Source organism: Gymnoscopelus microlampas (genome assembly GCF_963454915.1).
Source record: "Gymnoscopelus microlampas genome assembly, chromosome: 16".
In the NCBI taxonomy this organism is placed as follows: domain Eukaryota; kingdom Metazoa; phylum Chordata; class Actinopteri; order Myctophiformes; family Myctophidae; genus Gymnoscopelus; species Gymnoscopelus microlampas.
The window spans coordinates 17,499,054-17,643,232 of NC_139953.1; the positions used below are offsets into that span (position 1 = coordinate 17,499,054).

At 40.4% G+C, this 144,179-nt stretch overlaps 4 protein-coding genes and 1 long non-coding RNA gene across 5 annotated transcripts in view; 1 reads left to right on the top strand and 4 right to left on the bottom strand.

Moving 5' to 3' along the window:
- Positions 1 to 1,335: 1,335 nt before the first annotated feature.
- LOC311062863 (uncharacterized protein) lies at positions 1,336 to 3,332 on the bottom strand (the record flags this gene model as incomplete). Its single annotated transcript, XM_084082083.1, has 4 exons — positions 1,336 to 1,540; positions 2,169 to 2,264; positions 2,455 to 2,497; positions 3,314 to 3,332. 4 exons carry the CDS (start codon positions 3,330 to 3,332, stop codon positions 1,363 to 1,365), a joined length of 336 nt encoding a protein of 111 aa, XP_083938209.1. The 3' UTR covers positions 1,336 to 1,362.
- Positions 3,333 to 9,158: 5,826 nt separating this feature from the next.
- On the bottom strand, positions 9,159 to 10,483 carry LOC311062673. Its single transcript, XR_014602526.1, has 3 exons — positions 10,395 to 10,483; positions 9,855 to 9,967; positions 9,159 to 9,198 (listed from the first exon to the last, which is right to left on the bottom strand). It is a non-coding gene; the product is annotated as an uncharacterized lncRNA (long non-coding RNA).
- A 6,943-nt stretch (positions 10,484 to 17,426) lies between these two features.
- Positions 17,427 to 109,415, bottom strand: LOC311063663 (uncharacterized protein). Its single transcript, XM_084083193.1, has 109 exons — positions 109,282 to 109,415; positions 108,703 to 108,822; positions 105,536 to 105,653; positions 105,078 to 105,126; positions 103,364 to 103,510; positions 99,927 to 100,091; positions 98,413 to 98,565; positions 97,603 to 97,767; positions 93,929 to 94,084; positions 92,650 to 92,802; positions 92,229 to 92,384; positions 91,872 to 92,027; positions 91,496 to 91,651; positions 91,237 to 91,392; positions 90,878 to 91,033; positions 90,502 to 90,657; positions 88,147 to 88,302; positions 87,888 to 88,043; positions 87,506 to 87,661; positions 87,253 to 87,408; positions 86,497 to 86,766; positions 85,879 to 86,139; positions 84,855 to 85,115; positions 84,442 to 84,699; positions 83,449 to 83,604; positions 83,148 to 83,303; positions 82,666 to 82,821; positions 82,272 to 82,427; positions 81,806 to 81,961; positions 81,437 to 81,592; positions 80,708 to 80,860; positions 79,304 to 79,468; positions 79,096 to 79,131; positions 78,465 to 78,617; positions 77,903 to 78,067; positions 77,695 to 77,730; positions 77,063 to 77,215; positions 76,501 to 76,665; positions 76,293 to 76,328; positions 75,661 to 75,813; positions 71,449 to 71,613; positions 71,241 to 71,276; positions 70,684 to 70,743; positions 70,500 to 70,559; positions 70,332 to 70,391; positions 70,077 to 70,136; positions 69,941 to 70,000; positions 69,294 to 69,344; positions 68,965 to 69,024; positions 68,797 to 68,856; positions 67,638 to 67,901; positions 67,199 to 67,456; positions 66,641 to 66,898; positions 65,315 to 65,572; positions 65,043 to 65,102; positions 64,840 to 64,905; positions 64,699 to 64,755; positions 64,298 to 64,360; positions 64,148 to 64,216; positions 63,803 to 63,862; positions 63,638 to 63,703; positions 63,320 to 63,379; positions 62,991 to 63,053; positions 62,844 to 62,909; positions 62,503 to 62,562; positions 62,338 to 62,403; positions 61,699 to 61,758; positions 61,370 to 61,432; positions 61,223 to 61,288; positions 60,875 to 60,934; positions 60,027 to 60,092; positions 59,709 to 59,768; positions 59,380 to 59,442; positions 59,100 to 59,159; positions 58,934 to 58,999; positions 58,095 to 58,154; positions 55,637 to 55,843; positions 54,573 to 54,773; positions 53,551 to 53,748; positions 52,479 to 52,688; positions 49,304 to 49,519; positions 47,210 to 47,410; positions 46,140 to 46,352; positions 44,050 to 44,247; positions 42,991 to 43,194; positions 41,921 to 42,124; positions 40,833 to 41,048; positions 38,723 to 38,941; positions 37,370 to 37,573; positions 36,299 to 36,508; positions 34,053 to 34,244; positions 32,309 to 32,515; positions 31,581 to 31,790; positions 30,613 to 30,876; positions 29,249 to 29,278; positions 28,223 to 28,279; positions 27,073 to 27,179; positions 26,829 to 26,887; positions 26,596 to 26,732; positions 26,293 to 26,499; positions 25,472 to 25,684; positions 25,073 to 25,222; positions 24,093 to 24,271; positions 23,457 to 23,621; positions 21,733 to 23,130; positions 21,060 to 21,101; positions 20,851 to 20,916; positions 20,144 to 20,207; positions 17,427 to 19,084 (listed from the first exon to the last, which is right to left on the bottom strand). The coding sequence occupies exons 3-109, from the start codon at positions 105,635 to 105,637 to the stop codon at positions 19,011 to 19,013; spliced, it is 15,663 nt and encodes a 5,220-aa protein (XP_083939319.1). The 5' UTR covers positions 105,638 to 105,653; positions 108,703 to 108,822; positions 109,282 to 109,415; the 3' UTR covers positions 17,427 to 19,010.
- Positions 109,416 to 113,842: 4,427 nt separating this feature from the next.
- LOC311062864 (COP9 signalosome complex subunit 6-like) lies at positions 113,843 to 114,757 on the top strand (the record flags this gene model as incomplete). The annotated part of the gene is made up of 1 exon (XM_084082084.1): positions 113,843 to 114,757. The coding sequence occupies exon 1, from the start codon at positions 113,855 to 113,857 to the stop codon at positions 114,755 to 114,757; it is 903 nt and encodes a 300-aa protein (XP_083938210.1). The 5' UTR covers positions 113,843 to 113,854.
- Positions 114,758 to 120,918: 6,161 nt separating this feature from the next.
- Positions 120,919 to 144,179, bottom strand: part of tnfrsf21 (tumor necrosis factor receptor superfamily, member 21) — a 54,642-nt gene continuing 31,381 nt past the window's right edge. Inside the window, exons 4-6 of the mRNA XM_084081673.1 lie at positions 136,249 to 136,514; positions 123,948 to 124,227; positions 120,919 to 121,470 (exon numbers count right to left, since the gene is read on the bottom strand). Of these exons, the coding sequence (XP_083937799.1) occupies positions 121,241 to 121,470; positions 123,948 to 124,227; positions 136,249 to 136,514 (776 nt within the window). The 3' untranslated portion in view covers positions 120,919 to 121,240. The remainder of the gene's footprint in view (positions 121,471 to 123,947; positions 124,228 to 136,248; positions 136,515 to 144,179) is intronic.

Genomic DNA, 144,179 nt, shown 5'->3' on the forward strand with positions numbered 1-144,179 from the left:
GTTGCAGCAGCAGTAGTTGAACCGGCTGTAGTTGCACCAGCAGTAGTTGGACCGGCTGTAGTTGCAGAAGCAGTAGTTGGACCGGCTGTAGTTGCACCAGCCGTAGTTGGACCGGCTGTAGTTGCAGCAGCAGAAGAAGTTGGACCGGTTGTTGTTGCACCAGCAGTAGTTGGACCGGCTGTAGTTGCACCAGCAGTAGTTGGACCAGCTGTAGTTGGACCGGCTGTAGTTGCACCAGCAGTAGTTGGACCAGCTGTAGTTGGACCGGCTGTAGTTGCACCAGCAGTAGTTGGACCGGCTGTAGTTGAAGCAGCAGTAGTTGGACCGGCTGTTGTTGCACCAGCTGTGGTAGTTGTTAGGCCAGTTGTTAGGCCAGCGGTGGTAGTTGGGGCAGCTGTGACAGTTGTTGCAACAGCTGTGGTAGTTGTTGGGCCCACTGTAGTTGCACCAGCAGTAGTTGGACCGGCTGTAGTTGCACCAGCCGTAGTTGGACCGGCTGTAGTTGCAGCAGCAGTAGTTGGACCAGCTGTAGTTGGACCGGCTGTAGTTGCACCAGCAGTAGTTGGACCGGCTGTAGTTGAAGCAGCAGTAGTTGGACCGGCTGTTGTTGCACCAGCTGTGGTAGTTGTTAGGCCAGCTGTTGTAGTTGGTGTGGCAGCGGTGGTAGTTTGGGCAGCTGTGACAGTTGTTGCAACAGCTGTGGTAGTTGTTGGGCCCACTGTAGTTGCACCAGCAGTAGTTGGACCGGCTGTAGTTGCACCAGCAGTAGGTGGACCGGCTGTAGTTGCACCTGCAGTAGTTGGACTGGCTGTAGTTGCAGCAGAAGTAGTTGGACCGGCTGTAGTTGCACCAGCAGTAGCTGGACTGGCTGTAGTTGGACCCACGGTAGTTGCAGCAGCGGTAGTTGGACCGGCTGTAGTTGCACCAGCAGTAGTTGGACCGGCTGTAGTTGCAGAAGCTGTAGTTGGACCGGCTGTAGTTGCAGCAGCAGAAGAAGTTGGACCGGTTGTTGTTGCACCAGCAGTAGTTGGACCGGCTGTAGTTGCACCAGCAGTAGTTGGACCAGCTGTAGTTGGACCGGCTGTAGTTGCACCAGCAGTAGTTGGACCGGCTGTAGTTGAAGCAGCAGTAGTTGGACCGGCTGTTGTTGCACCAGCTGTGGTAGTTGTTAGGCCAGTTGTTAGGCCAGCGGTGGTAGTTGGGGCAGCTGTGACAGTTGTTGCAATAGCTGTTGTAGTTGTTGGGCCCACTGTAGTTGCACCAGCAGTAGTTGGACCGGCTGTAGTTGCACCAGCAGTAGGTGGACCGGCTGTAGTTGCACCTGCAGTAGTTGGACTGGCTGTAGTTGCAGCAGAAGTAGTTTTACCGGCTGTAGTTGCACCAGCAGTAGTTGGACTGGTTGTAGTTGGACCCACGGTAGTTGCAGCAGCGGTAGTTGGACCGGCTGTAGTTGCACCAGCAGTAGTTGGACCGGCTGTAGTTGCACAAGCTGTAGTTGGACCGGCTGTAGTTGCAGCAGAAGTACTGGGTGGGCAGGGACCTGGAGACATAAGAGGGAAGAATTGGAGAAAAATAAAGTTTATTCTCTTTGACGCTTCGATGAACTGAACACAGAAAAAGTATGTTGAGAATATTTTAATTAGTCTGATAGAATTTGTCTGTAGGAGATTATTCAGATTAGTACATCGTTTTTAGATTTTAAGTCTTGATGCTGCTCTGTACCTGCAATGAACTGATAAGGAAAGCTGGGATTCCCAGCACATGAGCCAGCATATACTTATATAAAAAACATTATAGCGTTTAGCGACACACACACACACACACACACACACACACACACACACACACACACACACACACACACACACACACACACACACACACACACACACACACACACACACACACACACACACACACACTTAATATAAGATCAGGTGTTTCAGATTAGACAGTACTTAAAATAAAGCTAGAGATAAACGTTTGCTGCCTACTTCTTGTGGGATGAGTAATATCTGCAGTTGTTCTCCTATTTTGTTACAAACACAGACTCCAGAGATAGATATACCAGAATTGATGTAATTCAGATAAGGACAAAGAAAAAATAAGATCAGGCCTTTCATATCAGTACTTAAAATAAAAATAGAGATAACATTTTGCTGCCGTACTTCTTGTGGGATGAGTAATATCTGCGGTTGTAGAATATGAATCTGGAACTGGTGTGGTTGAATGAATGTCTTCTCTTTCTGTTCTGATTGCAATACCTGGGCACACAGGTAGGAAAATTCAATTAGTATTCTACTTAAACAATTTTTGATCTCCTATTTTGTTACAAACAGACTCCACAGATAGATATACCAGAATTTATGTAATTCAGATAAGGACTTAAAATAAGATCTGGCCTTTCAGATCAGTACTTAAAATAAAGCTAGAGATAAACTTTTGCTGCCGTACTTCTTGTGGGACGGGTAATATCTGCGGTTGTCTCTGGAGCCTCCTGCAGAGCCACAGTGTTAAAACACATAATATAGCTAATAGCTATATTGCAGGTTTTCACACACAGAAATAGAAAGATCAAGTTGAAAAAGGGTGGTGTCGTCCTTTAAGAACGATTTCATTCAAATTTCAATTCATTTCAATCAAAGTGGAAATGATTTTGGGGATTTGTTGAGTAAACCACCCTTGACATGTGATTCAAATTTGGGATTGACTGGACGTTTCGTTCGTGATTTGTGGCCTTTTTTGTAAAACGGGCCCCTTCCGCTAACTTTGGAAGCCATTTACGGATGAAAATTCAAAATGGCGGAAAATCTATCCTGACGCAAATGGGCGTGGCCATATGGAGAGATTCGTCATGGACCAAGAAGTCTAGGGAGAAAAGGATTTTTATTGTACAACCTACGGTTCAAGAGTTATAGGCCAAAACGTAAAGTGGGCTGTTATAGCGCCACCATGAGGCCGACTGATGTAATTTTTTTTTTTTTTATAATTTCGCACTATATTATAAACCTTCCCTCCCAGTCTTGTAACTTTAGCCCTTACGGTTTCTGAGAAAAGAATACTTGAATGGGAGTTTTTTCATTTTCCCATTAAAGTGCATGGGGAAATTTAATGCACTAATAAATCAATATCAATTAAACTATGTAACCAATCTCTTACAAGTACAAGCGCACGATTCCCGGTGAGGCTGGTCATTTTGACATATGCCACTAAATTGGGAAAAATAAAATGTGGGAGGAGATCCGGTTTGAAATAAACTGTTAGGGCCTCGGAGGATAACAATAGTCTGGTTGCCCTGTTAGGGCAACCACACTAATTATTATATTGTGCATCCACTCTAATTGTTGCTTCTCAAAATGTCTCCTTTAAAAAATATACAGTACATTGTACTAACCATTCCTTCTCTCTCTGATGTGAGGTAGCGAGTCTTCAACATAGTGCACCTGAGATTAGAATAAAGACTTGATTAACTTGAGCAAATCTAAATGATCCATTAATTGTATGACTGGTTCTGGGTTTAGCTTTGTTTTGAAAACAGTTTTGTTTTAAGTGCAAACAAGGATGTAATATGATCAAATTAACATCCAATAGGCTACACAGTAAAATCCCCTGCGTTAATTTATCCAAATGGACCCATTTGATTACATTTATACACTCTGTGCTGCCCCTGGCTTCAGATTTGTTTGATATCTGTGTTATTTGCATACATTTAATGTATCCTGTATTATGTTTTCTATTTACTTACAATAAGTCTGTAAGGATAACTCCCTCTTGTGGCTGTTTTTGGTCATTTGGTTTAAATTTGTAACCCAGTCCAATGCTTCGGATCATCCTTGAAGTAGTAACAGGTGTGACAGTGCAATCACAGCAGTAAGTAGCAGGTGTAATACTTTCCACAGCCACAACTGAGTCTCACTGCTTCAGCCACACAGTTTTGTTTTCTCCTGCCTACACACTGTTTTTCTGTTCTACTAAGAGCCTTGGAAAATATTGTCACACACTCTCAGAGCTACAATGATTTGGTAACATTTGTACAGTCTCAGAGTTTAAAATGGTAAGTAACCCTGAGGATATGTGTGTTCAGATGATTGAACGTATCCTGTGTAGGGGCACAATAATGAACAAAAATAATGGATCTTGTCCCTCCCACATTTGCTGTTGTACATCCCTGTGTACCATAAACACAACAGGCCTACCTGTGGAACCGGGCTTGAAATCTCAAGAACTTCCTGTGTTTCCAAAATATAGTACGTCACCAGAAGGCCAATGACAGTGCAGATATTCGTTGATATTGCCATTCCTGTCAAGAAGATCCTGAGAGAAAGAAACAAGGGGAAAGTCAAACATACACAACTAGAATTGTGTATGTTTGAACGGTAAGGACTATCAAAATGCCGTTGGATATGTTTATCGCATGGGCCCAGAGATCATGTGTACCGGTTTTTGTGAAATTTGGATAAAATATATGGGAGGAGGAGCTAAAAGTGTGTTTTGAAGAAAATGCAAAATGGCGGAAAATCTGTCCTGACGCAAATGCGTCATGACCCAAGGAATCTAGGAACCTACGGTTCAAGAGTTATAGGCCAAAGCGTAAAGTGGGCTGTTATAGTGTCACCATGAGGCCGACTGGTGTAATTATTTTTTAAATAATTTTGGACTAAATCATGAACCACCCCTCCAAGTCTTGAATCCCTTAAGGTTTCTGAGAAAAAAATACTTGAATGGGAGTTTTTTCATTTTCCCATTAAAGTGGATGGGGAAATTTAATGCACTAATAAATCAACATCAATTAAACTATGTAACCAATCTCTTAGCAAAGTAAAAGCAGTCTATTCCCGGTGAAGCCGGTCATTTTGAGATATGGCACGAAATTGGGAAAAATAAACTGTGGGAGAAATAGCGAATAAGAAAAAAGCGGCTTTTTTTTCACTAGAACAATAGTCTGGTTGCCCTGTTAGGGCCCTGTTAGGGCAACCACACTAATTAAAGGGATATTTCACATTCGAAACAAATTTGTGTCATTTTATCGTCTACTCAGGCTTTTGGCAGCACCCCAGACAGTTTTTACGTTGCTTGATTCAGTATTTAGATATTTGATATTCATTATATCATTTTATCAGACACGCCCCCTTCCTATACAAACCCATTATAACTCCATTTTAACCATGGTAGATTAATCTAAAACACCTGTCCTTGGTTCTGGTCACTGCTATTGTCCTTCTAATACATGAGGAGTACGTGAGGATATATACATATTTATATATTTATATAAAATACTGAATCAAGCAACTTAAAAACTGTCTGAGGGGCTCACAAAAGCCTAAGTAGACGATAAAATGACCCAAAATGTTTTTGAAAGTGAAATAACCCTTTAACCACATAACCCATTCAAACCGGGAAAGCATCTGCGTAATTTTTTATTTTAACCACTTTAACCATTACTTTATAATTTGGCTACTTAAAAATAGCAGATACATGCTCATAGCGCGTGCCTCGTTATGAGCTTATATATCTGCTATTTTTGAAAAATAAAATAGAACCTTATACTTTGTTCCCCCTGGGGTGTTCCCCTCATTTTTTTCCTCTACACACCAAATCTCTTTGCCGAAAATAGACGATCTACAAGCTCACAACGTGCCGCAACCTGACGAGTTGTGAGACTGTATCACTGTATACATCTGTTGCAGAATGTTCAGCTATCTTCACCTAATGCTCACCTATTATGACATGCCCAGAAATAGGGATGCCTACAGGTAGGTTCATGTGGTTAAAGAAAAGAAAAGCGTCCAAAAGGCTGCTTCCCCCCATGAACACTCTGTGGTGATGACTGGCAGGTGTTTTACCTCTAAGCCACCCAAAGCCTATTCACACCTCCGGCTATATCATACATAAACATACACATAGGACCCCAGACTCCTGACCTCAAAACAATGATGTGGAGTACCGTAACTCCCATACCTGTACACCATCACACTTAGTGGCACACCACATGTAAATCCACAGTATTCAGTATTATACAGTACCCACTACGGAGCCATTCATTAAATATATAAAATAAAGAATAAGAATCCGCCAACAACAACTGTGTCATTTTCTAAAGTTATTATCGCAGCACAATCGTCCCTCAGCTATGGGATAAGCGTCCCGCTCAGGGACAGTTTCTATCCCCAGACTCATGACCTCAAAACAATGATGTGGAGTACCAACTAGCTAGATTTTCACTATAATGTCCGTGCCAATTCAACCCAGTCTGAGCTGTCATACTGTAAGTCGGACAGAACAATGGATGTGTATGAAGACAGTAGAGACCATTTCACTACCAACTTGACAATTACAACATTCATTGAAGATGGCGGAGGAAACCTTGCAAGGCACCAACCTGCTCATCTGGAGCAATTAGAGTTCAGCGTCTTGCTCAAGGACACTTCGACAGTAACTCTTCTGGGGGAGCCCAGGATCGAACTGGAAACCTCACAGCTTCCATCCGGCCTCTCTACTCCTGAGCCACTGCCGCCCAGTAGATAACATTGTTGTTAAAACATATGTCAATTTAAGGCATGGTTTCAACTTTCTGTCAAGTTATTACTTCCTCTTACAAAGGACTCAAAAAAGCAAGTGTGAGCCAGCAGAAACTCGACATCTTACATTTTACATCATAACCTTCGAGTATAAATAAATGTTTGTTGTCTCCGCCAGGCCGAAAGGCATGGCGAGAGAGTATGTTTTACCCCCTGTCCGTCCATCCGTCCGTCCGTCCGTCCGTGTATGTGTGTGTGCGTCATTCTATCTGTCTGTGTACAGCTAATCTCCGGCACCGTTGGCTTGCTCGCAGCGAAACTGTGCACACACACCCACTGGATGCCAGAGCAGAATCTCTGCCTCAAATTTTTCACAGGGGCCTGTTATAGCGCCACCAGGAGGCCGATTGGTGCAAAACACGTTTCTTGACAGTACTCCTACAGATTTTGTCCAAACATCACGCAAATCGGTACACAGTATCTCTATAGTCATTAAACGAATTTTTTAGAATTCCATCCTGATTGACTAAAATTGCCTTCCAAAGTTTGCAGTGCTCCGTTTCGAACAAAATGCCTCTAAAAATAAACACAGCATGCAATTTCCGTGAAATTTTGCACGCACATTCCCACTACGCCAAGGAAGAAATGGCACTTGAAAATGTTAAAATCAGCCTCATGGTGGCGCTATAACAGGCTGATTTGTGTTTTTGCCTATAACTGCACCGATCTGTGTAAAACTTTGTATGCCCACTCTCTAGAGGCCAAGGAAAAACCTTTGCCCTGCATTTTTCACATTTGCCTTTTATAGCGCCACCAGGAGTCCGACTTATGTAAAAAAAAAAAATGATTGTAAGCCTTCAGATTTTATCCAAATTTCACGCAAATCGGTACACATGATCTCTATGTGATCAAGACGGATCTGTTAGATTTTTCATATTCCATCCTGATTGGCTAAAATTGACATCTAAAGTTTGCAGGAGTGGCCCGTTTTGAAAAAAATGCCGCAAATCATGAACGCAGCGTCCGATTGCAGTGAAACTTTGCACCCACATTCGCACTACGTTGAGGAACAAATGCCACCCTTTTAACATTGCCCTATTATAGCGCCACCTTGAGGTAAATTTTTGCAACAGTTTTCTTTTTTATATTACTCCTACAAATTGTGTCCAAACATCATGCAAATCGGTACACATTATCTCTATAGTCACGTGATCACGATGGTTCTGTCCAATTTTTTATATTCCATCCTGATTGGCCAATTCCGAACATTGCTGGCCCATAATAACCTACCTGACCTGGCGGAGACCTGTGCTCCGAGGAGCACTTTTTCTAGTTTTTATTTGTATTCAATTTGCACAGATATGGGAATTGCTGTAATTTAAATTCAGGGCCTTATTTTTCTTCCCAATCCACCCCCACAAACATACTGTAATTGACATTGACACTAGGAATTAACAATCAGCATCCTTTATCTTTTTTTTTCTTTTTTTTTTTCTATAATTTTTGTCCCACGATTTTGTAACCCACATTTTTTCACCCAGTGCCAATTGCCTATGTAATCCTGGGCACTACCTACCCTCTGCCAGCCTAGGGAGGGCCCAAGCTGAAGCTCATGTCTCCTTCAATGCATGAGGAGCAAGCAGGCCGCTTCTTATCACCCGACAGGGGGGAGTTTCCCTGGTTGGACATAGCGCGTGGAAGGAACACGTTATTCCAACCAGTTCCCTTCTCCTCCATCAGGCGCCCCGGCTGACCAGGGGGAGGCAGTATAGTGACCAGGATTACTACATGTTTTTGTGAGGGTATTAACTACCCTAGGAGACACGGGGAGAACATGCAAACTCCACACAGAGTAGGCCCTTTCACCAACCCCACCTAGGGTATGGGCGCCGATGACGTGGAGGAGAGAACACGCCCCCAGCGCCCACAGCGTCCCTGGCGGGAATCGAACCCAGGACCTTCTAGCTGTGAGGCGACAGCGCTACCGACTGCGCCACCGTGCCCCCTTTATCCTTTATCATTATATCCTTTCCCCCCATTGCCCTATGCCATTTCATACTCGCACACAACCCCAAAATATTGCTCACATCACATGCCCCAGACAGAGACAAAGATAAAGAGGGGTACACAATGAATGTGTACGACGAAGACAGTGACAACGATGTACAGTACAACTGGTAATCCCATGCCACACAACGTTTGCATGGTTGTAGGTAGAAATGTGACTGCTCTATTGAGAACACTTTTATATATAACCACATAAAATACAGTCTAAATATTATAACTCTGCTGTCGGGCAGAAATCAGCTAACTCCAAAATTATCTTTTTTTCAGGAAATGAAAAAATAAAAATAAAGTGGAGATAAGAACAGCTGAATGGACCTCCAAGCTCACTCCAGATCCAATGGAGTTAGCTGGTTCTGTCAAAAATACTTTTTAATACTTTTCATTGGTTCAATATATTTTTTACCAACACACAGACATAAAGGGTGTTCATTAGCACTGATTTATGGAGAAAAACAAACAAAAGCGTCAAAATGGAGTTAGCTGGTATCTGCCCGACTGCAACAAATATAGTACAGTATGTTATAGACCATACAGGTCTACTACATCTACTTTTTATTTATTTTTATCCACACTGTTGAGTACAGGAATTGAGCTGCCTGAAATTTTAACACAGCTGTAATGTAAGTGCAAACAAAAACATTGAAACCCTAATTTCTTCCATACAGTATATCACTCTTTTTGGCTAGAAGTGTCCTGATTAAATTGTTGCAGTTGATTTGATCCAGAGAGAGTCTTATTGAACATTGACATTTGCAAACCGCTTTAACCACTTTAAACCTGGGGTCCCAATTGCATGTCATTATAGGTTAAAGTAAATGAATACATTGAAAATGTCATTTTCCAATAATCTATTTTTGAAAATAGCCAATATGACACATTGTGAGCTTATAGATAGGCATTTTTCTTTTTGATTAAACTTTTTAAATTACTTTTCAATGTTTGGACAAACACAAACGTACAAGTAGATCGGCTATTTTCAAAATAAGTTAGAAAAGTTTGAGGGTAAGTGGTTAAGTGGAATTCTGAGCACTTTCCTCACAATGTTGATGCTATATGTCAACCTGGTTGACATATATGGTTTGGGTAGTTTCTGAGTGGTTGAGAAACCTGGTAAATATGTAAAGCTAGGAAGCTTAGAAAATGAATGAATGAATAATAGATGAATGATAATTGATTAAATGTAATAATACACAATAAAAATAAAAAGCCCTGTTTTAATGGGCAGCTGTTAAACAATCCTTTCATTTCATTTAATTTCATTGTACTTACCCTTGATGGCTTCTCCTGTTCCTACAGTGTTCACTGTCAGTGGTCAAGTTAAAATGTAGCTGCACTCCATTTAGGCAACCGAAATTTGAAAACAAATACTATAGTGAGGATGTCTAATGAGAAATAAAGGAAAGGGAAATGTGAGAAAAGAGTACATGTGTTTGCTAAGAGAACTAGTTTTTTTAAATCAAAAACATGTAGCCTAAACATGTTACCTAAAGTAAACAACAACAACAACAAAAACACACAAATGCATTACAGTGTCAGTTGGCTGTCCAAAGGTAATTTACTTTAAAGGCAGTGAGGCAATGGATTATTTCACATAACAGAAAAACATGCTATATAAAGTTGAGCGCTAATCAACAATACTGATGAACCAGGTCACCAGTCCTGTTGATGGAAGAACACTGCACCTGTATACAGCACTGTTTCCTCGCATTATCTACGGTGAGATCAAATACCTCAAATCACAGTCCTTAGCCTACTTCCTCATAAATATTGGCTTCTAAAGGTAGTTTGTGGTTAACAGAAGTCACTCACTGTCACTGTGCCTGCATGTTCTACATTAGTGATGATTGTCTCTTCACTTAAATGACACACAAATAGCTTTCTTACCATGGAGGAGTTCGTCCCTCTCCAGCTAATAATCCTCCCCTTGAAATTGACAGAGCTCTATATAGCTTATATAAAACCCTATATTGAGTATAGTCCACGGAGCTACTCACACCGGCAGTCCCACTTGCACTGTGATGTGATGCATGATGCACAGTGAGTTGTGGGAAGAGACAAATACTTAAATACCTAAAATATGGTAAGGTCTACTCACCTGTTAAACACAGGGGTCATCAACATGCCGGCTTGTGATGGACATTTTTTTTGCCACAGACATACAAAATGAGTGGTCAATAATATTACCATAAATACTAATATACTAGTCCAGTAGACATGATGGAAAACACAGGCTGTGTTTTTAAAGACGGAGAGTGGTTAGTCATCATCCCGTTGTACTTTATTTTATTAAAATAGTAAGTAGGAAAGCTGAGAGGGAAGTAGATGGAGCAATTACATTTGTAACCCTGTTTAAAAAATTGCTTTAAAGGTCATCTGTATTATATTGTTGTTATTTCCATGGTCACCTCTGTACCTTTGTTTTGATTGATTGAAATTTTTATTAGGCCAAAGGAATGTAAAACAACACAGTTACATTTATAATACTTTTTGTCTAAAAGGTCCGACCAAAAAAGTCCTTGCGGACTTCCGGTTTCCGTTGGGGTCCTTGGTATTTATTTCATAGACATATATAGTAGCAACCAAACAGTTCAAATATCAACATAAAAATACTGCTATGTACCAAAAAAAGCATGAAAAAATAAAATAATAATATATATATATATATATATATATATATATATATATATATATATATATATATATATATATATACACACACACACACACACACACACACACACACACACACACACACACACACACACACACACACACACACACACACACACACACACACACACACACACACACACACAAAAGAAAAGGGTAAGTGGGTCGTCTGTCTACCGGGAAACTGGTATTACCTCCTCTTTTGGCCTCCAGAAAGATGAGTTTTTAGGGCTGTTTTGAATGAGCCCAGCGAACTGCATTTTTTGAGGGATGGGGTTAAACTATTCACACCTTGGTGGCCTTTCTACTTCACTTCACTTTCTACTTCACTTCCTTCACTTAAAATAGTGATTCACTAATTGCTTTGAACTTTTCAAGAGCAAAACCACTCTTTGGTACCTGGTTTGTCTGGCAGAGTCTTTATAGTGTTGATGTCAAAGGGCATTTGGGAAACCCAGCTCTTATCCTGTCAAAGTCAAAATCAGGTCATTCATTGGCATGCAAGAATTATTTTTTTAATGGTTCTAGGCAGTGCCGTTTCTGGGTGTTTTGGCACCCTACGCCAACGGTTCTCAAAGTGGGGTCTGGGGACCCCAGGGGTCCTTGAGGGGGTTCCAGGGGGTCCCCGCAGCAAAATAGCTTAATAGCATCAAAATGTGTTTAACCACTGTAAACATATTTTATACATCAGCATACAACAATGGACGGCAGACATCTTGTCTTGATGAGAGTGCCTGTTGTGAATATGAACAGTGTGGATAATCCAATATCACGATGATTTAAAGAATAATTTTCTTATTTTAAATGTATTGAAGTAAAAGTGAAAATTGTGATGAGTAGGCTATAAACTCAAGTAAAGTATACTGCTCTACAAAGCCAAAGTGCAGAAACTGTTTTTGTAGGGCAGTATAGAAAGTATTACATCACTGGTATTTCTGCATTAATTAAATCAGTTTCCTACCTATTCTGAAGAAAACCTGGAGACTGGCAAGTCAGCCACTGTAATGGCTCTAGTGTTTTTAGTTTTTTAAATGAAAGATTTGCCACGGACATGGACAAGTCTTGCCACGGACATGTTTGTCTGTGTACGGACACATTGATGACCCCTGGTTAATCAGGTTTAATATTTTTTTAGACAGAGACTAGCGTGTGTGTGTGTGTGTGTGTGTGTGTGTGTGTGTGTGTGTGTGTGTGTGTGTGTGTGTGTGTGTGTGTGTGTGTGTGTGTGTGTGTGTGTGTGTGTGTGTGTGTGTGTGCCATAGACTGCCTGTCCTGTCCTCAGCACTATATAATTCAAGACTGATTTCCATGATCAATGCAATGATGTGGGCCTCATGGCCTACCTGCAGGGCACCATCACCAAGGCCTGCAACAGTATGAACCAGTTCCTCACCCAGAGGCGTATGCTCATTGGGGCCAACGAGGCCATGGCCCGGTCTGTAAAACCCTGCTCCCCAGGGGGGAAAAAAATCGAAAAATCAACATAACATTAGCAGCCCTTTAACCATTTAAGTCGCCTTTGTTTTCAAATGGGGCTCATTTGCATTAGGCCGAATTGTGAATGAGTGGCCATTAGAAAACCAGTTTTGCCGTCAAACCGGTTCTCCGTTGCGCAGAGACGAGCACCTCTCCATTCAGAAATGTAATAGAAGAAGAACCGTCTTCGGTCCGCGAAAAAAATGGGGCAGTGTGTTTTGGGACGAGCGTTCCGTCCCCCCCCGGCCCGGTCAACGTTAGAACCCACCATACGCCAGTGTCCTCACCAAGTTCAACATCCTATATGACAAACATGGCAACAGCCAAAGGATGAGAGGAATAATGCCCTTTTGAGTCACAGAGGGAGTGAGATAGAAGACCAAAAGAGAGGTCAGAAGATTCTTTATTCTTTTAGGTTTTTGTTTTTGTTTTTCTGGCGGGGGGTTATTGACTCAGAAGATCTTGGGACATTAACCAGAATGTAATTGTATCCACTTTTCTTTGTTTTTGTTTCTATGTAACAAATCTGATGATTTAAAACAAGACACGTATAGGCACACACGCACTCACATCACAGAAAGACCCTCTTATTGAGGGTTACCCTCTTTTATAGGCACACCTTAAACATTTTTTTACTGGCCATTCAATAGTGAAAAATATGATTTAAAATGGGTTAATTTAGATTTGTTTATTATCTCCACCAGACCAAAGGCAGTGAAAGTGTCTTGTGCAGCATGTGCACTGACCGACAGCATCATGAACAAGGAATGTCCCAGAAAACCACCGCTGCCCAGTGGTGGAAGACCACAACTTTTGAAGGACACAACCAGAGACAAATAAATGAAGAAATCCCATACAATTTCGAGCCAAGGAATTAATTAAAGTGGTTATTATTAGGATTCAATCACATATTGACTCTATTAGGCTACAGGACAAAAACAGCACAAAAAAAAAGCTTTTACTAAATACTTACTAACTGCATTTTCTTAATCCTTGAAGTGTGTATTTTAAGATTCTGCCATGTACCAGACTGAAATAATGTCCACAGGGTTCATTTTAACCCTATGTTAACACATATCCTACCCAAACCCAAAAAGGGAAACAGCAAATCTTTGGAAGTATACAACATAAAAATGAACACATTTTCCATACAATTTGGACTCAAGGAATTCATTCAAATTGGTATTATATCATTCAAGCATATCTTGACTATAGGGCAAAATTGTAAAAAGACTGAGCCAAGAATGTTCAGATTACATCTTTATTTGTCTTTTTACTAAATCCTTGTGTGCGTCCCTGCATTCCCAGTAGGCTATGAAGGCTTACTCTGTGGGTCCTGGAATCTCCAAGAGAGAACTTTCAACTATCAGGCTCCTTTCCTGTGGAACCATCTTCAAGGTTTGGTCCAGGAGGCAGACACCCTAAGAGCAGGCTAGAACTTTCCTTCCATTTGGGGAACAACAGCACCATCAACATAGTCTCTAATGTTGTCATAGCCAGTGCATGTGCCACGTTTTATTACCTCATTAACACATGACCTGCCTGGTGAAACATGTTCAACTAGAAAAAGTGCTCCTCGGAGCACAAGTCTCCGCCAGGTCAGGTAGATTATTGTGGCCTCCTAGTGGCGCTATAATAGGCCAATGTGAAAAGGGTGCAATTCCTTCTTAGGCCTTGCACAACAATCGGACACTGCATTCATGATGTGAGGTTTGCTAAATTAGACCTGCTGGTGGCGCTATAACAGGCCAATGTGAATTTCACGGAAATCGCACACTGCGTTCATGATTTGAGGAATTTTGTTCAAAAGGGACCTATCCTGCAAACTTTGGAAGCCAATGTTAGCCAAGTAGGATGGAATATGAAATATCGGACACTGTCTTGATCACATGACTATAGAGATACTGTGTACCAATTTGCGTGATTTTTGGACAGAATCTGAAGGAGTAAGCGCAAGAAATGTGTTTTACAAAACTCAGCCTCCTGGTGGCGCTCTAAAAGGCATATATGAAAAATGCAGGGCAAAGGTTTTTCCTTGGCCTCTAGGGAGTGTGCATGCAAAGTTTCACACAGATCGGTGCAGTTATAGCTAAAAACGTGAATCGGCTTGTTATAGCGCCACCAGAGGCTGATGTGAACGTTTTCAAGTGGCATTTCTTCCTGGGCCAAGTGGGAATCTCTGTGGAATATTTCACGGAAATACCATGCTGCGTTCATGATTTGAGGCATTTTGTTCAAAATGAACCAATCCTGCAAACCTTGGAAGCCAATTTTAGCCAGTCATGATGGAATATGGAAAATCTGACAGATCCGTGTTGATCACATGGCTACCGAGATACTGTGTACCGATTCGCGTGTTTTTTTGCATCCAGGGAGTGTGTGCGCAGTTTCACAGCGACCGGGCCAACGATGGCGGAGATTAGCTGGTCACAGACAGAAGGACGGACACACACACGGACGGACGGACGGAGGGTAAAACATACTCTCTCGCCATGCCTTTCGGCCTGGCGGAGACAACAACTCTTATGAATGTGTAGTGTGGTGAAGTAAGTAAGTATGTACATTTTATTTGTATATAACACTTCTTACAAAGAGAACACACAAAGTGCTTTACATACAACAGAAATAAAAACACAGCATGAAACATTCAAATGATTACAAACACACACACACACACACACACACACACACACACACACACACACACACACACACACACACACACACACACACACACACACACACACACACACACATTCCACAAGTGGTCCTTAAAAATGTCCACAGATTCTGCAGCTCTCAAGACCTGTGGAGTGGCATAGCATACATTTTTGTTTTTGACCTTTTTTCGACCCGCGGGGGAACTTCAGTTTTCAGCTGAGTGCTGCCCACAGAGGAGCGTGGAGGGGGGAGCAGTTAGGGGTTAAGTGTCTTGCTCGGGGACATTTTGACACGATTTAAACAAGAATGTATGACATAGATGTCAAGTATAGACTGGCGAAACAGGTCAGTCCCTGTATGTCTGTGGGAGGCGGTTTGTTTTCGAGGTCAGGCATGTTGGATAGGGGATATGTGATGCTTGTGTTTTCTGCCATAGTAGTTGATTGATTTGGCCAGCATTGGTAATGCAAGACATGAGTTACAAGAATATGTAGTTGTTACCTGATTTACAAGAATATGTAGTTGTTAGCTGATAACAAGTTGTTTAGAATTTGTTATTACATTTGTAATGTTTACATTACAATTGATTGGGATTCTGTAATATTTCAGTATTTAATTATTAAGAATTGGTACAGTAAAACATCTTGGTAATAATCACAGATGGACTTGAGGTGGTGTGGTACAAGAATCAATATATCAATCAATAACTCATACTAAATATCAACAACGTTTTAGAAACAGGGACAAACCGTCTTTACAGTTAGACTCTAAATCAGCCTAACTCCACCTACAAAATGCAGCATGCAATTTCAGTGACATTTTGCACGCATATTCCCACTAGGCTGAGGAAGAAATGCCACTCTTTTCACATTGGCCTGTTATACCGCCACCAGCAGGTCTAATTTAGCAATACACATTTTTGGAACAAAATGCCTCAAATCATGAATGAAGTGTCCGATTGTCGTGAACGGTCTAAGAAGAAATGCCACCCTTTTCACATTACATTACAGTCATTTAGCAGACGCTTTTATCCAAAGCGACTTAGTGCATTCAACATAGGTAGGAAACAAAACTACTAATCACCAGAAGTATTAAGTGCATTATCTTCTAAAACAAGCAACTAAGAGTATACATTGGCCTATTATAGCGCCACCAGGAGGCCACAAAATAAGGGCAATGTGCTTATAATTACAGGACATGGCAACACTGAGCATGGCGAGAGCTCTATAACAAAGAAATCTGTCATTTACTCCTAATTGTATTCAAATGTGCTGTATTGGGCCCTAAATGTACTGTAATTGAGGGGGGGGGGGGGTGTTATATGTATTTAGCCTGTCTGTGTGGATTTATTTATTCATTTTTTATTTTTTATGTTGGAACTGAAAAACGGGAGGAATTGTATCGCTTGTGACGTCACGTGCGGGGGCAAATCAGTTTGGCCTGTTTTGAGACCAATTTACATAAACCCCAGATATGCTGTGAAAGCCTGAGTGCTCAAACTGGGGTATTTTTTGGGATAGAAGAGAGGTAGGGGAGACCAAAAACACACAAAAAATAAGGAAATGTTCAAATTCATGGTGTAGACCCTTTAACTATTCGTACTTGGGAAGCTTGTCCGACTCATCATGACAGTAACCTAAGGTGACGTGTAATGTAACATGTAAATGTCGTTAGGAGACGCTACCCACCGTTATGATCATCATCAACACCAAAGCAGCGAGCTGTCACACATGAACTAATGTGGTCGGATCTTGGCATAAAAGATCTACAGTAGTATCTCGTCAGTTTTTCACATTTGATGGGAGAGGGGTTTTATGCTTTACAGTTTTGTCAGTGCACAACGTTTGTCTAGCCTGTAATGAAGAGCATCACCATCTCCACCATAGTAATGGAAAACAGTGTCACTGCAGAAACACACCACTATACAAGGTCCATGTCTTAAAAAATACCTCTTATACTACTGCACGTCATCAGAGAGTGTACTGTGATACATTTGTCTGGACACTGTCCCTACAGTAATTGAACAACAGCGACTTTGATTTGTTTGTTTAATTACACAACATTATATGCATTTTATAATATATAGACTTAAAAAATAGATTATTCATTAAAATAAATACAAATAAAATACAATATTCAGCAAAGTTCACACATTAAAACACAACAACAATATGGTGGCCAAGGGCGCCTACAGTACTCTCCTGGCGTTAGGAAGCAAGCCCACATCGCCAAGATTTTTTTTTTTAGCTCTTGAACCTAGCTCTGACGTGGCAAGTCTCACCCATGTGCAACTAACATATAGTGGCAGACCAATGTGTTACTCTATCGGGCCTCTGGCCGCACTTGGACCTGGGCCTGGTCCACAGAGCTGTTGCAGGACTGGGGTGCAAACCAAGGACCTGGTGTGTGCCACCCAGGAACTTGGTGGGCAACTGCATTGGACCAACAGCAATGCTATGAACAATAATAATCAATGTGGTGAACAATTCATACTGTCACATGTATCATTAAATGCCATACCATTTAACTTCATTCAATACCACTGTTTTAAAGTGCTTTGTTGTTGACCCAGGACCACTGTGCTGCATCCTTGCTCTGGACAGATTCTCAATTAACTTTATCCTTACCCACCACCCACCCCATTGACATATTGACCCACACCCCACAAAGGGGTGAACTGACAGCAAACCTTGTAAATTACAATTGGCAAGTGATATTTCTTTGTTAAAGTAAGTGTTAAATAGCTCTATATCCCTGGATATAGCAATCATTGCTATAGAGTAAAAAGGGGTCTCCCCATCTCTCCATCCAGTGGCGTATTCACTGTAGAAGCAAGGGTGGCGGCCGCCACCCCAAGTGGCGTAATAGTGATATGCAACTGACTTACCCTGCCAAACCCCACCCTGCCGCCCTGCTATTGGCTGAATACAAAAACGAGAAAACAAGGACTCCGCCCCCAAAGGGGACGGTGGGGGCATTTACAGTCTAATCCAGACCAAAACCCTAAAGTTATGTCTGGTCTCGTGGCGTGCCTCACTAGGCGTTGGCCTGCCGACTCAGAGGCTCGAGTTTGAATCTCGCTGGGGGCACTCTTTTTCCGACAACCGCAGGCAACTTTTTTTTGGCTAATAAAGTATAGTTTTGGACCATGACGGAGGCGCGCCGAATCAGCAGACCTTGAGGCTGAGGAAGTCGCGCCCGAGCGCCTCCAGGCGCGAGTGCCCGCGACGACCAGCCGATGGCCGTTCGAGTTATGTACCGATAGGGACAGAATAGTAAATGATGTTGTGGGGACTGCGTTTGCCCCAACTGTCACTCAAAGTGACTACTGGCCAATCACAGCGTGACTTTTCCGGGTCTGGGCGGGTCTTGGCAGAAGTCAGTTGCATATCACTATCACGCCCCCAAGTGCGATCTCGCCTCCCCTAGAAAAACACCGACTAAAAAAAAAAGAGAAAAAAAAAAAAACCCCAACCCAACCCCGACAAAAAAATCCCAACCCCGAAAACGATAGTGGGCAGGCAGCCAATCACCACCGTATCCATTCAGTAGAGCAACCAGTTTTGTAGTGCTGTTCTTTTTTAGTGCTAAGATGCTAATTGCTAATAAACTCTGCCATTAATTGGTACTAATGAATGATTCCGTCGGACCAGAACTGCTTGTGTTTCCGGCTCCTGACACATGGTAGATATCTGGAGAACAAAAAATGGTTTGGTAAAATGGCTCATTCAATCTGTAAATCTGTGTTTTGTTCAAATTTTTCAAGATGTTTTGAAAATAGCAGATGTACAAGTTCACTACGGCGATGCCTTGTGAGCTTGTATATCGGCTATTTTCAAATAGCCAATGTATATAGTGTAGGAGGGTGAAAGTGGTTAAACTGAATGTGATGCTATATAACAAATGTAGCTGGGGACCCCCTGAAACCGCCTCAAGGACCCCTGGAGGTGCTTGAAAACAACAAGTAACAACAGAGTATAAATTGAATATCAAGCTAAATTATTAACCACTTTATCTCTGCCTTCTAAATTTTGGGCATATTATTAAAGACGGGGGAAGATCATTTTCAAAATGAGCAGAACGTCACTAAGTAACTTAGTGACGTGGTTAAGAACACACTCAAGCAGTAGCATGGCGATTCAATATTAAAGATAATTCCATGCCACCACCAAAAATTATGACATTCAGATCAGTACTGATGGTCATGTTGGACAAAACATACATAACCCATGCTGAAAAGGCCAAAAGTATCCTTTACAAAAGAAGCAACCAAAATGTAGGGAGATCCTTTTCCCCCTTTCTCTTAAAGTAGTACACCCCAAAAATTACTTATTTTCTATCAATTACACACCCGCCTTGAATTCATGGAGATTTTTTTGTATAAATTTGTCGCATTCCTGAGCCAATAATTTTATGAGCGTTTTGAGTCCTATTGAGTCTCCTACTGACCGATGTGATGACCCGGTCAGGAATGCGACAAAAACAAAAAATCTCAATGAATTCAAGGCTTTGTGGGTTGTGTAATTGATAGAAAATATATACATTTTTGGGTGTACAACTCCTTTAATATATCCGTTAAATTGTTTAAACACGCTATATATTAAAAATAAGAAAAGAAAACTTGATACTTCAATATTGAGTCTTTCCCATTTGTTTCATCATATTGAATCTGGCATATTGAAACCCTCACAACAGGGGTCAGCACAGATTTAATTTAGATCAGTGAATCTATTAAAGATGATGGAACTTACTTCGCCTTCCACGTATTCTCCTTAAGAAGTTTAATCCAGAGGAAGAAAAACCACCACTTGTACTCTGTATGGAAAACATGGACCAGTAACTAAGGATTATGTTTACAGAATGCAAGCCAAAACATAATTAAAGAGGCACTGTCCATGACAGTTATCAGAGTTATCAGTTATCGACTCCTACTGGTTGTTCTGGGTGCCTGTTTGGTGGGGAGGGTTACTAGTGCAGATACACACCCGAAATTGTCATAGCGACATTAATTTGCATGTCCTTGTGGGACCAGAAGCTTGGCGACCAAATTATAATTTACTCCACCTGGTGTGAGGTGCATGTAGCTTGGCATTTTACTTGTGACAGAAGAAAGCACTGTTCAATGGAGGAGAGTGGGAGACAGTTATACCATCTACTTTCCTCGTAGCTATAACTCTATTTTATGTTTCAATTTATATTCAGATACATTTTTCTAAAAAGGATTATGAGACAAAGCTAAAATGCTTGCTCCATTCCGAGGTCAATACAGTCAAAGAAGTGTTGCTATTGGTCAACAGCGCACATTAGGCCAAATTCACACCAGCAGTGAATGACTAAATTGGGAGAAAATGGGGAAAAACTGCAAAAGAGAACCAAATAGCAAACTGGTTCTAGTGGAACTAACTGTGGTATAAAAACTATTGTTGTGACACTTCAAAAGGGTTTCAAATGCACTTACGCCTGTTTGATTAGAGCCTGGGCCTGTGCTTCCTGCAGGTACCCTTCTTAATAAGGCAGCTCGGATCTGTAGGCAGAATGTTATGAATGTTGTACAAGAAACATAAGATACATCATTTGTTGCAACTTTATAAAACAAAAATATTTTATTTTAATATAGTTTAGTATGTATCGGTATGTTCTGTATTTGATATAGCATACTCAACATACCTTTGAATCCAACAGTGTCCCAAACACTAAAATGAAGAAACCCTAAATGAAAAAATAAAGAGAAGTGTTTTATTTCTGATGGTATACAGCAGTAAAGTAATGTACATCATACATATCCATACCCAATACAAAACAAAATGTTTGTCTGTCACCTTTTTTGCCCAATAATGATTTGGTTAAAAATGTTGCCATAATGCTGATTAGTTATGATGTTATCACTTCGTTCAGTGTATAGCATACAACCCAAGGTTCTATCAAAGTCCAATATCACTTCGAGACCTGGCTTGTTTTTAAACACCATGTGAATTCACTATGGACTGTGTAATATATCATTAGTTAAGTATGTTTTTCCACAGTACTACTTCTATGCCCATAGGTGGGTAGGAGTAACATGGTCAGTCTATGGTGGTCGTTCGGAGACCGACTTTCCTCGCTACTCCTACCCACCTACGGCCACTCATCCTGGGCATAGAAGTGGAACTGTGGAATAACGTCCTTAACTAATGATATATGGTTAAGTTCACCAGTAGTTAATGGCAAGGACCAGAAATTAATGATGAGTTCATGATAAATTCATGAATAATTAATGTATGACTTCATCATTAATTCATCAAGTGTATGAATGTGACCTATTACATACATTTTCCTCGTTTATTGTATTTTTTTGCAATACCTGTAATGAGTTGAAGAATGCGAAGGCAATATGGATTCCAGTATTTGTTGGAGCTGTCATAGTTCCCACTCCCAGACCCCAGGTCAATCCAAAGAAAGGAGTCAAAATGGCCAAGCATCTTGCAATGACCACTACCGCATTCTTTTCCTCTGACTGGGCAGAATCCCCGACACCTCTCCTCAGCATTTTGTACAAGACCACGATAAGAATTAGGAAGTTTATAAAAACAATGGTCAAGGCAGGAATCACAAACGCAAGGAGGGCTTTCGTCTTGTGCCAGTTTAGCCAACAAGCGTTGTATTCTCTGATGTAGCCACTGCTGCCCGCTGTAGAGGCAATGGTGACAACTGCTATAATTAAAGGGCCTCCGTAGCCCACACAGAAACTGATGGCCAGCATGGTTGATTTGGACATGTTGGAGAAGACCATGATGGTTCGGTAAAACAGGAGAAGGCCAGACACAAGCATCCAAAAGAACAAGGCAAGGTAGAAAAAGTGTATGAAAAATGTTGCTGCGGTGCATGGAGCGACTGGAACTCTGTAATCTTGCCCTGGATTTTCAAGGGGGTTGTCCGCAATTGCTGATCCAATGATGAACCAGATGTTTGCAATGAGCAGAGACACAGCAATGTTCACAATACAAACATGACGTATGTATGAGGTGCTGTTTCTGGTCATGGCTTTCCAAACGACTCCCTCAACGATGAGACAAATGACCAAGCATCCCATTGATATCCCTACGCCAATGTACGAGATTATGTCCAGTAAAGCTTTAATTTCTAGGGGAATGTCAATTGACATAAGAATTGTGAAGGAGGTCAGGTGGGTGCAGTTACAGGTGACGGTATCATTTATATCTGACACAAAAGTACACCCCTCGTGGTCCCATCCGCCAAGGTTATCAAAGAGTGCGAAGTTCCAGAAGACGCACTGTGGGCTCAATGTCAATGATGTGTTTTGTTTGTCAAAACGTATTATCACATTTTCAACTGTTGTGTTCAGCTTGACCATCAGCACTTTGCCATTGATGGTGTTCTCATAGCTGGTTTCGTTGCTGGTGGTATTGAAGCTGCTGGCATTGAAGCTGGCATTCCTGGGAGGCAGGATGTTGTTGAGGGCGAAGACAATGGTGGTAATGAAGAGGTTGGTAGCACCGGTGTTTAGAACGTCGAGGGTGACACTAGAGTTAATGTCTGCGTTGTACGAGTAGTTGAATCTTGCTCTGTTCAGCAGGATGAGGTCGGTTGTTATGTTAAACTCCCCCTCCAAGGCGTCGCTGATAGATTCCAGTGAAATTAGAAACTGTGAGCTGGCGTTGAGGGTTTCGTTGGTGTTCAGAATGACCCAGGATTCTGTTGCTGCTTCAGCAATGATGACATCAACTATTTCCAGGATATCCTGCAGACAAAACAGCATTTCTCTGTTAGGGTGTATACATGTTTATCTTGTTTCGAGCTACAAAATATTGCTTAATACTTTAAGCAAAGTACTAACTGGCATAATAAAGCTCCTCCAGTGGTTCACAATTTGGTGTTTTAGTGATGAACACTTCCCTATTTCATCAGGTCATTCATCTAGTGTTTCATATATTCATTAAAATGGAAACAAGCAGTGTTCTGGGTCCGCAGTATCAGAGTTAATAATCATCTTACTCCATCATTTTTATGAATATATTTTTTTGAGCTGAAGGCGAGGCTATATGGGGGTATCTTCCACCCGCTTACCGTCATGACAGGCTTATTGACATCAACAGCTTCCTCTGCAATGTTTCCCAGGATGCTAATAATAGCATATATGGTTGCACTCGAACCAGTAATTTCTGTTTGCAGTGCTTGTACCTCCTCAGTTAGATTTGCCACAAAAACTGGAACTGTCTCCTCATCCAAATCCTAAAAGAATCAAACATTATTTGCATGGTACAAACCAAGAGCATTCTGTTATACCAGTGGTTCTCAAACTTTTTTAGGTCAAGGACCCCAAATTAATATGTAGGCTATTTAGCTCTGGACCGGGCCCCCATCTGGAAATATCTTGTACCAAAGACCCTCATACAAGATAAGTGTTGTTAAACTGTTTTGAAAAATATTCCACATATAAAACAAGTTTTTTGAAAAGTACCTGATCTACAAGCTAACAACAAACAATTTACAATTTACAATTTAGGCAGTAGTAGATCAGCCATTTTCAAATATCCGATGTGTATAGGGGTATATTAACTAATTTCGCTGGGGACCTCCTGGAACACCCTCGAGGACGCCTGGGGGTCCTCAGAGCCCATTTTGAGAACCACTGGTGTAAGTGATTGCCCTTCATGTGAGGGCATTCCCTTTAAAGATTAAAACATTAATGGGTTATTCTACCTGGGATATAGTCAGAAGATCTTGAATTTCTATTACAATACAACTATCCTCCAGAAGTGTCCATTGTCCACTGGCCTCACATCGGGCAACTATTTTTCCCGCCTGGCCGCGACCACATGGTCTTTCTGATATGTCTCCTTCTCGTCCACTAAGGTTCTCCTCATCGTTACACGTAGGACCTTGTGCAAAGTGCAAAGTATGCAGTTATTTCCATGCAAAATGAATGACGACTGCAACAATAATACATACTGCGTATAATTATAATAATAACAATGATAATAATAATAATAATTACATTTCTATTTACCAATTGGGCAACACTTTACTTAAAGGTTGCGTCTATAATGCATTATAATCACATTTATAACGCATTATAATGCACTTATAAGGCATTATAACAAATATAAATGTTTATAATTATGCATAACAACTTAAAACAAGGGTTATGAAGTATTATAACTTATAATAATATAATTTATAAGTGCTGGTCATAATGCATTATACTCAGTGGAACAGCACATTATCACTACCAGGTACCACGTTACTTGAAGGTCTTGTCTATAATGCATTATAATGCATCATAATGCATTACAATGTACTTATAATGCTTCATAACACTCGTTATAAATGTTATAATTATGCATAACAACTTCTAACAAAGACACTTTATAAATAGCTAGGTTAAGGTAGCTATATGCTGTTCCACTGAGCTTGTAATGCATTATGACCAGCACTTGAAATATGTTATAAACGTTGTAATAAGTTGTCATACATAATTATAAACCTTTATAACGAGTGTTGTGTGCCTTATAAGTGCATTACAATGTGTTATAAATGTGATTATAATGCATTATAGACGCGTCCTTTAAGTAAAGTGTTACCTAAAAGGGTTTTGGCACTTTTCCTAGTGGTACAGTGGGAAAGTCCTGGGTTGAATTCCCACCGCAGGCCAACTGCAGACAGGAAATAGTTTTACTTACTCTCACGGAAGATTTTCAGAGTTGTTTTCGTCTCATATATCGTCTCGTTGATCACTCTACATTTAAAGCTTTTTTCGTCTTCACTCGTTCCTCCGCAGTTTCCCATTATGTAATTGTGGTGGACGCAGTAATCTTGATCCAGTTCCACAACTGTGAACATTTAATCATATTGGCGAATTACAGGCAGATGTGTGTATAGCTTTTATTGTTGTCCCAGAAATGCACTGTGATGAGATATTCTTTATTTTTACTTAATTATTTTGTAATACTATTTTCACGCGTTTTATGCTTTATTAGATAAGAGAGAGTAGAGACAGGAAGCCGAGGATAGAGAGAGAGAAAGACGTGCAAATGGTTCCGGCTGGAAGACGCCGATGCACCCCACCAATTCATTCTTACCTGAAGGTAAGACTTCTTCGTTCACATTCCTCCACTGGACTTTATAGTCCAGTTGCACGCAACACTTAAGTTCGAATTTTTGATCTTCCCGACAGGGGATGTTGAGAATGCGTTTGGCTCGTATGATGGGAGCTGGTTTGATGACATCAAGTTTCAAGGTTCCCTTCTGGACGAACCTCATTGCGGGACCTTCCAGGCTGCATTCATAATTCCCTGAGATAAAAATGAAGCCAGAATTATTTGATGAATCAGTACAATGTGAAATAGTACAACTTCTACATGTGAGTTACAGTATAAAGAGGTGATCTACATAGAATATTGTACACAGGTCTCTCTTGTCTATATTCAGTCCAAATTTTAAATGGTAAAAGTGGCACATTTGTAAAATGATTCCAAATCGTTTTTATTATTATTAATGTGGCACCATTTCTGCCTACTCAATCATTTCTGCTTTATTTCTGTTAGTGACAGTGAGACAGACACAGGAAAGGCAGGGAGAAAGGGGCAGGGCCACACACACACACACACACACACACACACACACACACACACACACACACACACACACACACTCCGGTCTGAAATCCCCATCGATCATGTCATTGGCAGGTCATTTTATGAGCTAGCCACAGAACGCCACTGAGACACAGAGCAAGTAGACAGAAATGGCACAATCCATTAAAAAATAACAAACTGTGGTGTGGTGAAGTAGTCAGAACACAACAAATGTAGTATTATTCAACTTTTTGAACTGTAGCTGCATTGTGCTGATATTGAGTTCTGATTGGTCATTAAAAGTCATGGTAGCAATTGGTACTTACCACTATCATGAGCAATAATGTTCTCAATTGTAAGACTGGAGGTCTGGTCACTAAGAGAGACTTTAAACCTTCCAAAGCTTGCAACATTCCTCCCATTGAATTTCCACTGATTACGAGTAACTTTCATGTTCTCAGGAGGAGGCCCACATCTCACCGTTATGTTTTGACCAGTGTACTTTTTTGCCGGAAAGGTGATTGGATTCGGACCTTGAGTAAATGTGAACAGGATCAGTTGATATATTGTTTTCCATCTGATTCCAAATTGATGACATCATTTTTCTGTAGCTTATTTTAGAAACTTACTTGTAACAGTCGGAACGTCTGGGACAACCTCGGCATCCACATCCACGGCATTTGGGACTTGTGTATTTAATCCGGTTATTGCCGTTGAATTAAACTCTGATGTTTGCAGAACGTAGGTTACAATAGTGCTTCCTTGTCTGTTAGTAAGAACAAACAAGGAGCAAAGTTGAGAACAAATGTGTCACACAGTCCTACATCTAAATTGCTGTATTTGTTGCTGTAAAATACTGTACCTAAATCCTGTTACTGAAATAGAAATGAACCCTGACATTCCTTCATAGTGTTTTGTCAACTGCAAATGAAATGATACTTTTAATGACAGGGACATAGCAAAATGAAAAACAATTGAATTAAATGGAGATGAGACTGGATTTCCTTTAAAAGAAAACACACACACACACACACACACACACACACACACACACACACACACACACACACACACACACACACACACACACACACACACACACATACCGTGTTCTCCATCTCTTTTTTAAGGTCTTTGAATTCTGAAGTATTTGGATCTCTTAACTCCTCTGTGAAAGGCCTTTTAAGCCTAACTGACAAGTCCACGTCGAATTCTGAGAGAAGAAAAAAAGACAGTATACTGTAGTTGCATGCGTTGTCTTGTATGCAATTGACCGTATCGTATCTGCCGGGTGGAAATCTCATCATTCCAAAACTAAGGAGTTACTATACTGTTACTTTTCAGGATTAAAAAAAAGCATGTTTCGAGGTTGTAGTAGATCAGCTACGTTGTTATTCTTTAGTGTGGCGCTTTAGTATGATCAAGTACGGCATTAATTTACAAAAAAACAAAAAGTACATACATTTTTTATTAAAATATGGAGATAAGAGGCCCGACAGCAACGATATACATTCCCACGGTGGACAATTTGCTCTTATGTCATACTCAGGAAAGTATGAATATCATCGCTGTCGGGCGGAAACCTTCTATGTTCATTCACTTTGATGAAATGTAAAAAAAGAAGCTGCATTCCAAAGGATCCAATGGAGTTATTATTTAGTCAAAAGCTCTTGTTAATACTTTTCATTGATAATTATTTATAAAAACCCACAGTCAAACTTAACCACTTTCAACATGATGTTCCTATGTTGGTCATGTCATAATAGGCAAAGAGTTTAAAAATAAATAAAGATAATGTCAAAGTACTTCAAATCATTTTGAAAATAGCAAAACGAATACAAAGCAGATCTACAAGCTCACAATACATCATGATGTGACGTGTTGAGCTTGTAGACACTGTCATACAGCATAAGTGTACAACGCAGTGGTGTGTTCTACCGTCAGATGCTGTGTACGGCGTATACCTTGAGATTTTTTTTGGTCGCTACCGTATACCTTCAAAAACTGTTTCATCCATTGAAAACGCGAGAGCGTATACCCACGACCACGCGCATCGTATCGTATACCTTCCGAAAAAAACTAGAACACAACACTGGTACAACGTAAGTATAAATGGGGGGGGGGGGGGGGGGCAATGTGTTTTAAACACTTAATGGTTGTTGTAGTTGGATCTGTAATGACATTTATATAGGCATAGGAACCATTATAACAGGAGGGTTCATGTACCCCACCCCGCAATGTTGTTTAAACACTTACTGGTTGTTGTTGTCTCCGGCTGTGGAACTGTAGTGACCTGTGCAGCAGTAGTTGAATCTGTAATGACATTTATTCATAGGCATAGGAACCATTATAAGAGCAGTTACAAGAGAGAGTTCATGTACCCAACCCCATCTCTTTTTTTTCCTTCATAACACCCCCCCCCCCCCCCACCCCCAACCACATGTGTTCCCATGAATCATTAAATTGTCCGTCTGTCTTTCATTTTCTAGTTAGTTTACTTACAAGACATACAGTATATACAATTAACAAACAGTAGTTGCAATGCCTGCAAGGAAGGAAGTCTGTGGTCTTCCTTTCCTTGATAAAATCGGCCACTAAAAAGCAGGCATAAATTGTTCATCTAAAGCATGAGAATACTTGATACCAGTGACATTCACTCATGAGTGACGTGTGCAAATCATTCAAATCATGGTCGCTCAGCAGTCTGAAGTACATATAGTGGAAGTCCTTTTATTCGCATTACCAAAGACATTTCCGATCACTGTATGTCAAATTTTCTTTAATTGGTTCAATTATTAACAATTTATTATTTATTACGACTGTAACCAAAAGGATCCTTATGGGTTAAAGTTAAATTAACACATTTTACTGTGTATCTATTACCTATTTATTGAAATACAGAATTATCCTTGCATATTACTGGCTGTCTATTCTCACGTAGCCAGACTTTCAGTGATCTGGTGACGTTCTAATTCTGTTTGGGGTAGAGGAGGGTGGTAATAATTCTGAGATTTAAAAAAAACTGGCATAGGGGAAGGCATTCAGTTGGTGTGGTAAAGGCGTACAGTGGTTGTAATCTTTCACCAGTCGTCCATACAATGAATTTAGATGTATCCAGACGAGTGGTAGGCAGAGATAGGCGAAGATATCAATGGTCTGGCCAAGTGAGACTACTGGCTGTCATGCGACCAAAGTAGATGAACCTCTGTAGAAACACGAGGACTGGTATGTAATAAGAATAAGGTCTATCTATGAATATAAAGAAGAGGGCATGACACATACTCAGCTTAATCTGAACGACGAGTGACACATCTAAAAGAGGAGCAGAAAACACACTCATGGCAAAACTTTGGCATAATTTTAACTGTTGAACCTGTGTTCTGGCACTAAAGAAATGAATGTATAATAATACTCACAAAATAATAAGTCCACAAAAGAACAATGATAAATGTGTCTTTTTCTGCTACTTGTTTAGCCAAAAAGTCAGTTCACTCAGGCTAAATCTAGGCAGTAAGTTTTTATGGGGATTCTATCATCTAAAGTTCTCACATACATATTATTCATTTACATCTCCTATTTCGGAACACTCAAATTGTATACACGTGTGTTGTATACAATTTGTTCCAAAGGACACTTGTCACACTTACCGATGGGCTGAATGCGCCGTCCATCGCCTCATGAAACAGTGAGATTACGACATTCAATACAAGTCTATAATAGGTGGATTTTCTTAAAGATATGTAGAGAAACTTGTGTTGATCGGTTTGCTGACAGCTAGTCTTACCTTACCTGAGCCAAAAAGCAGTAGACACACCCAGGATTACTAAAAAACTTTGTTGGTGCCACCATCGTTAGCATATAAAATGCCCCATTCTAAACTGATAAGAGTACTCTGTCTCCGATATATCATACTGTCTCAAGTATAGCCAAACAGAGTTGCAAGCCCCTACATACAGTAGGATATGCATTTACAGTTTGGAAATGTTTCCAATAGCCATCCAATTATTAGCATTTGTAGAGAATAACTAACTATATATGTCTTTTTTTTTTACATACTATATATTATATATTTTTTTCTTTAAAAAATGTTATCCCACGATTTTGTAACCCCATTTTTTACACCCAGTGCCAATTGTCTATATAATCCTGGGCACTACCTTCCCTCTGCCAACCTAGGGAGGCCAGGGCAGAGCGCATGCCTCCTTCAATGCATGAGAGCCAACTGACCTTCTAATCACCTGACAGGGGAGAGTTTCCCTGGTTGGACGTAGCACGTGGAAGGAACACGTCATTCCAACCAGTTCCTTTCCCCTCTATCAGGCGCCCCGGCTGGCCAGGGGGAGGCAGTATAGTGACCAGGATTACTGCATGTTTTTGTGAGGGCACCTACCCTAGGAGACAAGGGGAGAACATGCAAACTCAACACAAAGAGGCCCTTTAGCCAACCCCACCTAGGGTATGGGCACTGAAGACGCGGAGGAGAGAAGTAACCGCCAGTGCCCACAGCGTTCCCTGCGGGAACGAACCCAGGACCTTCTAGCTGTGAGGCGACAGCGCTACCGACTGCGCCACCGTGCCCTCAATAATAATAACTTGTTTCTTATATACAAATATTTGTATCCAGAACTTTATTTTGTAATACTTACCAGTTTTAGGTGTAGTTGTTGTTGGTGGTGGTGTTGTTGCCACCTGTACAATTGTCGTCGGTGTTGTAGTTGATGATGGTGTTGTTATTGATGGTGATGGCAGTGGTGATGTTGTTATTGTTGGTGGTGGTGTTGTCGTCGGTGTTGTTTTTGATGTTGTTCTTCTTGTTGTTGGTGGTGGAAGTGGTGGTGTTGTTGCTGTTGTTATGGTGGTGGTGGTGTTGGCTGTAGTATTTTGTCGTGTTGCAGCAGTAGTTGTTGAGTCTAGAAGGATAGATAATTCTATTATTGTACTGTGAACGTAATGTATAAAAGTGTTTCAAAACATGTTTTTCCCCAAACCTTTATTTGAAAAATATTTGTGTTTCACCTTTATCAGACTTTCTGGTGTTTTTGGAGAATTATTGTGTGTTGTGGCATGAGAGAATTTAAAATTGTGTTTGTTTTCCAAGTAATGAAAAGTAACTGTTCAGTTGATATTAATATTGCACAGTGTATTAGTTATGTATCAGGTGATGATGGCGAGCAAACTGACACTGTGGGAGCCACCCCAAGGGACAACTAGGAGGGGAAGGAGGCGCACAACCTACTACGTAGACACACTGCAGTGTGACAGAGGAGCTAGCAACACTGGAGAGCTCCGGAACCTGATGCTGGAAAGGAGAGAGTGGAGGGCAGCAATCCAGGAGTCCAGAGTTGGTGTCGACTAGTCCGCACTCTCACATGACATTGTAAAGTTTTACTTAGGGAGGGATGGGTCGGCTTTTTAGATCTCATGACCCAGAATTACAGGCAGATTCCAAACTACTCATACTAATCATGAAAAAGTGGTAAGGTTTTAAACCTAAGGTTTAATGTGTCATTTTAACTAATATTATTAGGGGGCCTTGGAGCCAGGTATCGGGGCCCCAGGATTTGTAGCCGCATTCCTGTCTGCAGGTATACCAAATTCCTTGTTAGTTACTTACAGGTTACCGAAGTTGGTGTTGTTATGACTGTAGTGTTCTGTTTTGTTGTTGTTGTTGTTGTTGTTGGTGGTGTTGTCAACTGCGTTGTTTTTGATGGTGGTGTTGTTCTTGTTGTTGGTGGCAGTGGTGGGGTTTTTGCTGTTGTTTTTATGGTGGTGGTGGTGGTGTTGGTTGTAGTATTTTGTTGTGTTGTAGCAGTAGTTGTTGGGTCTAGAAGGATACATATGCTATTATTGTACTGTGAACGAAATTTATTTAGTACTTCAAAACATGTTTTTCCCCAAAACTTTCTTTGAAAAATATTCAGTTGGTGTGCTTCAGTTTTATCAGACTTTTTGGTGTTTTTGGAGAATTATTGTGCTGTTGTGTTGTGGCAGAAGATAATTTAGAATTGTGTTTGTTTTTTCAGAAAAGTAACTGTTCAGTTGATATTAATATTGCACAGTGTATCAGTTATGTATCAGGTGATGATGGCGAGCAAACTGACACTGTGGGAGCCACCCCAAGGGACAATTAGGAGGGGCAGGAGGCGCATTCCTGTCTGCAGGTATACTTGTATCACTAATGAATAATCTATTCTTTGCAAACAACGATATTCTACCTTGTTTTCAGTTTTTTTGCTGTTGTTTTTATTTATTTAACATTATTCCATTGTCATGCTGTTCACAAATGTTTTTGGTATGGTCAAAACATATAATATTCAACCAAATTCCTTGTTAGTTACTTACAGGTTACCGAAGTTGGTGTTGTTATGACTGTAGTGTTCTGTTTTGTAGTTGTTGTTGTTGTTGGTGGTGTTGTCAACAGCGTTGTTTTTGATGGTGGTGTTGTTCTTGTTGTTGTTGGTGGCAGTGGTGGGGTTGTTGCTGTTGTTTTTACGGTGGTGGTGGTGTTGGCTGTAGTATTTTGTCGTGTTGTAGCAGTAGTTGTCGGGTCTAGAAGGATACATACAGTAGTATGCTATTATTGTGCTGTGAAAATAATGTATTTAGTGCTTCAAAACATGTTTTTCCCCAAACCTTTATTTGAAAAATATTCAGTTCGTGTGTTTCAGCTTTATCAGACTTTTTTTTGTTTTTGGAGAATTATTGTGCTGTTGTGTTGTAACAGAAGAGAATTTAGAATTGTGTTTGTTTTCCAAGTAATAAAAAGTAACTGTTCAGTTGATATTAATATTGCACAGTGTATTAGTTATGTATCAGGTTATGATGGCGAGCAAACTGACACTGTGGCAACACTGGAGAGCTCCGGAACCTGATGCTGGAAAGGAGGGAGTGAAGGGCAGCAATCCAGGAGTCCAGAGTTGGTGTCGACTGGTCCGCACTCACACATGACATTTTAAAGTTTTACTTAGGGAGGGATGCGTCGGCTTTTTAGATCTCATAAACCAGAATTACAGGCAGATTACAAACTACTCATACTTAGTCATGAAAAAGTGGTATCAGTGCATCCCTAAGGTTTAATGTGTAATTTTAACTAATATTATTAGGGGGCCTTTGAGTCAGTTATCGGAGGCACAGGATTTGTAGCCGCATTCCTGTCTGCAGGTATACTTGTATCACTAATGAATGTTCTATTATTTTCAAGCAACGATATTCTATCTTGTTTTTATACATATGCTATTATTGTACTGTGAACGTAATGTATTTAGTGCTTCAAAACATGTTTTTCCCCAAACCTTTATTTGAAAAATATTCAGTTGGTGTGTTTCAGCTTTATCAGACTTTTTGGTGTTTTTGCAGAATTATTGTGCTGTTGTGTTGTGGCAGAAGAGAATTTAGAATTGTGTTTGTTTTCCAAGTAATTAAAAGTAGCTGTTCAGTTGATATTAATATTGCACATTGTATTAGTTCTGTATCAGGTGATGATGGCGAGAAAACTGACACTGTGGGAGCCACCCCAAGGCACAGTTAGGAGGGGAAGGAGGCGCACAACCTACTACGTAGACACAGTGCAGTGTGACAGAGGAGCTAGCAACACTGGAGAGCTCCGGAACCTGATGCTGGAAAGGAGGGAGTGGAGGGCAGCAATCCAGGAGTCCAGAGTTGGTGTCGACTAGTCCGCACTCTCACATGACATTGTAAAGTTTTACTTAGGGAGGGATGCGTCGGCTTTTTAGATCTCATAACCCTGAATTACAGGCAGATTCCAAACTACTCATACTTAGTCATGAAAAAGTGGTATCAGTGCATCCCTAAGGTTTAATGTGTCATTTTAACTAATATTATTAGGGGGCCTTCGAGCCAGTTATCGGGGGCACAGGATTTGTAACCACATTCCTGTCTGCAGGTATACTTGTATCACTAATAAATGTTTTATTTTTTTCAAGCAACAATATTCTATCTTGTTTTTTTGTTTTTTTTGCCGTTGTTTTTATTTATTTAACATTATTCCATTGTCATGCTGGTCACAAATGTTGTTGGTATGGTCAAAACATATAATATTCAACAAAATTCCTTGTTATTTACTTACCGGTTACCGAAGTTGGTGCTGTTGTGACTGTAGTGTTCTGTTTTGTTGTTGTTGTTGGTGGTGTTGTCAACGGCGGTGTTTTTGATGGTGGTGTTGTTGGTGGCAGTGGTGGTGGTGTTGTTGTTGTTGTTTTTATGGTGGTGGTGGTGTTGGCTGTAGTATTTTGTCGTGTTGTAGTAGTAGTTGTCGGGTCTAGAAGGATACATATGCTATTATTGCACTGTGAACGTAATGTATTTAGTGCTTCAAAACATGTTTTTCCCATAGGTTTTTCCCCAAACCTTTATTTGAAAAATATTCAGTTAGTGTGTTTCAACTTTATCAGACTTTTTGGTGTTTTTGGAGAATTATTGTGCTGTTGTGTTGTGGCAGAAGAGAATTTAGAATTGTGTTTGTTTTCCAGAAAAGTAACTGTTCAGTTGATATTAATATTGCACAGTGTATTAGTTATGTATCAGGTGATGATGGCGAGCAAACTGACACTGTGGGAGCCACCCCAAGGAACAACTAGGAGGGGAAGGAGGCGCACAACCAACTACATAGACACACTGCAGTGTGACAGAGGAGCTAGCAACACTGGAGAGCTCCAGAACCTGAAGCTGGAAAGGAGGCAGTGGAGGGCAGCAATCCAGGAGTCCAGAGGGGTGCAATACGTTAGTCCGACAGCGCATTCCTCCGACAGCGCAGTGCTCCGACACTAAACAGTAAACCCGAACCAAACCCGCACCCTAACCCTAACCGCACGCGGATGCCACATAGTCGGAGAAACGGTCTGTCGGATTAACGCATGCCTCCCGTCCAGAGTTGGTGTCGACTAGTCCGCACTCTCACATGACATTGTAAAGTTTCATTAGGGAGGGATGCGTCAGCTTTTTAGATCTCATAACCCAGAATTACAGGCAGATTTCAAACTACTCATACTTAGTCATGAAAAAGTGGTATCAGTGCATCCCTAAGGTGTTAATGTGTCATTTTAACTAATATTATTAGGGGGCCTTGGAGCCAGGTATCGGGGGCCCAGGATTTGTAACCGCATTCCTGTCTGCAGGTATACTTGTATCACTAATGAATGTTCTATTCTTTGCAAACAACGATATTCTATCTTGTTTATAGTTTTTTTGCCGTTGTTTTTATTTATTTAACATTATTCCATTGTCATGCTGGTTACGAATGTTTTTGGTATGGTCAAAACATATAATATTCAACCAAATTCCTTGTTATTTACTTACAGGTTACCGAAGTTGGTGTTGTTATGACTGTAGTGTTCTGTTTTGTTGTTGTTGTTGGTGGTGGTGTTGTCAACAGCGTTGTTTTTGATGGTGTTGTTGTTCTTGTTGTTGTCATTGGGGTTGTTGCTGTTGTTTTTATGGTGGTGGTGGTGTTGGATGTAGTATTTTGTTGTGTTGTAGCAGTAGTTGTTGGGTCTAGAAGGATACATATGCTATTATGATACTGTGAACGTAATGTATTTAGTGCTTCAAAACTTTATTTGAAAAATATTCAATTGGTGTGTTTCAACTTTATCAGACTTTTTGTGCTGTTGTGTTGTGGCAGAAGAGAATTTAGAATTGTGTTTGTTTTCCAGAAAAGTAACTGTTCAGTTGATATTAATATTGCACAGTGTCTTAGTTATGTATCAGGTGATGATGGCGAGCAAACTGACACTGTGGGAGCCACCCCAAGGGACAACTAGGAGGGGAGGGAGGGGCACAACCTACTACGTAGAAACACTGCACTGTGACAGAGGAGCTAGCAACACTGGAGAGCTCCGGAACCTGATGCTGGAAAGGAGGGAGTGGAGGGCAGCAATCCAGGAGTCCAGAGTTGGTGTCGACTAATCCGCACTCACACATGACATTGTAAAGTTTTACTTAGGGAGGGATGCGTCAGCTTTTTAGATCTCATAACCCAGAATTACAGGCAGATTCCAAAGTACTCATACTTACTGTAGTCATGAAAAAGTGGTATCAGTGCATCCCTAAGGTTTAATGTGTCATTTTAACTAATATTATTAGGGGGCCTTGGAGCCAGGTATCGGGGGCACAGGATTTGTAGCCGCATTCCTGTCTGCAGGTGTACTTGTATCACTATTGAATGTTCTATTCTTTGCAAACAACGATATTCTATTTGTTTTTTGGCCTTTATTTTTATTTATTTAACATTATTCCATTGTCATGCTGGTTACAAATGATTTTGGTATGGTCAAAACATATGATATTCAACCAAATTCCTTGTTAGTTACTTACAGGTTACCGAAGATGGTGTTGTTATGACTGTAGTGTTTTGTTTTGTTGTTGTTGTTGTTGTTGGTGGTGGTGTCAACAACAGCGTTGTTTTTGATGGTGGTGTTGTTCTTGTTGTTGTTGGTGGCAGTGGTGGTGTTGTTGCTGTTGTTTTTATGGTGGTGGTGGTGTTGGCTGTAGTATTTTGTTGTGTTGTAGCAGTAGTTGTTGGGTCTAGAATGATACATATGCTATTATGGTACTGTGAACATAATGTATTTAGTGCTTCAAAACGTGTTGTTCCCCAAACCTTTATTTGAAAAATATTCAGTTGGTGTGTTTCAACTTTATCAGACTTTTTGATGTTTTTGGAGAATTATTGTGCTGTTGTGTTGTGGCAGAAGAGAATTTAGAATTGTGTTTGTAAAAGTAACTGTTCAGTTGATATTAATATTGCACAGTGTATTAGTTATGTATCAGGTGATGATGGCGAACAAACTGACATTGTGGGAGCCACCCCAAGGGACAACTAGGAGGGGAAGGAGGCGCACTACAGTCCCTACTACGTTAACACACTGCAGTGTGACAGAGGAACTAACAACACTGGAGAGCTCCGGACCCTGATGCTAGAAAGGAGGGAGTGGAGGGCAGCAATCCAGGAGTCCAGAGTTGGTGTCAACTAGTCCGCACTCTCACATGACATTGTAAAGTTTTACTTAGGGAGGGATGCGTCAGCTTTTTAGATCTCATAATCCAATCCAGAATTACGGGCAGATTCCAAAGTACACATACTTGGTCATGAAAAAGTGGTATCAGTGCATCCCTAAGATTTAATGCGTCATTTTAACTAATATTAGGGCTTTGGAGCCAGGTATCGGGGTCCCAGGATTTGTAGCCGCATTCCTGTCTGCAGGTATACTTGTATCACTAATAAATGTTGTATTCGTTTCAAGCAACAATATTCTATCTTGTTTTGAGTTTTTTTTGCTGTTGTTTTTATTTATTTAACATTATTCCATTGTCATGCAGGTCACAAATGTTGTTGGTATGGTCAAAACATATGATATTCAACCAAATTCCTTGTTATTTACTTACCGGTTACCGAAGTTGGTGTTGTTGTGACTGTAGTGTTCTGTTTGGTTGTTGTTGTTGGTGGTGTTGTCAACGGCGTTGTTTTTGATGGTGGTGTTGTTCTTGTTGTTGTTGGTGGCAGTGGTGGTGTTGTTGCTGTTGTTTTTATGGTGGTGGTGGTGGTGTTGGTTGTAGTATTTTGTCTTGTTGTAGCAGTAGTTGTCAGGTCTAGAAGGATACATATGCTATTATTGTACTGTGAAAATAATGTATTTAGTGCTTCAAAACATGTTTTTCCCTAGCCTCGCGTGGCCAGACAATATCACACGACACACTGCGTGGATATTAGTCTGGTCCCTATCAACGATAGATTTTTTTCCAAGGGGTGGTTACAAAAAGATCCAAATAAGGTGATAAGCCCGCCCACATTTGGATACTGGGCCCTGATTGGTCCCTCACGACTTCGGAGGGAGAGAAATGAAATCTCTATTGAGGGGGGCCAGACCTAATCTGCCGAGGGCTAAAGTGCGATGCAATTTTGCAAAGGCAGATTCGTCTGGAACCAGGCTAGTTTTTCCCCAAACCTTTATTTGAAAAATATTCAGTTGGTGTGTTACAGCTTTATCAGACTTTTTGTTGTTTTTGGAGAATTATTGTGCTGTTGTGTTGTGGCAGAAGATAATTTAGAATTGTGTTTGTTTTCCAAGTAATGAAAAGTAACTGTCAGTTGATATTAATATTGCACAGTGTATTAGTTATGTATCAGGTGATGATGGCGAGCAAACTGACACTGTGGGAGCCACCCCAAGAGACAACTAGGAGGGGAAGGAGGGGCACAACCTACTACGTAGACACACTGCACTGTGACGGAGGAGCTAGCAACACTGGAGAGCTCCGGACCCTGATGCTAGAAAGGAGGGAGTGGAGGGCAGCAATCCAGGAGTCCAGAGTTGGTGTCGACTAGTCCGCACTCTCACATGACATTGTAAAGTTTTACTTAGGGAGAGATGCGTCAGCTTTTTAGATCTCATAATCCAATCCAGAATTACGGGCAGATTACAAAGTACTCATACTTGGTCATGAAAAAGTGGTATCAGTGCATCCCTAAGGTTTAATGTGTCATTTTAACTAATACTAGGGCTTTGGTGCCAGGTATCGGGGGCCCAGGATTTGTAGCCGCATTCCTGTCTGCAGGTATACTTGTATCACTAATAAATGTTTTATTCTTTTCAAGCAACGATATTCTATCTTGTTTTTAGTTTTTCTTTGCTGTTGTTTTTATTTATTTAACATTATTCCATTGTCATGCTGGTCACAAATGTTGTTGGTATGGTCAAAACATATAACATTTAACCAAATTACTCGTTATTTACTTACCGGTTACCGAAGTTGGTGTTGTTGTGACTGTAGTGTTCTGTTTGGTTGTTGTTGTTGGTGGTGTTGTCAACGGCATTGTTTTTGATGGTGGTGTTGTTGTTGTTCTTGTTGTTGTTGTTGGTGGCAGTGGTGGTGTTGTTGCTGTTGTTTTTATGGTGGTGGTGGTGGTGGTGGTGTTGGTTGTACTATTTTGTCTTGTTGTAGCAGTAGTTGTCGGGTCTAGAAGGATACATATGCTATTATTGTACTGTGAAAATAATGTATTTAGTGCTTCAAAACATGTTTTTCCCCAAACCTTTATTTGAAAAATATTCAGTTGGTGTGTTTCAGCTTTTTCAGACTTTTTGTTGTTTTTGGAGAATTATTGTGCTGTTGTGTCTTGGCAGAAGAGAATTTAGAATTGTGTTTGTTTTCCAAGTAATGAAAAGTAACTGTTCAGTTGATATTAATATTGCACAGTGTATTAGTTATGTATCAGGTGATGATGGCGAGCAAACTGACACTGTGGGAGCCACCCCAAGGCACAGTTAGGAGGGGAAGGAGGCGCACAACCTACTACGTAGACACACTGCAGTGTGACAGCGGAGCTAGCAACACTGGAGAGCTCCGGAACCTGATGCTGGAAAGGAAGGGGTGGAGGGCAGTAATCCAGGAGTCCAGAGTTGGTGTCGACTAGTCCGCACTCTCACATGACATTGTAAAGTTTTACTTAAGGAGGGATGCGTCGGCTTTTTAGATCTCATAACCCAGAATTACAGGCAGATTCCAAACTACTCATACTTAGTCATGAAAAAGTGGTATCAGTGCATCCATAAAGTTGAATGTGTTATTTTAACTAATATTATTAGGGGGCCTTGGAGCCAGATATCGGGGGCCCAGGATGTGTAGCCGCATTCCTGTCTGCAGGTATACTTGTATCACTAATAAATGTTCTGTTCTTTGCAACAACGATATTCTATCTTGTTTTTAGTTTTTTTGCTGTTGTTTTTATTTATTTAACATTATTCCATTGTCATGCTGGTCAAAAATGTTTTTGGTATGGTCAAAACATATAATATTCAACCAAATTCCTTCTTAGTTACTTACAGGTTACCAAAGTTGGTGTTGTTATGACTGTAGTGTTCTGTTTTGTTGTTGTTGTTGTTGTTGTTGTTGGTGATGCTGTCAAAAGTGTTGTTTTTGATGGTGGTGTTGTTGTTGTTGTTGGTGGCAGTGGTGGGGCTGTTGCTGTTGTTTTTATGGTGGTGGTGGTGTTGGCTGTAGTATTTTGTCGTGTTGTAGCAGTAGTTGTCGGGTCTAGAAGGATACATATGCTATTATTGTACTGTGAACGTAATGTATTTAGTGCTTCAAAACATGTTTTTCCCCAAACCTTTATTTGAAAAATATTCAGTTGGTGTGTTGCAGCTTCAGACTTTTTGGTGTTTTTGCAGAATTATTGTGCTGTTGTGTTGTGGCAGAAGAGAATTTAGAATTGTGTTTGTTTCCCAAGTAATTAAAAGTAGCTGTTCAGTTGATATTAATATTGCATATTGTATTAGTTATGTATCAGGTGATGATGGCGAGCAAACTGACACAGTGGTAGCCACCCCAAGAGACAACTAGAAGGGGAAGGAGGGGCACAACCTACTACGTAGACACACTGCAGTGTGACAGAGGAGCTAGCAACACTGGGTGATGCTGGAAAGGAGGGAGTGGAGGTTAGCAATCCAGGAGTCCAGAGTTGGTGTCGACTAGTCCGCACTCTCACATGACATTGTAAAGTTTTACTTAGGGAGGGATGCGTCAGCTTTTTAGATCTCATAACCCAGAATTACAGGCAGATTCCAAACTACCCATACTTAGTCATGAAAAAGTGGTATCAGTGCATCCCTAGGTTTAATGTGTCATTTTAACTAATATTATTAGGGGGCCTTGGAGCCAGGTATCGGGGGCCCAGGATTTGTAGCCGCATTCCTGTCTGCAGGTATACTTGTATCACTAATGAATGTTCTATTCTCTGCCGTTGTTTTTATGTATTTAACATTATTCCATTGTCATGCTGGTTACAAACGATTTTGCTATGGTCAAAACATATGATATTCAACCAAATTCCTTGTTAGTTACTTACAGGTTACCGAAGTTGGTGTTGTTATGGCTGTAGTGTTCTGTTTTGTTGTTGTTGTTGTTGTTGTTGGTGGTGGTGGTCTTGTCAACAACAGCGTTGTTTTTGATGGTGGTGTTGTTCTTGTTGTTGTTGGTGGCGGTGGTGTTGTTGCTGTTGTTTTTATGGTGGTGGTGGTGTTGGCTGTAGTATTTTGTTGTGTTGTAGCAGTAGTTGTTGGGTCTAGAAGGATACATATGCTATTATGGTACTGTGAACATAATGTTTTTAGTGCTTCAAAACATGTTTATCCCCAAACCTTTATTTGAAAAATATTCAGTTGGTGTGTTTCAACTTTATCAGACTTTTTGGTGTTTTTGGTGAATTATTGTGCTGTTGTGTTGTGGCAGAAGAGAATTTAGAATTGTGTTTGTTTTCCAGAAAAGTAACTGTTCAGTTGATATTAATATTGCACAGTGTATTAGTTATGTATCAGGTGATGATGGCGAGCAAACTGACACTGTGGGAGCCACCCCAAGGGACAACTAGGAGGGGAAGGAGGCGCACTACAGTCCCTACTACGTAGACACACTGCAGTGTGACAGAGGAGCTAGCAACACTGGAGAGCTCCGGACCCTGATGCTGGAAAGGAGGGAGTGGAGGGCAGCAATCCAGGAGTCCAGAGTTGGTGTCGACTAGTCCGCACTCTCACATGACATTGTAAAGTTTTACTTAGGGAGGGATGCGTCAGCTTTTTAGATCTCATAATCCAATCCAGAATTACGGGCAGATTCCAAAGTACTCATACTTGGTCATGAAAAAGTGGTATCAGTGCATCCCTAAGGTTTAATGCGTCATTTTAACTAATATTAAGAATTTGTTTGGAGCCAGGTATCGGGAGCCCAGGATTTGTAGCCGCATTCCTGTCTGCAGGTATACTTGTATCACTAATAAATGTTTTATTTTTTTCAAGCAACGATATTCTATCTTGTTTTTAGTTTTTTTTGCTGTTGTTTTTATTTATTTAACATTATTCCATTGTCATGCTGGTCACAAATGTTGTTGGTATGGTCAAAACATATAATATTCAACCAAATTCCTTGTTATATACTTACCGGTTACCGAAGTTGGTGTTGTTGTGACTGTAGTGTTCTGTTTTGTTGTTGTTGTTGGTGGTGTTGTCAACGGCGTTGTTTTTGATGGTGGTGTTGTTCTTATTGTTGTTGGTGGCAGTGGTGGTGTTGTTGTTGTTGCTGTTTTTATGGTGGTGGTGGTGTTGGCTGTAGTAATTTGTCTTGTTGTAGCAGTAGTTGTCGGGTCTAGAAGGATACATATGCTATTATTGTACTGTGAACGTTATGTATTTAGTGCTTCAAAACATGTTTTCCCCAAACCTTTATTTGAAAAATATTCAGTTGATGTGTTTCAACTTTATCAGACTTTTTGGTGTTTTTGGAGAATTATTGTGCTGTTGTGTTGTAGCAGAAGAGAATTTAGAATTGTGTTTGTTTTCCAGAAAAGTAACTGTTCAGTTGATATTAATATTGCACAGTGTATTAGTTATGTATCAGGTGATGATGGCGAGCAAACTGACACTGTGGGAACCACCCCAAGGGACAACTAGGAGGGGAAGGAGGCGCACAACCTACTACATAGACACACTGCAGTGTGACAGCGGAGCTAGCAACACTGGAGAGCTACGGAACCTGATGCTAGAAAGGAGGGAGTGGAGGGCAGCAATCCAGGAGTCCAGAGTTGGTGTCGACTAGTCCGCACTCTCACATGACATTTTAAAGTTTTACTTAGGGAGGGATGCGTCGGCTTTTTAGATCTCATAACCCAGAATTACAGGCAGATTCCAAACTGCTCATACTTAGGCATGAAAAAGTGGTATCAGTGCATCCCTAAGGTTTAATGTGTCATTTTAACTAATATTATTAGGGGGCCTTGGAGCCAGGTATCGGGGGCCCAGGATTTGTAGCCGCATTCCTGTCTGCAGGTACAGTATACTTGTATCACTAATGAATGTTCTATTCTTTGCAAACAACGATATTCTATCTTGTTTTTAGTTTTTTTGCCGTTGTTTTTATTTATTTAACATTATTCCATTGTCATGCTGGTCACAAATGTTTTTGGTATGGTCAAAACATATAATATTCAACCAAATTCCTTGTTAGTTACTTACAGGTTACCGAAGTTGGTGTTGTTATGGCTGTAGTGTTCTGTTTTGTTGTTGTTGTTGGTGGCGGTGTTGTCAACGGCGTTGTTTTTGATGGTGTTGTTGTTCTTGTTGTTTTTGGTGGCAGTGGTGGTGTTGTTGCTGTTGTTTTTATGGTGGTGGTGGTGTTGGCTGTAGTATTTTGTCGTGTTGTAGCAGTAGTTGTCGGGTCTAGAAGGATACATATGCTATTATTGTGCTGTGAACGTAATGTATTTAGTGCTTCAAAACATGTTTTTCCCCAAACCTTTATTTGAAAAATATTCAGTTAGTGTGTTTCAACTTTATCAGACTTTTTGGTGTTTTTGGAGAATTATTGTGCTGTGTTGTGGCAGAAGAGAATTTAGAATTGTGTTTGTTTTCCAGAAAAGTAGCTGTTCAGTTGATATTAATATTGCACAGTGTATTAGTTATGTATCAGGTGATGATGGCGAGCAAACTGACACAGTGGTAGCCACCCCAAGAGACAACTAGGAGGGGAAGGAGGCGCACTACCTACTACGTAGACACACTGCAGTGTGACAGAGGAGCTAGCAACACTGGAGAGCTCCGGAACCTGATGCTGGAAAGGAGGGAGTGGAGGGCAGCAATCCAGGAGTCCAGAGTTGGTGTCGACTAGTCCGCACTCTCACATGACATTGTAAAGTTTTACTTAGGGAGGGATGCGTCAGCTTTTTAGATCTCATAACCCAGAATTACAGGCAGATTCCAAACTACCCATACTTAGTCATGAAAAAGTGGTATCAGTGCATCCCTAAGGTTTAATGCGTCATTTTAACTAATACTAGAGCTTTGGAGCCAAGTATCGGGGATCCAGGATTTGTAGCTGCATTCCTGTCTGCAGGTATACTTGTATCACTAATGAATGTTCTATTCTTTGCAAACAACGATATTCTATCTTGTTTTTAGTTTTTTTGCTGTTGTTTTTATTTATTTAACATTATTCTATTGTCATGCTGGGTTACAAATGTTGTTGGTATGGTCAAAACATATAATATTCAACCAAATTCCTTGTTATTTACTTACAGGTTACCGAAGTTGGTGTTGTTATGACTGTAGTGTTCTGTTTTGTTGTTGTTGTTGTTGGTGGTGGTGTTGTCAACAGCGTTGTTTTTGATGGTGTTGTTGTTGTTGTCAGTGGTGGGGTTGTTGCTGTTGTTTTTATGGTGGTGGTGGTGGTGTTGGCTGTAGTATTTTGTTGTGTTGTAGCAGTAGTTGTTGGGTCTAGAAGGATACATATGCTATTATTGTACTGTGAACATAATGTATTTAGTGCTTCAAAACATGTTTATCCCCAAACCTTTATTTGAAAAATATTCAGTTGGTGTGTTTCAACTTTATCAGACTTTTTGGTGTTTTTGGTGAATTATTGTGCTGTTGTGTTGTGGCAGAAGAGAATTTAGAATTGTGTTTGTTTTCCAGAAAAGTAACTGTTCAGTTGATATTAATATTGCACAGTGTATTAGTTATGTATCAGGTGATGATGGCGAGCAAACTGACACAGTGGTAGCCACCCCAAGAGACAACTAGGAGGGGAAGGAGGCACACTACCTACTACGTAGACACACTGCAGTGTGACAGAGGAGCTAGCAACACTGGAGAGCTCCGGAACCTGATGCTGGAAAGGAGGGAGTGGAGGGCAGCACTCCACGAGTCCAGAGTTGGTGTCGACTAGTCCGCACTCTCACATGACATTGTAAAGTTTCACTTAGGGAGGGATGCGTCAGCTTTTTAGATCTCATAACCCAGAATTACAGGCAGATTCCAAACTACCCATACTTAGTCATGAAAAAGTGGTATCAGTGCATCCCTAGGTTTAATGTGTCATTTTAACTAATATTATTAGGGGGCCTTGGAGCCAGGTATCGGGGGCCCAGGATTTGTAGTCGCATTCCTGTCTGCAGGTATACTTGTATCACTAATGAATGTTCTATTCTCTGCCGTTGTTTTTATTTATTTAACATTATTCCATTGTCATGCTGGTTACAAATGATTTTGGTATGGTCAAAACATATGATATTCAACCAAATTCCTTGTTAGTTACTTACAGGTTACCGAAGTTGGTGTTGTTATGGCTGTAGTGTTCTGTTTTGTTGTTGTTGTTGTTGTTTGTGGTGGTGTTGTCAACAACAGCGTTGTTTTTGATGGTGGTGTTGTTCTTGTTGTTGTTAGTGGCGGTGGTGTTGTTGCTGTTGTTTTTATGGTGGTGGTGGTGTTGGCTGTAGTATTTTGTTGTGTTGTAGCAGTAGTTGTTGGGTTTAAAAGGATATATAAGCTATTATGGTACTGTGAACATAAGTTATATAGTGCTTGAAAACATGTTTTTCCCCAAACCTTTATTTGAAAAATATTCAGCTGGTGTGTTTCAACTTTATCAGACTTTTTGGTGTTTTTGGTGAATTGTGCTGTTGTGTTGTGGCAGAAGAGAATTTAGAATTGTGTTTGTTTTCCAGAAAAGTAACTGTTCAGTTGATATTAATATTGCACAGTGTATTAGTTATGTATCAGGTGATGCTGGCGAGCAAACTGACACTGTGGGAGCCACCCCAAGGGACAACTAGGAGGGGAAGGAGGCGCACTACAGTCCCTACTACGTAGACACACTGCAGTGTGACGGAGGAGCTAGCAACACTGGAGAGCTCCGGACCCTGATGCTAGAAAGGAGGGAGTGGAGGGCAGCAATCCAGGAGTCCAGAGTTGGTGTCGACTAGTCCGCACTCTCACATGACATTGTAAAGTTTTACTTAGGGAGGGGTGCGTCAGCTTTTTAGATCTCATAATCCAATCCAGAATTACGGGCAGATTCCAAAGTACTCATACTTGGTCATGAAAAAGTGGTATCAGTGCATCCCTAATGCGTCATTTTAACTAATATTAGGGCTTTGGAGCCAGGTATCGGGGGCCCAGGATTTGCAGCCGCATTCCTGTCTGCAGGTATACTTGTATCACTAATAAATGTTCTATTCTTTTCAAGCAACGATATTCTATCTTGTTTTTAGTTTTTTTTGCTGTTGTTTTTATTTATTTAACATTATTCCATTGTCATGCTGGTCACAAATGTTGTTGTTATGGTCAAAACATATAATATTCAACCAAATTCCTTGTTATTTACTTACCGGTTACCGAAGTTGGTGTTGTTGTGACTGTAGTGTTCTGTTTGGTTGTTGTTGTTGTTGTTGGTGGTGTTGTCAACGGCGTTGTTTTTGATGGTGGTGTTGTTCTTATTGTTGTTGGTGGCAGTGGTGGTGTTGTTGCTGTTGTTTTTATGGTGGTGGTGGTGGTGGTGTTGGCTGTAGTATTTTGTCTTGTTGTAGCAGTAGTTGTCGGGTCTAGAAGGATACATATGCTATTATTGTACTGTGAACGTTATGTATTTAGTGCTTCAAAACATGTTTTCCCCAAACCTTTATTTGAAAAATATTCAGTTGATGTGTTTCAACTTTATCAGACTTTTTGGTGTTTTTGGAGAATTATTGTGCTGTTGTGTTGTGGCAGAAGAGAATTTAGAATTGTGTTTGTTTTCCAGAAAAGTAACTGTTCAGTTGATATTAATATTGCACAGTGTATTAGTTATGTATCAGGTGATGATGGCGAGCAAACTGACACTGTGGGAACCACCCCAAGGGACAACTAGGAGGGGAAGGAGGCGCACAACCTACTACGTAGACAAACTGCAGTGTGACAGAGGAGCTAGCAACACTGGAGAGCTCCGGAACCTGATGCTAGAAAGGAGGGAGTGGAGGGCAGCAATCCAGGAGTCCAGAGTTGGTGTCGACTAGTCCACACTCTCACATGACATTGTAAAGTTTTACTTAGGGAGGGATGCGTCTGCTTTTTAGATCTCATAACCCAGAATTACAGGCAGATTCCAAACTACTCATACTTGGTCATGAAAAAGTGGTATTAGTGCATCCCTAAGGTTTCATGCGTCATTTTAACTAATACTAGAGCTTTGGAGCCAAGTATCGGGGATCCAGGATTTGTAGCTGCATTCCTGTCTGCAGGTATACTTGTATCACTAATGAATGTTCTATTCTTTGCAAACAACGATATTCTATCTTGTTTTTAGCTTTTTTGCTGTTGTTTTTATTTATTTAACATTATTCTATTGTCATGCTGGGTTACAAATGTTGTTGGTATGGTCAAAACATATAATATTCAACCAAATTCTGTGTTATTTACTTACAGGTTACCGAAGTTGGTGTTGTTATGACTGTAGTGTTCTGTTTTGTTGTTGTTGTTGTTGTTGGTGGTGGTGTTGTCAACAGCGTTGTTTTTGATGGTGTTGTTGTTGTTGTCAGTGGTGGGGTTGTTGCTGTTGTTTTTATGGTGGTGGTGGTGGTGTTGGCTGTAGTATTTTGTTGTGTTGTAGCAGTAGTTGTTGGGTCTAGAAGGATACATATGCTATTATTGTACTGTGAACATAATGTATTTAGTGCTTCAAAACATGTTTATCCCCAAACCTTTATTTGAAAAATATTCAGTTGGTGTGTTTCAACTTTATCAGACTTTTTGGTGTTTTTGGTGAATTATTGTGCTGTTGTGTTGTGGCAGAAGAGAATTTAGAATTGTGTTTGTTTTCCAGAAAAGTAACTGTTCAGTTGATATTAATATTGCACAGTGTATTAGTTATGTATCAGGTGATGATGGCGAGCAAACTGACACAGTGGTAGCCACCCCAAGAGACAACTAGGAGGGGAAGGAGGCGCACTACCTACTACGTAGACACACTGCAGTGTGACAGAGGAGCTAGCAACACTGGAGAGCTCCGGAACCTGATGCTGGAAAGGAGGGAGTGGAGGGCAGCACTCCACGAGTCCAGAGTTGGTGTCGACTAGTCCGCACTCTCACATGACATTGTAAAGTTTTACTTAGGGAGGGATGCGTCAGCTTTTTAGATCTCATAACCCAGAATTACAGGCAGATTCCAAACTACCCATACTTAGTCATGAAAAAGTGGTATCAGTGCATCCCTAGGTTTAATGTGTCATTTTAACTAATATTATTAGGGGGCCTTGGAGCCAGGTATCGGGGCCCCAGGATTTGTAGTCGCATTCCTGTCTGCAGGTATACTTGTATCACTAATGAATGTTCTATTCTCTGCCGTTGTTTTTATTTATTTAACATTATTCCATTGTCATGCTGGTTACAAATGATTTTGGTATGGTCAAAACATATGATATTCAACCAAATTCCTTGTTAGTTACTTACAGGTTACCGAAGTTGGTGTTGTTATGGCTGTAGTGTTCTGTTTTGTTGTTGTTGTTGTTGTTTGTGGTGGTGTTGTCAACAACAGCGTTGTTTTTGATGGTGGTGTTGTTCTTGTTGTTGTTGGTGGCGGTGGTGTTGTTGCTGTTGTTTTTATGGTGGTGGTGGTGTTGGCTGTAGTATTTTGTTGTGTTGTAGCAGTAGTTGTTGGGTTTAAAAGGATACATAAGCTATTATGGTACTGTGAACATAAGTTATATAGTGCTTGAAAACATGTTTTTCCCCAAACCTTTATTTGAAAAATATTCAGCTGGTGTGTTTCAACTTTATCAGACTTTTTGGTGTTTTTGGTGAATTGTGCTGTTGTGTTGTGGCAGAAGAGAATTTAGAATTGTGTTTGTTTTCCAGAAAAGTAACTGTTCAGTTGATATTAATATTGCACAGTGTATTAGTTATGTATCAGGTGATGCTGGCGAGCAAACTGACACTGTGGGAGCCACCCCAAGGGACAACTAGGAGGGGAAGGAGGCGCACTACAGTCCCTACTACGTAGACACACTGCAGTGTGACGGAGGAGTTAGCAACACTGGAGAGCTCCGGACCCTGATGCTAGAAAGGAGGGAGTGGAGGGCAGCAATCCAGGAGTCCAGAGTTGGTGTCGACTAGTCCGCACTCTCACATGACATTGTAAAGTTTTACTTAGGGAGGGGTGCGTCAGCTTTTTAGATCTCATAATCCAATCCAGAATTACGGGCAGATTCCAAAGTACTCATACTTGGTCATGAAAAAGTGGTATCAGTGCATCCCTAATGCGTCATTTTAACTAATATTAGGGCTTTGGAGACAGGTATCGGGGGCCCAGGATTTGCAGCCGCATTCCTGTCTGCAGGTATACTTGTATCACTAATAAATGTTCTATTCTTTTCAAGCAACGATATTCTATCTTGTTTTTAGTTTTTTTTTGCTGTTGTTTTTATTTATTTAACATTATTCCATTGTCATGCTGGTCACAAATGTTGTTGGTATGGTCAAAACATATAATATTCAACCAAATTCCTTGTTATTTACTTACCGGTTACCGAAGTTGGTGTTGTTGTGACTGTAGTGTTCTGTTTGGTTGTTGTTGTTGTTGTTGGTGGTGTTGTCAACGGCGTTGTTTTTGATGGTGGTGTTGTTCTTATTGTTGTTGGTGGCAGTGGTGGTGTTGTTGCTGTTGTTTTTATGGTGGTGGTGGTGGTGGTGGTGTTGGCTGTAGTATTTTGTCTTGTAGTAGCAGTAGTTGTCGGGTCTAGAAGGATACATATGATATTATTGTACTGTGAACGTTATGTATTTAGTGCTTCAAAACATGTTTTCCCCAAACCTTTATTTGAAAAATATTCAGTTGATGTGTTTCAACTTTATCAGACTTTTTGGTGTTTTTGGAGAATTATTGTGCTGTTGTGTTGTGGCAGAAGAGAATTTAGAATTGTGTTTGTTTTCCAGAAAAGTAACTGTTCAGTTGATATTAATATTGCACAGTGTATTAGTTATGTATCAGGTGATGATGGCGAGCAAACTGACACTGTGGGAACCACCCCAAGGGACAACTAGGAGGGGAAGGAGGCGCACAACCTACTACGTAGACAAACTGCAGTGTGACAGAGGAGCTAGCAACACTGGAGAGCTCCGGAACCTGATGCTAGAAAGGAGGGAGTGGAGGGCAGCAATCCAGGAGTCCAGAGTTGGTGTCGACTAGTCCACACTCTCACATGACATTGTAAAGTTTTACTTAGGGAGGGATGCGTCTGCTTTTTAGATCTCATAACCCAGAATTACAGGCAGATTCCAAACTACTCATACTTGGTCATGAAAAAGTGGTATCAGTGCATCCCTAAGGTTTCATGCGTCATTTTAACTAATACTAGAGCTTTGGAGCCAAGTATCGGGGATCCAGGATTTGTAGCTGCATTCCTGTCTGCAGGTATACTTGTATCACTAATGAATGTTCTATTCTTTGCAAACAACGATATTCTATCTTGTTTTTAGTTTTTTTGCTGTTGTTTTTATTTATTTAACATTATTCTATTGTCATGCTGGGTTACAAATGTTGTTGGTATGGTCAAAACATATAATATTCAACCAAATTCCGTGTTATTTACTTACAGGTTACCGAAGTTGGTGTTGTTATGACTGTAGTGTTCTGTTTTGTTGTTGTTGTTGTTGTTGGTGGTGGTGGTGTTGTCAACAGCGTTGTTTTTGATGGTGTTGTTGTTGTTGTCAGTGGTGGGGTTGTTGCTGTTGTTTTTATGGTGGTGGTGGTGGTGTTGGCTGTAGTATTTTGTTGTGTTGTAGCAGTAGTTGTTGGGTCTAGAAGGATACATATGCTATTATTGTACTGTGAACATAATGTATTTAGTGCTTCAAAACATGTTTATCCCCAAACCTTTATTTGAAAAATATTCAGTTGGTGTGTTTCAACTTTATCAGACTTTTTGGTGTTTTTGGTGAATTATTGTGCTGTTGTGTTGTGGCAGAAGAGAATTTAGAATTGTGTTTGTTTTCCAGAAAAGTAACTGTTCAGTTGATATTAATATTGCACAGTGTATTAGTTATGTATCAGGTGATGATGGCGAGCAAACTGACACAGTGGTAGCCACCCCAAGAGACAACTAGGAGGGGAAGGAGGCGCACTACCTACTACGTAGACACACTGCAGTGTGACAGAGGAGCTAGCAACACTGGAGAGCTCCGGAACCTGATGCTGGAAAGGAGGGAGTGGAGGGCAGCACTCCACGAGTCCAGAGTTGGTGTCGACTAGTCCGCACTCTCACATGACATTGTAAAGTTTTACTTAGGGAGGGATGCGTCAGCTTTTTAGATCTCATAACCCAGAATTACAGGCAGATTCCAAACTACCCATACTTAGTCATGAAAAAGTGGTATCAGTGCATCCCTAGGTTTAATGTGTCATTTTAACTAATATTATTAGGGGGCCTTGGAGCCAGGTATCGGGGCCCCAGGATTTGTAGTCGCATTCCTGTCTGCAGGTATACTTGTATCACTAATGAATGTTCTATTCTCTGCCGTTGTTTTTATTTATTTAACATTATTCCATTGTCATGCTGGTTACAAATGATTTTGGTATGGTCAAAACATATGATATTCAACCAAATTCCTTGTTAGTTACTTACAGGTTACCGAAGTTGGTGTTGTTATGGCTGTAGTGTTCTGTTTTGTTGTTGTTGTTGTTGTTTGTGGTGGTGTTGTCAACAACAGCGTTGTTTTTGATGGTGGTGTTGTTCTTGTTGTTGTTGGTGGCGGTGGTGTTGTTGCTGTTGTTTTTATGGTGGTGGTGGTGTTGGCTGTAGTATTTTGTTGTGTTGTAGCAGTAGTTGTTGGGTTTAAAAGGATACATAAGCTATTATGGTACTGTGAACATACAGTAAGTTATATAGTGCTTGAAAACATGTTTTTCCCCAAACCTTTATTTGAAAAATATTCAGCTGGTGTGTTTCAACTTTATCAGACTTTTTGGTGTTTTTGGTGAATTGTGCTGTTGTGTTGTGGCAGAAGAGAATTTAGAATTGTGTTTGTTTTCCAGAAAAGTAACTGTTCAGTTGATATTAATATTGCACAGTGTATTAGTTATGTATCAGGTGATGCTGGCGAGCAAACTGACACTGTGGGAGCCACCCCAAGGGACAACTAGGAGGGGAAGGAGGCGCACTACAGTCCCTACTACGTAGACACACTGCAGTGTGACGGAGGAGTTAGCAACACTGGAGAGCTCCGGACCCTGATGCTAGAAACGAGGGAGTGGAGGGCAGCAATCCAGGAGTCCAGAGTTGGTGTCGACTAGTCCGCACTCTCACATGACATTGTAAAGTTTTACTTAGGGAGGGGTGCGTCAGCTTTTTAGATCTCATAATCCAATCCAGAATTACGGGCAGATTCCAAAGTACTCATACTTGGTCATGAAAAAGTGGTATCAGTGCATCCCTAATGCGTCATTTTAACTAATATTAGGGCTTTGGAGCCAGGTATCGGGGGCCCAGGATTTGCAGCCGCATTCCTGTCTGCAGGTATACTTGTATCACTAATAAATGTTCTATTCTTTTCAAGCAACGATATTCTATCTTGTTTTTAGTTTTTTTTTGCTGTTGTTTTTATTTATTTAACATTATTCCATTGTCATGCTGGTCACAAATGTTGTTGGTATGGTCAAAACATATAATATTCAACCAAATTCCTTGTTATTTACTTACCGGTTACCGAAGTTGGTGTTGTTGTGACTGTAGTGTTCTGTTTGGTTGTTGTTGTTGTTGGTGGTGTTGTCAACGGCGTTGTTTTTGATGGTGGTGTTGTTCTTATTGTTGTTGGTGGCAGTGGTGGTGTTGTTGCTGTTGTTTTTATGGTGGTGGTGGTGGTGGTGTTGGCTGTAGTATTTTGTCTTGTTGTAGCAGTAGTTGTCGGGTCTAGAAGGATACATATGCTATTATTGTACTGTGAACGTTATGTATTTAGTGCTTCAAAACATGTTTTCCCCAAACCTTTATTTGAAAAATATTCAGTTGATGTGTTTCAACTTTATCAGACTTTTTGGTGTTTTTGGAGAATTATTGTGCTGTTGTGTTGTGGCAGAAGAGAATTTAGAATTGTGTTTGTTTTCCAGAAAAGTAACTGTTCAGTTGATATTAATATTGCACAGTGTATTAGTTATGTATCAGGTGATGATGGCGAGCAAACTGACACTGTGGGAACCACCCCAAGGGACAACTAGGAGGGGAAGGAGGCGCAAAACCTACTACGTAGACAAACTGCAGTGTGACAGAGGAGCTATTAACACTGGAGAGCTCCGGAACCTGATGCTAGAAAGGAGGGAGTGGAGGGCAGCAATCTAGGAGTCCAGAGTTGGTGTCGACTAGTCCACACTCTCACATGACATTGTAAAGTTTTACTTAGGGAGGGATGCGTCTGCTTTTTAGATCTCATAACCCAGAATTACAGGCAGATTCCAAACTACTCATACTTGGTCATGAAAAAGTGGTATCAGTGCATCCCTAAGGTTTCATGCGTCATTTTAACTAATACTAGAGCTTTGGAGCCAAGTATCGGGGATCCAGGATTTGTAGCTGCATTCCTGTCTGCAGGTATACTTGTATCACTAATGAATGTTCTATTCTTTGCAAACAACGATATTCTATCTTGTTTTTAGTTTTTTTGCTGTTGTTTTTATTTATTTAACATTATTCCATTGTCATGCTGGGTTACAAATGTTGTTGGTACTGTATGGTCAAAACATATAATATTCAACCAAATTCCTTGTTATTTACTTACAGGTTACCGAAGTTGGTGTTGTTATGACTGCAGTGTTCTGTTTTGTTGTTGTTGTTGTTGGTGGTGGTGTTGTCAACAGCGTTGTTTTTGATGGTGTTGTTGTTGTTGTCAGTGGTGGGGTTGTTGCTGTTGTTTTTATGGTGGTGGTGGTGGTGTTGGCTGTAGTATTTTGTTGTGTTGTAGCAGTAGTTGTTGGGTCTAGAAGGATACATATGCTATTATTGTACTGTGAACATAATGTATTTAGTGCTTCAAAACATGTTTATCCCCAAACCTTTATTTGAAAAATATTCAGTTGGTGTGTTTCAACTTTATCAGACTTTTTGGTGTTTTTGGTGAATTATTGTGCTGTTGTGTTGTGGCAGAAGAGAATTTAGAATTGTGTTTGTTTTCCAGAAAAGTAACTGTTCAGTTGATATTAATATTGCACAGTGTATTAGTTATGTATCAGGTGATGATGGCGAGCAAACTGACACAGTGGTAGCCACCCCAAGAGACAACTAGGAGGGGAAGGAGGCGCACTACCTACTACGTAGACACACTGCAGTGTGACAGAGGAGCTAGCAACACTGGAGAGCTCCGGAACCTGATGCTGGAAAGGAGGGAGTGGAGGGCAGCACTCCACGAGTCCAGAGTTGGTGTCGACTAGTCCGCACTCTCACATGACATTGTAAAGTTTTACTTAGGGAGGGATGCGTCAGCTTTTTAGATCTCATAACCCAGAATTACAGGCAGATTCCAAACTACCCATACTTAGTCATGAAAAAGTGGTATCAGTGCATCCCTAGGTTTAATGTGTCATTTTAACTAATATTATTAGGGGGCCTTGGAGCCAGGTATCGGGGGCCCAGGATTTGTAGTCGCATTCCTGTCTGCAGGTATACTTGTATCACTAATGAATGTTATATTCTCTGCCGTTGTTTTTATTTATTTAACATTATTCCATTGTCATGCTGGTTACAAATGATTTTGGTATGGTCAAAACATATGATATTCAACCAAATTCCTTGTTAGTTACTTACAGGTTACCGAAGTTGGTGTTGTTATGGCTGTAGTGTTCTGTTTTGTTGTTGTTGTTTGTGGTGGTGTTGTCAACAACAGCGTTGTTTTTGATGGTGGTGTTGTTCTTGTTGTTGTTGGTGGCGGTGGTGTTGCTGTTGTTTTTATCGTGGTGGTGGTGTTGGCTGTAGTATTTTGTTGTGTTGTAGCAGTAGTTGTTGGGTCTAGAAGGATACATAAGCTATTATGGTACTGTGAACATAAGTTATTTAGTGCTTGAAAACATGTTTTTCCCCAAACCTTTATTTGAAAAATATTCAGCTGGTGTGTTTCAACTTTATCAGACTTTTTGGTGTTTTTCGTGAATTATTGTGCTGTTGTGTTGTGGCAGAAGAGAATTTAGAATTGTGTTTGTTTTCCAGAAAAGTAACTGTTCAGTTGATATTAATATTGCACAGTGTATTAGTTATGTATCAGGTGATGCTGGCGAGCAAACTGACACTGTGGGAGCCACCCCAAGGGACAACTAGGAGGGGAAGGAGGCGCACTACAGTCCCTACTAGACACACTGCAGTGTGACAGAGGAGCTAGCAACACTGGAGAGCTCCGGACCCTGATGCTGGAAAGGAGGGAGTGGAGGGCAGCAATCCAGGAGTCCAGAGTTGGTGTCGACTAGTCCGCACTCTCACATGACATTGTAAAGTTTTACTTAGGGAGGGATGCGTCAGCTTTTTAGATCTCATAATCCAATCCAGAATTACGGGCAGATTCCAAAGTACTCATACTTGGTCATGAAAAAGTGGTATCAGTGCATCCCTAAGGTTTAATGCGTCATTTTAACTAATACTAGAGCTTTGGAGCCAGGTATCGGGGGCCCAGGATTTGTAGCCGCATTTCTGTCTGCAGGTATACTTGTATAACTAATAAATGTTCTATTCTTTTCAAGCAACGATATTCTATCTTGTTTTTAGTTTTTTTGCTGTTGTTTTTATTTATTTAACATTATTCCATTGTCATGCTGGTCACAAATGTTGTTGGTATGGTCAAAACATATAATATTCAACCAAATTCCTTGTTATTTACTTACCGGTTACCGAAGTTGGTGTTGTCATGACTGTAGTGTTTTGTTTTGTTGCTGTTGGTGGTGGTGTTGTCAACGGCGTTGGTTTTGATGGTGGTGTTGTTCTTGTTGTTGTTGGTGGCAGTGGTGGTGGTGTTGTTGCTGTTGTTTTTATGGTGGTGGTGGTGGTGTTGGCTGTAGTATTTTGTCTTGTTGTAGCAGTAGTTGTCGGGTCTAGAAGGATACATATGCTATTATTGTACTGTGAACGTAATGTATTTAGTGCTTCAAAACATGTTTTCCCCAAACCTTTATTTGAAAAATATTCAGTTGGTGTGTTTCAACTTCAGACTTTTTGGTGTTTTTGGAGAATTATTGTGCTGTTGTGTTGTGGTAGAAGAGAATTTAGAATTTTGTTTGTTTTCCAGAAAAGTTTAAATATATATACATGGGTTTGACATGATTTTGAAATATTTGCAGGTTGCAATACGTAACTTATATGAACATATATACATGATGACCGAATTGTTTTTGAAGCCACCTCAACATCATATTTGTATTCACAGCTGATCTAAAGTTAGTTATAAAAAAGGTCTATTCACTTCAAGTCTATGATCTGTGGCCGGATAGTATGTCAATTTGACATCTTTGTTTTAATACAATTTGATTCATAATAATCAGCTATAGCTTGCTATTTATGGATTATTTAGCTACCCAGGTTGGACGAGTATTCTGGAACCTTAATAAGCTCACACTGCCATTTTCTGTGAATTGCGGGGGATGTGTACAGTGCAGTGGATCTCAAAGTGGGGACTGGGAACCCCCAGGGGTCCTTGAGGGGCTCCCAGGGGATCTCTAGTGTCTCTCAGCGTGTGAGTGGCACAGCTTCAGTGCGGCAAGACGTGTGGTAAACTATTGAGGGCTGATGGTAGGTGTGGCGCTCCAGCACAGCAATCCATCTCCCAGGGGTCTAACGCATTGTTACAGGGATAGACTACCATGTTCCCGACTGATACTGACAATAAGCCTCTCTGATCTATTTACTTACTTACCAGCCAAATGAGTTAATACCGCATCAAAATCAGTTTAACCATCTAAATCAGATCTCTGCACCGGAAAAATGTCTGCGTACAGAATCCCCGTCCGGAGCATAACACGTAGAGCGATGGACCAAATGGTCCCAGATTTGGGGTGTGAGCTTCAGATGACCTCTAGATAGAAGGGTGCCAAACGGAAATTGGGAAGGGCTTACGGATCCGGAGAATGAAAAAAACATTTCTGATTCCTGAGGTTTGAGGCCGAGGCATCGGTTCTAGGCTTAGACCAAATGGTCCCAAATTTGGTGTGAGCTTCAGATGACCCTTGATGGAACGTGCCAAACAGGATAAAAAAAAACTGGTCTGAGGCGGAGGCATCGGTTTTAGGCTTCTCTGGTAGGTCTATCAGACTCCTTGAGTGATGATAAGCAGGGCTTCGTGAGACGTTTATGCCAGGCTTTGCGTGCCGAGAACAAAAGGGACAAAGGAGGGAAGAGGCTCAATTTAAAGCCGTCCTAGTAACCATAAACAAACCCGATACGCCCATATATAGGCATATATGGAGATCCGGTTGTTTCACGGAAATTGCACGCTGCGTTCATGATTTGAGGCATTTTGTAAAAAAAACTCTCCTGCAAACTTTGGAAGCCAATGTTAGCCAATTAGGATGGAATATGAAATATCGGACACATCTGTCTTGATCACATGACTATAGAGATAGCCTACTGTGTACCGATTTGTGTGATTTTTGGACCCAAAATGTTTTCTAGCAAGAGAATTCCACTGAGTCTGACAATGTTTAAAAATATTTCTGATAATTAATGTACTGTATGTCTTAACTTTTAAAAAATCTTATTAAAAATGCAATCACTCTATCCACTGTAAACAAAACTTAAAGTAATTTGATTCATATAATCAGTAAGATTAGCTAAACAGTTATTGCCTTGCTAAAACATTTCTAAAAAGTTGTATCTACTTGAAAACATTTTTTAGCTTCATGTCTAAACACTTAGTGGTTAATAATGTTGTTGGTGTTGAGATAATTGTTGTTTAGTTGTGTTGTAGCAGGAAATGTTGAATCTAGAAAATGTATTAAGTATTTATTATTAAATCAAACACAACTTCAAGTTATAATGATTAAACATTAATTCAAATATATTACTGGTGGTTACAGCACTTGTTGGAGTTGTTACAATTGTAGTGTTCTGTCCAACAGTTGTTGAATCTGTAATGTCACCGTATGTTATAGACCTTTTCACACATGACAACCTAAACATTCTAAATGGGTCCAAGTTTATTTCCTGTTGCAGTGTTAATGAATATCAGTAGCTGATAGCACATCAATTTGGGGCCAAGCTGTTTTCTAGCAACGCAATACCACTGACACGGAAGGAAGTATATCCTTGTAAATATATCTTATAGACAAGTTATTATTTTTAAATACTTACTTGTTGTGACAGTTGGTGGAGTTGCTACAATTGTAGTGTTATGTCCAATAGTTGTTGAATCTGTAATGTCAGTGTATGTTATACATCTTTTTCCACAAACTTTCTAAATGGGTCCAATTTTATTTACTCTTGCAGTGTTTGTGAATATCAGTAGCTGACAGCACATAAACTTGGACCCAAAATGTATTCTAGCAACGTAATTCCACTGAGTCTGACTAGGTTTAAAAACATTTCTGATAATTAATTTATATATATATATATATATATTTTTTTTATCCCACGATTTTGTAACTCTATTTTTAACACCCAGTGCCAATTGTCTATGTAATCCTGGGCACTACCTTCCCTCTGCCTGCCAACCTAGGGAGGCCAGGGCCGAGCTCATGCCTCCTTCAATGCATGAGAGCCAACTGACCTTCTTGTCACCTGACAGGGGGGAGTTTCCCTGGTTGGACGTAGCATGTGGAAGGAACGCGTTATTCCAACCAGTTCCCTTCCCCTCCATCAGGCGCCCCGGCTGGCCAGGGGGAGGCAATATAGTGACCAGGATTACTGCATGTTTTTGTGAGGGTACCTACCCTAGGAGACACGGGGAGAACATGCAAACTCCACACAGAAAGGCCCTTTCGCCAACCCCACCTAGGGTATGGGCGCTGATGACGCGGAGGAGAGAACACGCCCCCAGCGCCCACAGCGTCCCCTGTGGGAATCGAACCCAGGACCTTCTAGCTGTGAGGTGACAGCGCTACCGACTGCGCCACCGTGCCCCCCAATTCATTTATATCTTAACTTTAAAAAATTGTACTAAAAGTGAAATCATTTTGTTGTTAGATACTTACAGGTTACTATAGATGTAATTGGGATGGCTGTAGTGTTCTGCTGTGTTGTAGCAGCAGTTGTTGAGTCTATAAAGATAAAATCATAATTAATTCATTCCTGATGGCAGGAAAAAAAACATTCAGACCAATTTCATTAATTTAAAACACATGTTATATAATAACTTACTAGTTACTAAAGTTGTTGGTGTTGGTAGGACGGTAGTGTTCTGTTCAAGAGTTGTTAAATCTGTAATGATACATTTTAAATAAACATTTATAATGATCACTGATCAATACTAATCTCTGGATTGATGATGACATAATTATTTTTGAAGCCACCACAACATAATGTGTATTCCCAACTGATCTAAAAAATATTTGTAAACAAGCTCTGTCCACTGTAAACAAAACTAAACATTAAACAGAACTTCAAGTTATAATGATTAAGCATACATTCAAATACTTACTGGTGGTTACAGCACTTGTTGGAGTTCTTACAATTGTAGTGTTCTGTCCAATAGTTGTTGAATCTGTAATGTCAGCGTATGTTATAGACCTTTTCACACATGACAATCTAAACATTCTAAATTGATTCAAGTTTATTTCCTGTTGCAGTGTTTGTGGATATCAGTAGCTGACAGCACATCAATTTGGGGCCAAGCTGTTTTCTAGCAACGCAATAACACTGACAAGGAAGTAAGTATTTGCTATGAAATTAAACAAAACTCCAAGTTATCAAGATTATAGTGAAATTGTAAATATATCTTATAGACCAGTTATTCTTTTAAATACTTACTTGTTATGACTGTTGGTGGAGTTGTTAAAATTGTAGTGTTTTGTCCAATAGTTGTTGAATCTGTAATGTCAGTGTATGTTATAGATCTTTTCACACTTGACAACATAAACATTATAAATGGGTCCAAGTTTTATTTACTCTTGCAGTGTTTGTGAATAATCAGTAGCTGACAGCACATACACTTGGACCCACAATGTTTTCTAGCAACGTAATTCCACTGAGTCTGACAAGGTTTAAAAACATTTCTGGTAATTAATTTATATCTTAACTTAAAAAAATCTTATTAAAAATGCAATCATGTTGTTGTTAGATACTTACTGGTTACTAAAGATGTAATTGGGATGGCTGTAGTGTTCTGCTGTGTTGTAGCAGCAGTTGTTGAGCCTAACAAGATAAAATCATAATTAAACTAGAAAAAGTGCTCCTCGGAGCACAGGTCTCCGCCAGGTCAGGTACGTTATTCTGGCCTCCTGGTGGCACTATAATAGGCCAATGTGAAAAGGGTGCCATTTATTCTTAAGTCTTTCACGGCAATCAGACACAGCATTCATGATTTGAGGCATTTTGTTCCAAAAATGTGTTTTGCTAAATTAGACCTGCTGGTGGCGCTATAATAGGCCAATGTGAAAAGGGTGGCATTTCTTCCTCGGCCTAGTGGGAATGTGCGTGTGAAATTTCACGGAAATCGCAAGCTGCGTTCATGGTTTGAGGCAGTTTGTTCAAAACGGACCAATCCTGCAAACTTTGGATGGCAACCTTAACCAATGAGGATGGAATATGGGAAATCGGACAGATCAGGGTTGATCACATGACTATAGAGATTCTGTGTACCGATTTGGATGGCGTTTGGTTAAAAACTGTAGGAGTAATGTGAAAAAATGGGTTTTGCACAAATCGGCCTCCTGGTGGCGCTATAACAGGCCCATGTGAAACATTTGAGGCAGAGGTTCTGAATTGGCATCCAGGGAGTGTGTGTGCACAGTTTCGCAGCGACCGGGCCAACGGTGCCGGAGATTTGGTGGTAACACACGGACACACGGACGGAGGGTAAAACATACTCTCTCGCCATGCCTTTCGGCCTGGCGGAGACAATTATTCCTGATGGCAGGAAAAAAACATTCAGACCAATTTCATTCATTTAAAACAAATGTTATATAATAACTTACTAGTTGCAGAAGTTGTTGGTGTTGGTAGGGCGGTAGTGTTCTGTTCAAGAGTTGTTGAATCTGTAATTATATATTTTAAATAAACATTTATAATGATCACTGATCAATACTAATCTCTGGATTGATGACTTATTTGTTATTTTTGAAGCCACCACAACATAATATTTGTATTCCCAACTGATCTGAAACATATTTGTAAACAAGCTCTGTCCACTGCAAACAAAACTTAAAGTAATGTGATTAATATAATCAGTAAGATTAGCTAAACAGTTGTTGACTTGCTAAAACATTTCTAAAAAGTTGTATCTACTTTGAAAACATATTTTAGCTTCAGGTCTAAATACTTACTGGTTAATGTTGTTGGTGTTGAGGGAATTGTTGTGTTTAGTTGTGTTGTAGCAGGAGTTGTTGAATCTAGAAAATGTATTAAGTATTTATTATGACATTAAACAGAACTTCAAGTTATAATGATTAAACATAAATTCAAATACTTACTGGTGGTTACAGCACTTGTTGGAGTTGTTACAATTGTAGTGTTCTGTCCAATAGTTGTTGAATCTGTAATGTCAGCGTATGTTATAGACCTTTTCACACATCACAACCTAAACATTCTAAATTGATTCAAGTTTATTTCCTGTTGCAGTGTTTGTGGATATCAGTAGCTGACAGCACATCAATTTGGGGCCAAGCTGTTTTCTAGCAACGCAATACCACTGACAAGGAAGTAAGTATTTGCTATGAAATTAAACAAAACTCCAAGTTATCAAGATTATTGTGAAATTGTAAATATATCTTATAGACCAGTTATTCTTTTAAATACTTACTTGTTATGACTGTTGGTGGAGTTGTTAAAATTGTAGTGTTTTGTCCAATAGTTGTTGAATCTGTAATGTCAGTGTATGTTATAGACCTTTTCACACATGACAATCTAAACATTCTAAATTGATTCAAGTTTATTTCCTGTTGCAGTGTTTGTGGATATCAGTAGCTGACAGCACATCAATTTGGGGCCAAGCTGTTTTCTAGCAACGCAATAACACTGACAAGGAAGTAAGTATTTGCTATGAAATTAAACAAAACTCCAAGTTATCAAGATTATAGTGAAATTGTAAATATATCTTATAGACCAGTTATTCTTTTAAATACTTACTTGTTATGACTGTTGGTGGAGTTGTTAAAATTGTAGTGTTTTGTCCAATAGTTGTTGAATATGTCAGTGTATGTTATAGATCTTTTCACAGTTGACAACATAAACATTCTAAATGGGTCCAAGTTTTATTTACTCTTGCAGTGTTTGTGAATAATCAGTAGCTGACAGCACATACACTTGGACCCACACTGTTTTCTAGCAACGTAATTCCACTGAGTCTGACAAGGTTTAAAAACATTTCTGGTAATTAATTTATATCTTAACTTAAAAAAATCGTATTAAAAATGCAATAATTTTGTTGTTAGATACTTACTGGTTACTAAAGATGTAATTGGGATGGCTGTAGTGTTCTGCTGTGTTGTAGCAGCAGTTGTTGAGCCTAACAAGATAAAATCATAATTAAATTATTCCTGATGGCAGGAAAAAAACATTCAGACAAATTTCATTCATTTAAAACAAATGTTATATAATAACTTACTAGTTGCAGAAGTTGTTGGTGTTGGTAGGGCGGTAGTGTTCTGTTCAAGAGTTGTTGAATCTGTAATTATATATTTTAAATAAACATTTATAATGATCACTGATCAATACTAATCTCTGGATTGATGACTTATTTTTTAAGCCACCACAACATAATATTTGTATTCCCAACTGATCTGAAAAATATTTGTAAACAAGCTCTGTCCACTGCAAACAAAACTTAAAGTAATGTGATTAATATAATCAGTAAGATTAGCTAAACAGTTGTTGACTTGCTAAAACATTTCTAAAAAGTTGTATCTACTTTGAAAACATATTTTAGCTTCAGGTCTAAATACTTACTGGTTAATGTTGTTGGTGTTGAGGGAATTGTTGTGTTTAGTTGTGTTGTAGCAGGAGTTGTTGAATCTAGAAAATGTATTAAGTATTTATTATGACATTAAACAGAACTTCAAGTTATAATGATTAAACATAAATTCAAATACTTACTGGTGGTTACAGCACTTGTTGGAGTTGTTACAATTGTAGTGTTCTGTCCAATAGTTGTTGAATCTGTAATGTCAGCGTATGTTATAGACCTTTTCACACATCACAACCTAAACATTCTAACTTGATTCAAGTTTATTTCCTGTTGCAGTGTTTGTGGATATCAGTAGCTGACAGCACATCAATTTGGGGCCAAGCTGTTTTCTAGCAACGCAATACCACTGACAAGGAAGTAAGTATTTGCTATGAAATTAAACAAAACTCCAAGTTATCAAGATTATTGTGAAATTGTAAATATATCTTATAGACCAGTTATTCTTTTAAATACTTACTTGTTATGACTGTTGGTGGAGTTGTTAAAATTGTAGTGTTTTGTCCAATAGTTGTTGAATCTGTAATGTCAGTGTATGTTATAGATCTTTTCACACTTGACAACATAAACATTCTAAATGGGTCCAAGTTTTATTTACACTTGCAATGTTTGTGAATAATCAGTAGCTGACAGCACATACACTTGGACCCACAATGTTTTCTAGCAACGTAATTCCACTGAGTCTGACAAGGTTTAAAAACATTTCTGGTAATTCATTTATATCTTAACTTAAAAAAATCTTATTAAAAATGCAATCATTTTGTTGTTAGATACTTACTGGTTACTAAAGATGTAATTGGGATGGCTGTAGTGTTCTGCTGTGTTGTAGCAGCAGTTGTTGAGCCTAGAAAGATAAAATCATAATTAAATTATTCCTGATGGCAGGAAAAAAACATTCAGACCAATTTCATTCATTTAAAACACATGTTATATAATAACTTACTAGTTGCAGAAGTTGTTGGTGTTGGTAGGGCGGTAGTGTTCTGTTCAAGAGTTGTTGAATCTGTAATTATATATTTTAAATAAACATTTATAATGATCACTGATCAATACTAATCTCTGGATTGATGATGACATATTTATTTTTGAAGCCACTACAACATAATATTTGTATTCTCAGCCCAATTTCTTTTACATAAACAAGCTCTATCCGCTTTAAACAAAACGTAAAGTCATTTGATTCATATCATCAGTAAGATTAGCTTAACAGCTGTTGGCTTGCTAAAACATTTCTAAAAAGTTGTATCTACTTTGAAAACATATTTTAGCTTGATGTCTAAACACTTACTGGTTACTAATGTTGTTGGTGTTGAGAGAATTGTTGTATTTAGTTGTGTTGTAGCAGGAGTTGTTGAATCTAGAAAATGTATTAAGTATGTATTACGAAATTAAACAGAACTTCAAGTTATCATGATTAAACATTCATTCAAATACTTACTGGTGGTTACAGCACTTGTTGGAGTTGTTACAATTGTAGTGTTCTGTCCAATAGTTGTTGAATCTGTAATGTCAGCGTATGTTATAGACATTTTCACACATGACAACCTAAACATTCTAAATGGGTCCAAGTTTATTTCCTGTTGCAGTGTTTGTGAATATCAGTAGCTGACAGCACATCCATTTGGGGCCAAGCTGTTTTCTAGCAACACAATACCACTGACAAGGAAGGTCTAGAAAATTATTCTAAGAATGAATTTATATCTTATGAGCTGTCTTTATCATATTTATATCACATTTTAACTTGAATTCTAAACACAAAACACTTAAGTTGTTAGACTAAATCTTACAAACATATTTTCGTAATGATTTCATATTAATCATTATTTTTTAAGTACTTACTGGTTACGAAACTTGATGTTGTGATCATTGTAGTGTTCTGTTCACTAGGTGTTGAATCTGTAAGGAAACGTTTATGTACACTGACTTATGTTTCTCATCAGAAAAGAAAACATTCAACCAATTTTCTTGTTATATACTTACTGGATACTAAATATGTTGTTGTGACGACTGTAATATTCTGTTGTGTTGTAGCAGCAGTTGTTGAATCTAGAGAGATGAAATCATAATTCAGTTATTCCCAATGGGCGGGAAAATGAAAATCTTAACATTTAATATTCAGATGAAACAGACTTCAAGTTATTAATGAATGATTTAATTTCAAAGATTAAAATATAAATACTTACCAGTTTCTGAAGTTGATGGTGTTGGTAGGACTGTAGTGTTCGGTTCAGTAGATGTTGAATCTGTAATGATATATTTTATATACATTTGTAAAGACAAGTGATCTTTATCAAACTCTGGATTGATGATGAGAACGGTTAAGAGAGGAGTATGCCTCTTAGCAGATATTTGTACTCTACAGAGTGCTCCTTTTGAATAAGTCTAAACAATTTAGTATTTTGTTAAGATTAGTACATAGCTTAGAGAATTTAAATAATGTTCTCTCTCTGTATACCGGCAATGACATAGTGAGGAATGCTGGGATTCCCAGCACACGAGTCAGCATATGGTGTCACTGTGATGGTATAGTTCTGGCCACAGTGCATGTTGGGTATCTGACAGCTGGTACTGTTGGTGTAGCAGTAATATATGTGTCCATCCTGGCCCACCGCTGTCACATTGTAAGCTGTGGCACTGGGGCTTCCCACCCAGGTCACATGGGTTGAGTTGGGACACACCAGACTGGCAGTAACGTTAGATGGGGCACAAGAGGCTGGGAAGAGAAAGAAAAAAGTAGCAAGAAAGTGAATGAGAATCATCTTCATTGTCACATCACAGGTTTACAGGTGTAAAAAGTGAGTGAAATGTGTTATTGTGCAAGCTCCATCATTTTGTTGTTTTCAGGAAGAGATTAAGAGAAAAAGATGAAGAAGAAGAAGAGGGGGGCAGGGAGAGCAAGGTGAGAAAGAAAGTAAAACAGAGAAACATGATGAGGATAGGCAAAAGAAAAAAAATTAAGATATTTACATATATACATACAGTACACATTGCATAATCCAGCTGGTACAGTATGTACATGATATTAGACATTAAGGTGTGAATGTGTGGATAATTAGGAAAATGTTTACCGGACGGCTGCAAAATATAAAGAAAACGTGTACTTGTTGGATCTTGCTATGGAACATGCAATACAATAAAGACTTATTTTAAATGTACAATTCCAATGTGTTTGTACAATTTACTCTGTAAGAGCTTATTATTTTAAGTGATGGATGTACTGTGACCATAAATCTATTATACTGTCTTTATTTCCTTTGTTGCTATTCATTTATTTTGTATTATATTTTTGTTATTGTTCATATACTGTATATTGTTGTATCTTCATTTTTTACTATTATTACTATTATGTTATACATTACTCCCCTTATACTCTGGCATTTTTTTGTGTTAAAAAAAGAAATAAATGAGTACATTGCATTACATTTCAAGAAGTACATTTACATCTTAGCAGGGTAAACACACACACACACACACACACACACACACACACACACACACACACACACACACACACACACACACACACACTTAATGTACTGTGTATTTCCTGAAGCTTCCAACATGAGATTCATTCAAGTCACCCATCATGAGCTAAACCTTTATCCATTCATTCCACTTCAATCTTCCTGAAGAAAATAAGACCCATAAGGTCCTAAGCGGAATTAAAGTGTGTTTGGTCTTTGGTGTGTGTGTAGTGGTCGATAGCGTTAGAAGTACTCCTTCTAACGCTATGGACCAGAGCTAGTGTGTGTGTGTAAACATAATGTTCGCCATCTCATACCTGAGCTGAACGTCCGGGCCAGACTCGGGGCACTGGAGCAGTTGCCATTGATAGCCTTAACGTCTACAGCGTAGATGGTGCCACACATGATGCTTGTAAGAGTACAATGGAGTTCAGAGGACAGGCAGGTGGCATTGCCTTGACTACTTGAGGCAGAAACATAGTATTGTACTGCTCTCTTGTGGCCAGACCAGGACACAACAGCACTGTTGATGATACATTCAGGAGCTACAGAGATGTTCGAAGGAACACATGGCACTACAAAGAGAAGAAAAATCCAATGTTAAACAAACTTTGGATTAAAGCAATAATGTACTGCGCTAACGTGAAAAAATCTAACTGGGCTCCAAATTATCATGAAGAAAAATGTAAATGAACATGATTTGAATCACAAAATTAATAAGGAGAAATGGGGCAACTTATTTCTTCCTTCCACCCACCCTTTACTCAATTTATGCATTCATCCATAACTACATTTTTAATCATACAATTGAATTAAGTTGACTCCCACAGAGAAAAAACAAATCAGCATTACGGTGTCTTTGGTGAACATCTCACCTGTTTTCAGATCCACAGCTGAACTTGGTTGACTGTGACAACCTCTGTCAACAGCTACAACAGTGACAGAGTAGTTTTCACCACAGTATAGATCAGTGAAAGAGCAGGAGCTTGCATTGCTTGAGTTACAGGTGTGGATGTGTCCATCATGTGTTGTTGCTGTTGCTATGTACATGTCTGCTCCTGTGTCAGGGGACCAGGACACTGAATTAACCCCGCATAATGTAGAAACAGAAACATTACTGGGTGGGCAGGGACCTGGAGACATAAGAGGGAAGAAGTGGAGAAAAAGAAAGTTTATTCTCTTTGACGCTTTGTTGAACTGAACACATAAAAGTATGCGGAGAATATTTTAATTAGTCTGATAGAAATAGTCTGTTGGAGATTATTCAGATTAGTACATCGTTTTTAGATTTTAAGTCTTGTTGCTGCTCTGTACCTGCAATGAACTGATAAGGAAAGCTGGGATTCACAGCACATGAGTCAGCATATGGTGTCACTGTGATGGTATAGTTCTGGCCACAGTGCATGTTGGGTATCTGACAGCTGGTACTGTTGGTGTAGCAGTCATGTATCTGTCCATCCTGGCCCACCGCTGTCACATTGTAAGCTGTGTCACTGGAGCTTCCTACCCAGGTCACATGGGCTGAGTTGGGACACACCAGACTGGCAGTAACATTGTCTGGGGGCCTGGCACATGGGGCTTGGAAGAGAAAAAAGTAGGTGTTGATATTGAGGGTAAATGTTTGCAAACAATTCTTTAATATGTAATTGCAATGTGTGGAATGTATTGTACATGCTGCTCTGTAAGAGATGAACAATATTTTTTGGATGCTGCTAGAGACCAACTGGCAGCAGCACTCAGCATTTTAAAGAAGCAAGATGCAATGCAACAATGTTAAAAAGTATGGGTTGTAGGGTAGGGTTGGATAAATGCTGTGAGGAGCTGGAGATGAAAATAAAAGACATGCATCTGGCGCATACTTACATTGATAAAAAAATAATAATAATAATGGAGTTGACAGAATTGTTGTGTTGTGTTGTGTTGTAAATATATCTCAGATGTAACTAGAAAAAGTGCTCCTCGGAGCACAGGTCTCCGCCAGGTCGGGTAGGTTATTGTGGCCTCCTGGTGGCGTTATAATAGGCCAATGTGAAAAAGGTGCCATTTCTTCTTAGGCCTTTCATGGCAATCGGACACTGCATTCATGATTTGAGGCATTTTGTTCCAAAAATGTGTTTTGCTAGATTAGACCTGCTGGTGGCGCTATAACAGGCCAATGTGAATGGCCTATCTGTAGGCCTATCTGTAATGATTCATTTTCATCATTATACTATACTATATACTTATATCATTATCATGATTAGTAGTTTATGTAAACACATTTCAAGCATGTTTTGTCTTTACATATTTCTATCATATTTTAGCTTTATGTCTACTTTATTGTTACAGTTGCGTGTGTTGTTACATTTGTAGTGCTTTGTTCAAAAGGTGTTGTGTAATGACAGATTATTTTATATAACATTTCCAATGATTCATTTATATCTCATATAACATTTCAAACAGGTTTGTTTCTCTATACATTTTGAAGACTTACTAGTTACTAAAGTTGTTGGCATTGTTACAGTTGTAGTGTTCTGTCCAGTAGTCGTTGAATCTATAATTACAATGTTTGTTTATCAAAACATTTCTAATGATTTACAGTAAACATTTCAAACATTTCAAACAGTACTCAGTACTGTATGTATAGATGTTGAATACTTACTAAATACTAAAGTTGTCTGTGTCGTTAAGACTGTAGTGTTCAGTTCAACAGTAGTTGAATCTGTAAATGACAATGAAATTGAAATGTTTAAGTTCTCTTGATTATTGTAAAGTTTAAAATTGATCTTGTGGACACATTTTAAATATTAGTATAGTTTAATATAGTTTGCATGTATACTGGTTGCAAAAGTTTGTAGTGTTCTGTACACTAGGTGTTGAGTCTGTAATTAAATGTTTTTTTAATGTGCCATGACACGTCTCTCTCAACATATTGGAATTATAATGTTGTGATGATGTTGACATTATTAAAATTAGTTTTTTAATACTTACTGTTTACGACAGCTGTTACACTTGTAGTGTTCTGTTCAGTAGTTGGCGAATCTGAAATGGCAGATTATTTTATATAAAGCAGACACGGTACTTTGTGCTGCGTTATCAGCTTGCCCGATCAACTGAACAGTCAGTGTGTTCAGGTTCCATATCCAGCATTGGCCGGGTTATTATGTGGGTGAAATATGCTCTCTCTCTCTCCCCCTCCCTCCCTCCCCCATCTAACTCACTCTCCCTCCTTTCCCTGTCCCTCTCCCCTCCGTCCCTCCCTCCCTCCCTCCCTCCCTCTCTCACTCAACATCCATTCCTCTCCCCCTCTTCCCTCCGTTTCTCCCTTCCCCTCTCCCTCTCTCGCTCTGCCTCCCTCCTTCCCTTCCCTTCCGTGCCCTCTCTTGCTGATCGAGCTCTCTCTCTCCCTCTCCCCCCCGCCCCCCCCCCCTCTTGCTATGTTCATTGATGTCATCTCCATATATGAGCATGTGGCATCAGACAACACAAACGGTTGACTCACAAAGCTCCATACATGGGCATAATTATCTGCGCATCAACCAGACAGACCACCGCCCGCCAACCACAATTTGAACTTTAAATAGTATATTCCAAATATTATATAAACATATCTGTATTTATAGATGTAGAATACTTACTAGTTACAACAGTTGTTGGGGGTGTTACAGCTGTAGTGTTCTCTCCAATAGTTGTTAAATCTGTAAAGACAGATTGTTTTATAGAAAACATTTCAAACAGCTCTCAGTGTTGTATGTATAAAATTTGAACACTTACTAGTTATTAAAGTTGCTGGTGTTGTTAAGACTGTAGTGTTCTGTTCAATAGTTGTTGAATCTGTAAAGACATTTGTTATAATTCATTTATAGCTATGAAAGAATGTATAGCTTAGGCTACGTAAACATATTTCAAATATTTCCATCATGTTTTAGATTTATGCCTAAACCCTTTATGATTAATGAAGGTATTTGCATTTGACATAATTATTATATTATGTTGTAAATGTGTATGTGTTATTTTCTAAATACTTACTGGTTACAACAGTTGTTGGTTTTGTTAGAGTTGTAGTATTCTGTTCAATAGTTGTTGAATCTGTAATACAATTAATTTTAACTAAATATTTCTAATTATTTAAATATCTTATATAAACATTTGAAACAGGTTTTCTCAGTGCCGTATGTATAGATTTTGAACACTTACTAGTTACTAAAGTTGTCACCGTTGTTAAGACTGTAGTGTTCTGTTCAATAGTTGTTGAATCTGTAATTACAGTTTATTGTAAGCTATACAAATACAACTTTAAAAAACTAAACCTGTCCAAGATAAAGTGAAGTTTTAAATCAAATTTGTAGACACATTAAACTTTATTATATTATATATTTACTGGTCACGAAGGTTGTTGGTGTTGTGACATGTGTAGCATTCTGTTCACTAGGTGTTGAGTCTGTAATGAGATTTTAATTTACAAATTGTCAACATATTGGAAAAGAAATATTCAACCAACTTTGTTGGTAGATATTTACTGGTCACTAAATATACTGGAGCTGGGATGACTGTAGTGTTCTGTGAAGTTGAATCTGTAATGACAGTTTATTTTATACACGGTAGTTTGAAGGATTTATTTAAAGTGTTAAGACCTATACTGTTGTATATAATGTACTGTACATAGATATACAGTGGACCATTTTTAAATAAATGGATTCCACATAGTCATTAAAATGTTACCAACCTTACCAGAAACATTTTGTCAACGTTGCCTCAAACATAATTGTGCAGTAGTTAATAAGTCATGCATGTTGGATTATATTCATAAAACAATGTTTCTCCAGCTAGACTTGTGGAATGATATTTGGTGTGTTTAATAAAATTCTAGTGTATCCATAATACAGTATAATATCAATTTACATACACAGTCCTAGAATCTATAATTATATTTCTTACCAGTTGGGGGACTTGATGTTGGACATATCACAAGATCTGTTTTACAAGACAATAGAGATTTTTGGGACCACATAAACTGCAAAATCATGAGTTTTAATTTAAGTGGAAGTAAAAATTGACCCGTACAGGTCAATCTTTAGTACACACAGCATCTTTACACACTTAACTTGAACGTAATGCTTCCTATAAATAGGATTCCAGTACTTACCGGAGTAAAGCTGGCAGTACTCCCCATCTGGTGGAATGGCATTGATGCATCTACATGTATCTTCTGTAGTGTTATCACATGTGCCATAGGTGGAGCACATATCACAAGACCAACTATAGTTATCCTCACATGTGCACTGGAAAGTTGCACCCGTTTGTCTGCAAACTAAGAAAAAGATTAAAATGGAAAAACGAAATTCATAGTTGAACCAATAGTGAATTTTATAGATACTGATTCAATTATCAATTCTGCTTATAGAACCGCTTATTTATGAATTCCATCAATGATTCTTTAATGATAAATTCTTAAGTAGAAAATTAGTATTGATTATTCAATCAATCAATCAATCAATCCTACATGAAAATGTATTTTCTGTTTATTAAAGAGACTAGAGTTTCGGGGGGCTACGCCCCCCTCAACCCCAGCCGCGCACGGGGCCCAGCGTGGCCGTGTGTATATTGGGGGACCCAAATCGCCGGAGTGAAACTGGGGAAAAGTTTTTTTGAAAAAGGAAAAAATTTGAAGAAATAATATTTGTTATGTTTCAGGGGGTCCACAGGGGGTCCGCGGACCCCCTGATGGTCCACTGACCCCCTGTGGAGTGTTGGGACGCGCGGGGACACCCCTGGAACATTGCGGACCATTTCGGTGTTTTTTTTTTTACATGAAGGTGGTTGCTTGTTTCTGGCGCAGGCTGTGCAAACCTGGCAACCCAGCGCATGCTGCCGCACGTTTAAGTGGCGTAGCGTCATGAGGGTCAGTGGGGCCGTGGCTCGGTCAGTGAAGACCCTGTAGTGCGGATGATATGTGGCATAGAGGGGCAGATTGTAAATCCACAGAGGAAACATCCGTGGGCTACCATTGGTTCAGCGATGTGTGCGGTCGCCCTGCGGCCCCTCCTCCTCCACCAATGTGCAGTATTGAGAGCCCTGACGTCACAACAATTGGAGCGATGGGCACTGCACTGTGGTTGGTTAGGGTACACCTAGGGCCCAGGTAGAACCCAGTTAAAGCCTGCATGGGCAAACCCAGTTAGGACCTGCCTTGGTCCCACATAAACATGGCTAGTTGGGGCCCACCTAAGAGCCAGGTAGAAGCTACTTATAGCCTGCATGGGCATCGCAGTTGGGACTGAAGTGGATGCCGCTGACATTGCTGACATGGGGTCCATATGGTTTAGCCCACCTTGAAACCATATGGGAACTACGCTGGCATGCTGGCTGTAATGCAAACGCTGCATCATACCTGCAGTGTGTAGTTTGATGTTGTGTGTGTAGCAGATATACCTGCAGTGTGTAGATCAATGTCCATAGGAAAGTCAATGCCCAGCAGTGTTTTTTTTCCCCAGCAGAGTTTCTAGTGTCTCTGTGTCTCTCTGGAAGAGGTTGCACATGAACTCTGCAGCCGCACTGAGGCGCTCCAACCCAAACACTCTGACATGAAGCTGCTTCACACAACAAACATCAGCACCACGCTGCTGTTTGTCCAAAAGACACAATATCTCCTCTCCCACCGACGTCATGTGTTCATTTATCGACAGCCGTACAGACTCCTTTTGACACATTTTACGTCGTTTATCCAGCTCTCACTGACTCTCCACATCGGGCTGTTATTTTCCTGCGATCAAGTCAACGATGTGAGAGATTAGCTATCACAGACGGACGGACAGGGGGTGAAACATAGTCTTGCGCCATGCCTTTCGGCCTGGCGGAGACAATAAAAAACCGAAAGTAAAGGAAATGGCCATTTCTGCAACAGAAGTAGTCAATAAACTATGCTATGAAAACATGGGCCACATTGGCAAAGAATGTAAGAAAGAGGCAATCATGTAGGAAATAGCCGATCTCCAAGCTTACAAAGCCTCTCAACGTGAGGCGTTTCGAGCTTGTAGATCGGCTATTTTCACAATATTTACTTGTGGAACGGAGTCAAACAGAATGGGGGGGTCCCAGATCAAGTACGTGTATTTGGGGGGGGGGGGGGGGGGGGGGGGGGGGCGGCGTGAAAGGGTTGATAAACACTGCTCTAATCGGAGCGAAATTATCTGAAATTACTACATGACCATAATGCAGCCTAACATGCGTTGCAGGGGGCGGTCCTGCCATTACGTTAGTTACTGTAGTTGCTGTGGAGCTACATAGTTCTCCAGAAGACACACACAAACATACACCATCTACAATGGACGAACTGAGCAGCAATATAGACATTCACCACACGAACGTGCATTGTTGACAAAGTGATTGCACAGCCGCTGCAGGCATGACAACCAGGTTAGCGTTAGCGACATGGCAGCTATCACAGCGCCCTGTCCGTCGTGCTGCAACTGCCTGTGATGGCTACAGCAGTAACAGCAAGCTGTCTGCGATGCCATTGTCTGGAGACTGCTGTTAGCGTGACACGACCAATGAGAGTGAGCGCTGTAGTTGTTGCTAAGATACGGTGGCGTCTCTGCCCCATAGCTTGTAGATCTCTCACACATGATTGGCGTAGGCTGCGTTGCCAGGTGTGACTTTGTGTCTAAGCAATGGTCGGCTTATTTTTGCGCGCCTTTGGGCTCGTTTGCATTGTGCGCACGGCAGCGCTTGTTTAGCGTACGTCAGCGCGACGTGGCAACGGACGTGGCAACGTGAAAGGTGATTGGCTGGTGAAAAGAAACACCCGACGTTACACCAGAAATGGTGCCTGGAGAAAATGGTGACCAAAAAAAAAGTTTTGAAAAAAAGGGAAAAAGCCCCGCAGCGGCTGGCTGCTGTTGTGGTGATGAGGTCGTGCGCACGGTAAACGGTACGAAGCGGGCTCCCCTTCCGTTTTGTCCGACATTTGGTGAGTACAATTAATTATGTTGCGCGGTGGAAACGGTGTAGTGAGCAGTGAGATGTCCCCTACGCGAGGCGTAATTCAGCGCGGCCGGCGTGGCGAGTCAGTAGGCGACATGTGGTCTGGCGGTGCGTTGTTTAGTCGATAACAGAGCTGTGGGGTGTCACCACCGAGGGTGCGGAAGTTGCTCGCCATTTATATAGTTAGATAGAGAGACGGGGAGACCCCTGTTATTGAACAAACACTCTAACCCTAAGGCACAATAAAACACATGTCATTCAAAACAAATGAAGGAAACTGTTCCAGAGATTCTAAGGGCGGATTCACACTATGGTCCCGGGTGCGCACCCTGGACCACTTGGCTGATGTTGTGATAGTGTGAACGTTGCGTATCGTTCCCCGAAACGGATCACCGTACCATACCCACCCTAAGGCACAATAAAACACATGTCATTCAAAACAAATGAAGGAAACTGTTCCAGAGATTCTAAGGGCGGATTCACACTATGGTCCCAGGTGCGCACCCTGGACCACTTGGCTGATGTTGTGATAGTGTGAACGTTTGCGTATCGTTCCCCGAAACGGATCACCGTACCATACCCGAAACCACCTCCGGAGGTAGTCTCGGATCCGGATCATGCGTATTCGAGTACGGAACGATGCAATGTGAAGCCATCCGTACCAACAGGAGGAAGTGGACTGCTAATCATATATATATATATATATATATACACATATATATATATATATATATATCATTTATATATTTTTATAATGACACATTATTTTAGCTGGGTTATACCTTCTCATAGTTCTACTTGAATGTTGACAAGAATTAATAATCCCGCTAGTGTTTGAGTAGCGCGAGCCGTGAAAAATAATAAACAAAAAACACATGTGTAGCGAACGCGTATATAAGGATAAATATACTAAGGATTAGTCTGTGACGTCACTGCTAAAATACCAAGGATGCGTCCGTGACGCCAATATCATATTAACAGAGACAACGTTACATTTCGAGGTTTCAAAGACCAGTGCACACACTGCTTTGGTTGTGTATTGTTGATCTGTTGTTATTATAACTCAAGACAACGTCAGGAACACAGTCAAACTTTATTTTTCACTCTAGAGTGACTTTTCTTCTGTGAATGACATTCTCTCTCCCAAAGCCCCATAGTCCACAGCGCCCCCATGAGGCACATATTTACCATTACTGTTAAATGAAAAGGTCTCGAGTCTTGGCCAGTGTGAATGCTGGCCAGCTGGGAGAAGCCAAGCGTACTCGGGAACGGTTTGATTCAAACGGAGCCAGTCTGAATCCGCCCTAACTTGACAAAGTAATCACATCAATTTGAGAATTGGCAACATATTCCTTTATGTTCCATTGACACTTACCAGTAGTAATGTTCGCATCAGAGATGCTTAGATGCTCAGAGACTTGGACAGGATAAGAGATATTTGTCAGGATGTATCTCAGCTGATCAATTGTGAAGTAGTCTGTAGTGTTCACCTCAAAATCAATCAGGTATTCATAAACAACTGGAGCAACTGTAGAGAAAAGGAGCATACAATGATATTTTTTAAAAAATGACTTGGTATGATTTACTTAAATTTGTATTCAGTGTAGTTCATTTAATTTCCTTTCTTTTTTGTCCAGAGATATGAATTTGCAGAATTTTGCAGAAGACAGACACATTTAAGGATTTATTTAAAGTGTTAAGACTTATACTGTTGTATATAATGTACTGTACATAGATATACAGTGGACCATTTTTAAATAAATGGATTCCACATAGTCATTAAAATGTTACCAACCTTACCAGAAACATTTTGTCAACGTTGCCTCAAACACAATTGTGCAGTAGTTAATAAGTCATGCATGTTGGATTATATTCATAAAACAATGTTTCTCCAGCTAGACTTGTGGAATGATGTTTGGTGTGTTTAATAAAATTCTAGTGTATCCATAATACAGTATAATATCAATTTACATACACAGTCCTAGAATCTATAATTATATTTCTTACCAGTTGGGGGACTTGATGTTGGACATATCACAAGATCTGTTTTACAAGAAAATAGAGATTTTTGGGACCACATAAACTGCAAAACCATGAGTTTTAATTTAAGTGGAATTAAAAATTGACCCGTACAGGTCAATCTTTAGTACACACAGCATCTTTACACACTTAACTTGAACGTAATGCTTCCTATAAATAGGATTCCAGTACTTACCGGAGTAAAGCTGGCAGTACTCCCCATCTGGTGGAATGGCATTGATGCATCTACATGTATATTCTGTAGTGTTATCACATGTGCCATAGGTGGAGCACATATCACAAGACCAACTATAGTTATCCTCACATGTGCACTGGAAAGTTGCACCCGTTTGTCTGCAAACTAAGAAAAAGATTAAAATGGAAAAACGAAATTCATAGTTGAACCAATAGTGAATTTTATAGATACTGATTCAATTATCAATTCTGCTTATAGAACCGCTTATTTATGAATTCCATCAATGATTCTTTAATGATAAATTCTTAAGTGGAAAATTAGTATTGATTATTCAATCAATCAATCAATAAATCCTACACGAAAATGTATTTTCTGTTTATTAAAGAGATAGAGAGACGGGGAGACCCCTGTTATTGAACAAACACTCTAACCCTAAGGCACAATAAAACACATGTCATTCAAAACAAATGAAGGAAACTGTTCCAGAGATTCTAACTTGACAAAGTAATCACATCAATTTGAGAATTGGCAACATATTCCTTTATGTTCCATTGACACTTACCAGTAGTAATGTTCGCATCAGAGATGCTTACATGCTCAGAGACTTGGACAGGATAAGAGATATTTGTCAGGATGTATCTCAGCTGATCAATTGTGAAGTAGTCTGTAGTGTTCACCTCAAAATCAATCAGGTATTCATAAACAACTGGAGCAACTGTAGAGAAAAGGTGCATACAATGATATTTTTTTTTAAATGACTTGGTATGATTTACTTAAATTTGTATTCAGTGTAGTTCATTTAATTTCCTTTCTTTTTTGTCCAGAGATATGAATTTGCAGAATTTTGCAGAAGACAGACACATTTAAGGATTTATTCAAAGTGTTAAGACCTATACTGTTGTATATAATGTACTGTACATAGATATACAGTGGACCATTTTTAAATAAATGGATTCCACATAGTCATTAAAATGTTACCAACCTTACCAGAAACATTTTGTCAACGTTGCCTCAAACATAATTGTGCAGTAGTTAATAAGTCATGCATGTTGGATTATATTCATAAAACAATGTTTCTCCAGCTAGACTTGTGGAATGATATTTGGTGTGTTTAATAAAATTCTAGTGTATCCATAATACAGTATAATATCAATTTACATACACAGTCCTAGAATCTATAATTATATTTCTTACCAGTTGGGGGACTTGATGTTGGACATATCACAAGATCTGTTTTACAAGAAAATAGAGATTTTTGGGACCACATAAACTGCAAAATCATGAGTTTTGATTTAAGTGGAAGTAAAAATGTACCCGTACAGGTCAATCTTTAGTACACACAGCATCTTTACACACTTAACTTGAACGTAATGCTTCCTATAAATAGGATTCCAGTACTTACCGGAGTAAAGCTGGCAGTACTCCCCATCTGGTGGAATGGCATTGATGCATCTACATGTATCTTCTGTAGTGTTATCACATGTGCCATAGGTGGAGCACATATCACAAGACCAACTATAGTTATCCTCACATGTGCACTGGAAAGTTGCACCCGTTTGTCTGCAAACTAAGAAAAAGATTAAAATGGAAAAACAAAATTCATAGTTGAACCAATAGTGAATTTTATAGATACTGATTAAATTATCAATTCTGCTTATAGAACCGCTTATTTATGAATTCCATCAATGATTCTTTAATGATAAATTCTTAAGTGGAAAATTAGTATTGATTATTCAATCAATCAATCAATCAATGCTACACGAAAATGTATTTTCTGTTTATTAAAGAGATAGAGAGACGGGGAGACCCCTGTTATTGAACAAACACTCTAACCCTAAGGCACAATAAAACACATGTCATTCAAAACAAATGAAGGAAACTGTTCCAGAGATTCTAACTTGACAAAGTAATCACATCAATTTGAGAATTGGCAACATATTCCTTTATGTTCCATTGACACTTACCAGTAGTAATGTTCACATCAGAGATGCTTACATGCTCAGAGACTTGGACAGGATAAGAGATATTTGTCAGGATGTATCTCAGCTGATCAATTGTGAAGTAGTCTGTAGTGTTCACCTCAAAATCAATCAGGTATTCATAAACAACTGGAGCAACTGTAGAGAAAAGGTGCATACAATGATTTTTTTTTTAAATGACTTGGTATGATTTACTTAAATTTGTATTCAGTGTAGTTCATTTAATTTCCTTTCTTTTTTCTCCAGAGATATGAATTTGCAGAATTTTGCAGAAGACAGACACATTTAAGGATTTATTCAAAGTGTTAAGACCTATACTGTTGTATATAATGTACTGTACATAGATATACAGTGGACCATTTTTAAATAAATGGATTCCACATAGTCATTAAAATGTTACCAACCTCACCAGAAACATTTTGTCAACGTTGCCTCAAACATAATTGTGCAGTAGTTAATAAGTCATGCATGTTGGATTATATTCATAAAACAATGTTTCTCCAGCTAGACTTGTGGAATGATATTTGGTGTGTTTAATAAAATTCTAGTGTATCCATAATACAGTATAATATCAATTTACATACACAGTCCTAGAATCTATAATTATATTTCTTACCAGTTGGGGGACTTGATGTTGGACATATCACAAGATCTGTTTTACAAGAAAATAGAGATTTTTGGGACCACATAAACTGCAAAATCATGAGTTTTAATTTAAGTGGAAGTAAAAATTGACCCGTACAGGTCAATCTTTAGTACACACAGTATCTTTACACACTTAACTTGAACGTAATGCTTCCTATAAATAGGATTCCAGTACTTACCGGAGTAAAGCTGGCAGTACTCCCCATCTGGTGGAATGGCATTGATGCATCTACATGTATCTTCTGTAGTGTTATCACATGTGCCATAGGTGGAGCACATATCACAAGACCAACTATAGTTATCCTCACATGTGCACTGGAAAGTTGCACCCGTTTGTCTGCAAACTAAGAAAAAGATTAAAATGGAAAAACGAAATTCATAGTTGAACCAATAGTGAATTTTATAGATACTGATTCAATTATCAATTCTGCTTATAGAACCGCTTATTTATGAATTCCATCAATGATTCTTTAATGATAAATTCTTAAGTGGAAAATTAGTATTGATTATTCAATCAATCAATCAATCCTACACGAAAATGTATTTTCTGTTTATTAAAGAGATAGAGAGACGGGGAGACCCCTGTTATTGAACAAACACTCTAACCCTAAGGCACAATAAAACACATGTCATTCAAAACAAATGAAGGAAACTGTTCCAGAGATTCTAAGGGCGGATTCACACTATGGTCCCGGGTGCGCACCCTGGACCACTTGGCTGATGTGATAGTTGTGATAGTGTGAACGTTGCGTATCGTTCCCCGAAACGGATCACCGTACCGTACCCGAAACCACCTCCGGAGGTAGTTTCGGATCCAGATCATGCGTATTCGAGTACGGAACGATGCAATGTGAAGCCATCCGTACCAACAGGAGGAAGTGGACTGCTAATCATATATATATATATATATATATATATATATATATACACACACATATATATATCATTTATATATTTTTATAATGACACATTATTTTAGCTGGGTTATACCTTCTCATAGTTCTACTTGAATGTTGACAAGAATTAATAATCCCGCTAGTGTTTGAGTAGCGCGAGCCGTGAAAAATAATAAACAAAAAACACATGTGTAGCGAACGCGTATATAAGGATAAATATACTAAGGATTAGTCCGTGACGTCACTGCTAAAATACCAAGGATGCGTCCGTGACGCCAATATCATATTAACAGAGACAACGTTACATTTCGAGGTTTCAAAGACCAGTGCACACACTGCTTTGGTTGTGTATTGTTGATCTGTTGTTATTATAACTCAAGACAACGTCAGGAACACAGTCAAACTTTATTTTTCACTCTAGAGTGACTTTTCTTCTGTGAATGACATTCTCTCTCCCAAAGCCCCATAGTCCACAGCGCCCCCATGAGGCACATATTTACCATTACTGTTAAATGAAATGGTCTCGAGTCTTGGCCAGTGTGAATGCTGGCCAGCTGGGAGAAGCCAAGCGTACTCGGGAACGGTTTGATTCAAACGGACCCAGTCTGAATCGGCCCTAACTTGACAAAGTAATCACATCAATTTGAGAATTGGCAACATATTCCTTTATGTTCCATTGACACTTACCAGTAGTAATGTTCGCATCAGAGATGCTTACATGCTCAGAGACTTGGACAGGATAAGAGATATTTGTCAGGATGTATCTCAGCTGATCAATTGTGAAGTAGTCTGTAGTGTTCACCTCAAAATCAATCAGGTATTCATAAACAACTGGAGCAACTGTAAAGAAAAGGTGCATACAATGATATTTAAAAAAAAATAGTTGGTATGATTTACTTAAATTTGTATTCAGTGTTGTTCATTTAATTTCCTTTCTTTTTTGTCCAGAGATATGAATTTGCAGAATTTTGCATAAGACAGACACATTTAAAATAGTACAATTACACAATGAAAACCATCAAATCGCCAAATGGGCAACACTTCAACATCAACAGTGCTGATAGCAACTTCTACGTATGTATTCATACAGATGTGGTAGTTCTGTGGTCAGCAGAATAGTACACAACAAGTTATTTGATTACAAAAATCACTGCAAGCTGTTAATTCTACAAATACTGTGGTAGTCAACTTTGATAATATAAGTGATCAACTTTTGTAATATATGCCACAATCTCCTTGAGAATTTTTTGTGATACAGTAGTACGTACTTTGGTTTTGCATACTTGAGTAAATTATGCAATCACATAAACGCCAACAACATATTGTATTCATACCTATCTATGAATTTCTCAATCACTAGCTTTTATATTTTAGTTTCCTTTGTCAGAATATAACGCTTAATAAAACATATTTTACCTGGAACAGTTATGTTGATGTCTGTGATGTTTATTGAGTCACTGACTCTTAGGGGAAGACTAGTGTTGTCCAAGATGTTTTTCAACTGCTGCAGCACTTCAACATCAATAGTACTGATCTCAATTTCAACCATGTATTCATACAGCTGTTGATGTTCTGTAGGGGAATAATACAGTCATTAGATTACAAAATATTTTCCTGATTCAATATGTAATACTTCACACATTTTTCAAGAACAGAATTCTTCAGACTGATATCTAAATCAATATGAATTTGAATGAGAAACTAAATTGTCCTTAGCATTTACTGTATATGTTACTATTCCATTTAATTTGTCATAAATTATTAAGTTTAATCAACTATTCTTACCTGTAACAGTTATGTTGATGTCTGTGATGTTTATTGAGTCACTGACCCTTATGGGAAGACTAGTGTTGTCCAAGAAGTTCTTCAGCTGCCTTAACACTTCAACATCAACAGTACTGATCTCAACTTCAACTATGTATTCATACAGTTGTGGAGGTTCTGTGGGAAAGTAGTGCAGGATAAATAATTGGATTACAAAATATTGTCCTGATTCGATATGCAATGCTTCACATAGAATATTTAGAGACAGAATGCTTCAGACTGACATTTTAATAAAGACCAAATTTAATAATAAAAAGGGAGACAGTCAGACGGGTACACCGGGTATTGCATAACTGGGTGGGGCATGCATTTCCAACTTGCATCGTTCCCGACTAGCATCGTTCCCAAGTAGGGTGGTGCCCAACGGGCACCGGTGCACTTTCCTTTAACTTGTCATAAATTATAAAGTTTAATAGAATATTCTTACCCATTAAAGTTATATTGACTTCCGTGATGTTTATTGAGTCACTGACTCGTATAGGAAGACTAGTGTTGTCCACGATGTCCTTCAGTTGATGTAACACTTCAACATCAACAGTGCTGATCTCAACTTCTACTATGTATTCATACAGCTGTGGTAGTTCTGTGGTCAGCAGAATAGTACACAATAAGTCATTTGATTAAAAAAATCACTGCAAGCTGTTAATTCTCCAAATAGGCATACTGTGGTAAGCAAGTTTGTCAGTATGAATGACAGCTCTTGTAAAATAAACCAGAATCTTCTTGATTGTGTTCTTAAATGTGATTTTGTGTACTTTGGTTTCGCTTAAGACACTCAACTGTGCAATCACAGAAACTCCAACAACCTACTATATTCTTACCTATGAAGGTTATATTGACCTCTGTGATGTTTATTGCATCACTGACTCTTATAGGAAGACTAGTGTTGTCCACAATGCCTTTGAGTTGCTCTATGACTTTTACATCAGCAGTAGTTATCTCAACTCCAACTATGTATTCATAAAGTTGTGGAAGTTCTGTGGGGTAAACAGTACAATATAAGTCAATACATTACAAAATATGTTCCTGTTTGAATATGTAATGTATCAAACATATTTTTTGGGAATAGTATACTTCAAAGTGAAATCTAAATCAAGTTAATTCAACAAGTTAAAATATAGATTATTGTTAATAAGAAATGTAAGTATCCTTATATTAGCTATCATATTTTGTTAAATAATTCAATTCAATTCAATTCAATTTTATTAAAGTGTCAAATCACAACAAGTTGTCTCAAGACACTTTACATGTAGATAGTCTTCTAATTTGCCATAGATTTTAAAGTTGAATAAACTACTCTTACCCGTTAATGTTATATTCATTTCTGTGACGTTTATTGAGTCACTGACTCTTAGGGGAAGACTAGCGTTGTCCAATATGTTTTTCAGCTGCTGTAACACTTCAACATCAATAGTACTGATCTCAATTTCAACTATGTATTCATACAGCTGTGGAGGTTCTGTAGGGTAATAGTGCAACATAAGTCATTGATTACAAAATATTTTCCTGATTCAATATGTAATGCTTCACACAGAATTTACTGAAATCAGCATTAGCATTTACTGTATATGTTACTAAATGGATACATAATAAACTATTCTTACCTATAACAGTTGTGTTGATGTCTGTGATGTTTATTGAGTCACTGACTCTTATGGGAAGACTAGTGTTGTCCAAGATGTCTTTCAGCTGCTGTAGCACTTCAACATCAACAGTACTGATCTCAACTTCAACTATGTATTCATACAGTTGTGAAGGTTCTGTGGGGAAATAGTGCAATAATTGGATTACAAAATATTTCCTGATTGCATTATGAATTGCTACAGACAAAAAAATGTAAATCATGGTAAATTAATATTGTTTACTTCAACTATGTATTCGTACAGCTGTGGATGTTTTGTGGTCGTCAAAATAGTACAAGATCAGTCATTTAATTACAGCCTCACTAGCCTCATATTTTGACTACAAGCACAGTGTAACATGCAAACAAGTGCATTCTGAGGCCAACAATCCTTCAATATGGGTTTTAAAATCATCAGTTGATATATAAAATGGTCAAGTTTCAAGTCCAGATTAAAGCTACAAGCAGCAATGACCGGGCCCTCGCACCTCTGTCCACATTAGGGGCAAATATCGACCAATCAGAACTGGGAGCAGAGCTAAGTAACTTTAATGAAGGACAAGTATTTTCAACCGACTCATGACTCTTTACGACAAACTGTTAAAAAAAGGATAGAAATTATGAAATATTGACCAGAATAGGGGGCGTGGCTAAGTAACTCCAATGAAGGACAAGGACTCTCAACCAAATCAAGTGACACGACTCACAAGTCTGTACGACAAACCTTACGACAAACAGTCACTCCCCAAGCCGGCTGGATGACAATGAAAAGGAAGCAGCTGTATAATGTGTCCATGCAGTGTGCAAAGTGCCTGATCAGTGTGTGTCAGTATGTGTCTGTGTAGGGCACAGGCTGCCCTGTGACATATAATATGACAATAAACAAAAAGAATACAGCCCACCAAATATCTCAGAACCCATGCATGATATTAATTGTTGTAAATATTGGACATATTTCACATTTCCCAGTGCCTACCAGTCACAGCAACTTGTCCCTGCACCCTGCTGGCACATTCACCGGCAATGGCAGTGACCCACACGCTGAGGTGTTCATTGCATGAAACACCAGTCACAACGCAGCTGTTGTTGTTACTGGTACAATTATATTCATCTCCATTGTTCCCATAAACCTCTACCAGGTAGGATTCGGCACCAGCCGCAACATCCCAGGTTGTGGTCAGATTGTCAGACTGGCAGTCTGATAATGACTTCACATTTGTTGGTCTACATGGAGCTAGAAGAGAGAGGGGGAGGAGGAACAAAAATGTAATACATATTAAGACATCTGAATATCCATCCTTCTGTGTCAGGATAATAAGTTAGAGAGTTTACTAGCTCACAACAAGTGAACTTTGTATTTGATTACCAAACCTTTAAATTAGTACTCACAGGCATGTACTATTGTAGGGGGGCTGACTTCACTGTCACACTCTGTACTTTTGGCATACACAGTGTAATTGTAGGATAGACCACAGTGAGTGTCGAGGAAGAAACATAACGTTCCGGTGGTCCGGCATTCAACAGTCTCCCCACTGCTGCTCACAGATTTGGCCACATAGTCGATGGTGTTGTTGGTGGCCTCCCAGCTGAAGACGACCACATTACTGGCACAGTCCCGGAATGCCGTGTGATTAGCAGGTGCACAGGGAACTATGAACAACAGAGAAGAGAAAAATGAGTTACACAGTATGTTTGTATGGTGTTCAATCATACACTCTCTTCAAGATTAAATCTATTTATTGCAATGATATATTGTGTTTGGTAGTGTGGCTCAGCTACTGTGATGCTCCAAAACAATCTGCGCAAGCAAGAAAAACTCTGAGATCACAAACCCCCCGAAGCAGAGCCTACATAATAACATTTTATTAAACGGACATGATAATAGATATATGAACCCTTCAAACGGCAGAACCTGAAGATACACACAGAATTAAAAGAACATGATACAATATATATGGACCTGCATTGAATGATATGCTGACTTAGTGCAACCCAAATGCTACTACAGGAGGAGGCTGGGGAGGTAGAGGGAGTTTGTTCACTGATGAGCAGCAATTGTGGTAGCAGCACCGGGGGAACCTGAGCCAGCTGCCATAGGACTGACTTGACGAGGGTCAATTTTGACGGGAGCTTACAGTAACGACGTGTGAGACAGACACCCACAGTGAAATGACACGCCGCGGCCTGTGCATTTGTGTGAGGTATAGAGATGTACAGACATTTGAGAATGAGGCAGGTGGTGGGAACACAACACTAGTAAGAACAAAGCAACAATGAAAGTAAGTGGAAGTGACTCTGCCATGTCAACCGGTCCATGTGATTGTGCAGCCCCTGCCCACACACACGCACACAGCCAAACAAACAAGCGCGCTCACACGTGAGCATGCATACACACGTGAGCATGCATACACACCAGTGTCGAAGAGGGTGTTGTTGTTGGAGACACTCTCGCAGTTGTCAGAGATGGCTGTGACGTGGACCTGGTACTTCTCACCACACTTCAGACTGCTGATGGTACAACTAGTAGAGGCGGAGGTGCAGTTGATTTCTGCGCCCGTGCCGTCGACGGCCATGGCCTTGTAGGAGTTGGCCCCAAACACCGGTCCCCAGGTCACCGTCACTATGCTTATCTTACAGTTGTAGGTCACTGAGATCGAACTTACTTTGTTTATGGCTGTGAGAGATAGAAAAACATGAACAGAGCATAATAATAAAGGATAATGTATTTTTTGGTAGGAAGATGAAGAGAGGAGGGAGATGGCATGTCTCATAGTACACGTAATTTAGCTTAAATTAACAACTCCTGATTCTACTGTGTAGGCCTACACAGTGCTTAAGCCTTGGACGGGGTCCATGGCACTGCAGCAATGTGGTTGACATTGACAAATTGACTGGTTGATTCACCAGTACATCCTGGTAAGGCAGTTGATTTATAAAACATGTTGCATTGACAGAAAATCTCAAAGTGCAACAAGTTTGAATGCAGTTTGGAGAAACCATGCTGATAATCAGATGATCAATAAATACTCACTGTTGGTTGTGTGAGAGATGTTGGCAGGCTTGCCAGCCACCAGGAAGTTGTTGACTGATGACACTCCAACTACGTAATTGGAGCAGGGCTGCAGATCTGTGATGTCCATAGTCGTAGCTGAAGTTCTTCTGATGACCGGGGCGATGCTGGAGTCATCGTTGTCACTGATGGTCACTTGATACAACAGGACATTACTCACAGCAGCCCATGTGACCCTGGCTGTGCTTTTTGACGTTGATGTAAGTTGTAAATCTGTTGGTGGATGTACCACTGTGAGCAGAGAATATGGGCTGTTAAATCAGTACATTTACAAGTACCCGCTGTGTGCAAATGACAATGAAGGGTAATTCGTAGTTTTCTTTTACATAGTTTGCACACTGAGTGTGCTAATTAGTACACATTTTCATACATGTAGGTGAAACCGTATTGTGGGGCTTCATCTTTTGAAATTGTGTAGGGGGCACTATTGAGCCATAAGGCCACGCCCTTTTTGAGACCATCAAAATGTGTTGCGCAACTTTTGAGTATGTTTAGGCCCTCAAAAACGTGATTCATAAATATGCAAAAAATAATATTTGCAATTTCAATGGGGCTTCGCTCTGGTGCAGTCCTCGGGCGGGCCCTAATAATAATCTTTGCAATTTCAATAGGGCTTGGCACTGGTGTAGTGCTCTGGCCCTAATTACAGATTTAAAGATGGTAGTCAACTGTACAATAACAATCATAGCACATTCCAGTAAAATCCTCTTACAGTACCTGTGTTAGTTATATTGACTTCTGTGATGTTTATTGAGTCACTGACACTTATAGGAAGACTAGTGTTTCCCACAATGTCCTTCAGTTGCCGTAACACTTCAACATCAACAGTGCTGATCTCAACTTCAACTATGTATTCATAGAGTTGTGGTAGTTCTGTGGTCAGCAGAATATATTGTTTGTGTGTCCTTAGATTAGCTTTCATATTATGTTAATTTTCCAAAGATTTTAAAGTTGAATAAACTATTCTTACCCGTTAATGTTATATTCACTTCTGTGATGTTTATAGAGTCACTGACTCTTAGGGGAAGACTAGTGTTGTCCAAGACGTTTTTCAGCTGCTGTAGCACTTTAACATCAACAGCACTAATCTCAATTTCAACTATGTATTCATACAGCTGTGGACGTTCTGTAGCGGAATAGTACGAGATAAGTCATTAAATTACAAAATATTTTCCTGACTCAATATGCAGTGCTTCACACAGAATTTTCAGGAACATAATTCTTCAGACGAAAATCTAAATCAATATACATTTTTATAATAAACGTAATAATCCTTATATTAGCATTTACTCTATATGTTACTATTCCATTTAATTTGTCCTAAATTATTAAGTTTAATAAACTATTCTTACCTGTTAAGGTTGTATTGACTTCAGTGATGTTTATTGAGTCACTGACTCTTATGGGAAGACTAGTGTTGTCCAAGAAGTCCTTCAATTGATGTAACACTTCAACATCAACAGTGCTGATCTCAACTTCAACTATGTATTCATACAGCTGTGGAAGTTCTGTGGGGAAATAGTAGTTAATAAGAAACTTAAGTGTCCTTATATTAGCTTTCATATTGTGTTAATTTGCCATAGATGTTAAAGTTGAATAAACGATTCTTACCCGTTAATGTTATATTCACTTCTGTGATGTTTATTGAGTCACTGACTCTTAGGGGAAGACTAGTGTTGTCCAAGATGTTTTTCAGCTGCTTTAACACTTCAACATCAACAGCACTAATCTCAATTTCAACCATGTATTCATACAGCTGTGGACGTTCTGTAGCGGAATAGTACAAAATAAATCATTAGATTACAAAATATTTTCCTGACTCAATATGCAGTGCTTAATTTTAAATTTTTAATTGGGTCATTTTATCGTCTACTCAGGCTTTTAGGAGCACCCCGGACAGTTTTTAAGTTGCTTGATTCAGTATTTAGATATTTGTCGAATATTTTGTCTCACCATGCCGAAAGGCATGGCGAGAGAGTAGTTTTGCACCCTGTCCGTACGTCCATGTTTCCGTGTGTCCGTCCGTGTGTGTCCTGTCCGTCCGTTAGAACCAAATCTCCGGCACCGTTGGCCCGGTCACTGCGAAACTGTGCACACACACTCGCTCGATGCCAATTCAGAACCTCTATCCCAATTTTTTCACATGGTCCTGTTATAGCGCCACCAGGAGGCTGATTTGTGCAAACCCTTTTTTTTTTTTTTTATACTTTATTTTTTCATATGGCCACCACAGTGAGTAGTCATATGACTACCAAGACAACACAAATTACAACAATTGGGACAACACAGGACAAAACAAGGCAAAACAAAAAAAAAAAACAGACAAAAAAACAAATAAGGCACCAAACTAACACAAAATAGACATCATTAACAGGGGAAAAAGGAATACAACTAAAACAAAGAAAAGAAGAAAAAAAAACAAAAAAAAAAAGGTACAGAGGCTCATAGAAACTAACCCATGTTCAAGTTCATATTCTTTTATTTTTTCTCCTGCTAAAAAGATCAGAACGAAACGATCGTTAATTAAGTCAGTCCTTCATCAAGTGCCTGATAGTAAGCCAGTACCATGTTAAAGTGCTCCCCCATTTGGTTGTTGACTCATCCTCTTATATTTCCAATGATATCCTATATGCTTTTAGTTAGGCTGAGGTGCTAAGTTCTCATAGTTTACATTATAGTCACCCCCCCGTCCACACCCACACTTTCCATATAGCGCTCCCATTTAGCCCACAGGGTACTACTTCTACTAAGATTTCCTCTGATTTTATATGTTAACTGCTCCATTACTTTTATTTTTTCCATTAGTTCCCTCCATTTCTGTACACTAGGGCTTAGTTTCTAAACCCATTATTTGATATTACTCCTACAGATTTGATCAAAACGTCATGCAAATCGGTACACAGTATCTATATAGTCATGTGATCAACCCGGATCTGTCCGGTTTTCCATATTCCATCCTCATTGGCTAAGATTGGCTTCCAAAGTTTGCAGGATTGGTCCGTTTTGAACAAAATACCTCAAATCATCAACGCAGCTTGCGATTTCTGTGAAATTTCACACGCACATTCCCACTAGGCCGAGGAAGAAATGCCACCCTTTCCACATTGGCCTGTTATAGCGCCACCAGCAGGTCTAATTTAGCAAAACAATTTTTTGGAACAAAATGCCTCAAATCATGAATGCAGTGTCCGATTGCCATGAAAGGCCTAAGAAGAAATGCCACCCTTTTCACATTGGCCTATTATAGCGCCACCAGGAGGCCACATGACCTGGCGGAGACCTGTGCTCCGAGGAGCACTTTTTCTAGTTGATATTCATTTTATCAGACACGCCCCCTCCCTAAACGAACCCATTGTAACTTCAAACTCCATTTTAACCATGTTAGATTAATCGGACACACCCGTCCTTGGTTCTGGTGACTGATATTGTCCTTCTTATACATGAAGAGACCGTGTTTTTTCAATTACTTTTATAATTCATTTTTAATATGTTTTCTGGGGAAATTTAAAAAAAATATTACAATGAAAAAATGGAATTAAAAAAATGTAAAAAGTGATTGAAAAAACACGGCCCCTCACGTATTAGGATGGCAGGATGAGTCATCAGAACCAAGGACGGGCGTTTTTGATGAATCTAACATGTTAAACGGATTTTGAAGTTATAATGGGTTTGTATAGGAAGGGGACGTGTCTGATAAAATGGATATCAAATATCTAAATACTGAATCAAGCAACTTGAAAACTGTTTGGGGGGCTCACAAAAGCCTGAATAGACGATAATATGACCCAAGATTTTTTGGAAAGTGAAATATCCCTTTAACACAGAATTTTCAGGAACATAATTCTTCAGACGAAAATCTAAATCAAGATCATTTTATAAGAAACTTAATAATCCTTATATTAGCATTTACTCTATATGTTACTATTCCATTTCATTTGTCATAAAAGTTTAATGAACTATTCTTACCTGTTAAGGTTATATTGACTTCTGTGATGTTTATTGAGTCACTGACTCTTATGGGAAGACTAGTGTTGTCCAAGAAGTTCTTCAGTTGATGTAACACTTCAACATCAACAGTCCTGATCTCAATTTCAACTATGTATTCATACAGCTGTGGACGTTCTGTAGCGGAATAGTACAAGATAAATCATTAGATTACAAAATATTTTCCTGACTCAATATGCAATGCTTCACATCGAATTTTCAGGAACACGATTCTACAGATGGAAATCTAAATCAATATACATTTTTATAAGAAACGTATCAATCCTTATATTAGCATTTACTGTATATGTTACTATTCCATTTCATTTGTCATACAAAATTAATAAACTATTCTTACCTGTTAAGGTTATATTGACCTCTGTGATGTTTATTGAGTCACTGACTCTTATGGGAAGACTAGTGTTGTCCAAGAAGTCCTTCAGTTGCTGTAACACTTCAACATCAACAGTGCTGATCTCAACTTCAACTATGTATGCATACAGCTGTGGAGGTTCTGTGGGAAATAGTACAAGATAAAAAAATAAAAAAAAATCCTTATTTAATATGCAATGCTTCAAGCAGAATTATTAGGAACACAATTGCTTCAGACAGAAATCTAAATCAAGGTTAATAAGAAAATTAACTATCCTTAAATGTATTTCATTGTACCTTGCTTTAACTTGTCATAAATTGTAAAGTTGAATACAATATTCTTACCTGTTAAGGTTATATTGACTTCAGTGATGTTTATTGAGTCACTGACTCGTATAGGAAGACTAGTGTTGTCCAAGATGTCCTTCAGGTGACGTAACACTTCAACATCAACAGAGCTGATCTCAACTTCAACTATGTATTCATACAGCTGTGGTAGTTCTGTGGGGAAATAGTAGTTAATAAGAAACTTAAGTGTCCTTATATTAGCTTTCATATTGTGTTAATTTGCCATAGGTGTTAAAGTTGAATAAACAATTCTTACCCGTTAATGTTATATTCACTTCTGTGATGTTTATTGAGTCACTGACTCTTAGGGGAAGACTAGTGTTGTCCAAGATGTTTTTCAGCTGCTCTAACACTTCAACATCAACAGCACTAATCTCAATTTCAACTATGTATTCATGCAGCTTTGGATGTTCTGTAACGGAATAGTACAAGATAAATCATTAGATTACAAAATATTTTCCTGACTCAATATGCAATGCTTCACACCGAATTTTCAGGAACACGATTCTACAGATGGAAATCTAAATCAATATACATTTTTATACGAAACGTATCAATCCTTTTATTAGCATTTACTGTATATGTTACTATTCCATTTCATTTGTCATAAAAAAATTATAAACTATTCTTACCTGTTAAGGTTATATTGACTTCTGTGATGTTTATTGAGTCACTGACTCTTATGGGAAGACTAGTGTTGTCCAAGAAGTCCTTCAGTTGCTGTAACACTTCAACATCAACAGTGCTGATCTCAACTTCAACTATGTATGCATACAGCTGTGGAGGTTCTGTGGGAAATAGTACAAGATAATAAATAAAAACAATCCTTATTTAATATGCAATGCTTCAAGCAGAATTATTAGGAACACAATTGCTTCAGACAGAAATCTAAATCAAGGTTAATAAGAAAATTAACTATCCTTAAATGTATTTCATTGTACTTTCCTTTAACTTGTCATAAATTGTAACGTTTAATACAATATTCTTACCTGTTAAGGTTATATTGACTTCAGTGATGTTTATTGAGTTACTGACTCGTATAGGAAGACTAGTGTTGTCCAAGATGTCCTTCAGTTGATGTAACACTTCAACATCAACAGAGCTGATCTCAACTTCAACTATATATTCATACAGCTGTGGACGTTCTGTGGGGAAATAAGTCATTGGATTAGAATTGTTGTCCTGATTGCATATGTAGTCCTACAAACAAGAAAATATAAATCAAACACAAATTTTAAAAGTTACAGTATTGTGAATTAATATTGATTACTTCAACTATGTATTCATAGATCAGTCATTTGATTACAGTATATTCTGACAAATAAAGGTCTACCCCCATACTTGGATGCCAGATGGTGGTGTAGCATAGCTATATCACAAACACAGCACATTCCAGTCAAATCCTCTTACCTATGTAGCTTATATTGACTTCTGTGATGTTTATTGAGTCACTGACTCTTATAGGAAGACTAGTGTTGTCCACGATGTCCTTCAGTTGATGTAACACTTCAACATCAACCGTGCTGATCTCAACTTCAACTATGTATTCATACAGTAGTAGTCCTGTGTACAGTACAGAACATACAGTCATTTTATTGCAAAACATTTACCTGATTGCATATGTAGTGCTTTAAAGAGAATGTTTAATGCGTCAGATTAGAATCTAAATCAAAATGAATAAAATAATAAGTACACAATCAGTCATAAACTTAATGGAGAACATTTACAGTTATTTTTTTTGGGGGGGGGGGGGGGGGGGTCAACGACGGAGAAAATACTCTATATTTTCATTCAATTACAATCAAATATACTGTACAGCTGCAGACCTCAGATTGAACGCAAAGGAAGATGAATGAAGGAAGTTAAATCTAAATCATACATGGGCAACTGGCGGCCCGGGGGCCACATGCGGCCCCCACCTTCACTTAATGCAGCCCACAGGTTAATTACAGAATACTGATATATTATTGATTTCAGCTGTTACAATTCGAAACATGAGCCACTTTACTTCAGTCTATATTAGTAGCTTAATGACTAGTATTAAATTTCTATTGTCTTTTTTTATGTCCAATATATTTGTATTTAAATTCATAAAGTTAACATAACTATAACTAAATGCATTTGAAATTAAATAAAAATGTTACTTTTCAGGATTCCAATTTAAAAATAACAAAAAAAATAATCTGGATTCCAATTCAAAAGTAGCAAAAATAGCCGATCTACAAGCTCCTGCGACGCGTTTTGAGCTTGTAGATCGGCTATTTTTGCTACTGTTGTGTGACATAGAATGGGCCGACAGTATATGCAATGTGGCCCTCTGGAGTAAGTGTGGAAATATAGCGGCCCTCTCCATCATAAAGTTGCCCACCCCTGATCTAAATGGTTCATGAGTTGGTCGGGTTACTTATGTTTGTTCCGCACCCCTCAGCAACACATACAGTATAGTTGAAAGTCAGCATGCTGTGTTTCCACAACCCAGTGATGTCAGAATACGTCACTAGGTGGCGGTAGTCATTTTGGCTGCTAGTGTGATACCGAAAACATTTATTTGGCAGTGTTGTGGATGTTATAGACATGCCACCGTTATGACTAATTGATGGGTTTTCTTTCCTTTAACCACCCTCATATTGGCTTTAACCTGTTTCATTGAATTTGTCATAGATTGTACAGTTCCACAAAATATTCTTACTTGTGAAGGTTATATTGACGTCTGTGATGTTTATTGAGTCACTGACTCTTATAGGAAGACTAGTGTTGTCGAGAATGTCCTTCAACTGCTGTAACACTGTAACATCTGCAGTACTGATCTCAACTTCAATTGTGTATTCATACAGTTGCAAAGGTTCTGCAGGGAAAAATGCAGGTATTTAGCACAGTGATTCTAAACCTTTTTATCTCTTGGGCCCCAATATACAGTACACTGTAAAATCCTTAGTGTGAATTTAACTCTGAGAGAATAAATGGAACCAATGAGCCCATGGATCCATGTGGTTCCATTTGTACACTCTCAGAGTTGCAGGCCTGTAAGGGTCCATTTGGTCCGCTGTTGGTCCACAGACCCAATGTTGAGATCCAGCGCTTTAGCAGATGCATAAACAATATGATACCAATATGGTATGTGATAAACAAATTATCATCTGGCATTTGTTGTTACCTGAGCTTATCCAATCGAAGGCAGGCTGGTAGGCTTATTTTTTGTGAAGCACATACAGCCCATGAAATGTTATATAAATTGACTAGACTATAGACTAGACAAAATAACCCTGCCATTGGTTGGATAAGCTTGGGCAATAAGAAATTGGGGATTCACTGGGCATTAAACTGCATACAATTGTAAGCATTACTTAATCCACTATTAACTTTAAGTTAGCCAAACTCGAGATCATACACCATCTCGCCGACTCCCACAAGGTTGCAGCCGTCCTTCTACAGGAAACCCACTGTATGGCTGAAGACATCCTCAAGCTGCCCGGGTTCCACCTCGCTGGTTCCATCCTCAGCAGAAGGCACGGGATTGCGACCTTTGTGAGGTCTGATCTTGGGTGGACAGCCTCTGGCCAATCTCCACCAGGCGCCAGTGTCGAGTGGCTGTCCACTAGGATACAGGCAACATCGGTTGTAAATGTATACAAGCCCCCTCCATCTACACTGACTGTGTCGGCCCTCCCGCTTGTCCAGGCACCCGCCATCTACGCAGGGGACTTCAACTGCCAGCACACTGACTGGGGATACTCCCACACAACATCTGATGGAGAAACGCTGTGTGAGTGGGCCTCCAATGCCAACGCCCAGCTCCTGTTCGACCCCAAAGAGCCACCAAGTTTCCACTCTTCGAGATGGAACACCTTCACCAACCCAGATCTCGCATTTGCTGTATGCCGCAATGGAGACCCAGTTCCGGAGAGACAGGTCATCGATAGATTCCCCCGTTCACACCACCGACCATCTGTCATCAAAGTCCCCTCACTGGTTCAGCCGGTGGAGGGTAAACCTGTCCGTAGGTGGAACTTCCGGAAGGCCAACTGGCAGGCATTCACCGCGGAGACAGAGAGAACATCAGCCAGTCTCCCGGACCCAGGCTTCACTGACGTGGACGCAGCATATGCAGCCTACTGTAAAGTGCTCCTAAGTGCAGCAAAAAAGACCATCCCCCGTGGCTACAACGCGAGCTACATCCCGGGTTGGGACGAAGAATGCAACCAACTCCTGCATGAACATCAGCAGGCTGGCTCGAGGCAGGACGTGGACGCAACAGCAACAGCACTACTCCACAAGCTGGACGCCACCCGAAGGGACAGATGGACTGAAACAGTTGAAGCAATTGATTTCACCCACTCCAGCCGTAAGGCATGGCAGATCCTGAACCAGCTCACTGGCAGGAAAACAACACCCTCCAAGTGCCCTGTGACAGCAAATGCTATTGCAGCCCAGCTACTGAAGAGCAGCCAGTTCCAAGGCGCAGACAAGAACTTTGCCCGCCTAATATTGAGCGAGGTGTCCTCCCTCTCTAGGGCACCCAGTGTTGATGCCGACATGTCCAGAGACTTCACCACTGCCGAACTTAGGGCGGCTATCGGCAACCTTAGGCAAGGCAAGTCCCCAGGGCATGACAACATCCACCCAGAGTTCCTGATTCACCAGAGTGAAACAACATCAGCCTGGCTATGCTCCTTTTTCAACTCCTGCTTTCAGAGGTCCAAACTGCCTAAGACCTGGCGCCGTGCCACTGTGATCGCCCTGCTGAAACCAGGCAAACCTGCGGATGACCCTAAGGCCTACAGACCCATCTCGCTGCTCTGCGTCCCATTTAAGACCCTGGAGAGGATGATCCTCAGTCGCATAGAGCCAGTAGTGGACCCACAGCTTCCAAAGGAACAGGCCGGTTTCAGACGGGGCAGGTCAACAGTAGACCAAGTAACCCTGCTCACCCAGGACATCGAGGACAGCTTTCAGGCCAACGAGAAGGCTGGAGTTGTGTTGCTTGACCTAACGGCCGCTTATGACACCGTCTGGCACCGTGGACTTCACCTGAAGCTCCTGAGGACCATCCCGGACCGGCACATGGTGAGGTTCATAATGGAGATGCTGTCAAACCGCAGCTTCACCCTTCGGACCAGCGATGACCAACGAAGCAGACTGAGAAGGTTGAGAAACGGGGTGCCACAGGGGTCTGTCCTCTCACCACTGCTCTTTAACATCTATATCCACGACCTCCCGGAGACATTATCCAGGCAATACGGTTATGCAGATGATCTGGCCATCATGCTGCGTCAACCAACGTGGCCAGCGGTGGAAGAGGGTCTCAATCAGGACATGGGCATCTTGGCTGACTATCTGCGCAAGTGGCGTCTGCAGCTGAGTATGGGGAAGACTTTGGCGGCCGCATACCACCTCTGCAACAAAGAGGCAAAGAGGGAACTGTCGGTGTCCGTCGATAACCATCATCTGGAACACCAACAAGCCCCCAAGTACCTCGGGGTTCGGCTGGACAGGACGCTGTCCTACAAACAACACCTGGAAGACGTCAGAGCCAAAGTAACATCTAGGGTCTCACTTATCCGCCGCCTCGCTGGCACAACCTGGGGTGCCTCTGCCAGGACACTGCGCATCTCTACGCAAGCCCTGGTGTTCTCTGCCGCAGAATACTGTGCCCCAGTCTGGAGTAGAAGCACGCATGTGAAGAAGGTTGATCCTGTTATCAACAATGCCCTTCGGATCATAACAGGCTGTCTAAAACCCACCCCTGTGCCCTACCTGTCAGTTCTAGCGGGAATTGCCCCAGCCAGCCTAAGACGAGAGGCCGCTACCCTCGCGCTTGCTAGGAAAGCCAACGAACATGACTGGCATATCCTGCACGAAACAACAACTAAGGCAGTGCCCCCAAGCAGGCTGAAGTCCCGCCACCCCTTCAGCAGGACAGCACAACAGATGCTTGGAACCATCCCTGAGGACATGTCTGTAAGAGCATGGCTGGAAAATGCCTGGAGACGGGAGTGGGAGTCGGCTGAGCCGTCACGGATGCACCATCACATCCTAGACCCTGGGGATGGAGTCCACGGAGAACACCTACCACACCGGCAGTGGACACTGCTGAACCGCCTCCGTACTGGGGTTGGCCGGTTCAAGTCGCCCATGAAGAAGTGGGGCCTGACAGACAGCGCAGTATGTGAGTGTGGCGAGCCTGAGCAGACTGCCGACCACATCATCACCACCTGTCCTCTGTACAGACCTCCTTCAGAGGACGGCCTCTTCCAAGTGGGACCAGAGACATTGGCGTGGCTTTGCGACACTGAGCTGGACATATGACGATGATACACGAAAGAAGAAGAACTTTAAGTTATAAATGTTGAACGGCATACAAACCTGGCTTTGGCTGGCAGTACTGTCCATCAGAAGGAATGCCATTGATACATCCACATGAATCACCAGTGATATTGTCACAGGCTCCATATGTGATACAGTTGTTGTATGACCAGGCAAACTGCTCCTCACACCTGCACTGGAAACTGGAGCCGTTTGGGTAACACACTAATAAAGAAATCACATAACAAAATAATATTATTTAATTGTTGTAAAATGGAAGGAGTCTTTGCTTCCAGTCTATTTCACAAATGTGTCAGAGGCAGCAGAGCTTGTGTTACACCAATACTGGTGACCTTATCGATTTGTGTTGCTACAAGACTTCCATCAGTTCACTTTACCAAAATGATGTAACAGGACTAATATTGTATATAAATAAAATGATCAGAATCCACTTTGTTCACATTCGTTTCTGTGCATTTTCCTTTTTTATGAGACCTATTTCACAATACAGTATATGGGAGTGAACGGAATCGCTATACTTCTGTTTTAAGTATCAGTTCAACATTGCTTTAAAGGTTTCCATGGGTATTTAGCTTACAACCTTTCAGAATCTCTTTATTAACACATGAAACACAGGACAATATAGGACAACATGGTACAAAATAGCCGAGTAAATATCATGATATAGGTCAGGATATATGAAAGCCCCTTCATTCCATACAGTAGGTGCATAATACTTACATGATACACTGTTATTACACTGAATTATATTGCCCCTTAATCAATAGAGTAGGCACTCAATTATTATTATTATTATTATTATTATTATTATTATTATTATTATTATTACTACTACTACTACTATTTTACCTGTGGTTATATTAATGGCTGAGACATTCACAGCTGGACCAAGAAATAGGGAAAAGTTTGAATTTTCCAGAAGGGTTTTGAGGGTCTCCAATGTCTCCACAGAAGTCACATTTAATTCTACATCCACCTCATAGTCAGCCACGTCTAGTAATGCTGCAGGGAATAGAAGTGAAATGGTGATCAATATTATACACTGCATTATAATTATTATTATTGATGTTGTTGTTGTTACAAAGAATACCCATAGAAAACAGTAATGCACACAGTATTAAGGCTAGCATGAATACTAGAGCTTTCTGTCTACTGTATATGACGCCATTTCTTTTTTTATAAGACAAAATATTTAGAAATGTTTGACTAAATAGATTTACAGTACATACTGTACACACATAAAATGATTTGAGCAAGAACAATTGTGCACAGACATAAAAAAAACCCATAAAGGTAGGGTAAGCGATATTTTTTGGTTAAAAGTTAAAAGTTCTTCATTGTGATAGTAATCGTTGCTATAGAGTGTTTGGTCAGTAACAGGGGTCCCCCTGTCTCTCCAGCTCTTAAACAGGGGGGAAAATTCAGGTGGATTGCCAATTTCAACCAGAGAGTATCCATTTATCAGCTTAAATTTTGGAGTGTTTCAGTTCCAATTTTGCTAATTTCTTTATGTCATCACTTCCAATTTCCCTTGTTTATCCTGTATCCTGTACGAGTTACCACCTGAAAGACTAAAGAGCTGGAGAGACCGGGAGACCCCTGTTACTGAACAAACACTCAATGATTCAGAATATAGAGCTATTTGCATTCATTACACAACAACGTGATCTTCATTACCTAAAGATTACCACATTCCAAGAGGCTGTTGGGCCTGGAAACATCCAACAACATTCCACAAGAAAGTTCTATGTCTTTGAAACTCTGCCAAAATTCCAAAATGCCTTGACAGGTTGTTGCTGCAGACTATAATTTGCTTTCTTTTGGTACAATTGATTTCACTAAGCTTAATAGTCTCGCTTAGCCAGATGATGAAATCTCCACCTACCACCTCCACCTACATCTGGTGATATAAATTCAGTGAATGGGCTAAAACTGGATGGAAAAAAATAAATAACAGCAGTACAGAACCAAGGCAAAGACGTTTGGGCCGGTACTTCATACGAGATGATATCATGATCATGGTTTTCAAAGCAGTGGGCGTAGGTTTGTTACTGCTGGCTTTTTCCAACGTCTAAGCCCATTCAATGAATTTAGTTTTCCCCAGATGTATTAATAGGTGGATATCTCTGATCGTCTGGCTACACCAGACTATGATAAGCTTGCTTATATCAGATCTGTGTCACATTCTTACCAACACGGCACGCATCTCAAAATAATTGTCAGTGATTAAACCGAGATTGATAATACTTTTTGTCTAATGTATACAGAAATACCTTTTAAAAATACGTAACGATATCTTATCTTTTGAATTTGATATGGCTGATATGAACTAACGCATTGACGTATATGAAAGATGCGATTACCTGATATCGGCTTACAGTACTGTCCATCAGTTGGAATGGCATTGATGCATTTGCAGATGCCACTGGTGACGTTATCACAGGCTCCATAAGTGATACAGCTGCTGTAGGGCCAACCATACCGCTCCTCACATCTACACTGGTACCCATTGCCATTTGAAGAGCACACTGGAAGCAGAGAAGTTAGTCTCAATTTGAATATTGATACTGCTCCTAATATGGAGTTATGGTAGTGATAATACAGAAATATTAGTATTCTATTGAGGATTGAAATGACATTCCTGACATTAAAGTACAATTTATTGTCTACACCTACATCTTGTTTAGTCTAAAAATTATATTTTTTTGCCCACAATTAAGGGACAGGTCGATTTTTAAAGAAGGATACCCCTGGAGAAAATGTGTGTGCCCTAATTTAAAATGCCATGACCCGAAAAAAAAAATCGATGACCCTCCCCAAGTGTTTAAAAAAAAAAGATCAACCCTCACCGCCTGTAGGAGTGTCACGATATATTGTCCCACGATATAGCCTATTGTGGTATTAAAATGTGACGATAGGTATGGTCATGATGTCATACTGTATCGTAATATTTTTTTAATTATTATTTTAATAAAAAAGAAAACGTGTTTTTTTTGCCAGTGAAAGTTATAGGAGTTCTTGCTGTATGGTGTATGATATGAAATGTAAAGCTTATCATAATCACAGTAATTATTAATCATGTCTTCCATCATATTCAAGGTATTTTGGAGAGAAATGAAACAGACTCCAGTCACTTTCAGTTTAAAGCACTGCAGAGGGGAGGTGTTGTGTGTCAGCTGATGCTTGTTGAAGCTTGTTAATGTGACAGCAATTATGCCTCTGCACTCTCAAATAGGCCTATCTAATCTAAGATGGTTTACATGGTATTATACTGTATCTGGTATTATATATATTTTTTGAGCTGTTGGAAATAACTAGGCTGCACTTGGTTGGTAAAGTCCAGATGACAAAAATATGAGGTTTGTGGAATTTATAGTTATGCAGTGTTATATTATATTTGTTATATTAGTGTCTATGTGTCCTCCTTTATAGTTAGTGAGAACTTCACTTCTCCCTTAAGCTTGCACAAATGTATTTATTTGTTTGTACAAAGCACTTTGTAATTGTTTTTTAAAGTGCTTTATAATTGTTATTTTAAACTAAAGATGATGGCCAATTTTGATGATACATGAGAAAAGAACATTAATAATGTATCATATCAATATCATATGCCCAACATCATGTATGTATCGTGAAATTAATGTATCTTGACAGACCTAAGCCTCCCCATCAAATACAACAACATGACATTTAAAACTAATAATATGTCCGATGTTTTGCTTTCCACATTGATTAGAACATTACTGTAGTCAGTCTTGCTAAATGCACAGTGTAGTGTCTGACTCTGTGGTAGTGTCAGTGGTAGCAGAATGGACAGTGTTCTCAACTTACATGTGGGAAACCCATTGAATCCTGGTCAGATTGAAGAAAGTTGAGTATTTGGTATTCAGTAGTTTACAACTTTTGTCACTCTGCACTTTTAATTATTAACTACAGTGACTACACTGTTGCCTACATCATGGGTTTTCATCTGTGGACCACTGGTGGTCCGTGAAGGTATTGCATGTGGTCCCTGACCATGCATTTAGTAATGTAGGAAAGTGAAGATTTGTATTATATTTCATTTTATCGACCACTAGTTGAGAAACAGTATGATGTATGATGACGCATAAATGTTGTCAGTTACTTGGAAGTCGGATTTCAAGAACTTCCACAGAAATGGGAGTTAGAATTTCAAGGGAAACTGTAGGCCTACCGGTTTACCTGGTTGAGTCATCATTAGTAGGAAATGTGCCCATATCAATTGCACGTGCAATGAATCAGTTAACATGAGTTTAATATGGAAGGTTAAGAGAACAGAATAGGGGCAACCATGGGAAAGGAATGGATCAGTGGTTCTCAATCTTTTCTGAGCTCTGGACCACTAGCATAATCTCAGTTAAATAATGACTGTTAAGGGCTTTAATTTAATTCACCTCGAATTAACAAATTAAATGAAGGCCTTAACAGTCATTATTTAATTTCAAGCTTTTCCCCCCACACCACGCCCATATCCCCCTCCCAACACAACAGTGGTCCTGGTCCCCAGGTTGATTCTCAGTCAGGGTGGTGGTCCCTGGTTCATAATCAGTTGGAAACCCATGGCCTACATGTAACAAATTAGGCTATCAATTATGGCCTGATGATTCTGGTTTTACTTGTGGAGCTAGGCTGGCATCTGCACAACTGTCCATATAGATCCAAATTAATCACATGCACAGAATTACTTCAAATGATTATGAATATCCAGTTATAAATTGGTCATTGTAACCTACCTGGTGTATGTAATTCTTTGAGCAACAAAAACACACTTAAAAGAGGATATCTCTGTGTTGGAAATTGGGATAATGCATCTCTCTAATATGCCTAACACCTGTTTGAAGTGTTGCTTAATTGTTCAACCACCATCGTTAAGACGAGGTCGTTCACACTCGCTGTGCGTTGATGGCTTGTTAACGACCGTCATTGATTCTAAATAGACCAAGATGTTACTGGATTTGAATCCTTTGTATCCTTTGAAATAGAAAGGGGTCATTGACCACTGTTCTGCTGTACTAAAAAGGTAGCCTATATAAAAAACAGACTATTTTATCAATTCAAAATTGCATGACCCTCCCTTGGATTCATAGTAAAATTAGCTGACCCTCCCTTGTACTCAAATTAGAAAGGCATGACCCTCCCCTATTTTCCTCCAGGGACCCCCTTCTGTAAATTTCGACTGGGCCCTAATTATAAATGTTTCACTTAGCCTATTAGTTATTAGGCTATAGAAATGTTCCTACAAAATACAAACATTTCTCAGGGAGCCTCTATCTAGGCTGATTTAGTAGTTTTCTTTCCAGTTTAGGTTCAAAACTACAGCAGGTTAAAAACATGGCTCTCTGCAAAAGTCTGACCTTCATGATGTAAACTACTGTCTATGCTTGCACATTGGCACCATAGACATATAAAGGTAGACGCCTCCTCCGGCTCTGAGCCCTCTGTACTGTATCTCGGGCGCCATTTTGGAGAAGGCAAACTTCCTGACAACTGGCCAATCACAGCGCGTCTTTTCCAGGACTTGTCAGAATCTAGTTGTATCTAGCTTTCTATATATGATTGGCACACCCATGACTAAATCTAACACAATTCATTTGATTAGCTGTAGCTGCATTGTTTAATAGACTGCCATGTTTGTCATCTGCTTTAGTTTTCAACCTGAAGTTAAATAAAGTGTGTTGTAGCTATACAGTAAAACTAGAAACTTGTTAGAATAAACTTTGGCTGAAACATGTTTGTTGTGACAGCTGGCATTCTTCTGCTGTCTTTGTACAATACTCACCAGTGGTGATTTCGATGTCTAATATTTCTGTGCCATCATTCATTTGCAGAGGAAAGCTTGAAGCAGATGACCGAATCTGGTCTAATATTTCAGTGGTTGACGCATTCACTTCAACATCAATAATATAGTTCCATTGATTTGTAGGCACTGGCAGGGTAGAAAATATAAATGGGTACAGTATAAACCTTCAACAACAATGACTTTTGTATATAGTACATTAGAAATTGTTATATATATAGTACAGTATATACTATATACTAACAGTCAAAATGTAATGTAAAGATTAATCTCTCAAGAACAGATTCCGACCTGCGGTGGAATCTGTCGGAGCGGTTCGTCCTAGCCAGTGCGCATTGGCTAAAAGTGGGCGTGCCTTCAGATCAGGAAGTGGGCCGCGCTTTACCCAATCAAATGTAGTGGGCGGGATTCACGTGTCCATCCACCATGATCCACCCTCCCCCCCTCGAAACTAGCCGAAACTAATTTAACAATAGCGTCCTCGGAGCGGACAAAACCACGGAAAGATATTCACATTTTAAATTACTCTTTCATCATAGAAATAAGTGGGCTTATAACCAAAACCATCCATGTTCTCTGGGAGAAGTGGTGTTAGTGTTCCGTGTAGAAATATTGTTAGTGGGAATGAAAACATGGTCGCACCAACCGGAAGTGATGCGCTATAGGCAGACATGAAACCGGTGTTTCCCTGCGCTCTAGTCTAACATTATACTCCTGCCAGACTCCACAGAATATCAGAAAAGCAGAGGTCGCTGTTTTTCATTTTCTGTGGGGTCTGGCTACGCGAGACTATGTAAAGATGAACACACATCTTGGATAAAGCACCTAAATTGCTATTCTTGCTTGTCCATCATTTTCTACTTAAAGGACAACTCCACAGTTTTTCAAGCTCATCACCAGCATTAGTTTATTGCATACAAAAATAATTATCCACATGGGAATGGCATGGCTAATGTGGATCTCTGACTTCATGTGGCAAGACTGTCATCTTCCTACCCCACCCCCCTACCCCCCCCCCCCTCTCTCTTTCTTCTTTTGTGCATATTTTTCATTCTTCATACCAGTAACCTGTAAACTGATTGTGTGACATTCTATAGTAGTGTGTATATCTGTCTGTCTCTTATATGTCATCATGATTTCTGTGCGTGGGGAACTCATTTGAAACAAGCCCAGTGCTTTAATGAGTCTTCCAGTTTAGTAGACCTCGTATTGTGAATTTGTACTTCCATGTACTGTTGTTCTCATGTCTTACTAAATAAAGTACATCAATCAATCAATCAATCTATGACATCTACTGTATGTCAGTTGACATAATTTATGACATGTGACCCCTTGGCTTACATAACAAAATTGAAGCTTCATATTTCAAAAATCTGAAAAGGTATGCATGAGAAATTGGGTGTTGATCGGACTAGCGGTTTGCAATATTAGCTCCATGCCACCCATATGCACGCACGCGCACACACACACACACACACACACACACACACACACACACACACACACACACACACACACACACACACACACACACACACACACACACACACACACACACACACACACACACACACACACACACACACACACACACACACAGCCACCTATTTCGCGCTAATAATCTATTTATTATATTGTGCATCCACTCTTATCAAATGTCTCCTTTAAAAATATGTATATAGTACATTGTACTAACCATTCCTTCTCTCTCTGATGTGAGGTAGCGAGTCTTCAACATAGTGCACCTGAGATTAGAATAAAGACTTGATTAACTTGAGCAAATCTAAATGATCCATTAATTCTATGACTGGTTCTGGGTTTAGCTTTGTTTTGAAAACAGTTTTGTTTTAAGTGCAAACAAGGATGTAATATGGTCAAATTAACATCCAGTAGGCTACACAGTAAAATCCTCAGCGTTAATTTATCCAAATGGGCCCATTTGGTTACATTTATACACTCTCAGAGCTACATCGATTTGGTAATATTTGTACAGTCTCAGAGTTTAAAATGGATAAAAGTAACCCGAGGATATGTGTGTTCAGATGATTGAACTTATGCTGTGTAGGGGCACAATAATGAACAACAATAACAGATCTTGTCCTTCCCACATTTGCTGTTGTACATCCTTGTGTACCATAAACACAACAGGCGTACCTGTGGAACCGGGCTTGAAATCTCAAGAACTTCCTGTGTTTCCAAAATATAGTACGTCACCAGAAGGCCAATGACAGTGCAGATATTCGTTGATATTGCCATTCCTGTCAAGAAGATCCTGAGAGAAAGAAACAAGGAGGAAGTCAAACAAACACAATTAACCACATTCAAACCGGGAAAGCATTTTAGATTTTAACCACTTTAACCAATTTTATACTTTAGCAGAGATACAAGCAGCTTGTAGATCTGCTATTTTTGAAAAATCGAGAAAATCGGTGCAAATCTTTGAATATATAATGTTTTAAAGTGAACATTTTTAACTCAAATCTTTGCGCCAGGAAAAATATTGCCTAGGGCGCCAAATTGCCTAGCACCGGCCCTGACTATGGGAGACCGAGCATTCTAAGCAGCTGCCCCCCGGCTGTGGAACTCACTCCCAGACCATCTCAGAGCTCCACAATCTGTGAACACTTTTAAGAGAGCACTAAAAACCTACCATTTTAACAAAGCATTTGGTTAGCTTTTTAAGCCGGTTTAATAACCCTGCCTCTCCTTTTAAACTTGTTTTTAACCTGTTTTAGACTTTTTGATTATCTTGTAAATGGTTTTCTTGTTTTATTATGTACTGTAGCACTTTGAAGTTTGTTTCAAATGTAAAGTGCAATACAAATAAAATGTATTATTATTATTACATAGGACTTATTTTTTGGTTTCAGGTACAGTAGCACATCACCAAGGCTGAGCTTCTAGCCGTGCCAGGACCTACAGTACACCTACAGGAGTCGGGTGAAGGCCCAGAGGATAATCTGAGTCCCCGGTCGCCTGCGCAATGGACTGTTTTGGTTACCATCTGGCAAATGGTAGCAGGCTCAGGTACAGTTTCTATCCCCAGACTCCTGACCTCAAAACAATGATGTGGAGTACCGTAACTCCCATACCTGTACATCATCACACTTAATGGCACACCACATGTAAATCCACAGTATTCAGTATTATACCCACTACGGAGCCATTTATTAAATATATGAAATAAAAAATAAGAATCCGCCAACGACAGCTGTGTCATTTTCTAAAGTTATAATCGCAGCACAATCGTCCCTCGGCTATGGGATAAGCGTCCCGCTCAGGGACAGTTTCTATCCCCAGACTCATGACCTCAAAACTATTGTGGAGTACCAACTAGCTAGATTTTCACGCTAATGTCCGTGCCCATTCAATCCAGTCTGAGCTGTCATAAATCAGACAGAACAATGGATGTGTATGAAGACAGTAGAGAGAGAGACCATTTCACTACCAACTAGCCAATTACAACATTCATTGAAGTCTGCCTGTGCAAGCCCACATTTGATTAACACCAACATACATATTATCCTATATTAAAATTGCCTAGACTAGAGGGTGAGTGACGGTGGACGTCAAAAACGTAACATCCGGACTTAAGAGGCCCATCATTGCTCCGATCCGCACCAAACTCGGCACAAACACTGTTCAGGGGTCTGACATGAAAATAGTCACACCAGGGACCACATGTGAACACAGGGGCCCTGTGGGTGTCACAGGCGCACCGTTCCTCCAATCTGCACAATTCCTGCCATGAGAATAGTCATACCAGAGGCCACGTGTGGCCACAAGTGTTTGCTCCAATCCACATCAAACTTGCCAAAAAAACACTGTTCATGAGTCTGCCATGACAATAGCCCTCAGGGGCACACACACCTATGTGCCACAGGCGCACCGTTGCTCCAATCCGAACCAAACTTGGCACAAACCCTGTTCGGGAGACCTGCATGAGAATAGTCCCAATAAACTAAATTGCACACATATGGGGCACTACAGTGGTGTTACAGCAGTGTTTAACACTTCAAATGGCCATAACTCGTGACCATTGCTCTGATCAGAGCAATATGGGGACTAGATTTTCACGCTTAATGTACGGACATTCAACCCAGTCTGAGCTGTCATAAGTCAGACAGAACAAGAGAGCTTATGAAGACAGTAGAGAACATTGTTGTTAAAAATGAAGTTATTCCCTGGCATGGTTTCAACTTTCTGTCAAGATATTTCTTCCTCTTACAAACGACTCGCAAAGTTTTTATTCAATTTGCACAGATATGGGAACTGCTGTTATTTAAATTCAGGGCCTGCTTTTTCTTCCCAGTCCACCCCTGTACAAACATACTGTAATTGACATTGACACTAATTAACAATCAGCATCCTTTATTATTATATCCTTTCCCCCCATTGCCCCATGCCATTTCCTACTTGCACACAACCCCAAAATATTGCTCACATCACATGCCCCAGACAGAGATAAAGATGGAGAGGGGTACACAATGAATGTGTATGATGAAGACAGTAGAGACAACGATGTACAGTACAACTGGTAATCCCATGCCACACAACGTTTTCATGGTTGTAGGTAGAAATGTGACTGCATACATTGCTATTATTATTAGGGCATGCCTCGAGGTTTGCGCTGTATTGAGAACACTTTTCTAGTTATATATAACCACACTCTTTATGTCTAAAAGTGTCCTGATTAAATTGTTGCAGTTGATTTGATCCAGAGAAAGTCTTGTTGAACATTGACATTTGCAAACTGCTTCAACCACTTTAAACCTGGGGTCCCAATTTTGTTTTTGTCATTATAGGTAAAATTAAATTAAAGTGTATTCATTTAATTTCACCTAAAAAGAATATTTTCGAAAATAGCCAATACGACACAAGCATATAGACAGGGTATTTTTCTTTTTGATTAAAGTTTTTGAATTGCTTTTCAATGTTTGGACAAACACAAAATTACAAATAGATCAGCTATTTTCAAAATAAGTTTGAAAAGTTTGAGGGTTGTGGTTAAATGTAATTCTGAGCACTTTCCTCACAATGTTGATGCTATATGTAACCTGGTTGACATATATTGTTTGGGTTTCTGTGTGGTTCAGAAACCTGGTAAATATTTAAAGCTAGGAAGTTTAGATAATGAACGTTTTCCAGCCAGGGGAGTTCCAGTTAGGGTCAGCAAGCTAAGTGGCTGAAAATACAACATACAGTACAACTACTAATTGGTTAAATGTAATACACAATACATAAAAGAGCATTTGTTAAGTAAAATAAAAAGCCCTGTTTTCATGGGCAGCTGTTAGAAACAATCCTTTCATTGTACTTACCCTTGATGGCTTCTCCTGTTCCTATAGTATTCACTGTCAGTGGTCAAGTTCAAATGTAGCTGGACTCCGTTTAGGCAACCAGTCAGTCATTTTTTTAAACAAATACTGTAGTGTGGATGTCTAATGGGAAATAAAGGAAAGAGAAGTGTGAGAAAATAGTAAATGTGTTTGTTGATGGGAACTTGTAACCAAAAACACGCAGCCTAAAGCAAGCAAAAAAAACACAAATACATTACAGTGTTAGTTGGCTGTCCAAATATAATTTACTTTAAAGACAGTGAGGCAATTAATTATTTTATAAGTTGAGTGCTAATCAGCAATACTGATGAACCAGGTCACCAGTCCTGTTGACATGATGATGGAAGAATCACTGCACCTGTATACAGCACTGTTTCCTTGCACATATCTACAGTGAGATCAAATACCTCAAATCACAGTCCTTAGCCAACTTCCTCATAAATATTGGCATCTAAAGCTAGTTTGTGGTTAACAGAAGTCACTCACTGTCACTGTGCCTGCATGTTCTACATTAGTGATGATTGTCTCTTCACTTAAATTACACAAATATAGCTTTCTTACCATGGAGGAGTTCGTCCCTCTCCAGCTAATAATCCTCCCCTTGAAATTGACAGAGCTCTATCATAGTTTATATAAAACCCTATATTGTGTATAGTCCACAGAGCTTACCAGCAGTCCCACCCGCACTGTTACGTGATGCACTGTGAGTTGTGGGAAGAGACAAATACTTCCTGAAATATGGTAAGGTCTACTCACCTGTTAAACAGGTTTAATATTTTTTTAGACAGAGACTAGCGTTTGATGCGTGTGTGTGTGTGTGTGTGTGTGTGTGTGTGTGTGTGTGTGTGTGTGTGTGTGTGTGTGTGTGTGTGTGTGTGTGTGTGTGTGTGTGTGTGTGTGTGTGTGTGCGCGCACGTGGGTGAGAAAGACAATAGGCTGGGAGACAATCTGAAAGGATAAACAGAGAAACCTGTCTATCTCTTACAATGGAACCAGCTACCGCAAATCACAGACAATGAAGAGATGGGTCACTGAATATGTGCCACGACCAAAGTGTTCCCTCTCAAGTTAAAAAATGCATCCATTGCTCACATACAATGTAACTGAAGCCAAGAAACACTGTGACACAGTGACAGCTCAATAGAGGGTTAGGGTTAGCAGAATTTCCAGAAACAAAAAGAACATTACAATGGGCTACCATAGTATTACAGTTAATTGAACTAAAAGTTATTTCTCTCTCCTCATGGCAACTGGGTACTTTGAGGTCCCAGGCTAAACTGTGCAGGACTATATGGTTAAATTGTATAGATGGGTTCTCAGCCACGAACGGCAACCATCTGAGAAGTACTGTAATGCGCTCTTAACTACCTCTGTGCCCTTTTCAACTGTCTGTTATGTCATTATTTGTGTTTATATTGTAAACCTTGTCTGTTTGCCAGATTAACCTCACAGCATGAAAAGGATTTGACTAGAATAGAATACCTTCTATTACCTCCTCTCATTATAAAATCAAGTGGATTTCTTAACCACTTGACCTCTCTATACCAAATGTTTTCTGCAAATATTTTCACCAAATGTTTGCCCCAGAATACGACCACTAGGGTTTATGTGATTAAAGGGTAACTGCAGTGTGTTTCAATTATTGGAAAATATAAACTTCAATGAGATTGTGTATACCTTTAAAAGATACAGCTGATAACCTGTTGGATTACAACCCGGATCAAAGTATCTTCCATTTGCAAATCAAACTGTTTAATGTGTGAAATGTGTAAAAGAAAAAAAAGGACTGGGCCTTTTTTTGCACATAACATAATGTAAAGCCAACGTTAATGCCAACATTTTGCTTGTACTTGTATGAGTGAGTGACAAATAAACCCTCTTGAATATCGTGTATACAAGAGATTATTATTGAATTATGTATTGACAGTATAGATTAGTGATTGTACTTGATAATCATTTAATTCAGTTTTGTACGCATTGACTCTGTAGGAAATGAGCTGTCTAGAAATAGGTCTGCCTGTTTGTGATTCTGTGTGAGAGTTTGGGCTAAAGACCACAAAGGTTACATACTTCACAGAAAGTCCAACCAAACAAACTTTTATCGGTTTGCCGAATCCGAAGAAAGTTTGGAGGACGAAACTGTTGTGTAAGACAGTGTACAGCCACCACTGCTGTGTTTAATTTTTGGAAGAGACAGCAAAAGAGAGGTTTTCTTTCCTGACAATTTCTTGTACGCCATAGGGTGCTCAATGTGTGTGCTGGGCAGCTGGCGGTGCTATTCCTACAGAGAAGAGAAACGGTGGTGGATGTGAACGGAACCCTGTCCTCCCCCCTCCCAGTGTGCTGCGGCGTTCCTCAAGGAAGCATACTAGGGCTAATTCCTAATTTACATCAACAACATGACATCAGCATGTGACTGAAATGTGTTGATTTTCGCGGATGACTCTGCTTTTCTGATCTCAGACTAAAACAAATTGGCAGTTGAAAAGGCTTTTACTGCTCCTAGTATTGATAAATTATTGTATTGTATGTCCGTATTATGACTTGATGAATTGAATAAACAGGACCACAAAGGAAACAAGCCCTCAGGGCTTTTTGAGGAATCGTATTAGCATTATTGTAAACTGTACAAAAACACCTTGGCAACTTCTCCCTGAGGCTAAGGAGAGTGCCCCAACTCCGGCCTCTCTCTCTCTCTCTCTCTCTCTCTCTCTCTCTCTCTCTCTCTCTCTCTCTCTCTCTCTCTCTCTCTCTCTCTCTCTCTCTCTCTCTCTCTCTCTCTCTCTCTCTCTCTCTCTCTCTCTCTCTCTCTCTCTCTCTAAATGTAGGCTACTTAGTTACTTTCCACCACTGATAGCTAGTACTCACCTCATCTTTCAAGCTGATCCTGGAGCTAAGTGTGGTTCAGTGGGTACTATTATGTAAGCTAATGAAGCAACATTTCAGATATACCCTGGCAACTTTTACCTACAAATTTAGCTAGTTTTAAATGGTATTTGGAACTTTTAGCAACTGTTGAAAAGTGACTCAAACGCTAAAATAAGCCTACAGAATGCACAGTCTCCCTCTTAACTGACACAAAACAATGTTCTGTGTCTGTCTTGCCTCCTGCAGTGCATTGTGTGATGTCAGTTGTAGTAGTCACAGGTGAACCCAGTAATCACAATTGGCTGACTCAGGTATGCTGCAGCAGCGAGTTGCGTGCCATGAGTGGTGTAATGCAACTAAGTACATTTACTCAAGAATTGTCATGGTGAGTGACAGGTGAGGACCCAGAAGCAGAACAATGCAGGCAAGAAGGTCAAATGCAAAGTTTTTTTTTCCACTTCACATACAGACACATGATGACTGAAATATGATAACATCTAAGCTCTAACTGAGATTTTAAGGAACTAATGGTTTAAAAAGACACAAGACTAACCAGACACAGGTGAAACTCAAGGACCATCAACACAGGGATTGGCTGGTAGACTAACAGGACACAGGTGGAGAAAACAAGTAATCACAGGGAGGTGAGACAATTTGCCAAAACAGGAAACACAAGGACATCACTACATATAATAAAAGTATAAGGAGACAGATCTTGACACAAGTACTGTAATTAAGTAAAACTAGTAAATTCCCGGTGAATTGTGCAGGCGAAAGTAGTTGCAAACGTGGGGTTATCACGTTTGCACCAACATATAATAATACAGTGTCAGTTATTAATTAATGTGGCCTATGTTTTGTAATAATAATTAAATCTGCAAAGTAATGAGTAACTAAAGCTGTCAAATAATTGCAGTCGAGTAAAAAGTACAATATTTCCCTCTGAGATGTAGAGTAGAATTTTAAATTAGCGTGAAATGGAAATAATCAAGTAAATTAAAAATACTTCAAATTTTCATTTGAGTAAAGGTAGCATAATAGTTGTCAGATCCCTTCCTTGTTCATGTATTTGTTCATGATGATGGGGTTTCCCCATTAGTTTCCTGGTTTGTTCCTTCTCTTGTTGAGTATGTGGTTGTTTATTTGGTATATGGGAGTGTGTCACACTATAGGGTGTTAAAAATAATAAAGCACAGAGGATTTATTAGATTTTTTCTGGCAGTGCGATTACAGCACGGCAAGTTATCTGTGATGTGAGGCTGGCAAGTGTCGGTGTTTACCTTGGCAACATAAGTCGAGTCAAGAACTTGTTTGGCTCAGTTGCATGCCACTGTAATTACCTATTATCATTTGCCTTTGTGGTAGCACTTAATCACATAATGCCTAGCATCCCTATTCTTCACATGTCATAAGCAGGTAAACAATCGTAACATTTTGGAAGAGATTTGGTGTAGAGGGGAAGAAGGAGGGGACCAGTAGGCCTATAGACCCACATGGGAGACCTCAGTTTCAAAGTATAGAGGTTTAAGTGGTGAAGTACTGATGCTCATATACTTCATAGATTGTATGTGTTCAAATACTGTATGCTCTTTTAGCCCAAACTGCCAGACCCAGCAGATTCAGCTGCAACAAGCCCGTTGGCCCCAGACACCACTCAACCACCGTTGTCAAGTAATTTCCATGGGGTGAGCTGCTACAGGCATTTATATTTCCTGCTATAAGTCAGAGGTTCTCGAAACGTTTTCAGACCCAAAAGAGAAAGTTGGTGTGTCCCCTGGACCCAAACTTACAAAAATGCATTATGAATTAATCACTTAAGCCAAACATAGTGAAAATAGCATTGCCATGCGACACGATGTGAGCTTGTGTGCTATTTTAAATTTTTTATTTATTAAAAAAAAAAGAACATTTACATTTATTTTAACAATTTAATTGTAAAATTCTGAAAATGTTTGAAACTTTTTGGAGTAAAAACAACTATAAGAAAGGGGGGATGGGATATTTACTTGTGACCCATTTTTATGGGTCACAAGTAATTATCCTATTTTGCAGACCCATTTTTATGGGTCTGCAAAATGGGGACCAGACAGAGATGTTTGGGAAACACTGATAAATGATGTGATGTCATTGTGACATCATTGCATAATGACGTAAAACTGCGTCATTACATATAATGACGTTACTCATACTGACTTGTTATTCTGTCAAAATGGTGATGACCAGCGCTCTAGGAATGGATTTGGATGAGGCAGCGACCTCCAGTGTAATGGCTTCAGAGATAACAGGCAGTGTTTCTGTGTCCCTGCACCCTCTGGTCATCCTCAACATATCGGACCACTGGATACGCGTCCGATCTCAGCAAGGGCGACCGATGCAGGTGATTGGAGCCCTTATTGGGAAGCAGGAGGGTCGAAACATTGAGGTGATGAACTCCTTTGAGTTGCTGTCCCACCCTGTTGATGAGCAGCAGGCACATACTATCGACAAAGAGTATTACTACGCCAAGGAAGAACAATTCAAACAGGTCTTTAAAGACATGGAGTTCCTAGGCTGGTATACCACCGGGGGCCCCCCTGACCATTCAGACATCCACATCCACAAGCAGGTGTGTGAGATCATCGACAGCCCTCTCTTTCTCAAACTCAACCCGATGACCAAACAGACTGATCTTCCTGTTAGCGTATATGAGTCTGTGATTGACATAATCAACGGCGAGGCCACCATGTTGTTTGCCGAGCTCACCTACACTCTCGCCACGGAGGAGGCAGAGAGAATTGGAGTCGACCACGTAGCTCGCATGACGGCCCCCGGCACGGGGGAAAACTCAACGGTGGCTGAACACCTCATAGCCCAACACAGTGCGATCAAGATGCTTCACGGCAGGGTGAAGGTCATCCTGGATTACGTCATGGCAGTGGAAGCAGGAGAGGTGCCGTTTAATCACGAGATCCTGCGAGAAGCCAACGCCCTGTGCCATAGACTGCCTGTCCTCAGCACTATAGAATTCAAGACTGATTTCCATGATCAATGCAATGACGTGGGCCTCATGGCCTACCTGGGCACCATCACCAAGGCCTGCAACAGTATGAACCAGTTCCTCAACAAGTTCAACATCCTATATGACAGACATGGCAACAGCCGAAGGATGAGAGGAATAATGCCCTTTTGAGTCACAGAGGGAGTGAGATAGAAGACCAAAAGAGAGGTCAGAAGATTTTTATTCTTTTATCTTTTTGTTTTAGTTTTTCTTGTGGGGTGTTATTGACTCAGAAGATCCTGGGAGAGTGCTGCGAGACTTGACAATGTACATTAACCAGAATGTCATTTTATCCACTTTTCTTTGTTTTTGTTTCTACGTAACAAATCTGATGATTTAAACAAGACACGTAGGCACACACACACTCACATCACAGAAAGACCCTCTTATTGATGGTTACCCTCTTTTATAGGCACACCTTAAACATTTTTTTACTGGCCATCCATCTTAGTGAAAAATATGATTTAAAATGGGTTAATTTAGATTTGTTTATTATCTCCACCATTAACAGCATCATGAACAAGGAATGTCCCAGAAAACCACCACTGCCCAGTGGTGGAAGATTACACAAATAAAAGTAGCGATATAACAGTAACAAGTAAAAGTAAAAGGCCTGTATTCAGCGTTTTACTTGAGTAAAAGTACACAAGTATTGGCATCAAAATATACATACAGTAACAAAAACCTTTTTCAAGATTTGTCAAACCTTTTCAGCAGTTCTACATGCTCACAACACATCACGATGTGACACGTGAGCTTGCAGATCGGCTATTTGTGAATAGACAAAGTATAAAATAGAGCTTTAACTGGTTAATATAGATTTTGTATTCATAATCTACAAAGTAACTTTTAACTAAAGCTGTCAAATAATTGCAGTGGAGTAAAAAGTACAACATTTGCCTCTAGGTGTAGTGGAGAAGTGTATTGAACAATGAAAAAAGTAAAGTAAAATTTCCTCCAAATTGTACTTAAAGTACAGTACTTGAGTACATTTACTTAGTTACTTTGCGTAAACGATGATTACGTCCTCAACCAGTCCTGAACCAGGAAGGGCCTGCAGGGAAACCCCCAGTGTACTGTAATTGTGGGGTAGGAGGTAAAACGTACTGTACATTCTAATAGATACAATCAACATGTGAAAAGCCACGTCATGGCAGTCTTCCTGAACCTACAATTTACTTACAGCTCGCTCCTGACAGGTATTATATGTTCCAACATGGGTGGGTTTGTGCTGTACTGTTGCTGTAACTGTTCTGATATCAATTGTCTTTAGTGCACTTATAAGCATCATCATCTGCTTAAAACAATGTATAATAGTTAAAAGCACTCAAACATATTCATAATGCTTTATAACATTAGAAATCATTTTATAATGACTTATAAAGTCAGGTATCATATTATATTAAGATACGTTTTTGCAAGGATCATAGTGTATAATTCGCATAGTTGTAATGCATTATGATAATTTTATAATGCATTCTTATCACTGTTGTAATGCATTATAGTGTTATCTTAAGTCAGTCATGTGTTGTTCTAGCATATATTAGACTGCATACACTTAGAAGTCATTATAAAAAGCTTTTTTAAGTTATGATTGTTGATATAAAGGCATTATGAGTATGTGAGAGCTTATAACTATATTCAGTCTTATAAGATGATTATAAATATATATATTCAACGCATTAGAGACATGTGCTTCATAGAAAGTGTTAATGAAACTATAGAGCACTTATCAAGTGCTTTACAAAAAACTGAAGACAAATCTAATCAAACAACAGAACAAAAACAAGACATTGTGTGCAAAAAGAGCAGTGTAAAATGAAAACAAAGAGAGCCAACAATACAATTTCAACGCCTAAATTATGGTTTAAACATTTGTGTGAGTTGTAGCAGCCTGCTTACAGACAGCTTTCTCAAAGTCTTCTCAAAGCTCTGAGCAGCTGAATGAGCAGAATGATAAATTGTACAGTGACTCATATGATCTGTATGTGTAAGATAATAGTAAAGACAATCTCTCGCTATTAATCACTGTTTCCGTGTTGACCGTGTGAATTGTTTTGAGACTCTTCATTTACTAGGCCTAGCCCGCTGAAACACGCGGAAACAAACGCTGTCCCTTATTCTGTAGGCTACTGTATTGCTGAATAGGAACTCCCCTGTGGCTTGGTGGGAAACAGTCAGAACACACTCACACACACAGTAACACTAAGGCTGTTGTGTACTGTGCATGTGTTAAACTTCAGAATGGGTGATCTCAGATATGCACAAAATGTGTCTTTTTTGATCTGTAAAGCCCTTTGAGACTGTAACAGTGATTAAGGGCTTTACAAATAAACATGCATGGAGCTGAATTCTTAACACAGAAAGAAAACCTCTGCCTGTCTGTTCCCACCCCCCTATGGAATAACTCCTATGGTAACTGTATTAGCCATGACCTCCATCGCTCACCTGACTATGGAACATGATACTGTAGAGATGTAGTGATAGGATAAGCCAGCTATGCCACCCTTGATCAAATTACCGTACACGAGTCGAAAGAGGAGAGCAAGCCCAGAGAGTAAGTGCATAACATAAAAAAAATGAACAGAGAACCTGCTAGGGGAAGGCCTGGGGGTAGGGTATGGGTGGTTCCCAACCTTTTCTGCATCAGGGCCTACTTAAAAATCGTGAAAGTGTATATCAGTGTATATGTCACAGGTAGATTGGCATTCCAGGTAGAATGGAAGTGGAGCGCTTGTTTTTAGGCTCGGTGCGGGGCTGCGATGCCAGCAGGACGGCGACGAGGACAACATGGATGTACATACCAGCTTCAGTGGCGCACTTCGATAATCATTAGACTCCCCATCCACTACCAGTGGAAGTCTGGGTTTGACTGCCGCTTGGGACATTACTTTTTCAAACATCCGCGGACTACTTTTTTTCGCCGATAAAGTATAGTTTTGGACCATGACGGAGGCGCGCCGAATTAGCAGACCTCGCTGCACTAACATAGCCCACCAGCCCGCCCCCTCAGGCTTGCCCCCTTGTGCGCACGCGTGCGTGTGTGTGTGTGTGTGTGTGTGTGTGTGCGCGCGCGCATGCGTGTGTGCGCGCATGCATGTGTGCGTGCTCGTTTGTGTTGTGCGCGTGTGCGTGTGTGGTGTGGGACTGGCTTGTATTGCCCTCTAGCGTTGGTTCTACAGAAATGCCTGGTGGGCGGACGGGCGGTGAAAATAAGCGCTTCTTTTCCATTCTACCTGGAATGCCAATCTACCTGTAACATATATACCAATGTATGCTTTAAGTTGTTATTTACTGCACGTGGCCCACCCTTCTGACTACTTAACAGTTAAGTAGTCAGAAGGGTCAGATGGGTGGACCGTGAAGACTTTCAAGATTTTCAAGTGCCCTGGATCAGATTCATATATCACTATGAATCCCTTTATTATAATTTTTTTATATGAATGTTATATTATCATTCAAATCTTGCCATAGGACATTCTCGCTGTGAGGTGACAACTTATACCATTGGTTCTCAAAGTGGGGTCCAGGTACCCCCAGGGGTCCTTGTGGGGGTACTAGGGGGTACCCAGCTAAATGTGTTAATAAAGCGTCACAATCATTTGAACCCCTTTATCCATATTTTATACTTTGGCTATTTTTGAAAGATTTACAAAATTTGTGCAAATCTTTATCTATATTTTTGAAGCGAACATTTGTAACTCAAATCTTTGCTTCTGGGGGTCCCTGGAAGAAAATATTTTGAGATGGGGTCTGCGGCCAAATGCATATCATTTTGGGGGTCCTTGGCACAAAAAAGTTTGAGAACCACTGGCTTATACCACTGAGCCACCTTGCAGCTTCAAACCATTCTTTTAATAATGTAATACAAATACAAATCTGTTACAAAAATGACTAAACCCACAGTGTTATGACAAACGTGTTGAGCTTTAATTGTTTTTTAAGAGGTTACATAGTAGTAAACATACTGGTTACACGTGTGAAGTTCGATGAAAACCGCCACTAGGCGGAGCGCATGTGCATTTCAAACCTCACCCCTGTCCTCTTAGAATCATATATATAGAAAATATATAGTTCTCAAGTCCTGCACTTGGAGTGTCTCCATAGAAACATGGAGAGAGCAAGCTCATCAATCATCATCATTATCATCATTATCATCATCATCGTCTTCTTCATCACCAACCACCATCATAATGACAATTCTCTTTTTTATCACCACTCTTAACGTCCCATCATTTCTGCAGTGTTTGCAGCAGTGCAATCAAATCCTCACTCTTCAATCATTCTGGAATACTTTAGCTAAAAATCCAGGGATGAGTAATTCCTCCCAAGTATCCGAGGCCAATCGGTGAGTTGGTAAGCTTGATAAGACCGGCTTGGTGAGAAAAGACGGTTCAAATGCTCGTCTGCTCTCGCCTGTTATAGTTCAATGCCAACATGCGTCGGAGCAAAATCATCTTTGAAGTTTTGTTTCTTTTTTTTGGTGGTGCCTTGTGTAGTGGTTGTTTTTTCTTTTTTTTTCTTCTTCTGATTATTATTTTAAGAACGTGGAAATCGGAAGCAAATATTGAGAGTACATTAAGTTTACTGCCTTGTTTGAATCAAGTACCACAAATAGACAGATTTCAAGTAGAGTAATGGAGTATGCATATCTTACATCCCTGGCAAGGTCTTTTTTTTCTCCTTTCTTTTCTTAAAATCACACCAAGCAGGGAAAAAAAAGTCTGAATGCCCGTGAAAACATACCGTACATTTCTGTAACAAGGAAATCAAAACACAAAAAAAAATATACACTATAAATGATAACAATATTCAAATAAATGTAGAAAAAAGTTAGTTAACAGCATTTAAAGGTATTAAAAACAAAGTCAATGAAGTGGCAGAGAGAGGATGAGAAAAGGTCATATTCATCCTTCTCCAACAGAAGAAAAAAAAGAAACAGAATTTAGTGCATCAATATTGTTACACATACTAGTATCACATTGAGCATGTAGTGACATACACCTGCATGAAAAAGAACCGATCACCAGCGTCTCTCTCTCCTTGACACACACAATCTCTCTGTGTCTGAATAATAACAATAAAAAACACACAGACATGAAGCATCAAAATGTATCAAGAACACTTTTTCAACGCTACATTGTTGAGGCGAGGAGCTAGCAGTGACTTAAGTCTTTAGTGTGTGTACTGGTAACAGTAAGTGTGGTACGCCGTACACTGTACAATCCTGAGTGTTCTGTTCATTCAACTCGAGAGTATACAAATGTAAACAAACGGACCCGGTTACATTTTGTACACTCTCTCTGAGTTACAAATGGATAAATTATCACTGAGGATTCTACTGCGTGCTGTCCACATGAGTTCCGTCAGTGTTAAAACCTGCCAAAGCCACGTATCTAAACATCCTTTTTTAAATTTTAGATATATAGCTTTGGTTCCAGAGAAACAGGCCAGGGAAAAGAACATTTCACCCACCCCGACCGGTCCTGTAAATTGTATCAGAGTTCAAAGGCAACGACATGTATCTGATTTCAGCACTAGATTATTCCAATCTGAATAGAATATTCAGATATCAGAAATGTAATCTAATATTGTAGTAGATATATGACTTTGGTTGCCGAGTAGAGAGCATTGCACCCCTGATATTTTGCTATTGTTTGTGGCATTTAAACAAATCTCTCAGAGCGATCATAATATTTATAATATATTTCAAAATTAGATGAATCAATATCAATCTAATATTTAAATACCATACCATTATGCATATTGACATTGACATTATATTGAAGTGAATATTCAATGTTAATATTGAATATTAATTAAATTAATATTCAACATTAATCGGATATTCAGGATACAGTGCTTTGTTTGCAGGGAGGCAAGTCAGGGCCTAGACCGGTGGTTCTCAACTCACAGGGCTAATTTACACCTGGCACACCTGGTGAATTCAGTTAACCTATCTAGTATAGCAGAGGAGAAAACAAGCAGTAGTCCCTGGAACTGGAGTTGAGAACCACTGACCCCTGCTGGTTTGGCAGAGTGGTTACAAGCTATGGCGCAAAGAGACTGATGTAGGCAGCAAAGATAGAGAAGAATGAACAGGGGTGGAGGGTGGAGGGGTTGGTAAATAGTGATTTTACAACATCAGGCACATGACTTCATTATATATATATATATATATATATATATATATATATATATATATATATATATATATATATATATATATATATATATATATATATATATATATATATATATATATACACATATACATTATGTATATGGTTTGAACTTATATTGGATATCCAGAAGGCAATATGATACGGATATGGGATGGTAAAGAGGACTGAGGTGACAGGTAGGTCAGCCTAGGGAGGAAATAACCCCACAGAGATTCATTTGGTCTTCCTTAGACAACGGGGGGGGGCGATTTTTGACCAAAAGGAAAACAGAAGGAAAGACAAATCAATTGGAGAAGGAGACATCTCTTGGTCTTTTGATCCCAGAATGTTTTGCGGATTATGCAACAAGCAGCCCATCTTTAATCGACTGACTCTCCCTTATGTTTTTGTGTCTCCTCCCGGCCTTGCTCCGCCACCCCACCCCACCCAACTATAACAGGTCGGGGAGGTGACAGTAGACAGAGTCAAGCAGGGTCTGGCTGGCCTCCTGGCTCTTCACTCCGGCGATCTCAAACAGGCGGTCCAGCTTGTCCTCGGCAGCGGGGATCTCCTCGATGGCGTGCAGCTCGTCTGGGTTCAGGATGTGCAGCATGTCGTCGAAGATGGGCTGCAGGTCACAGGGGTCCAGACGCACCTGCCTCAGCACCGTGTCCTTTTTTTCTGCAGGTGGGGGAGGAAAGGGAGGATGATGCTTTAATACTTAAATAGATGTCTTCACCACTGGCCTTCACATCGCTCTCCTGTGTTCTGCTATGAACCCATTAAGACCTGGAACGCATCTGTGTCATTTCTTTGTTTGAGCTAAAAAGCCATATTTTACACTTTTTGCTATTCAAAAATAGCAGATGTACAAGCTCATAGCACGGCACCGAGTGCCACGCTATGAGCTTGTATATCTGCTATTTTTGAAAAATCGTGAAAATGTGTGCAAATCTTTGAATAAATATATTTTCAAAGCGAACATTTTTAACTGAAATGTTTGCTTCTGGGGGTCCCTGGAACAAAATATTTTCAGATGGGGGTCCACGGCCAAATACATACAATTTTGGGGGTCCTTGACATGAAAAAGATTGAGCACCACTGATATAGAAACATACGTTTTTCAGAATACTGTTGGGATTTAGGAGACATGTAGAATCGGCTTCAGGTCTTAATGGGTTAAAGGTGTGACTCAATGTACTTCCAGAAGGGGGCACTAGACACACACCCACACACCCACCCACCCACCCACCCACCCACCCACCCACACACCCACACACACACACACACACACACACACACACACACACACACACACACACGCACACGCACACGCACACGCACACACACACCTTATACAAGGCCAACGTTGCCTAGCATCATTTAAAGCAGTAGTTAAGTGTCCAATCATCATGTGTCATTGGAGGGCTGAGGGAAGGCTTACATTTCCAACACCAGATGAGGTCACTAATTAACACACCTTCATCCAGAGACAGGGACGTAAATAATTAAGTGTAGTATTGTGTTTTGCTGGAATGAAAATGTGTCTTGAACCTACACAGCATATGATTCACACAAACGTGAAGTGTCTGAATGAATTGCAGAGGGTTTGAAAAAGTGACTCTGTTGCTACAAATCCATTATGTCTTGTTAGAAACAGATCTACACAAGCCAGCTTCTGAGATGAGAACCGATTAAACATTTCTGGCCATCAGAAATCTGACCGTAGTTAGATTAAAGATGCAGGCCACTGTTTAATCATATTCATTAAACAGCTTCTTTGTCTCAGAAGGGGCCTTGGAGTGCAGGCGCTTTTAAAATGGAGGATTATATAAGCTTCTGGCATGTTCTGAATCAAAGTCACTGCAAATGGCTTCTTTCAAGGCTGTCTGTCAGGTCGTCCCAGGAGGCCTCTGGTGAATGTGGCGAGTGTTTAGGGGTGTGGACGGGTATGCTTGTCCTTGTTGGTTTTGACTAAGGAGTGACAGATATACATTTTTGTTTTTACTTCAGGTGTACCTCATACACTTTTTACAGTGCAGTAATTTACTGATCACAGATAGTCGTCATTGCCGGCACTTGCCATCTGCTTGACGACAGGTGCCATGCTGCCATCTATAACACACACACACATGGATTGCCTGCTCTCACTTGCGCAATTTCACTTCCTCAATTTAATTATACAATGAAAGCTTTAAAGGGGATGCAAAGAATCAATACCTAAAATTATTACATATTACAGTATGCTATACTTTATCACATACCAAGACTTTATTTGCCCTGGGTGAGGCGAGTGATAAAAGGACTGAGAGAGTGATAACTGATATCAAACCAAGGGCTGATACGGCAGTAGTTAACCAATCAACGTAAGCTACTATAACGTGGCAAAGTGCGCTGAACTGTCACCCTGAGCGACCTCACTGCGGAAGCCAGAAGGAACTCAACTCGCCACAGTCACTGCCTTGTTCAAATGTTTTCTCATTGTCTTTGAGACTACATGAAGACGCACAAAGGCAGGCGCCTGGATGAGCTGGACTCGGTGTGCTAACAGCTTCCATGGACATACATACATGCACACACATGAAAGCATACACAAACGCGTTCCACGAGCGTGGAGAGGACATCGCTTTATTTTACAGACCCTTTTAAATTTAGAATTAGGTAATAGGCATACCTTTTATAGAATTCAATTACTACTTGTCTTTATTGTCGGTTGCTAGGTGTTTTAATTGTGGTGTATATTTAAGTATTGTCTTGTCTTGAATGTATGCGTGTGTCCTATCCCATTGGTTCTCAAAGTGGGGTCCGGGGGGTTCCAGGGGGTCCCCAGCTAAATGTATTAATATAGCATCACAATCATTTTAACCACCTTTTATACTTTGGCTATTCAAAAATAGCAGATATACAAGCACAAGCAATACACTCGTGCCGCGTTATGAGCTATGAGCTTGTAGATCTGCTATTTTTCAAAAATCGTGCAAATCTTTGAATATAATATTTTTTAAAGCCAACATTTGTAACTCAAATCTTTGCCTTTCTGGGGGGTCCCTGGAACAAAATATTTTGGCATGGGGGTCCGCGGCCAAATTCATATAATTTTGGGGGTCCTTGACATGAAAAAAGTTTGAGAACCACTGTCATATCCTATCCTGGCTCACCTTTGGTAATGAAGGAGCCAGTCCGGCTGAGGGCGGAGTCTTTGCTGGAGGTGGAGTCGCAGCGCAGCAGCGGCTCTGATTCGTCGGGAAAGAAGCCCTTGGAGCGGTCCACCGGCGACTGCTCCACGGCAACGCCGCCGCCGGCCCCGCCCCCGACCACGCTGCTCCCACGACTGCTGTTGCTGCAGCCGCCGCTGCTCCCTGGAGACTCCAGAGGCTTGTGGATGGGACTGAGGCTCTGGCTTACATTCACTGTGGTCGACAGCTGGTTAATGTCAAACTGCAGGAGATGAGAGAGAGAGACGGCCGGAAGGTGGGAGAGGGACAGACACAGAGAGAGAGAGAGAGAGAGAGAGAGAGAGAGAGAGAGAGAGAGAGAGAGATTTATTAGATCCATTATCCCCATTAGCGTACTGTACTGTTAAAGCAGCTACTCTTGCTGGGGTCTCAACCAGCATCATCAACAACAACACAATTTAATATGGTGAGATGTACGGTATGGGGAGATGGAGAGGAGGGGGGTTGATACAAATGGTAAGAAATAAAAGCAGAGACAGGGAGGTACAGCATGGAGTTTAGTTTAGGGAACGAGGGAGATGAGAGAGGAAGAGGTTGGAGAGGGGAAGTGAGAGGAGAGAGAAAGGGAGACAAACGTCATTGCCAGGAAACAATGGCTGAGTATGCAGTGTTCTCTGTCTGCTCGGGAACACACTGATCCTCAGAGCGCGTGTGTGGCTGTGTGCACGCGCGTGCGTGTGCGTGTGCACGTCAATATGTGGGTTGGATGGCTCAGTTCTGCTCAAACCTCTGTACAAAACCACACACACGCATACATTTACATAAGTACACACACTCTCTTTCACAAATTCTACCTCTAACCCACTAATAGTCAGAGACTCTCTTTCACATAAACACCCACATGTGAAACACAGAATCTTTGTGTATTTTTCACTCTCTCTCTCTCACTCTCTCGCACGCACGCACGCACACCCTGTAGCAGTGCATACCCGGTATTTACTGGTATGCACTGCACTGGGTCCATTAGACGGTCATTCAACACCACAGCATTATACTGGTCCAAGGAAGAGATGAGTAGGTCTCTTTCCTCTCGATTCTGACTAATAAGGATACATGCACTGCATCTGTCATTCTCTCCAATATGTCTTTCTCTATAGTACTGTATCTGTCTTTTTCTGCACATTATCTCTTTCCCTCAGATGCTGTGTTTCTCTCACAGTATCTGTCTTTCTTTCAGAGTATCTTTCTCTCACAGTATCTGTCTTTCTCTCATTTCTTTGTCTCTTTCCATCTCTTCCCCTCCATCTTTGTTTGTCTAAACATGTGTACTTGTCTACATTTCCATCATTCTTCCTCCCACTCTCCCATGCTTTCCCCTCTATCTCTCTCTCTATCTTCTGGTTTCTTTCATCCTTTCGTTCTCTGTCTCTCTCGTCTTTTCGTCCTCAATTCTCTTACCCCCACCCCCTTGCGGTTTCTGAACCAGTCCTAACTGGTCCTAACTGGTTTGTACACTGTACACTTTTGTTTGTTTGTGTCCTTTCATTTACCAGTGTGCGTCAATCTCGTCGTGCCCAAAGACGGGTCACAGCACCAGAGAGGTCATTGCATAGACGCCACGGGAGGACACAACACTGTGTCGGTGCACTGAGGGGGAATATGGCCTCACCCCAGACCTGCAGCGAGAGACGTTCAATGACTGGCAATCCATTGTCATTAGCTTGATTTGATTAGATGGGACACATGATGTGGAAAGGCATTGGGTGCGGAGAACCCTATCGGTTAGTATGGATCTCTGCCCAATGTCAGGCCAAACTGGTAGCTATGTGGGTTGGAAGCCTCTGCCAGCATGCTCTCTCTCTCATTCACTCTTCCTTTCTTCATTGCTTTCTTTTTTCTCTACTTCTTTCAATCTTTCTTTCTTTCTGTCTCTCACACGAGTAGGCATTCCTGCATGGCATACAAACGTTACACGCAAACTTAGTTGCAGTAGAAGATGCCACTAATGACAGTGTTAGGAGCAGATGTGGACACAAAAGCAACACAGACGACAGAACCCATGAGGGAGAACAAGATGATAAATTTAGCAGCCCTCAGGGGACAGCGAGGTGTCCCCAAGCCACGCTGGATTCACATGACCTCACAAGATCTCTCATTTCACCCACGCACATGCAAAACTTTTGAAAAGTAGCGACAATAAAAGTAGCAGATCTACAAGCTCACGCTTTTGTGTGACAATGTCATATGACAAAGTATAAAATATGGCATTTGTTTCTGGACAAAGCATAAAAAGATGAAATATGGAGATATATATAAGAGTTTATATGGTGCGCTATGGTCCACTAACTGGCTGAGCCACCAGGCACCCCCACGATGGTGTGATATTCACTGTTTAGTCATTCACTGTAGGGGAGCGGTGTCACCTATCCAGGAGGTTCTGTGTGTGTGTGTGCGCGTGAGAGAGAGAGAGAGAGACAGAGAGAGGTTGAGAGAGAATGAGATGGTTCTGGTGGGGATGCTGATTGTTCTTTTTCAAAGTAAAAAAAAAAGTGCTTAGGAAGCGAGATACAGCCTTTTTCAGTTATAAGTTAAACAAGGAGTGGATGGAGCTGCAAATCTTCAGATAATGATATCTTGGTTTCAGAAAATAAATATATATATATATATATATATATATATATATATTTGTATTTTTCTATTTTTTTCAAAAACAAGTGAAACACGTTAATGGCACGTTGCACCATAGCGGTAAAACACGTGAAACACGTTAATGGCACTCAATGAGTTAAGTAAACTTTGGAGGTGTTTTTACTTTCCTGGAGTATTTCCAATTTGCAGTACTTTTACTTCTACTCCACTACATCTCAGAGGCAAATATTGTACTTTTACTCCACTACAATTATTTGAAAACTTTAGTTACTAGTTACTTTCTAGATTTCTAGATTATTACAAAACATAGAGTAACCACTTCAGCCCTATATACATTTCGGCCATTTGAAAATAGCCGATCTACAAGCTCACAATACGTTGCGATGCGACGCATTGTGAGCTTGTAGATCTGCTTTTTCAAAAGATTTTTAAACATTTGAAAACGTGTGCAATGGGACATTCTGCATATTGAGTACTTTTGGCACTTTAAGTGCATTTTGATATCAATACTTTTGTACTTTTATTCAAGTACATTTTGAATTCCGGACTTCTACTTGTAACAGAGTATCTCTACATTGCAGTATTGATACTTTTACTTAAGTAAAAAATATGAGTACTTTTTCCACAACTTAGAATGAGATGGTTCTGGTGGGGATGCTGATTGTTCAAGTCACCACACACAGCACTACAGCCTGATGGGGAGAGAGGCTAAGGCCACACTAAGGCCACACACGCACGTGTGTGTTATATGTATGCATGTGTGAGTGGAGGGTTGGCCTAGTTTAGATATTAGGGTCTTAGGGGACGGAAACAAACACACCAAACACATTAATTAATTAGATCAAAAGATTTAAAAAATAAATCTCTCTCAAATGAGATTTAATTTCTCCCAAGAGATGGGCTATTAACTAGGATGCTACTAAGATAGCAACCTGGGAGAGCCATTATTATTGTCAGTCTCCTGCAGAAATACATACTGTACATACATCTCCAGATAGTTAACATAAATTCTATGTGAATTAACCACTTTCAACCTGGAGACTCTTTTTTAAATATAAATAGTAGCTAAAATAGTAGATCTACTGCAACAGAGAGACTCTCTCTTCTCTCTCTTCTTCTGTGATCATAATTTCTACTTTACGTTGTTCATCTGTTGAGTTGTTGTTACGTCCTCCCACGGAGTTGGATAAGGGTTATGTTTCCACGCCATTAAGTTTGTTTGTCTCTTAGCTAAATAGCCCGAGAAGGCGAGAACAGAGATGGCTGTGTCTTCATATAATTTGGAGGGAAAGATCAGTAGCCTGCCTCAAACAGATGATGAATGTTCGGTTGAAAAGGTCAAAAGTCAAGGTCACAATCAAGGTCATGGTCAACATAAAACATTTATGGGCAGATCATCATGAAACTTGAAGGGAATTAGCACTATCAAAGAGGTGATGAACGTTTGGATCAAAAATATCATAGTACACGGTCACAATCGAGTTCATATTCATCACTCATATTCATCATAGTGGAAATGGCATATCTTGACAGTTGCATACCACTGGCAGAGGTATGCACTATACTGAGTGCATTCTTTCTAGTTCTGGTATGATTCAGTGTGATAATAAATAAAGCCTTCAATGTTAACATTCACATGATCAAAAAAACAAAACAAAACAAAACAAAACAAAACAAATCTGTTTCTGTTCTACTGCAACTGCCTCCTGGGCCATTCGCCCACATATCCAGTGAAGATTAGAGATATCTCCTCACAAATACAGTAGAGAGAGAGACAGAGAGAGACAGGGAGACAGAGAGACAGAGAGAGACAGAGAGACAGAGAGAGACAGAGAGAGACAGGGAGACAAAGAGACAGAGAGAGACAGAGAGACAGAGAGAGACAGAGAGAGACAGAGAGGGAGAGGGAGGGGGTTGCGGAGCGTCGGTCTCTTCAAAACAGCTTTTAAATGAATCACAGTCAGGCATTTCTCAGAAGAATCGGTCCTTTACCGGGATATTAAAGCATGTGGTTTTCGTTTTAATGATGTCATTATTATTTACTGTTGGACGGAAAGCAGAGTTGTGCTGCATGCATGTCAGTCTTAACGGGACCTGAGTTGTAAACACTCAATTACAGAGGAAATTGGGTCTCATTGTGCATCGCTGTGGCTGTAGGGGGAAACAAGGACAGCGCTGACTCTTATCTGAAGTGGGGATTTGTTCGAACTGGCCGACTCTCTTCTCAGAGGATCCACAGTAAAAGTCTCAGTGTTAATTTATCCATTCTCAACTCTGAGAGAGCCGAAATGCAACCAAATGGACTCTTTCCAACTCTCAGAGTTGGAAAGAAATAATGGAGGAAATGAAAAGAGAGATGATGAGTCTGATGATGGGCTTCTGTGTGCCACTCTGTTACTGTGTCTCCTGTGAATAAATGTAATTACACGAATCACAAAGTGCATTTCCTCACAAAATAAATCACTCTTGGCCTTGTGTATTGGTCACGACGAATTGATTCTTGAGGCTCTCATGTGACAGAAAGCAAAACAGTGCTGTTCTGATCGTGCCATCTCTGTATGTGTCATTTTTATAATGTAATTTGGATTGATCCGCCTGTACACAGTAAAAGCCTCCAGTGTTAATTTGAGTCTGAAGAGTGTCCATTTGGTTCCATTCCTACACTCTTCCCAGCACAGTCCAAAAACAGATGAAATCGACAAAAGCTGATATACAGTATCACCCAATCTTAGACAATTTTGCACATACACCCTCTGCACGTACAATATATTCTGTGCATGAAAACTGTTGGAGTCTCAGGAATTATGTTCATGTTTCAAATTGTGAAAAAGTGGCAGAAATGTAAGACAAAAAAAGTCAACTGTTTTTTAACAAAGCCACTTAATTTCTATTATGTTACGGGTGTTATTTATAGCATTTAATATGTTCAGGCCAGGCAAGTCATGTAAAGCATGCCTTGGTACAAAGCAAAATCCAGAGTGTTTATTTAACACAGAGAGTGTACACTCTCTGTGTTAAATTAACACTCAAATTGCTGTGGCCCTGTCGACTCCCTTCCCAGATAAAGCTTTTTTCCCAAGTGAAACAGCAAGCCAAAGCATGTTTTGAAACATCTGTCAGGAGTTAAAGCTCTTCCTGACATGATACCAGGTTTGAAATGAACTATCCACAATCCCGCCTCAGTGGAAAAAATGTAGTCTCTTTAAACTTAAAGACTCCCAAAGTGAGACTGGTCGGTGCACACGATGGAATGTTGGGAGTGTGTGTGTGTGTGTGTGTGTGTGTGTGTGTGTGTGTGTGTGTGTGGGGGGGGGGGGTTATTTTTGCAGCCTGATTGGGATCTCTACCTTCCTCTAGACAAGACACGTACTGTACGCTGATCCAATCTAACAGTCTAAATCTAGAATCTAACATGACTTGATAGGAAGACAGCCACTGTTCATTACTGGCCTATACGCTGCAGTTTATTAAATAACAAGAGATCACAACAATTAACAAGACTAAGAGACTAAAAGCCCCACCAGCAGCCCCTAGAGGCGTGCTGCTCCTTATAACCAACCCAAAATTCTTGCCCAAGGGTGGCCCTAGAGGAAAATCTGTAGGGTTCGCCCTGCAATATGCATATTATATGAAAACTAGACATTTTGACCTGCTGGAAGAAAGGTCACACAGGTCACTCCTCCAGTGAGCATATATGTGCTCAGTAAGTTTCATGACAATTAGTCAGGTTGCTTAGGACAAGATTTTAGGAAAATGTTTTCTATATGCTCTCCATCACCATAAGTTTCATTTTGGACGGGGAGCCACGTCATCAAGATGGCAGAAGGCGGCCATCTTGGATTTCAAAGATGGCCACCATGGGAATATCAACAAGTGACTATTTCTGCCATGATTTGGACATTTGGTTCATTCTGGCAATATATCTGATACGAGCGGTGCGTCATAATCACCCGTTGCTGAGCTTCGTGAGACGTTTTAAACCACATCGTGTTGTACCGCAAACTTAACTTCAACTGTCATTTACTTGACTAATTAGTAAATGATAAACACACAAAATGAGAAACACATGGCGTGGCTTCGATGTGGATCTCTGCCGTCATGGTGATGATCACTCTTGCCCAATTATGGAGGGGGCGGCATCCTGCACACATCGGTGTTGCTAGGCATGCATGGCAACCGATTATGTTGTGAGTGAGGTCAGAACAAAGCTCTGCTCAGATATATGAGGTGTGAAGTTACTTTAGACTTCCACTTCTAGACCAGAGGATAGTGTGTCCACACGTGTTGTGAGAGAAAGGTATACAGAACTTTGGTAGACAAAGAATACAGGGAGATAGAGAGGGCACATTTTCCAGCCTCATCAGAACCTACAACTCTGTTCCCATCACGGTCCATGTACAGCAGCAGCGCTGACCATGAACTGAGTGTACCTTCACGTCTCATCCGAGCCACGACGACCTCAACCGTCAACCGCTGAGGCATGGACATATCTGCTCAGAGGCCCGTCAGCAAATAGTCAGCTCTGTAACCAGCCGGAAACAAGGAGACACAGACCCACCAAAATCTCAAAGTCATCAACAGTTTGCCGAGGTTTTAACTCAACCAGGAGATGTAAAGAAAAATCTGACGATTTACAAAGGAAAGAAAACTCACATCTGTAAAATGTGTCACAAAAGTTTCAGTGAGTCAGGTGGTCTGAACAGACACCAGCATGTCCACACTGGAGAGAAACCTTTCCACTGTAAACAGTGTAACCTGAGTTTCAATCAGATAAGTCACCTGAAGACACACCAGTGTGTCCACACCGGAGAAAAACCTTTCCACTGTAAACAGTGTGACAAGAGTTTTAGTGTCTTATAATCTTAAGACACACCAGCGTGTCCACACGGGAGAAAAGCCTTTCCACTGTAAACAGTGTGACAAGAGTTTCAGTGAGTTAGGTAGTCTGAGGAGACACCAGCGTATTCACACTGGAGAGAAACCTTTCCACTGTAAACTATGTAACAAGAGTTTCAGTGTCTTAGATAGTCTTAAGAAACACCAGCGTATCCAAACTGGAGAAAAACCTTTCCACTGTAAACTATGTGACAAGAGTTTCAGTGAATTAGGTAATCTGACGACACACCAGCATATTCACACTGGAGAAAAACCTTTCCACTGTAAACTATGTGACAAGAGTTTCAATCAGATAAGTCACCTGAAGACACACCAGCGGGTCCACACCGGAGAAAAAACCTTTCCACTGTAAACAGTGTGACAAGAGTTTCAGTGAGTTAGGTAGTCTGAGGACACACCAGCCCCCCCTAGGGGGTCCTCAGAGTTACTACAGGGGGTCCGCCAAATCTTTGTGTGATAGGATTTTTGGATAGGAAGTGAGGTTTGGACACTGACCAATCCTGCACCGTGATTGGCCAATAGTCTACAACGCAGTCTACAACGCTAACCCTTCCACAGTCAATGCAAATCTATACTTTTGCAAACTCAGCCAATCACATTACAGCTAGTGTCATCACCACTAGCTGTAATGTGATTGGCTGACTTTGCAAATTCAGGACTGTGATTGGCTAGCGAAACACATGACACATGTGAAACCCTATGAACAGCAGTATGGACTTAAAAAAAAAACTCTTTTATGTTTTTTTTTAAGTGAATCACTTCCATCACTGTGATGACCACTGTGACCACACCGCCCACTTCACACTGGGTGTGATTTTTTTTTTTTTACATTAACCACTTGAACCCTAGCATCCCTTTTCTGAGGAGAACTTTAGCCAAAAATAGCAGATCTACAAGCTGCGAGGCGTTGTGAGCTTGTAGATCGGCTATTTTTGGCAAAGAGTTATAGGTGTAGAGGGAAAAAATAGCAGCAAAAGTTTATCTGAAACACAATTTTATACAATATAGAGGGGGTCCCTGCTTCATCTCTCTCTCAGCAAAGGGGTCCTTGGCCTGAAAACGTTGAAGACCCCTGTTCTAAATGGCTTGGAAGCCGAGATATTGGCACTAGCTATTACATGGTGGCCATCTTTGAAATCCAAGATGGCCGCATTCCGCCATCTTGATGATGTGGCTCCTACCAAATATTTAAAGTTATGGTTTATGGGGAGCATGTGGAAAGAATGTGGTGCTTTTGTTCGCTGTGTCCACATCTTGACCTAAGCGACCTGACTAATTGCCAGAATGAACCAAATGTTCAAATATTGGCAGAAATAGTCACTTGCTGATATTCTCAATAGCTTTATCAACTTCCTTGACCCCAAAAATAAATATTTTGACACCAAGATTGCACTTCTAAGTGGCTTGGAAGCCGAGATATTGGCACTCATAGATATTACATGGTGGCCATCTTTGAAATCCAAGATGGCCGCCTTCTGCCATCTTGATGACGTGGCTCCCCGTCCAAAATTAAACTTATGGTGATGGAGAGCATGTAGAAAAAAATTGGCGCTTTTGTCAGCCCACCAAAATCAGTAGCGGTCGAATGGACGGATGGATGGACGGACGGACCAACTGGACCATCCTTAGAGCCCTGCCGCTAGTGGGGCTAAAAATAAATAGTGGGGCGGCTAATATAAAATATTATAAACAATTTGGATATTAGTAACATGCTGTCATTTCCTTTATAGACAAATAAATACATCATCATCTCCTGGCCTGTAGGGTTGAGATAGTGAGTTGATCCCAGCGTGTTTCAAGGGGGATTTTTTTTTTAACAGGGTGATCGTTGCTAACTCCAGGCGTGACAGAAGGGGGGGGGGGCATGCTGAGTGTCAGTAATTAGACAAGCTATCTCTCTTTCCTTCATTAATCTTTCTTCCTCCTTCTCTCCAACACCTTCGCTGAATCTCCCTCTTCCTCTCCCTCCATCATTCACTCCTCCTTGAGGGTGCCAGCTCGGCCCGCTGCAGTCCAACGCCATGATCCATTCATTAGCCGCACACTGAGGAATGCTAGCTGAGCGAAGCAGCACAGCAGACGGCCGTTCATTAATTACATATCTGAACACCGCTATGCCAGATCCGTAGAAAGTACTTACAGCATGTGAGGATAACTGCTGATCCAATGAGGAATCGTCTCGTCCACATACATACTGCGCGTATTAAAAATGATAATTATGATTTCTATTATTCAAAGAATTAAAAGCCGTGAGCTCAAAATGTGAGTTTGAAAACATTGCTAGGCAACAAGGTTCAACATACGTCTTGCATCCTCCAAGACTTTCCCTAACGGTAGACACAGTAACATGAATAAGAGTTGATCATTCTGTAATATAACAAGACCGTAACTCGTGACAAGCTGCAACCAGGTCTCAATTGTGCTTTAAATTTTGGACCTACCGACCCACAGAGTGGCATAAATTAGCTTACTGTAGCTGTGTGATCGCAGCTTCAAATTACTTTTTTTATTTTTATGGCACGCCTTATCAGTTCCATAAAATGAAGGCTGATTCACCGCTGTGTCTCTACCGCTGGATCAAGAATTGTTCGTTTAAATTGACTTGACTAACTTTCCTGGACAGCAAAAACACAATGATGGACACAAACACCAGTCACATAAACACATGACATGTCATTTGTTGTCTCTGTCATTCCACGGAAAGGGCAGGAAGAGAGAAGGAAAGCAATACTGTGGTATGTGCATACCGATCGAAATGCAGAGGGAATGCTGACCCTGTCTGACTCACAACGCAGTCTGCGTGACATCTAAACTTAACCCTACCCCTGACCTTAACCAAAAGAACTGTGCCTAACCTTACAGCGAGAACTGCACATTGGGTCAACAGGGTCCGCATTCCTTCAACGTCAACGTGGTGTGCAGAAGGTTGTGCTCGGCATCAGCACGTGGGTGCTAAAGGCACCTGAACAACCGTCAAAAAATATGATGAGTAGGACTGAGTTCCAGTGCTATGCAGCACAACAATGCAGGGTAATTCATCAAGAGCTCAAAACTGCGGAAGCCTCACATTTTTTGTTTTGATGTTCGGTAGGGTGTTGCCATCAATACTGAGAATACATTTCCCTGTCAAAGTCCTGTTAACAGTTACATAACAGGCAGTCACATTGACCTGACATCACTGTGTGAGATCAATACCGGATGACCTTTTAAATGCCTACATATATCTGACCCACGTGTTCTGTGCTCCTGTCACCGTCTGTCTGTCTGTCTGTCTGTCTGTCTGTCACTAGTTTCCTCTTACTATGCTTCTCTCTCTGTCTATCTGTCTTTCTTTCCACCTTTCTTCCTCGCATCTCTCATTTTCCTCATCCTCTCTCTATCTCTCTTTATCCTTCTGCTTCTTACTCTGTTGCTCACTCTCACTCACTCACACGCGCACACACACACACACACACACACACACACACACACACACACACACACACACACACACACACACACACACACACACACACACACACACACACACACACACACACACACACACACACACACACACACACACACACACACACACACACACACACCTGCTGTATCTGAAGTCATTTTCGCGGCACGTGACTACATTCTGGTCTTGTGCTCTCCAGCACGCCGCGCGCCCCTCCACACACGTGTGCTAAACGATCCTCCCTCAGCAAACAATTTATTAGCCGCTATCTCATCTGCTATCGACCCAGGAGAGAGAACTAGAGACATAAACAACGCTCCGATATCACCCGTCGATTATTAAGCAGCGGTGACAGGTGAAATTACGACATGGTCTGAGACAGACATCTTAGTTGGCTGCCATGTGTCCGAGAACAAGCCTTTGGACTGTACTGTGTTAACCTTGGAAATTGCCATCAAGGACACAAGTATTAATTTGATTCGGATCAACTGGTATAAAGTTAGGAAGCAGGCTAAGAGGAAGGGAGGAGAGATGGATAGATGGAGGGATGTATAGATGGATAGATAGAGGGATGGAGGGGTTAAGAGGATGCTGATGAATGATGTAGTTTTATCAGGCTAATCTCTTCTGTCACCCACACACCCACACACACACACACACACACACACACACACACACACACACACACACACACACACACACACACACACACACACACACACACACACACACACACACAGAGGACGCGTCTGTGTGTAGTCCCGTGAGTGAGTAATAGTTTTTTGTGTGCCTGTGAGTGCATGCTTGGGTGTCTGTGTATTCTATTTTGAAGTGTTGGTCATTTACAATAAATTCTGAAGTGAGCGTTAGTTATCAAGTAATGAGGGACTGGGGGCATGACGACAGATCTGGAAGAACAGTCATACTGTCTGGAAGCTGCTTCTCCTTTACGTCTATGGAGGCATTCCCAGAGCTTTACCTAGAAGATCCTCTGTAATGAATATTACAAGAAGACAAGGTACAGAACCCAATGTTCCCTGTGCTCTGGAGAGGTGTTGACAGCACTCGAAATGGATGGTGCAGACTGTTAAGGTCATAACTAACTGCTTCCCTGCAACAACCCCCACCCACCCCCACACACACACTGATCAAATGGACATTCTAGAGTCAAAATAAATGTACCTATAGCACACATGCACGCCCACACAGTCCTGACCATTCTGTAATCTATGTATATCTATCTACAATCTATTTTCTAAGCAAAACACACACACACACACTTCCACCTACGTGAGGATTGTCCTCCATGACGTAGCGGATCTTCTCCACCACGTCGATGCGTCGCTGGCGGTGCAGGGCGTTGATCAGCTTGGCCAGGTTGGCGTCTCCGTCGCGGATGGTCCAGTGCTGCAGCGCCGCGTACGCCCGCTCGTGGTCCGACGAGTAGCCGTTGGAGAAGGCCGCCACCTCGCGCTCGGTGGCGTTTGCCAGGGACTGGTACATGTCGATCCACTGGCTGCCCACCTGGGCTGCGACAAGCTTCAGAATGTCCACACCTGTGACGGGACGGGACGAGAGAGGGAGAGAATGGAACGGTTAACCTGCTGTACTTCCTTGACCAGAGCCCGCCAGGGGGTCTGTGCATGGCCCCTTCTTTTTTTCCAGTGGTGGAAAAAGTATCAATACTGCAATGTAGAAGTACTCTGTGACAACTAAAAAAATCCGGAATTAAAAATCGACTTGAGTAAAAGTACAGGTATCAAAATGTACTTAAAGTACGAAAAGTAAAAATACTAAAACCTTTGAAAATAGCAGATCTACAAGCTCACAACGCGTCGCACCGCGACGTGCTGTGAGCTTGTAGATCGGCTATTTTCAAATAGCCTAGGTATAAAATAGGGCTAAAGTGGTTAATGTATGTTTTATAATGTAATATTTTATGTCTGCAAAGTAACTACTAACTAAAGTTTTCAAATAAGGGACTGAGATGTAGTGAAGTAGAAATAAAAGTATAGACAATTGGAAATACTCCAGTAAAGTAAAAGTACCTCAAAATTGTACTTACAGTAGGTACAGTACTTGAGTAAATGATCTTAGTTACTTCACACCGCTGATTATGACATGCCCAGAATAGTTATGCCAGGGTTCATGAGGTTTACAGTTTACGAAAAAAAGTTCATGCTACCGACTACACATATGCAAAACCCTGGGTTCGACTCCTGCCTTGGGACCTGTGTTTACCGTATGTGTCATTTCTCTTCTCTGCCAAAACGTTCCTGTGCCTCTGTCTCAATATAAGGCCTAGATTTCATTATTTGATTTTGTTTTGAATCACTGGTTTAACTGGGAAAATTTGGGTTATGAAACGAGCAAAAGCAAAAGACCAGTTCTTGAAGAGTGCTCGACACTTTCATTTGGGTGGATGCCACAATAAATTCATAGAAGGGAGCTACAGCGTGCAAACTCGTCTTTTGCTTTTGATCAATGTCTCTTTTGAGTTCAGCACCTGCCTTTAAAGGGTGTGTGCGTGTGCTAGACCTCCTTTGATCCTAGGTATGAAACATAACACAGCATCCAGCTTTAGCGTGCCCCTACTGGAGGGAAGGAGAGTGATGTGTATGGAATGACGTTTGTACTTGTGGATTCCGTTTATAGTTACAGTAGTTTGTATGTACATGTGCGATTGTGTCCAGCTACAGCTATATGTGTCTCTATGTCACGGGGCACAGTTTAAGGACACGTGCTTTCCTCATACACAGTAAGACGATCTCTGCGGTCCATCGAGACAACTTGGATGACTAAAAATAAGATGCTGCTGGACTGGGGACACACATCTCTCCGCGCTGTGTTGCTACAACTGCGACGTTGGATAAACAGAAACTTTGATTTACAATTTATATATACACCATGTTAACACAAACAAACACACATGCACGCACACACACAGCCTAGTCTTTAATCAAAGGACCATAAAGGTGGTCTGGGCATGTTTAGCCCACAGAGAATGACTCAAAGCATACTTGGCATTACTGCTGACAATTTTCCAAAGCATCCCGTGATTTGTTTGATTCTTGAGGAAGGAAGCAACTGGATTCCATTTATTCCAGTAAAGTATGAAGATAAATCTGCATACTTGAAACTTGCTTCAGAGTTTTAAGGCAGCTGAAAGTACCGATTTATTTGAAAAGTCAAGCCATAAATAGTCCCTGGAGACAATGTTAATTTTGCACGTGATATTTTTAGTCCTCAGAAGTCAGGTTAAATGACAGGTCATAAGGCCAGGAGACTTGCTGCAGCTCCAGGAATCCATTTAATCTAACAGATCCGGTTCTCAAGCACCATAGAGTAGCAAATTAACACACACGTGCTTGTTATGTGTACACATACAGTACATACACGTGTTCCCATACATGTACGAGAGAAACATACATGTGTATGCACACACAACACACAAACAATAGTCCAGAGGTTTTCAAAGGGGGTCCCCAGCAAATCTAGTTAATATACAGTAGCATCAAAATCATTTTAACCACTTTAATCATATATACATTGGCATTTGGATATAGCCGATCTACAAGCTCAGGGTCTTGTAGATCGGCTATTTTCAAAGAATCTTGAAAGAATTTGAAAAATGTGAAAACTTTTTTAAACATCCCTGGCAAAAAAAAAATCTGATGGGGGTTCGCAGACAAATGTACATTCATTTGGGGGTCCTTGACATGAAAACGATTTAGAAACACTGCACTAGCAAACGCAGTAGGACATGTCAGCAGGCCGACTAGAGGAATCCATACCAAGCCTAACTGTTATTTTAGTATGTGAATACATGCTTGTGTTGCAGTCCTGGCAGGTTCTCAGAGGGGAACGCACAGAGAGACATATGTTATGTCAACGCCTCTGCACAGTAAAATCCACACTGTCTTAATTTAACCCTTATGAGTACATCCTGTATGGGTTCATTTTGAACTCAGAGGATTTTTACTGTTTGCTGTGAGTGTTCCCTTGCCAACAGGGAATGGATTTCGATAGGTTTCCTTTGGCTTATATAGTAAGCAGGTCACTGTGTGTGTGTGTGTGTGTGTGTGTGTGTGTGTGTGTGTGTGTGTGTGTGTGTGTGTGTGTGTGTGTGTGTGTGTGTGTGTGTGTGTGTGTGTGTGTGTGTGTGTGTGTGTGTGTGTGTGTGTGTGTGTTTCTCTTTCTCTCTTCTTCCGTCTCCTTTCTTCTTCACACAGGTGTTATCCCTTTTTGAGATGACTATGAATACTCCTTTGCTGCTGCACTGGCACAATGACTTATGCATACGCTTACATTTTTGTATCTGCTGCTGCCTAGTGACACGTCAATTACTTGCATAAGAGACTGTGATATTCTGCCTAATTTCTTCTCTTTTTTTGCACACACCTTATGTATAATTGATTGTTGTTGTTTTTTTTTCTTTCTCTATTCTTATATGACTACATTTTGTAACAGCAAAATGCTGGAAACTTGTGTGGAAAATATATGAAAATTAATAAAAGATGTTCACCGCTCTGTTAAAGAGCCTACATAATAATAAATATGAATAATAATAATGCATTTTATTTATAAAGCACTTTACATTCTTGCGAATCTCGGAGTGCTACAGGGGTCTAAAAGCATGGCACAAACAACATAGTAAACCAAAACAGCTAGGCTAGACTAAAAGGGGCACATTAAAAGAAAGGCCTTTTTAGTCCATTTTTAAAACTGTCAGTGGACTGTGGTGATTGGGGAGGGAATTCCACAGACATGGAGCTGTATAGCAGAAGGCCCAGTCGCCCATGATGCGGAGGTTGGTGTTGGGTACAACACCAACATACATACGATAGCATAGAGCTCATGGATTCAATCCATGCCACCAACAGCCATCTGTCCTTGAAATGTCCTTCAGCCAGAAGCGGGGAACCCAACTGTTGCCTGATTTAACCACTTAAACCCCGGGTTTCTGGTTGCGCAGTTAGGGGGCAGAACACAGCACTCTTCAATCGTGTGTAAACAATAATAACAATACAAAGCAGCTGTCCTCAAAACCACACCTCCAGTGGCTGTCATAAGAACGGAGGGAGCGCTCTATGATCATGGCACCAGAAACTGCTTGGCTCGCGCAGCTGCAGCCCGTCAAGCCTAATTTATGCTCCACGACGCGCGCAGAGAACGGCCGAGAATAGCAGACCTCCAAGCTCACGGCAACCGTGACGCGGTTGTGAGCTTGTATGTCAGCTGTTCTCGGTGTGCAATACCGTTGCGCGATGAACTATATAGGGCGTGCCAAAAATCCAGAAGGGGGCGGCAACAAGTGTCTTTTGGTAGCAGCGGACATCTTTGAGGGGTATAAACCAGGTTGACTTAACATTGCCCAAAACAAACATGTCTGCGCTACTATGCCGCGTAGCGCATAGTAGCATTACATTACGTTACGTTTGTAATGTACATAAAATGTACATTACGTTTGTAATATACATTTTATGTTACCAATAAAATCTTAATTGTTTTGCCAATTATTTGGGGTCCCACTTCCAATATCCTCATGGCCCACCAGTGGACCTCGGCCCGCAGGTTGAGAATCGCTGCTTTACAGCATATCTGGAAGGCATCCTTCTAGTTTGAGATGGAGCTCACGTTATCATGCGCTGCAGCTTGCTGCTCTAGCTGACTCTAATCACACAAAACTGATTAGAGTCTCAGAGGTGTGTGTTTCAGTCAAAGTGTTTGTGCCGCTGAATGCACATGCACCCAGTAATGTTTATAAACAAGAAACCTGTCTATAATATACTTTGTCGTATGTCGAGTAGCGAATCTACAAGCTCACAACTTATCGTGATGAAACATTGGTGGTTTGCGGATCTGAAATGCTTTGCTATTATGGAAAGTTTTGGGAAAATCTTTAAAAGAAATGTTTAAGACATGCCTAAAATACATAGGGACACCTGGTTGAAAGTGGTTAAAAGGTAAAAGCGTCAGCTAAAATAGAATTTGAAAGGCTTCCTTTTTTGCAGGAGATAATGCCCATCGTCCATGAAAAATGTGGACCATGACTTTTGGAGTGGAATGCAGTAGGGAGGCATTGGTCAGCATGACATTGCATTTTTTGGTAACTACTGTACAGTATCTAGGAATTTCTTGACATATGCTACAGATTTGCTACAATATTTTACATTGTTTGTGTTGTTAGATAAATAAAGAAGATAAAATAAGAATCAAGATGCCAAGGGTGTTCGGGCCGGAGAGTGTCATAGAAAACCTATGATTAGTTACAAAAACACATTAGGCTAAGCACATTTAACACTTTTCTGCTCACACATTTTTTCCTTTCTCCCTCACAGCTTCCCTCAAAGCACATTCTGACATGAACCATAGCTTAAAATAGTCTATGCTCCGCTCCTCCACTGATGTGACTTTACAATGACTCTGCTAAAAATAAAAAGGCTAACTCATCAGTTTGTCACATATAGCTTTGTTGGTGGGCGTCCAGAGATTGGTGAATGTGATACAAAAAAGGGGATCCGATCCCTCCGTCGTGTGTGTGTGTGTGTGTGTGTGTGTGTGTGTGTGTGTGTGTGTGTGTGTGTGTGTGTGTGTGTGTGTGTGTGTGTGTGTGTGTGTGTGTGTGTGTGTGTGTGTGTGTGTGTGTGTGTGTGTGCGCGTGCGTGCGGGCGTGTGTATTAGGATTAGCATAGCAACACTATCTTTAACTTCCAGCTTTGTTGGATTCATCTTTCTCTTTCATTGCATTGCCATTATGCAGTATATAACATATTCCTCTTGCTGAGTTAGTGGGTGGAGGAATTCACTATGCAGCCTGTAGCCATGACCTACTAGTCCGGGAGTCATGGGGCTGAACGTGGTTTCGTCGGTAAAAGTTTTTTTCTCAACTGATTCTTGCTGCTGGGGGTCCCCTCTTAAGGATTCAAGAGGGTGCCCGGTGAAATCCCTTGAGCATTTTTTATTATTAACCCCTTAATGCCCAAAACACTAAAAATTCACCCAAAATAGACTTCTATAGTATTTCATGCAAAATACTTGATCTAATTGCTTAAAAGTTGCTTTCTACAGTGTGTATCCATGTAAGTGGATGTGTACAGTGCATTAGATTTAATATTTGTAAACTTTTAAATATTAACCCCTTCCTGCCCAGAACAACTTAATCTTTAAACTGTGATATTGTGAAATAGAACATGCACATCAGATCTGCTTTCTACTAAGTCTAATAGTGGAACTGATCATGTTTCCTTTTGGATGAATGCATATTAACCCTTTGAGACCAACCATCTTTTAGTCATTAACCCTTAAATGCCCAAAACAAAAACGTTTTTTTTATGGCATTTTATGCAAAAATATTGATTTAGTGCATCAAATTTGATTTTTACAGTGTTTATCAATGAACGTGGATGTGTAAAATTTAATTTTTTGATTTCACATTAGAACATTTCATAGATATTAACTCCTTCACACCCGAAGCACCAAAATCCATTAAACATGTTGATTTATGACATCTTATGCACAGTAAATCAATTCAAATGATTCAAATTAGCTGTATAAGAAATGAATAATGTTTATGTGGAAGTGGTCATATACAGCCCATGTTAAGGTCCAATGATACCAACTAACCACATTTTCCTGAGACACCAGAATCAGAGACGGAGACAAGAACCAAGTTTAAAGGAATTTATAAAAGAAAAAGGAAAGAATCCTATCTAAAACTGTCTTGAGCATCCTACAACATAACAGTGACAGGACAATGTGCATGGCAAACCATGTACTCTGCAGCTGCATTTTTTGGAATTGCATGGGTTGTCAGTTTTGCAGCCACATTTAATCATTTGCAAAATGTAGTCTGGGGCAGGTTTGCAACCTTCAGGTAGAGTGGTTGGGCTCAGTGACCTGTTAATTATGTCTTTTTCCCATCCAAATTTCACTGGGTCGCATGCTGGTGGAAGATGCCCGTCAACGGACGCTGCTTGCAGCCTGCGGGCCCAACCAGGCGCGGAGGGACCACGTGCGGAGAGGCCTCGATGGCCTGTCCTCCGCACTCCTCCGCGGCCGACCCCGGCCTAGCGAGACCGAGACGCACTGTCTGACCAAGTTGCCCTGCCACGGACCGCCTGAGGGCCCCCGCTGTCGGCCTCGCCTCGAGCCCCATCACGGGGCTCGGCGAGGAGATCCGTATGCGGCGGGGGCGCAAAGGCGCGCTCCGGAGACTCCGTTTCTCAAACCCTGCTTGCGTCGCGTACTCCGGCGACCGACCAAACAGCTGCGTACCGGGCCACGGGCGTCGATCCCCCGTAACATGCCGTCGACCTGGATAGGGGGCAAAGGAGGAAGTGGTGACCGTCGCAGTGCACGCCGCCGGGAGACTATACCTCCGAGATTCCGCGGCCGGCTCCGGTCAACTCCCCCGTGTCTTGTCTATCCCTATCCCGTTTGATAGGCCGTGTGTTCTTTGTGGCGTACCTATCGTCGGTGTCCTTTCACTCCATGATTTGACGGTAAGGTACAAATGCAGTAAATGATACCTGGGAGAGCTCTAACCCGCGTGCGGTGCGGTGCCACTTTCCTCGGTGCAAACCGGTTATCGTGGACCAGTGCCGGGCGTTGGTTAACTTTTCCTGTGGGCTCTGTTCGTTCAGGGCCCTCTCACGTGCCGGCCGGACCAATCACATGCTAAGCAGACACAAAGAACTGAACATGCCAAGCGAGAACCCGGGACGTGGGAGACAGCAGGTTCGGGGGCGTAAGCACCGGCGTTGGACCGTGGAGGAGGTCAACGAGCTACGAGTTCTTATGAACCGTCCCAGAGATACCTGGTCGTGGAAGTCCGTGGCTAAAGACCTGGGGCGGGGGAGGACGGAGGAGCAGGTGAGGGATAAGGCTTGTAGCCTTGAAAAGGCTGACCGTGCGAGAGGCGGTCGTCCCCCAGTCGTGCTGGATGATGAAACACTTGTCCAAGGGCTGAAATGTCCTGACACAATTCCGTTACAGCCCGGGTTGATGAAACAGGCGCTTCGACGTCTTGTAGAAGACGCGGGTATTGATGGGGTCAGACTGGGGGAAGACTCCGACCTCTTTTTGAAGATTGAAGAGTGTTCGGTGCCATCCATTGAAGCCAAAGCTAACTGGCTAATTAGTAGCCTGGGGTCTCCGCCGAAACAGTTGCGTCGCCAGAGAGAGATAAGTGGAGAAGTGCCTGGCAGAAGGGGCAGTCG

Coding starts and splice junctions, on each gene's coding strand:
- LOC311063663 (XM_084083193.1), bottom strand. CDS start 105,637: ATGGCAATATCAACGAATATCTGCACTGTCATTGGCCTTCTGGTGACG. Junction 92,803..93,928: donor CGTCAATATAACCTTCACAA/GTAAGAATATTT, acceptor TACTGTACACAG/GACTACTACTGTATGAATAC. Junction 70,744..71,240: donor AACATCAAGTCCCCCAACTG/GTAAGAAATATA, acceptor ATCTCATTACAG/ACTCAACACCTAGTGAACAG.